Genomic DNA, 144,179 nt, shown 5'->3' on the forward strand with positions numbered 1-144,179 from the left:
AGACATCCTAGTTTAACTGGCTTACCAGTAAAGTGAGATATGCAACACAAAAAATGGCTTGTGAAAGAAGAAATCTGTGTTTTACCCAATTCTATGTAGCTATTTTGTAAAAAATTTAAAAAATCACACACACATCAGTACTTTGACCATTAGCTTTCAAATATTCTATATATATACATGTTTGCATGTGTGTATGAACTCTACCAGGAAGCAAGTAGCGTCTCTCTAAATCCTGTTTCTAAAGCAGTTATAATTCATGACAAAATCCTACATTATTCATGTCCTGTGAGAGGAGAAATAACAACATGCTGTAGGAAGAAAAAAGTATAAGCGGTCCATGGGAGCAGGTTTAGCAGGCTAATTCGGGATGATCTGTGTTTAATATTAACAAAGAAAAATGCTTTCAAGAAATGCTCATGAAAGCCCAAGTCTTCCTTTCCAAATCTGGCATTTAAAAGAAAGTTTCTACCCATAGCTGCAATAAGTTTGGCACCTAGGGTGAGACATGGTTCATTTAACTTTAGCCATTTAAAAGCAAGATATCTAACCTAACCCAGGTGCTGAGAATTTCTCTTGTTACAGAAAGGCACTTGTGGTCTCAAAATCATTATCTCAGATAGGAAGGATGGCAAAATACCTTCAGACACTGATTATCACTAATTCCCAGAGTGTGCGCCATTCCAAGTTAGGTAAAGCAGTTTCATTTTCTACTATTAAACACCACAGAAGCTGCCCTGAAGGTCTGACAGAACTAAGTCTGTGACTTTTGGCCTTTAGTCTGTTTTCAGGACAGAGAAAAGCAACACTGCAACTGACAAATCCTATCATTCACCTGTACTAAGCATGCAATAAGCGACAAAGGCTAACATCAAAGAACTACTTATGAATCTCACAATGTCTTGGACAGAAGAACAGGCCTGAAAGAAAAGCAGCTTCCATTTAATCATGTCAAATACATACAATGATGTAGACACTGCCATGAAAAGGTACTAAAAACCAAACCACCTTTAATACTACAATGAGACAACTGTGCCAGAATGCTCTCTCACTCACACCATTTCTAGGTTAACATACCCTGCTTCTTGGAAGACAGAAGATAACCTAGCAGAACACAAGTCTTCATATGATCACAGGAACATGCCATTGTCAGCTTCTCACAGGGTACAGGTCTAGTCTGCACCATGGCTTGCACCTCCTCAGAAATCAGACTGAGCCAGGATTAAAGCCAAGTAAAATATTAAGTACATCAAAGCCATCCTCACACATTTTTTTATCGGATTTAACTGGAGTGGAGACTGATACACATCTATTTTTTCACTGCTATAACAACTCAGCTGAGCTCCTGGCCACAGCACTCTCCTGGACCCACACAGGCCTCATTAGCCACTGCCATGAGACCTTGTCCTGGGTTCAGCAGTAGCAGTCATTTTTCTCCTTCTTGGTAGCTGGTGCAGTGCTGTGTTTTGACTTTCGGGATGGGAACAGAGCTGATAAAAATGAGGTTCTGGTTTGGCCAAGGACTTTGCGAGCCTCATGCTCTGCCAGGGAGGAGGGGAAGCCGGGAGGAAGCAGAGACAGGACACCTGACCCAAACTGACCAAAGAAGTATTCCATACCACAGCACATAATGCCCAGGATGTAATTGGGAGTGACCCAGAAGGGCTAAGTGGACAGCAGGGTTGGAGGAGGTATCGGTCGGTGCTTGGTCAGGCTGGGGGGGGGGGGTGAGTTATCGGTCGCCTGGTGATGAGGTGTTGTATTCTCTTTCCTTGTTATTTCCTTTATCATTACTATTATTGGCGGTAGCAGTAGTGATTTGTGTTACACCTTAGTTACTAAACTGTTCTTATCTCAACCTGTGGGAGTTGCATTCTTTCTGATTCTCCTGTCTGTCCCCCCAGGAGTAGGGGGAGGGCAAGAAGGGGGGGGGGATGAGTGAAAAGCTGTCTGTCTGGGGTTAAACCATGACAGACCTGCTGGATTCTGGCAGGTCTCTGCACTCTCCTGGGGTTTTACCAGCTGAAGACCAGTCCCTCCCCCTGTACGCTGTGATCCCCTGTTCCACTGTGAAACATACCTGCACCAGAGCTGGTCACCTCAGCAAGCAACCTTAGAATCATAGAATAGTTAGGGTTGGAAAGGACCTTAAGATCATCAAGTTCCAACCCCCCCTGCCATGGGCAGGGACACCTCGCCCTAAACCATATTACCCAAGGCCTCGTCCAACCTAGCCTTGAACACTGCCAGGGATGAAGCACTCACAACCTCCTTGGACAAACTATTCCAGTGCCTTGCTACCCTAACAGGAAAGAATTTCCTCCTTATATCCAATCTAAACTTCCCCTGTTTAAGTTTTAACCCATAACCCCTTGTTCTACCACTACAGTCCCTAATGAAGAGTCCACCCCCAGCATCTCTATATGCCCCCTTCAGATACTGGAAGGCTGCTATGAGGTCTCCTCTTAAAGGGAAGTGTTGTTCATATAATTCTTAGGACAGAAGACAGTTTCCCTTATTCTGATGCCCTGTATCTTAACATATCTTTTCAAATAGGTGGATTGCTTATTGAGATTCCCTCCTCCCCTCTCCCCAAAGTGCATAGTTAATGAGTGTGAAATGAAATAATCACTTTCATCATTCTTACTCTCATCTGACCCCCAGAAGTGTATTAGTTCCCATCTTCCTTGTTCTGTTTAGTCATTTTGCTCCCTGAATTGTGGTGTATCATCTTCACTATACAAGTCTTGCTGCTCTCTAGTCAATAAAACGTGTCATAGACCTTGTCTCTACTCTGCTCCACACCTGTAGACAACCTTATCTATTCATGTTGCAGGGCAAGTATTATGCCATATCCCATCTGAGCTTTGACTCAGAGCAACTGAGCAGCATGATAGCTACCCTAAAGTAAAAACCCCACACCTTTCCCAGCACTGAACCAGTTCTATAATGAAGATATCATTGCTTAAGATGAGGAAAATGCGTTTTAAAGTTTTTATCCAACAACAGCAAGTGAAAACTGAATGGTAGCTCAAACACTTGCACCAAACATTAATTCAGGTGCCCAAATGCATAGAATAGAAGATACTAAATTCTTTTCACCTTGTAACCACATTTATAAAATAGAAAAGGGTAAAACCTACTTAGAATTTCCATCTTTACCTTTAAGGTATTTTAAAGGAACCTCACCCTCAGTTATTGCACCACCGTTGTGACAGAAAAAACTTGGCCATGCTGGAAACAACTGCATTCCACAATTTATACTTGCACAGTGAAAAATGCTAGTACTCTGATAATTCTTGAAGTTTAACAACTCAAGATCCCAGACGGTTTAGTTATTCATCTTCTAAAACATAGCTACCAGAGAGGAAGGCACAGATTACACAGTTATGAACTTTAAAAAAAATAATACAGCCATTTACAGGAGAAACTCATGTCTTGGATGGAAATTTATGTAGTACCAATCCAAAGTTCAATTACTATCTATTGTTTCCCCAGAGGCTTGGAAAACTAAGTCATGCTAATATTGGGATCATTACTGATAAACAATCACTTTCAAGCATGAGTGATAAAAGCCTGTACTAATTCTACTCCAAATTTGCGAGTTAGAGCTCTGATGCTGCTGCCTGTGTGCATGGCAATGCATAGGTATGGGATATGCACCTGCAAAGCATAATTGAAATGGAGCTCAGCAGAAGTTCAACATGAAACAAAGTACACGATCAGGCCCACGTTTTAAATAGATTAGTAAATCATGTTTTTAATTTGCTCTCTCCACTGTCCTGAAAGCTCCTATTGCATTTAGCATAATTGTAAAAACATTTGATTTGTATTGTATATTTGAGGAAAAGAGGCAAGTTAAATAAATAAAAAAAAACCAAAATAAATAAATTCCAGGATGTTATAGGATGCTCTTAGCTTATGCTGCTGCAGTCCAGTAACACCTGACAGCAACTTCCCCTTGGCTAATCTGTTCACATCTTTATTACTTATGCCAGTGCCATTGCTTAATTACTTGTTTCACAAAGATGTCTCTACTGAACAGTAATAGTATTGGTCTGCAGAGGTTTATTTCAACAGTACTATACATTAGATGCATATTAATGAGCATTATCTCCCTATTTATTACATTCTGTTGGCATCAGTCTAATAATTTGTGCATTTTGAACATCCTGTCAATACCACTGAAGTATTGCAAGCTGCTCATGCAGATTTATGTGTGAAATTCTGTCCTACGCTTCATCAGCAATAACTTCATAATAGATAAAGGCCTGAATTTTCAAGCTCATTGAAAAATTTTTAATGTGAAGCGACCTTTGGTACTGATTGTAGCTCCTTTTGGTGCTTGTTTTAAAAATAACTGAAAGGGTTAATGAGTTTTTGTAGCTTTTATGTCAAATTGGGTCTTCCTGGTTGAATGAATCTTCTTTTCATGACAACAGTATAATTAGAACAAATTATGGTACTACAGAAAAAAATCAAGGGACTCACTTTGGTATTCATTTTTCTAAATATGGACATGGATGTGTTTTATATGGATAGGAGGAACAAGACAGAAGTTATGGTGAAAAGGAGCAAGTTAAGACAGACCAATTTGGAAGTGCCCAAACCACTAGAGACATTCAGGGCAATAGTATATATATACAGTCATACATAAAAGACAGTCATAAGGTCTATTTACTATGGCTGAAGTGATCGCGTGTTTCAGTCTCATGTAACTGGGAATAAGCAGTAGGCTTTATCAAGACTGTCCAATGTCCACCACCCATTTTGCTTTTTAATTATCAAATGCTTACACATGACAGAAATGAGCACTTAAAATCCGCTTGCTGCTTAGGGCTTACACACATCTATAGCAAAAAGAATAAGGGTCACATTCCTATTTTAGCACTGCTATCTGTTTTATAATCTCATTTCTCTCTTTCAGCACCTTTTCTTTTCCTCCTCCTCAGAGGACAGATTTAACATATTCTGATTCTGCATTCCCTGTAAAGTTAATGCAGGCAGAGTATGGGACACTTCTGTGACATTTTGCTACCCTTTATTTTTTTTCCCCTTCAGCAAAGTTCATCCCTGTGCAAAGGGTCAACAAAATGCTTGGTTCAGGTGCTACTGATATGAAACTTAAGTATTCAGTCTCTGCACAAGAGGAATCTTAGCCAAAGCATGTGTTATACAGACGTAATATAAATTATCCTGCCTCTAAGAGGCTCAAATATACACTTCAGGTACAGCTTTAGAGAAGGCAAGACTTCAGCAAAAGTATTAGGCCCAGAACTACTGTTACATGCCAGAGTACAATATTCATATTCTCTTCTCAGAATACTGCTTATGCCAGTTTAGAAAGAATTTGGCATTTATAGCTGATAAACACAAGTAGAAATAGGAACTTTGGTCTCAAACTTTTAGAATCAGTTCTGTATCATCTACGCCACTTAAACTTGTCACTTGCTAAGTACCAACTTCTCTGTCAGCATAAACCTCTCTTTAAAAAACATAAGCCAGCCTGCCTCTGGCTGCTTTTGTGAAAGTATCATCACTTACACATACCCACTTAGGGTTAAATGAGTACTAACAGGTGGTCCTGTCTCAAAATGCAATCACACTCCACCTTTTCACTGTTTCACTATTTTAATGGCTTTGTGGATTCCAACATGAGAATACAACAGCAACTTACTATCATAAGTACTATTCAAAATGTTTTCCCTTGAATGACTTCTTGAAGTTTAGGTTGGACTTGGTTTGGAGGAAGGTGAAGAGGCTCTTAAACTGAATCTCTTCTCTTAACTGTCTTCTCTTAACTGTTGACTAAAACTGAGCAGGGAAAAAAACAGTCTAGATTAGCTTTTAATGACCGTGTGACATACCCGTCTGGATTTCTGACCTCTCAAAGTGTATCAGTTTTTTGACACTATTAGTAATATCTCATAGAAGTTGTAGGTAACAGACTGGTACATTGAAGTTCTTTGTCCCCATCTGTTTGTTGGTACACAGAAGAATTGGTGAGCCTTTAAACCAGGAACCCAGCATCTCCTTCCCCGGGAAGAAGCACCTTATTTTTCCAGAGAAAGGATTTCTAGGCACTACCCGCCACCAGACAAAATACCTGGGATTATCACATAGGCTCCAGTTTCAAAAGTGATTCTGAACTTAATATCTTGTTCAATACACCCTGCTTTTAGCAAAAGCAGATAGAGAACAGGGCATAGAAGAAAGAAGTATAGGTGAAAGTCTCTGTACAGAGCCTAAAATTGCTAGCAAGGATGCCTGTCTAATTGCACAGGTGCTAGAGACCCAAAAAGCAAACAGGGAGGGAAGAAAGGATACAGCAGAGCACAAACAGTTCTGTGTATGTCCTATAACATTTTAATGTAACTCCAGATATCTGCAAAACTACATACATCTGTTGTGAACTGCATTACATAGCTTCTCAAAGTACAAGAAACAGAGAAAGCTATGTTTTATTCATACCTGATTTTAAATGTCCACACCAAAATAAAACACAATGGTGAACTTACCAACTGCATGCAGTTTTAGTACAACTGAGTACCTTTCATTACAAGTATTTTTGATCCTTTTTTTTTAAATAGAAGCGTGAAATATTTGCAAGCAAAAAAAAAAATAAAATTCTAGCTTAATGCAAGAGTTTAAAAAGGCCTTGCTGAAACAAAGGCATAAGGGGGAGAACTGAAATAAAGAAAACATGCAGGATTGACATTTATATTGCAACCTCTATCATTTAAAAAGCAGCAGGCTCCTACGTACATTAGCATGGAAGGCTCAACAAAATGGAAGCAGCATTGAAAGCACCATCTGAAGGCTAATGTTATACCTAAACAGACCAAAAACTACTACATTTTCCCATTTTGCATCTTAGCTCCTTGTCAAGAACCTAATTCTCTAGCTTTATTTCTTCCAGAAATTAAAGTTCTTGCAGAAAAAAAAAGAACAAAAACAGTTATACTAAATGTTGGAAATACTGCAACAAGAAATGGCCAGAAAGAGGTTTTTGTAGTCACATAAAGTAAAATAAGTTTACACTTGAAGATTTTAATGTATATTAACCTTTTTTTGCTTTCTTCCTACAGCATAGTTCTTCAAAACTGAAAGTAGTATGAAAGATGCATCTGGGCAATAACTCAATAGTAGAACAGTGTTTATTACAGCTTCTATAAAAATCAAAGGACTTTGTTATCACTTCAATAACATCAATAATTACGCTAATGGAATAATGTATTAACTGTGAGGTTAATTAGGAGTGTGCCTTCAACTGCTGCACACACAGTTTGTGCAATTTATGTTCCTGTTGTAATCTGTGCGGACCTTTCCTGAAATATCTCCTTCAACAGAAGGAATTTCTCCTAATATAAAACAAAAATGCATATGCCTTGGGTTCCACAAACTTGTTTATGTATCCTAGTAGCCTTGCAGTAGCCCAATTCTTAGAGATGCTTATGGTGACTGGTTTTAGCTCTATTCCAAAAAGGCTGCAAACTTCAAAGAATCGTCATGGTCTCCTGCCATTGTAAACAAGCTAGTGAAGAGCTGAAAACTTGAACTCTTTACATTTCACATCCTTTAATGTTTTGGGGTTGTTATCTGTTTTGTTTTTAAGCCTCTGATCACTAATTTAAACTGAGGAGCCAAGAGCAGGAAAAAGACATTACTGAAAAAGTCTAAGGGGTAAACCCCACAGGCATCCTTATAAACCTGATACACAATGTCCTTATGGTAGCACATGTTATTAGAATACAGAACTAGCCTATATAAACACTGTAGGATACTTTCTGTTTTCCATTACTCCTGTGTCACCTGTAAGTAGATTGCTTTCGAGAAAGCAAGACGACTAGTACTGGGTTTATTTTTCCAATGCAACAAGGTGAAGTACCTGAAGGCCTGAGTTGTACCTGAAGAGTTTAATCAAGATCAATAACACGTTTGCCATTTCTGTATTTGAAGGACTGAATTTTGTTTAACAAATTAATCTTTGTCTAAATGTTTCTGTGGTCCCCTTTGTTGCCGTATTAGTGTGCCTTACACGCACAATAAAGCAACTGAGTTTAGCCGCCAGAAAAATAATTCTTTCACAGAATCTACACTCACCTGCCACAAAATGCAAAAGAAGAGGAACGCTAACTTCTCATAGAAGATGATAAAACAGAACAGCAATTTTAAGTCCAAGTGGATGTAATTCAGTGTAAGGATGACACTGCTCGTTCATGATAAGTCAGGTGTTACTCTCACAAGAGTTTTCTTGCTGCTAATTTCTTCTACTTAATGTACCTGATGTTGGAAGCTAGAAAAGCCTGTCTATCTGTACTTCCTTAATTGTGCTTCAAGAGCAGTGAGTTTTCAGTCCAGCAAAGAGGAAATATGGTCTTGTGTCCAAGTATGCATTCAGCTCTCAAACAAGAACTTCAGGCATTTTTTTTTTTTATTCATTGTGATACCTGGAACAGGCAACTAAATCCCACATCCTGCCAACTTGCGCCTCTATACTTGATGTTATCAAAAATTTCCTTCCTTCACAGGGACACTGGGAAGAAAATCCTTGAGAAGATGATCAGCAGGTATCCTCAGTTGGCAGTGGGCAAAGGAAAGGCATTGCAGAGAGAACGGGGAGCCAAAACAATAGTGCCATGAGACAGGCCAAGAACAAACAGGAGGGTGGATGCCCAGAAGAATATGGCTTGTGAGAGGGAGTCTCCCTACTGCCATAATTGTTGACCTACACACTCCTGCTGATTCCTAGGGCCAGTCAATAGCCAAATCACACAGAGGCAGAGAAGGCAGAGCTACCCTTCTGCTGGAGAGCAGATGTCCAATTTAAATGCAGATTGTGAATTTTAGAGCTTTGAGCAGACACCCTGTTAACGTTCTCAACCTGATGTTTGTTGACAGTATTAACACTTCAGATCAGATCAAGCTTACATAAAACAAAGCAATTAAACTTTAGAGTTTAAATCATTTAAAACAGTTATGCCGAGAGAGCTATACTTTCTGTATTTTGATTTTATTTATCTTCACATTTCTTGGAAAAAATATAGTTTATATCTTACCTGAACTCCTTTGCGAATTTTACAGCTTATGGGAGTTTTTTTAATAACACCTCGTATTGCTATGGTAGGTCAAAAGGTTAAGTCTCATGCTGTGACTTTTGGCAAGACAGATCAGTACCTATGCTGATGTGAAAAGTGGGAAATATGCTGCTAAAAGGGACTGGAGGGGTGCATAGCTGTAGCTGGGTGTGGGAAAGAAATCTGTTAAGAACTTCACATTTCACACACACCCATGTAAAGCTACACATTTTGCATGTGCACATGCACATACACATAAACGTAATGGCAATTTTTTCCTGACAGATGTCAGGCAAGATGCAACACTTGATGATGGCACAACAGTCATGTTGAGGTTCTGGCCACAGATTTCAATTAGATCAAAATGATGCAGTGACTATATGTTTCTAGACCTACCAACCATACCACGCAGTACTCCAAATGTGAGCATTTGCCACGTGAATTTTGTATGGATGCACTGATAATTTTATGATCTCTTCTGCCTCCTAGACAATGAAATGTTACCAGATTCCCACATGGTAATAACTAAAAATATCTCTGTGCCATTAAGTTAAGAATTTGACAGATCTATATTACAGTGCTAGAATAATTCAGTATCCTCAGCTGACAAAAGTAAAATAATATATGGACAAGTATTTAGTGTCTTTCAATTAAAGTTTTTACCAATAAAAAATTCCCACTCTTCCTTTCTGGCCCTTTTAATTAAGAGATGGTTTTCAAATCAACTTTAACACAAAACAACTGAGATGCAAACATGCCTAGATGGACCAACTGCCTATGAAATAAACACTGACCTTTCTTCTAGAAAAACTAGATAATCCGTTACAATAGATAGGACAGAAGCTACGATCTTTCCTTTAGAGGAAGAAAGGGAGAGCTTCAAAATAAAAATATTTACTTGCCTAGATATACAGAAACATACACCAAGAAGGTTTTGTTCCAAAACAAAACCTCCTACTGGCAGAGGGGGAGAATAATTATCTCCTTAAATTTGTTTGTTATAAAATCAAAGAATAGATTTGCATAAACCTGAACCTAGAAAGGCATGACATTAATTTGCCCCTTTGGTAGTGCCTAAATAAGCTTGTTGTGGCACTTGTTTCCAAAACTTTCATTCTGATTTCCAGTGATGGGCACACCCAAGCAACTTAGATATTGAGGTTTCAATAATCTTTTTTCATTTCCCAAAATATTTGATGGAACTCACAGTCCAAAATTCAATTAATAACGCCCTACCCTTTAATCTACCTATTAAGTTGTTAAATGACTGAAGAATTGCTTTAACATCTTGTAAAAACCACATTTGTGTAATATAAAATATGTATCATTGTCATGGCATCATGCTTAACTGAAAAAATAGTGGGAAAAATTAGATTAAGGGAACACAGAATCAAAGAAGTCTAGTGCTGGATGAGAAAGAGTAAATGAACAAATGCCACATTGGGAAAAACAATTCTAATTCTGCAAATAGGTATCTAGAGACTATAAAGGATCACAGCATGAACATAATTCAACCATTTCCAAAAAGGCATACAGCCATATATTCCATGGGAGATATAGGAACAACAACAGATAGCCTGCAGGAAGAAAGCAACTGGTGTATAGCTAGTGCTTTAACTATAGCACTGCTGAGCCAGATGTACCCACCATACATCCATCAATCTGGACAGGTGCTGCTAGATACTCTCCTAGCTGGAGAAAAGGAGCACCAGAAAAGTCCAGAACCAGGGCCTGAGCATTAATAAAATTAGAGCTGGTGTGGGACTAAATGGCTACAAGGAAAATAGAGAGATTTCTTATTATGAGGTTGCCAGGACAACAGAAGCAGCTGCAACATCTGCCACAGGTGACCAAGAGCACAGAGAAACATCATATGTGAAGTCAAAAGGGACTAACTTATCTTCTGGAAAAATCCCACAACTCCCTGCTAAGTAATCTCAGGTTACTTTACATCTTGGCAGCAGCTCTAAATTGCTTCTTCCACAAATCAGAAATCTTGCCACATGTCACCTTACAGAACATGAGGAGAACTTCTTGCGGCTAGTTAATTTTCTGAGCAGGCATCTACTGAGAATAACTTCACCTAGAGGCTCTTTCATCTGTCACAAGTGTGTTTCTCATAGCCCCTAACTTCCCACCAAGAAGCAGCAACCCACTTAGAACCCCATGTCTGAATTAAATTACTGTAATCTGAGAGAAGCGCAGTGCCCTTCTGGAAAACTAAACATTGTTCCCCTGCTATTTGAAATCTCTTGCTGTTGCTATAAATCTTTTCTTTCCGCAAAATCTTCTTAGATTTTTCATCTGTGTACACCTGAGAAGATAAAATACAACTATAATAGCAGAATTTTGCTCTGTGGTCAGCCTACAGAAGCTAGAGTTATTTTGCCAGGCCCCCAGTGGACAAAGGAGATACTGCCAAAACCCAGTGTTTTGCATTATACCTTTAACTTGCTCAGGATTTTTGTTGGCCAAAAAAAAACCTGACTAGAAACGCAAGAAGGTTTGTTGTGGTTTTTTGGTTGGTTTTTGGTTTTTTGTTGGGTTTTTTGTTGTTGTTGTTGTTTTGTTTGTTTGTTTGTTAAAACCTGAAACAGGTACATTGGAAAAGCTCTAAAGTACAGATAAACCATAGTTGCAACAGCTAATTAGCAACATGAAGTGTGTCACAACAATGCTGCTAATTACAAGTTAGATCATCATCTCTTTCAATGCTCAATTTTTTTTTTTAACTACAGGATGTTGCTGTCCCAGAAATTAACCCCCAAGAGAAGCATTTCAGTATGAAGTACACTCATCACTTCAAAAAACCTGAATGTCACATATATCGAAACTGAGTAACAGCAAAATTTCACCTCAAGTTCCTGTTAGTCCATTCACAGGAAGAGCTTTGAATGAAGATCCCATATAGGCAGGTAAAATAATTGGCACATTGCAAAAGACAAGTTATCTATGCTGCAGTATCAGTCACACACTCTTTGTTGCAGTGCCAGACATGTTTTAAAGGGAGATTTGGCTTTTTGAACACCTTTAATAGGCTTCCTCAGAGTTTTAATTAGTAAGAGATCCAAGCAGTAGCTGACAGCTGGCAGAATCTCCTGCCATGAGTTAAAGTCAACATAATTAAGATTCTGGAAGGAAAACATATTCCTTCCAACACCCTTAATCAGTCAGGCTTGGTTGAAAATGCAAGATGGAACCTTTTGCCTTGGCAACAACATAACCTTGGAGATATGTCACTTCCAAACACAATAATGGTGAGATTTCTTCACATGGAAATTCACAACTACTAAATCTCTGAAATGCATCCTCCACCTTCCCCTTAATAAATGTTAACATAAGGTAGCATTTTTTGTCCTTCTTAAGATCTGGCATTTTATGACTGAGATATTTTGAGCTAGCAGAGTCATGGACAATGACATGTAAGCTGCCCATAACAGGTGACTCCTCTTTTTTTCCCTGCCACTTGTAAGGATACCTAGCTATTTCCAGCTGGAGTGGAAGCAGGACAAGAATATTCAGGTTGAACCAGATACACATGGGCAAATGGAAATGTGTCTTAATTGCAAGCTAAGGGCTTTCTTATCATCTCAGGTTCAGCTGCCAACCTGAGCCTACACATCTATGCTCTTCATACTGTGCTCTGTTGAAAGAGCTGGCTCTCAGAGAAGTTCTGCCATTCAGACTTTGCCTCTGAAGCAGTATAGCCGTAACTACCTCAAACTGTCAGGTTCTGCAAGCTTACTCCAAGCTTTGATGCAGCAACCAAAAGCCTGCCTACTGCTCACTTTTTTTTTTTAAGCACAGTTAGGATGCATTTTAGTTGCAGACCCCAGCTTCAGATTCTCCTTTATTTTTACCTAAAATCATTATTGCCTACAGCCAGTTCCCAGCACCTGGCTCACTCCTGGCACAGCAGACTGTTAACAGCTGAAGATACTTACTGAATATGGCTTGGGGGGAGGGGGGCGGAAACAAACCAACCAACCAACCAACCGAAACCACCAAGAAACAAAACACACCAAAACAAAGACCTCCTCAAATGCCCTACCTATCCCCAAACAAAAAAAAAAAACCCAACCACTGCCTGAAGTAAGGGTTGCCTTGAGGATCAATACAATTCCAAGCAAGTCCAAGCACTACAGCAGACATGAAGAGAAATTTGAATAGAAACTCAATTTAGAATTACAGTTTAAAGTTTCCACAGTGTTTTTTTCCTTACACTGCCTTATTTTTACTACATGCTCACCTACACCCCAATGACTTTATATTCTGCACATGGCCTGGTTTTCCTTTGGCATATACAGTATACAATCATTCAAATCTCTACAAATCATAGAATCATAGAATAGTTAGGGTTGGAAAGGACCTCAAGATCATCAAGTTCTAACCCCCCTGCCATGGGCAGGGACACCTCACACTAAAGCATATCACCCAAGGCCTCGTCCAACCTGGCCTTGAACACTGCCAAGGATGGAGCATTCACAACCTCCTTGGGCAACCTATTCCAGTGCCTCACCACCCTAACAGGAAAAAATTTCCTCCTTATATCCAATCTAAACTTCCCCTGTTGAAGTTTTAACCCACTACCCCTTGTTCTATCACTACAGTCCCTAATGAAGAGCCCATCCCCAGCATCCCTATATGCCCCCTTCAGATACTGGAAGGCTGCTATGAGGTCTCCACGCAGCCTTCTCCTCCAGGCTGAACAGCCCCAACTTTCTCAGCCCATCTTCATATGGGAGGTGCTCCAGTCCCCTGATCAATTTCATGGCCCTCCTCTGGACTTGTTCCAACAGATCCATGTCCAATTTATGTTGAGGACACCAGAACTGCACACAATACTCCAAGTGAGGTCTCCCGAGAGCAGACTACAAGGGGCAGGATCACCTCCTTCGACCTGCTGGTCACACTCCTTTTGATGCAACAAGTGTAATAAGATTGCAGCTATTCTAGTGTAATCACATTTTATAGCCTTTTTAGGCAGTTGTAAATAACAGCAGAAGGCACAAGGCAGTCAGGAATCAGGCCTATAGTACTTTGAGTGATTACAATCAATATGACAATAATCCCTTTCTTTGTAAAACAAAATCCCAGGAAATGTGTATACACTGAGGTTAAAGCCTCTTGGAGCAGCTGCTAAGGTGCTGCTTGAACTGCTCAATTATACTATTAACCCAGCAGCAGCCACCCAAGTGATTTGATTCTCTGTGCATTACAAAGAGTAAGATACTGATTTTAATAGCAGACCTAAGGCAGCCCATCCAACTCAAGCTACAAGTACTCTGAAAGAATCTGCACCACCAAATTCTTCTCTTAGTTTCCCCACTCACACCTGAATAATACAAACAGAAAAGTAACTATGGCAGCTAACATCCAAGACCTGCCAGGTGACTCATAAGACACTCGGGGAGCCCTGAGAAAAAGCACTAGGAGCAAGTGTTCAGCATGCTGCCATTTTGTTCTATGATAAAATCAAAACTACCCTTGAAGTGCATGACAGCATGATGAATATTAATAGTTAAAATTGGTTCAGTCTTATTTATCTTTTGCATAGTGCTTTCATACCTGCAGGATGTACCTTCCCTAGCAAAGACCAGGGAAGAGCTGCCTTTTACTCATAATATACTGATCTTCAGATATTCAGATGCATAGCTACAGGGACATGGCCACGAAAGATGCATTTCCTTTAAGCTACCATATTCTATAGACAGGCAGTCTCCTTGTTTTTCACTTTCAGCATTACATGTCCCCCTTCTTAAGACAGCTAATTTTACTTCTGCCTCTTTCACTTCTGCTCAATATCCAAGTTACAGTTCCAAGTCCAGTGCAGTTAACATCTTATTCTTTGTGCTTCCATCACATTGTTTTCCTCTGCAAATCCACAGTACACAATTTATTTCCATTACCAGGACATCTTCCTTTACTTAAGCTACTGTGGCATGCACACTGAGTACACAGTTGCAGCACTTCTACTTCCTTCCTCACCTCACTGGCAGCCATCAGGCAGTAATCATTGTCCTCTCAGCATCAGCCCCTTTTCCTCCTCCCTCTTCTTCCCATAGGCTGCCCCAATTTTTTCTGAGCCCTGATTATCATCTCCCTGAGCTTTCCACCATCTCTACTTTCAAGGACTTTACCTGCACCTCCATAAATATTCTCACTAGTACATGCATCTTCTTTTAGAATTAACGAAGACCAATATTTAAAAGACTTACCAAAGTTAACGCAAGAGGACACATAACAAAGCTATAACAGACAGTTATCAGACAGCTGTTAGACTAAAAGCTATTTTTATACTGGTAAAACATCACTGACTTTAGCAAGTTACTCAATTTAATAACATGTAAAGAAGGTCAAAAATCTTCACCTCTTCTCTGGCACACACCACCAAAAATCAGATACTCATATAGACGAAAAAATGAGAAAAAAACCCCAAACAAACAACAAACACCCCAAAACCAGGCTGGGTTTTTGCTACAAAAAAAGCAAATTAGGAGGGAACCACCATGTCCTTCAGAAAGCACCATACCTCAGGGTGCCAACTTAAAACAACAAAGCCTCATAAAACCAAACCAGACAAATGCATACCTCAAGGCCTCCACGCCCCAATTACCCCCCACCCCCTCCCCCGGGAGATTATCACCTCCTCATCACCTCAAGAGCCCTCAGGTCACTTTTTGATAAGGAAATCAAGGCAGAAACAAACACCACAAACTCCAGACTTTCAAAACCAGGTTATTAAATGAAGCAGATAACCTGCTGGGTCAAGGGGTTCATCCCCCTGCGCTGTGGCCACCATCTGAGGAGAGTCCTGCAGAACCACAGAAGCGAGGTAGGGCAAGCACGGACCCTGTGTGATGCTTGTGGGCAGGGACCTCACCAACCCACATACCTGCAACGGCTGGCGATGGCAACAGGCTCCTTTGAGGTTCAGGATCATCAAGCCAGATCAAATCCAAAACCAACCTCAGAAATCCAAAGGTAAGTCTAGGGGGCCTGAAGACAAGCTGTCTGCTGCAGCATTGCTAGAAAGAGGCAGAAAAACCTGTTCTGAGCTTAAATAGTACCTGGACCAGGTGGGGCTGATCAAGGCCACTAACACCTTCCTGGGTCCCCTGCACACTCAAAATGCATTGGTTTCACCAGGTGGGGTTACACCTGTTATAAACGAGCAGGTTGAGTGCAGAAATAACATTTCAAAGCACAATATCCTGCATTAAATCTCCCTTTGTGCTCTTAACTAAGGCGTTTGTTGTTATAACTTTATTTTAATTTATTTCTAAAAGGAGTATCAGGAATTGGGTACCCCTAAACTAAACCCTAATCTTAGTCCAAAATGCACGCTCAAGCCATCAGTTACACACACTGTACCTTCTAAACTGACCTTACACAAGGGACGGCTGAAGCAGCCTTGCTGGGGTAAGGTGTGATGAGAGGTTTGCATGTGCCAGGATTTGGCTCAGGGAATGCTTGGTTGATACCAACAGCTTTACACGTGCATTTACATGCAAAATATTAACTAGGAGATGGGAGTTGCAGTATTTAGGATTCTGATGTGAGACAAATCAAAGGCAAACATGATTCTAAAGTAATCCATTTTCTAATTTAAGGTGCTCAAGTGTAGAAAATCTCTCTCCCAACCCTGATTTGTCATTTTTTTGACTAGTACCAAAGATTTTCTCTCTTCTATAGGTTCTAGTTTGTTGAACCACTGGTTTATACAGCCTGTTATCCTGCCAGAAAAAGCGGACACCAACCAATGCCTTAGAGGTTTTTCTGCTTGTACAGCTGCTCTATTTGCATGAAGTAGCACAAAAGGTGAACATGGAGTTCAATTTTTCCTGATCCCTGAGGCAATCAGTATATTCCTTGGAGTATGAAATTTGATTACGCTTATTATCTTAGCTTGCATAGCTCTGACTGTCCTTACTGCATATAAAATACTTCAGTCCTGTCAGAGATCCTGCACAGCACTTGATAGCTTCCTCAGGGAGGGGATGCTACAGGTGGACTGTGCTACATGAAAGTCCATAGACCCAAATATCAAAATATTACATTTCATCAGTAAGAGTTTACTCCACAGGCCAAGGTGGAAGCATATAATGGTGGGGCAGCCTGGGGAAGCTTCAACTGTCATTGCTAATGCAGCACCTGTTCTAGAAGTAAAATATATTTATGCTCCATCCCCAGTGGTTGTCAGTGTGAGTCTTTTCAGGGACACTAATTTTAACCTCAAAGACTGACAAATGATTCTATACTTGGCAGGACGAGGGAAGCAGTCGATGAAACCTCCTCATGCAAATGGTGGATGAGCCAACCAGGAGAGCTGTGCTGCTGGATCTCATCCTCACTAACAAGGAGGGTCTGGTCGAAGGAGTGAAGGTTGAGGGCTGCCTTGCTTGCAGCGACCACGAGATGGTGGAATTCAGGATCTTGTGTGGTAGGGTCAGTAGAATAGCAAGTAGAATCGCAACCCTGGACTTTAGCAGGGCAAACTTTGGCCTCTTCAAGCGATTGCTAGGGGAAATCCCGTGGGCTAGGCTGCTTGAAGGGAAGGGGGCCCAAGATAGTTGGTTGACGTTCAAGGACTGCTTTTTTCGAGCTCAAGATCAGAGCATCCCGACACGTAGGAAGTCAAGGAAGAGGGTCAGGAGACCTGCGTGGCTAAATAGGGAATTGCTCGGTATGCTCAAGTGGAAGAGGAGAGTTTACAGGTCATGGAAAGAAGGGCTGGCCACTTGGGAAGAATATAAGGCTGCTGCTAGAGGATGTAGGAAAGCTGCTAGGATGGCTAAGGCCTCCTTGGAATTAAAGCTGGCGAGAGGGGTCAAGGACAGCAGAAAGAGCTTTTTCAAATACATGGCAGGTAAAACTAACACCAGAGGCAATGTAGGCCCGCTGATGAATGGGACGGGTGCCCTGGTGACAGAAGATACAGAGATGGCAGAGTTACTGAATGACTTCTTTGTCTCTGTCTACTCTGCCGGAGGCAGTCCTGAAGAGCCCTGTACCGCTGAGACCTCGGATGAAGATAGGTCAACGGAGCGGTCTGCCTTAGTCGATGAGGAATGGGTTAGAGACCAGTTGAGCAATCTGGATATCCATAAATCCATGGGTCCAGATGGGATGCACCCGCGGGTGCTGAGGGAACTGGCTGAGGTCATTGCTAGACCGCTCTCCATCATCTTTACCAAGTCTTGGGAAACGGGAGAGGTGCCTGAGGACTGGAGGAAAGCAAATGTCACTCCTGTCTTCAAAAAGGGCAAGAAGGAGGACCCGGGTAACTATAGACCGGTTAGCCTCACCTCCATTCCTGGGAAAGTGATGGAACACCTTATCCTTGGTGCCATCTTAAGGCATATCAAGGATAAGAGGGTTATGAGGGGCAGTCAACATGGCTTCACCAAGGGGAAGTCGTGCTTGACCAATCTCGTAGCCTTTTATGAGGAAATAACACGGTGGATGGATGATGGCAGAGCGGTGGATGTGGTCTACCTTGACTTCAGCAAAGCGTTTGACACGGTCTCCCACAGCATCCTTGCGGCTAAATTGAGGAAGTGTGGTCTGGATGATAGGGTAGTGAGGTGGACTGTGAACTGGCTGAAGGAGAGAAGCCAGAGAGTTGTAGTCTATGGGGCGGAGTCTAGTTGGAGGCCTGTATCTAGTGGAGTGCCTCAAGGGTCGGTACTGGGACCAGTATTATTTCATATATTCATCAACGATTTAGATGAGAGAATTGAGTGTACTATCAGCAACTTTGCTGATGACACTAAGCTGGGAGGGGTGGCCGACACGCCAGAAGGCTGTGCTGCCATCCAGAGAGACCTGGACAGGCTGGAGAGTTGGGTGGGGAATAACTTGATGAAATATAACAAGGGAAAGTGTAGAGTCCTGCATCTGGGCAGGAACAACCCCAGGTTCCAGTATAGGCTGGGGAACGACCTGTTAGAGAGCAGTGTAGGGGAGAGGGACCTGGGGGTCCTGGTGGACGACAGGGTGACCATGAGCCGACGCTGTGCCCTTGTGGCCAAGAAGGCCAATGGCATCCTGGGGTGTATTAGAAGGGGGGTGGTTAGTAGGTCGAGAGAGGTCCTCCTTCCCCTCTACTCTGCCCTGGTGAGACCTCATCTGGAATATTGTGTCCAGTTCTGGGCCCCTCAGTTTAAAAAGGACAGGGACCTGCTGGAGAGAGTCCAGCGCAGGGCAACTAAGATGATTAAGGGAGTGGAGCATCTCCCTTATGAGGAAAGACTGAGGGAGCTGGGTCTCTATAGTTTGGAGAAGAGGAGATTAAGGGGTGACCTTATTAGTGTATATAAATATATAAAGGGGGAGTGTCACGAGGATGGAGCCAGGCTCTTCTCAGTGGCAAACAATGAAAGGACAAGGGGTAATGGGTACAAATTGGAGCACAAGAGGTTCCACTTAAACCTGAGAAGAAACTTCTTCTCAGTGAGGGTGATGGAACACTGGAACAGGCTGCCCAGGGAGGTTGTGGAATCTCCTTCTTTGGAGACATTCAAAACCCGCCTGGACACGTTCCTGTGTAACCTTATCTAGGTGTTCCTGCTCCGGCAGGGGGATTGGACTAGATGATCTTTTGAGGTCCCTTCCAATCTCTAACATACTGTGATACTGTGAAACCTAACTGAATGAGAAATCACAAAATACCTGAAATGAAGAACATATTTTTAATTGCTTACTTCTCTCCCACCCTAACATCTGTCCATGATGGATGATGTGACAGAAGAATCCTCACCAAATTCTAAGTCAATTAGTATTAGCAGAACTGGGACTACATTTATCTTACTCAATAATAGCTCTTTGTTTCTCTTTGGTGTCATCCTTTGGTTTTCTAGTTTATGGCATTATTCAGTGTGAGGGCTAGAAGATTAAGAGAGTACAAGGAAGGAGAGGAAGGCCAAGTGTTCTCATGACACACAGATTAAGTGCACTGAAGAAATACATTTTAATCAAAATACATTTTTCTCAATGACAAAATTTGTTGAATTACCCAGTGGAAAAACCAGTGCTTCTGAACATAGTTTAGTTTGCTTTCACCTAACTGACAAGGGAACATGCGCTAATGAGGAAAACCTTATTTGAAAAAAAAACCCTGGGTGTTTTTCTTTCCACTTAGTGCCTTACCTTGTTTGTTGTTACAAAGATGAGGGACAACAAAGTAAACCATTTAAGCACTGGTGCATTTCAACGTTCAGTGCAAAAGAACAGTGGCTGCTTAAGACTTTTGAGGAAAAATAATAATAAAAAAAAGTTAAATATCCTATCTGCCTTTGCAAGGTGCTCCAGAAAAAGAACCCCTTAGTCTTATGACAGCAGTTGTCCAGCAGTATACAAATGCTCCCTCTGACAACTCGTGCCCTTTTCCTACCTACAATTAATATACAGCAGCTAATTCTGGTAAATACTGGCTGGAAGAAAGCACAACATACTGAGTCACTGAACAGCACAATTATAGGAAGGTTTCATTGTTTACTACCCAATTAAGCCACATCTGCCACTTTAGAGAACACAGCGCTGACTGTATTGTAATTGTAAGCTCATTTATTCAACAAATACGTAGATTGCTGCAACTTTCACTTGCTGTAGTATTACAAGAATACCTCAAATATAGGAATAATTATTTAACAAAAAGCATGCTGCCAAGGTTGAGAGAAATTAATTTGGAAACAAGTGGCATATTCATGATTATGTTACCTTGTATGCCTCCAACACAATTCTCATAAGTACTTTTGAGGAAATAATTGGCTTGGTCATTCAATCTCAACATACATTTGAAGTTTATTAGACACATTTCCACAGAATTCATATATTGAAAACTCAATTAAAATCAGACAGGAGACCTGCACAGATAAAAAAGGAACCCCTGTCAAAACTCAAATACAAGCAGGAGATATACAGGAGGTGAAAGCAGGGATATCTCAAGCAGGCAGCTTGGGATGAGTATAGGGGTGTTGTCAGAGTATGCAGAAATGTGATGAGGAGAGCCAATAATATATACAAATACATATATTTGGAATTACATCTGGCTAAGGAGGTCAAGGTGAACAAGAACGGCTTCTTCAAATGCATCAATAAGGAAAATGGGGGCCCACTACTGAATGGAGCAGGGACCCTAGTGACAAAGAAATACTAATTGCCACCTTTGCTTCAATCTTCAGTCCAAGGCCAGCCCTCAGGAATCCCTGATCCAGCAGATCAGGAAAAAGGTCTGTCTAAAAGAAAGTCTTTCCCTTTGGTACAGGAGGATTGGGTTACAGATCATCTAGACAAACCTGACATCAACAGATCCATGGTCCCTGATGGGATGCACCCCCAGGTGCTAAGGGAGCTGGCAGACATTACTGCTAGGCCACTCTCCATCATCTTTGAAAGGCTATGGCAATCGAGGGAGGTGGCTGAGGGCTTGAAGAAAGCAAATGTCAGGAGTAGTCATCATGGATTCACCAAGGGGAAATCATGCTTAACCAACCTGATTGCCTACTATGTTGGGACGAGCTGGATAGATGAAAGGAGAGCAGAGAATGTTGTCTGTGGATTTCAGCAAGGCTTTTAACTCTGTCCCCCATGGCATCCTCATAGGCGAGCTCAGGATGTGCGAGGCAGATAAGTGGATGGAAAGCTGGATTGGGAACTGGCTGAATGGCAGGTCTCAGAGGGTTGTTATCAGTGGCAACGAGTCTAGTACTCACTGGAGTACTGTGTCTAGTTCTGGGCTTCCCGCATACAAGAGACATGGAGCTCCTGTAGCAAGTCCAGCAAAGGGCTGCTGGAATGATGAATAGCCTGGAGCACCTCTCACATTAGGAAAGGCTGAGGGAGCTGGGCCTGTCCAGCCTAGAGAAAAGAAGGCTCAGGGCCATGTGATCAACGTGTGTAAGTATCTGAAGGGAGGGTGTCAAGAGAAAGGTCCGGACTCTTCATGGTAGTGCCAGGAGCTAGGACAAGGGGCAACAGGCATAAACTAAACTGCAAAAAATTCCACTTGAACATGAAAAAGAACTTCTTTACTGTGAGGGTGACTGAGCACTGGAATAGGTTACCCAGAAAGGTTTTGGAGTCTCCTTCCCTGGAGATATTCAGGACTCATCTGGACACAGTCCTGAGCAACGTTCTCTATGTGACTGTCTGAGCAGAGGGAGTGGACTAGATGACCCCCAGTGGTCCCTTCCAGATCCATCCATTTTGTGATTCTGTAAAAAATGAAATATGAAATCAGTCTTCTAGTCATAACACAGTTGTGTCGTCTCATGACAGTAAAACATAAACACTCACATCTGATCTTGACACTGAACAACTCATTTCATTCTTAAACTTTTTGTTCTCTTTTGCTTAATTCCCAATTCAGTTACCCATTTGTTGTTACAGTTCCGAACACCACCTGTACTTACAATCTTTTGTAAAAGCTGCAAACCTTTGTGCATTGTATATATGTGAGCATATAAAAACAAATATGCCCAAAAAAGAAAAAACACTCATAGGTGTGGGTAGTTTTGTATACTTTGTTGTTGTTGTGCTTATCCCAGTATTTCCTGAAATACTTGAGGATCCTAAGCAAGGATTCTTGGAAAAATTGTGCAAAGTACTTTGGCTTAACATTGGATCTGAAGACAAAAGAGCTGAACAATGAAACAATAAAAAACCTCTAAACACATCCATACGTATATTTTAAAATAAATATTAGATATTAACAGTGCCAATTTGGCAAAACACTTGAGGCCTTGATTACATTTAAATATCAGATAACTTGGATTACAAATTAAAGCTAATTTCTGCTCAAGTTCAGACACTGGCCATTCTTTAGTAAAAGAAGAATTTAATTTAAGGTCTAATTCAATCTTAAACTAGGACATCCAGTTTAGACCTACCCCACATTAATAACAGCTGTATAGTCAAAGACTCACAGCGAAGCAGTTGTCTATAGCATGAACTACCAGTGTCACAGGAGCACTATAAAACCCCCAACAAAAAATCACCCTGTATTTTGTAGATGCAAAACCCCCAACTTAATTTTTGTACAGTCATAGAAAATAAATTTTTATGAATATAAAAGATCTACAGAAATAAATTATATTCTCATGGTGACCAAGATCTATAGCTCAAGTTTACACCCCCTGAAAGATTTATGATCTAGTTAGATGAAGATTCAGGCCAGAAAGCTTGAATTGTTGCAGTTGGAAAAGTGATGAATTGTCAGAAATAATAGGTAAAGCAAAATACTTCAGGTCCTATTAATTCTCAGATTTCATCTTAAGCATCAATAATTTCCACGTCTAAAAGCATAAATGCAATTAATTAAGTTGCAATTAAAGAATGTTCACTCTCATACAAAATCATCTCACTTCAGATGGATTGTGTTCATATCCCTAATCTTAAAATGTAAAGAAAAGAATGGCAACTTTTAAACTAGATAGCTTTGGACTAGGTAGCTCTTTGGACCTGCTGTCCTTTTAAATGGGTCAATAAAATGGACATCAGAGCACAGTAAACCCGCACATTTGAGTTGCTCTTTATAAGCACTGCTGATTTCCCTAGGGGTTGCAATCATCTGCTTTTAAGCCCAGTTCTAGAGCTACATTTCACATAGATATCTAAACCAAAAATAATATCACTAAGACTTTTGCCTCATATATGGAGTTCCTATTCATTCTTTAGGAAAATTGTTATTATGTCTGCCAACTGAAATATTAATGTATCTGAAATATTAAACGAAGAACAATAATTCAAACCTGCCAGGCCTTTCAAAGAACTGCATTATTGTTCTTCACTGTTTTCTCCTCTGTGTAGTCAAAATGCCATCATCACGATTTTCTAAACACTTAGCAACTCAGTGAAAGTTGAAACTTTTTTCTGAGAAGTGTAATTCAAAGCACAGTAATGTTCTAAGCGTTGTAAATCTTACACATATTGGTTGAAAGAAAAAAGGATAGCCATATTTCTTTCTGCTTGCTGTGGCACTTTCACAGTCAGGACAAGAAAGATTTTATCAGTTTTTATAAAGTATTAACATGTTCTGATTAGACTCTGCTGAGATTTCTTTGATATATTTCTAAAAGGATGCCTTTCTGACAGAGTTCTTGAGGCTTATTATCAGAATCACCCAGCAGTGGATTTCCCAGACGAAACAGTTTTCCCCATGCTATTGTGGGTTTAAAACAATATCAAACTCAGTCTGCAAAACAAGTCTATGGTATGTGCGGCTTGTTGTCTTCTACTGACAACATAGAAATCCTAATAAAATTATATACAATTCAGGTACAAAATGCAAAGTAACTCTAAAACAAGTTGGTTTATGGTATTTAATAAATTAAATGGAAATTAATAATTTTATTTATTGCTATGAGATTATGTCTAGGATATTTTCTACTAATATACACATAGCAATGATAAGTGTAGAATTTTCAAAAGTAGACAAGTGATCTGGAAACATTTTTCTTTGTAATTCAATGGATTAGTTTAATTACTTTGTATAGTGGCATAATGACACTTATTTAACTCAGCAATAGATAGTCACTTTGTTTTGTATATCTTGAGTGGGAAAATGTTTATTTTCCATTTATACTATTTATTTTAAACTGAAGTTGGAAAGATTAATCTGAAAACATGATGTCTGATCAAACATCACCTGCCCAAGGGTAACAATCACTGTTTTCTACCGCTAATACAGCAGAAAGCAGAAGCTAGGTTTAGGAAAACAGTGAGGTCAGGCTGTGATGGCAGTGACCACAAGAAACGCATCTTGACTCCAAACAAGATCTGCAGACATGTTTGGATGAAAGCAGTTGCACTGACTGCTAAGCAAGGGGGAAATCAGGATCTCTGGCAGGATTTTGGTGGTGATGTGAACATTCTGAAGATCCTATTACTAGGTTCATGGATGACAAACTCTCACATTTGCTTTTGCAAATTAGCAGTCTGCACATGTTGTTTATATATATTGTCCAGCATCCTGTTTATTTTTAAATCCTTAACTGTTGTTACAACAAACATTTAATAATAACATCTGTGAGTTTATATACTGAAAGAAGTGGATATTTAGATGTGTTTTTTCCCAACTACTTTTTTAAATTGTGTGCATTGCACAACTGCCCTGTAACAATCTCTGAGAAAACACAAACAGATAACTGAACAATTTTTATGATTTGCTGTAAGGACTGTATTAAAAACTAATGTTTATATCTAGCAGCAAATTATATTTTGTTTGGAAAATTCAAGGCAATACTATTCACATTACACGCATGTGCACATTTTCTCCCCTTATTTCATCTTTGTCAGAAAGATCTCATCCATTCAGGATCAAATTTCATTTCCATTTAATACAAATGCAATGATTCAAAGGTTACACTTAAAAATGTGAAAAAATAGGCACCAAATTAGTCATTCAGTCATGTAACTTTAAATCTGGGAATTGGTATCAGTTCAATACAGTCAAACCCTGGAAAATTTTCTTTCCTTTCATCGACCCTGGATTTGGATATTTGACTTCAGAAGGACATCTTATAAAAAGGAAGGTGCCACTGGCACATGAGTCTGGTGGAACAAATCAGAAATATTACTGTTAAGAAAAAGAAGTTGAAATGGTTGAGGCCTGGAATGACTGAGGTATAGGTTACATTCATGTCTGAAACTACATTACTTTGAGGTACTGAACAAATCACTTAGGGTTCCATGGTTTGGTCCTCATGGCTGAAAAGAGACTAAGCCTCTCTTCCTACCCTTACAAATGGTCCTTCCTTGGCTTTAAGAACAGGTTAGAATCATAGAATCAGAGAATAGTTATGGTTGGAAAGGACCTTAAGATCATCTAGTTCCAACCCCTCTGCCATGGGCAGGGACGTCTCACACTAAACCATGCCACCCAGGGCTCTGTCCAACCTGGCCTTGAACACCGCCAGGGATGGAGCATTCACAACCTCCCTGTGCAACCCATTCCAGTGCCTCACCATCCTAATAATAAAGAACTTCTTCCTTATATCCAATCTAAACTTCCCCTGTTGAAGTTTTAACCCACTACCCCTTGTCCTGTCACTACAGTCCCTAATGAATAGTCCATCCCTAACATCCCTATAGGCCCCCTTCAGATACTGGAAGGCTGCGATGAGGTCGCCAAGCAGCCTTCTCTTCTCCAGGCTGAACAGCTCCAACTTTCTCAGCCTATCTTCATAAGGGAGATGCTCCAGTCCCCTGATCATCCTCGTGGCCCTTCTCTGGACTTGTTCTAACAGTTCCATGTCCATTTCACGTTGAGGACACTAGAACTGTACACAATGCTCCAACTGAGGTCTCGCAAGAGCAAAGGGGCAGGATCACCTCCCTTCAACCTGCTGGTTACGCTCCTTTTGATACAGCCCAGGATACGGTTGGCTTTCTGGGCTGCAAGTTCGCACTGAAGCCAGCTCATGTTCATTTTCTCATCGACCAACACCCCCCAAGTCATTCTTCACAGGGCTGCTCTGAATCTCTTCTTTGCCCAACCTGTAGCTGTGCCTGGGATTGCTCTGACCCTGGTGTAGGACACTGCACTTGTCATGGTTAAACTTCATGAGGTTGGCATCAGCCCACCTCACAAGCATGTTGAGGTTCCTTGGGATGGCATTCCTTCCCTCCAGCGTATCAACCAAACCACACAGCTTGGTGTCATTGGCAAACTTGCTGAGGGCGCACTCAATTCCACTCTCCATATCAGCTATGAAGATGTTGAACAAGACCGGTCCCAACACTGATCCCTGAGGGATGCCACTCCTTACTGATCTCCAGCTCAACACTGAGCCATTGACCACAACTCTTTGCATGTGGCCATCCAGCCAGTTCTTTATCCACCGAGTGGTCCACTTATAAAATTGATGTCTCTCCAATTTAGAGACAAGGATGTAGTGTGGGACAGTGTCAAATGCTTCGCACAAGTCCAGGTAGATGACATTAACTGCTCTACCCCTGTCCATCAGTTCCGTAGCCCCATCACAGAAGGCCACCAAATTGGTCAGGCAGGATTTCCCCTTAGTGAAGCCATGCTGGCTGTCACCAAGCACCTTGTTGTTTTTCATGTGCCTTAGCATGCCTCCCAGGAGAAACTGCTCCAAGATTTTGCCAGGCACAGAGGTGAGACTGACTGGTCTGTAATTCCCCAGGTCATCCATTTTCCCCTTCTTGAAAATGGGGGTTATATTTCCCTTTTGCCAGTTGTCGAGAACTTCACCTGACTGCCATGATTTTTTAAATATGATGGGCAGTGGCTTAGCAACTTCATTCGCCAGCTCCTTCAGGACCCGCAGATGGATTTCATCAGGTCCCATTGACTTGTGCACATTCCAGTTTTTAAGATGGTCTCAAACCAGGTCCTCTCCTGCAATTGGCCCAAGGTCTTCATTCTCATAGTCCCTGCATCTGCCTTCCAAGATCTGGGTTGTGTGGTCAGAGCCTTTGCTAGTGAAGATCGAGGTAAAGAAGTCATTCGGAACCTCAGCCTTCTCCAAATCCTGTGTAAGCCAGTTCTCCCAATACCTTCCGGAGGGCATCTACTTTGTCCCTAGTGTGTCTTTTATTCACTATGTACCTATAGAATCCCTTCCTATTATCCTTAACATCCCTAGCCAAGTTTCATTCTAACTGGGCCTTAGCTTTCCTAACCTGGTCCCTAGCTTTCCGGACAACATCCCTGTATTCTTCCCAGGCTGCCTGCTCTTGGTTCCACCTTTTATAAGCCTCTTTTTTCCTTGAATTTTCCTCAGCAGCTCCTTATCCATCCAAGGAGGTCTCCTGGACCTCCTGCTGCACTTCCTTCTAGTTGGGATGCAACACTTTTCAGCTTGCAGTAGGTGATCCTTGAATATCAACCAACAGTCTTGGCCCCCCCCTACCCTCTAGGGCTATATCCCAAGGAACCTTACTAAGCAGGTTCCTTAAGAGGCGAAAGTCTGGTCTCTTGAAGTCCAGGGCAGTGAGCTTGGTACATGCTCTTCTCACTGTCCTGAGGAGCTTGAATTCGACCTTCTCATGATTGCTGCATCCAAGGCTGCCCTGGAGCGTCACATTTCCAACGAGCCCTTCCTTGTTGGTGAGCACAAGGTAAAAAAAAAAAAATTAAAAAAAAAAAAAACAAAAACAACAAACAAACCAACCCAAAGAAACCCAGCTCAATGGACTCTGGGTTTATTGCTTCCAACGGGCCCCCAATCCCATGGGATCCTCCTCCAATCCCAGAGCCACGTTCCTGGCTCCGGTGCCTCCAGATGGACTCCATTTGCTTCCGCACCTTCTCCACGGCTTTCCAATCCAGAATGCGCTTGCGGCAGACCACGAGCACCCCAGATACGGCCGTGAGCTCCAGCATGGTCCCTACAAAACTTCAGAACTCGCGGGCCTCTATCTGCACCAAGCGGCAGCTCTTGAACTCAGCCCTCTTGGAGATGGCGCAGTTGATTTGCTCCATGAGGCATGTGGGGCTGCACTCGGGCACCGTTATCTGGAAGCCAGACTCCTGCACCACCATGAAGTCCTCCATTCTCCAACACATGGTAGCTGCCACCAGGCTTGCTGAGAGCCACTCGTTCCCCACCATCACTGTCGGGCCCATCGCAGCAGTATTACCGGAGCCATCAGAGGGACTGGAGCCAGGCCCAGACATCAGACAGCGCCGCCATCTTGGGGTACCATGGGGTCCTTAGCTTACGTATTTATTTGGGCATGTGTACATACACATACGTGTTTATATAATACATATGTAAAAGATAATCTAGACACATACGCATACATGTAATCCCCCTTTGAAAAGCAGTCTGTGGTGTGGATTCCAAGCAGTGATACTATATAAAGCAAACAATAAGCAATCTCCACAGAATTTAACTATCCTAGTGCAGAAGCCAAGGAACATGTAAAAATTAGTCTGGTTGTCTGGGAAAACTTGTGTGGGTGTCTATTTTTGGCTGCCTACACAGTTAGCCTATGATTAATATGAATTATAGGGAAAAGGAAGGGAAACATAAACCCCAACAAAACATGGATAGCTTAACACTTCTGACTTTGAAAAGGGCAAGTGAACAAATTTCTTTCACTGCTGGTATTTCAACATAAATACATGTAACATATGAAGCAACATATTTTACTTTGACACACCATCAGTATTTGTTAAGATAAATTAATAAACAGCACCTTTGGGTGCAGCCAATTCATTCAGTTCCTGTCGGAGTTGATTAGAGTATCTGACTGAGCTGTAATAAAATGGAGAGTGCATTAATATATGATAGTTTCCTTTGTTTACTTAATGCAGAACAATTACCACTTACTCAGTCCACCAATCACATTTTTTTCATAAACAGCAAGCATTTCTACCTCTCGCTTACAGTGTTGAATGAAAAGGGTCATTACTCACATTTTATTATTGCCCACAGGTCTTAGTTGCTGTGAAATAGAGGAGTAGCGGGAACTTAAATATGCAACATACAGTCTAACTAATCAATTTGCTCAAAAGGTCTATGATTAGCAATATTAAAGCAAAATCACAATGTCTGAACATTCTATAAATTTAACCATAGAATATTGTACTCTCTAATACTAATGATATTCCAGTAGTGTGTGTATACTGTAGAAAACTTCTCTTCAACTTTAATATTATAAATATGAATTAGCTTGGGTCATAGGTATTCTACACCAGTAGCATTGCCCTTTGCAAATGTGTTCTGGTCATCCTAAATTAATTTCTCACTGTTTGCATGTTGTGAAAATAAAAATACTCAAGAGCATTTTTTAAAACTTTCTTTGATTACTATCCTCCCTTTGGATATTGTTGCAGGGATACTCTCCTGTAGTAGGGATGTAACTATTTTAACCATTAACTTTCCACAGAGAACATCACCATCTTTGCTTTATCCTATCCAGTTCTCCTATTCAAACATTACTCCACAAGGGAATCAAGCCCAAAGGGCTAAATTAATCCCTAACAGAATTAAGATCAATATAGTCACTGACTTCAGTCAACCCAAAATTTCATTTTCTCTCCATTATTTATGCTTAAGATCTTCAGTGTGTGCTGAAATTCTTACATAGGTTTCACTATATTAGAAATCACTGGCATGAATGCTATGTTGGCTGGCAGGAATCCATTAGTTTTATTATTTGTGCTGATGTTCCCACTGTGCCTTTTGATAAGTTAATGAAGTTTAATTTAGGAGGAGCTGTGGGTGCTAAACATACTGAAAATCCAGCCATTTTTGACAGGGAACCCAATTGTGGTTTAAATTACCTAATTTCATGTAGCTAGCCCCCCTACACTAAGAAATTTCAGGCAATAGGCTTGCAGTTGCATTATCGGGATTAATCTGTTAATACAAGACAATTTGGTAAGCATTACTATCCTACAGAACCACTTACATGTAAAACTCATGTCAGTCTTTCTGTGGGATATTTGAAACCACGAGAACAAAGCCTTTGTTAGCAGGCAGGCATCTGCCTTCTCTACACTTGATAACTCTGATTAACTGTAAAAACCCCAACAACCGAACCCATTCACATTAATATTTTGTGGAAGCCTATTGTCTATCTAAACACTTTTAGGGATTTTATTTGCATAATAAGAGTGTCTCACACTCATTAATAGATTTTATCTGCAGGTTGCCTCTGGGATTTTCTATTCTTCACTGAAGCCAAAAAACAAAGGACCTGGGTTTGTCCAAGGTCAGACAGAAACTTGGGCTGAACTGCAAACTGAAATCCTGAAATGACATGCCTTTTGTCTCTCAACAGTCATTTTTCCACCATTCTGTGCTATATAGCAGATTTTTTTTTTCTAATATTATTATTGCTTTGCTTCCTTATGTCACAGAAGTATACTGAGCGTGGGATAACTCAACAAAACATGCAGCACACATGGGGGAACAGCATTTTTAGAAGCTGTAATTCAGAGACTACTAAAAAGAGCCTGATGCAGCTCCTCCAGGCACAGCTCTGTGCCAGCTGCAGGCATTGAGGAAGGCAGCATTCATTGCCCGAGCTGTTGTAGCCTGGAGGCAAAATCAAGGGAATTAAGGAAATTAAGCTCTTTAAGCTCCTCTTCTTTCTAGTAGCTGTTGCCCAGACAATTTTCTGCATATGATAAAGAAGAAGCCAGTGACTCCCTTGAGCGAAGCTCTCCTGTGTCTCACACACCTAGGCCATCTCAAAATCCTCACGGTCACCCTCTGTGAGAAAGACAGTACATTGTTTTGATGTGCTAGTGTGGCACAAATACCACTGTTGTGAGCCTCAGATGTAGCAAAGGATTGAACAAATATTCTTTTTAAGTATCTTTGCTAGAAAATCAGTATTTTATGGCACTGGTGATTGGACCACTTCTCTTCCATTTAATTAAGAAATGATGAAATGTGGGTAGTGATGGATGGAATGAGCCTGGTCCCAACTCCAGTGAAGTCAAGAGAATGACTCTTTCAGATAAAATGGACTTTGAATTAGGAGTTAAGTGCCACATGGCTGACACAATCACTGCAATTTCAGAAAATAGCTGGTTCTTAAAAGACATCCTGAAGACTTCCTGTGTTAAAAGAAAACAAAAAAAAAACAAAGAAATTTTGCTCCAAGTCTGTTTAAGCTTCTTAAATGTATCAAAAGGCATGATAAGCTAAGAAAATGAAGCTCGGAGAAAAAAGAGCCGGTCAAAAGATTGTTTAAAAGAATTAAATATTAGTAGGGGACGATATGAAGGAGTATAATAAAACCACGATATTTGAAGATTCACGTGTTCTCTGCCATTAGTTGCTATGGTTATTTTCTGCTATCTTCCATTGGAAAGAGATGCTTTGAGGGAAAAAAAGGCACTTCTGTAATCCCAATCGTCACTCTTACTGTTATTATTAACCCTTGCATAAGGTAAATCCAATACGTTATTTGAAAAGCAGAGACTAGATTAAAAAGAGATTTCACTTGCAAATATACAGTCCATAAACACAAGAGACAAAATGTAGTACAGTAAAATTGAAGCCAATACTAAAAGAACCTTCATGCAGTTATTGCTGTCCTTTATTTTAAATGCAAGCAACTTTTAGAGGTTTTTTTACAAACAAAATGTACTCAGTACTTGCCTGTTTCAGGAATACATGCTTAAAAGCAGCCTTAAGGGGATTATGCAGAGCATAGCAAAGGCTACTACAATAAAAACATCACCTAATATGGGACACTAAAGATTGACAAAAGAGGTAGCCAAGCACCTGGACAAAACCCAGAAATTGTACTTAGGTCATTTCAGGTATGTTTGGTAATTTCCATTGAAGTTTAAGACATATGTATTGGTTTTTCACTTATAGTATGCTTTATGAACAATAATGAAAAAGATAAACTGCACATACATGCAGTTTGAAGAGAAATATACAGAGTTTAGACGTGTATCCATTATTCTACAACAGATTCTAACTTCATTTGATACTATGCTTTGTATGCATCTTCATATGCAACTCTGAATTTCATGAATCCTAGTCCCATACAGCATTATGGGCTAGAGATTCAAGGTGCACTGGGTGACATATGGCTGATAGTTTCAGAATGTATTGCATATTGGGAATATTTGCTCCCACCGTTACGCTTGTATTCACCATCCTCTTGAATAAACTGATCTGGCTGTTCGTGAGATGCTGTGTCTCATTGAAACTGTATGGATTAAACAAATCCTCCAACTCCCCTATTTTTTAATTCACACCTACCCTTCATCTCTTACTCCTAACATTCTTCCCACCCTCTAGCACACTGTTGACAATACTTACAGACAGGAAATGGGCCAAGTACATTCGGTCCCTTAACCAACACTTCTCCTAACATTCAGGTAGTTCAGTGTTACCTGTGAGGAAATATGAAAGGAATAAATACAGGAAATATGTTCCTGTGACTCTTTAGAAGAAACAATAGCTAAAGAAGGAGCTGAAATATTTCTCACCAAATAAATAAAATTCTGGTGTCATGCCAAAGGATGAGTAGGGGAAAAAAAGGCCAAAAAGCTAAATCTGATACTGACAAGTCAAGACTTGGCAGGTGTGAATGGTATGGGGCAAATGGAGATATATACGTATTTATTTTTTTTTACCAAAATTCCATATCAAGAGGAGCTACATTTTCCAATTTTTGCCTTGACAGAAAAGTTTATAAGGACACCCCCCCCCCAAAGTTCATAAGGACAAATATAATGGAGTTACATTAAAAACTCTAATTTATTATCAAAACTTAACACTCAATTATCTTTAGTAGGTAAATACATAACTTTCACTGAAATTTGTAATGATTATACCAGTGTTTGCACTACAAAGCAGCCAGAAATAACTATAGGCGTTAGCTGTTAGTATTCAAAGGGGTTCAAAGGAAACCTCCACATGGTTATGGCTAGTATTTTATTGGGAACAATTGGAAAGCCAGTAATAGTATATATTTTGACTCAATGACTGTTCTCTCTGGTACTGCTGAGAAACTGTCTGTTCCATTGCTGAAAATGATCCTTACAATGTAACCTCAATCAAAAGATACAATAATAACATTGATTTCAAATCCAGTTGTTAGTTTTCCAATAAACTCCTCACATACCAGCTGCTATTTTTTCTCCATGAATCATATTTTTACCATGATCTCTTTCTGTGACTGCATCTCACAGTGTTTTTTCTATTAAAAAGAACACATCTTACATCTTCTTCCCTTCTTGTTTTCTTTCAGTCTAATATTTTACATTATTTAATTGACCTTAATAGCAGAATTTTCCCTTTCATCTAACACTGCATTTATTTAACCTTAGCTAGAGAGAAACAAATGCTTTTACAGTACAGACAAGAAGTCTAAATAAATTGGTACAGTGAGTGTAGTCCACAGGGTAATCTGTAAGTGTGTATTATGCTTTCTATTATAAAATACAACAGCAAAGTACTTTACATAAAAGCTATACGAAATTTTAAGAGTTCACCACAGTTGCAAATCTATATTTTAAAGCCCTGGAATGTTTTCTGATACCAAATAAATTTTTATCTGTGAAATAGAAATATGGCTTTATACGCCTGTAAATAAGGACTTCTCTTGTCTTGAAAGATTATAAGATTTATTTTAATATGAACTGTAGGCAACAGCAATAACATACTGTAACTTACCATGATTATGTGAAGTTACTAAGATGTCAGAGAACTGTTTCCCTTTATTACATAAGTCCTCTTTGTGGAAAGATAAAAAGAACAATATAATGTATAGCACACCTGGAAAATAAAATACACTACTCTGTGTTTCTCCAGCACTTCAAAGTAAATGTACCCCCCTTTCATATTTCAGAGTGATATATACTAACCATTTGTGGGAATCAGTATATTTAGCAAATGTGATTTAAGCTAAAAAATAATTCACACAGAATTCACAGGAACTTCATTTTTTCACTTATTTTATTTTCTATCACTATTAAAAATGGTTTGTACCTTCAGCAAGATTTCTTATCCAGCAGCCTCAATATGTACATTGTAAAGATGAATGGATGAGGTGTTTAGAGTTAATGATCTGTATCATATTACATCCATTTGGCTAAAGATATATAATCCCACACTCAGCTTGTTTTATAGTGACTCTTATTCAAGAACTACATCTTCAAAAGGCCATCATGCTATCTTGACAGGTTAGAAGATGAAAATAAACACAACAATAACCTTAGCTTTCTGGGTTTGTTTTTTTTTTGTTGTGGGCTTGTTTTTTTTTTTTTTTTTGTTTGTTTTTTTTTTTTTTAGATAAAGTCTAGAGACTATTTGGTAGTTACAGTGACGACTTCAACTTCATTTCTGCTTTGGAAACGTTTGTAGTTCATTATATTTTTGCTTGCATAAACATATTCTGTATCTGAGAGTGGACGAGTATATATATTCTGGATAAATACATCTGATTTCAATTACTTGCATGCATTATGGGTACCTTCTAACTTAAGATATTCCATGATTCCTATAAATTATGTCATTTTCTATGGAATGAGATTCACCTCAAAGTAAAAGTTACCATGAAGAGAGGAACTAATATTTAAACTTATCACATAGCAAGTTCCAGGTGCTGAACACCAACATACATCTAGGCAGTGTAGAACAAACTGACAGCAGGATCCTAAATATTTATTTACGGTTCAGCTGCGCTTTCAGTAGAATTAATGCCAGCACCTTAGTGTAATGCCAGGCAGAAATTTTAGTAATACGCTGAGTTCAAAGATACCTTGATACATATGATACAATGAAGAAGAAAGAGAATATTTATGTACAGAAAAGTTATATCACACAAACTAATTATAATGTCTTCAGGGCATCCAGAAGCACATGAAGGGCAAAATGATACTGTTAGGCAACAAATAAAAAAACAGTCAAGGTACTTATCAAACAGAATGCATAAGTAAATAGGGAAATTGCTGCTGCACAATATTCTGGAGCCACAAAGCATGTTTTTGTTGGTTTTGATGTTTTTATTTAATAGCATTATTTAAAAAAAAAAAAAAGCTCAACAAACTAAACACCAGCTTCTAGATAGGAACACCTTTAGCCAGAGACTGATAGGAAAATAGAAGGTCTACCAGGGACAGGTTTTTTTAGACCTTTTGTCTACTTGACCAGGTTGCACTTTGCCCTCATTCAATATGATGGGGGTTTTTTTAAGTATTCTCTGTAAAATAAACATTTGCTTTCAAAGTATGAGCATAAATTGCAATGCGTTAACATAAGCTGTATTATTACTAAAGATTACAGCAGATCTACAGATACTAAAATATCTCAGCTAAATGAGCCTAAATTCACAAAAAAAGCCAATTGCTGTATTCGCAACCAGCCCTAACACCAGCCCTAAGTGACTCACTAAAATGATTTCCGTTCTTACACTTCAATAGGGTGCATATTTTCACTATATTTTCACTACATTTTTCTTCTACTTCAATAGGCTCTATATTTTCACTAGAACCAGCCAAGCAGACCCTGATTCAGAAAAAAAGGAATAGCATATTTAGAGATGCATCTAGTCTTGAGTTGCTGAGCAACAAGGATGCATGAAGTCCTATTTTCAGGCTTCTTTCTGGAACACTAATTTTGTAGAAGGACTAGTGTGAAACCTAGTCTCTGACCTTTCTAGATTATGGAGCATAGCCCATGCCAGTCCCCAGTATCTGACACACAGGATCAAAAAAGCAAGCAGGAAGCTGTAGTTTTTCAGGCTTTGATGCACCACACACCCTGTGACTCTTGGCCATGTGACATTTTAGAAGAGAGTTACAGGCATAAAGATCAACCCAGTATTATGTAATTCTGAAAAACACAGGTGCCTACAGCAGATGAAAGAAGAGGATTTTTCATATCAAACAGTTATGTCTGCATAAATTTTCTTAACATTTGTCTGTAGCTGCTCTGTCACTTCTAGTGTGAGTCTCTTCAGAAAGTAACCATATACTTTGTCTTTTTCCTGATCAGCAAAATGAAATAACCCCAGCATCACTGGAGATTATGTGACCTGCTGGACTTCTACTTAGCTATTTCCATGAACTGCTAAGAAGTCCAAACAGTTTGGAAATGGAAAGAAAGAGGTCATAGATCATTTTCAATGTGCATTTTGACAGAAGGCAATTTGAGCAGGATATACCAATTTATGAAACAAAAGAAAGCCTTTGGACTGTAACACCCTGTTGGCAAGGGAGATTACGGAAGGCAGCATATGAAACAGTGCTAGATCTTTGAATAGGCAATATGTATTTAGTAGAAAATACAATTCAGCAGACTGCGGGCAGTCAAGGAGTCCCATTATGGTACTCTGCTGCCAGATTGCTCATTCAAACAGTAGATACTGCTTTCTTTAGTCCCATATACAAGTGGTGGAATGCAATCATGGCTGGGGGTTGTGAGCAATGGTTTGCATCTACTTTCTACTTCTAGACAAGCAACAAATGCAAGTTCTGACTCTAAATTAAGAAATGAGCCTTGATGAGGCAAAATATTATGCATTCTGCTATGCAACATTCCCCTGGAAGATTCCTTCTCTGTCATGCTTGCTCTTCTAGAACTGCACAAATACGTTGTGTTATGGATCTCCATTGATTTTCCCTTTCTATTCCCTCATCTTCTACTTCTTTCTTGAAGACTTGTCTCCCTTTCATCATAGAAGAGACAAGAAAAGGAAGCAAAATCAGTGAAAAACTTGTCTCTTCAAAAATGTCATCGGCTACAGATGCTACATACAAACCAGAATTATTTACTTTTTTGAGTGTCATGAGACTCACAGAGAGTGGTAAAGCTGAGCTATATTAGGAAAGAAAACACCTGGGCCCATAAATGAGACAGAAAGAGAAAAAAGAGTGAAAGGGCCATAAAGCAACAGTGAAAGAGAAGATTACCAATAACACTAATCTTCTCTGTGCTAAGAGTCTGTTTACCAGAAAAGAAAAACCCCAAGCTTTTTATAATGCAATTGGAAACTGTGGAACTTTAACTGGAAAACAATAGCAAATTTGTTGTGCATAGGCTTCACATCCCTTTTCTGCATTCATGTGGTATACTTTCAGGAAGGAATTATCAGTTTGATTCTCTGCTCATTCATGATTCAGTTCAACAATTTATGCAAGCACTATATACAGTTTTACATAGCTGGCAAGTCTCCTTTTGCATTAATGGGAGTTACAGTTTTATATGTCCTTCTGGACAGGAGTAACAGTAAAGTGAAAGAGGAATACGCTCGCATGAAGAGTATTAAGAATGGAGAAGAAAAATGACACACAGACTGGGTGCCTTGGAAAACACAAAATCCCACCCCTATAGGGAAAGCAGGGAGGCTGTTGCCACTTGTCTTTTGTCAGCTTTTTAAATCCTTCTGGATGATGTTTTGTTACTTTGATCACAAATCTCACTGTGTTTAGCGATGAACTGCATCACGTTAGACACCATGCGCTAGGCCTTCATTACATAATTGCTGTTTCAGGGAACACAATCCTGTTAGCACAGCACCACAATGTTTCTGTTACAGCAGAATAAATTGCTTGGGTTTATGAAAAAAAATAATGTGTGGCGTGTTTGACTATGTTTTTGCTATTTTTTCTATTTTTAATAAAATTTTATGGTTTCATACTTTCACTAATGGACTGGAGGGTCTGATTCAAGGCCCAGTGAGCAACTGTAGGCCAGTGAAGACAAGCAAAGTGAGAAGCCTACAATGTCAGGAGCTGGGATAGTGACTCTCCTTTTTCAGTAATTAGCCCTGGAGCAGCTGTTTAATATTAACTTAAAATTTAACTTCTATCTGCTCATTGTGGAATCAACCTAGAAAACAGCTGACAGGCAGCAAAGAAAAAAAAAAGGTAAAATAAAACAAATCTATATGCTGATTTCTGAGCTTGTGCACACAGAGCCATTAGCATTCCATATTGAAAGCTTTATCATGCCCAGACATCCTTGATATTACTTACATATGTTATAGATGAAGAAGAGAAGAAATTAAACTTGACCACAGCAGAAGGAGATTTTAGAAGCATAAATATGTATTTTTACTTAACATTTTGGTATAAAGTAAAATGAAATATTTATGTCTATATATCTATATTACCTCTATGTTTTCTGAATAAATATTATGCCAAAGAACATCAATATTGCAAGTTCTAGTCTAGACCAGTCTATCGCTACAACTGTTGGCTAATTTTATTTAAATGCTACACTGTCATCTGAGTATGGTTCAATTACAGTTACATACATAAATATAGCTGTTGCCTAGCATTTAGAATACTCTCGCCTTACGTTCACTGTTTATTTTTCCTGTCAAATGCTATTCTATGTCCTTTCAGCTCCCCCCATGAATTATTACAGCCAACATCACTAACAGCTCGTTCTGCTGCTTTTAGCTCTAATTTTGACTTCAACTTGAACTTTTTGCTGCTTTTCGCTCATCTATATATACTGAACAGAAGTCACGAGGCTGCTTCCTGCAAAGCCCTCTGGAATTAACCTTTCTGCCCTCCCCAGACTATTAACATATCCACCCCTCCTCTTCTCAAACTGGCATCATTGTTATCTCCTTGCTTGTGGTTATGACATCTGAAACCTCACCCTTTAAAATATGCTCTGGACACTGTTCTGAAGATTATAATCTTCCTTGCTTATTGGACTAGATAACATAGTTTAAACCCCCTCAATCTCTGTTTTCCAGTATATGAAATAAATGTTTCTGGCCCTCGTTACAAGGTCTCTCAAAGGTGATCTTGAATTGTTTCTAGAGCCACTCTCAATGCAGTGACACTAAAGATACATGATTATGGCCTCTGTGAAATATCATTAAAATTCTCTCATACCTAATAGTTTATAGCTTTACAAGAGCATGTATCTCTCACTTCTTTCATAATGCAAACAGGAATCTGATTCACCAGGGAGAGAAGTATGACTGCTTCTGCTGGATGGCTAAGAACTAAACACATCCAGTTTCCACCACTAACCTGTCTGTCTATCCCAGCCACCTTCTCTTTCTCACCACCTTTCATGCCAACTTTTAGCTTGCAAATCCATTCAGGAGCTGTAATTTATAATATATTTATAATTCTCATACCACTGCCTAGTATATGCCCTGGTTGGCTTCCAGTCGCAGCATAATTATCTGTGTCATTTTCAGGGTTGTGGTTTACGTTTTCATAGCTTTGGTAGGTGATATACGAACAAGCATTTCTGACATTTCAGGAGGACTTTTCCTTATTATTTATTATTTTATTATTTTCCTTATTATTTATTATTTATTATCAAAGAAACAATCACAGAAAACTTTATTTTTTACCATTTACTACCATTTTCTAGATTTTTTTTTCCATCTAGAAAAACACAGATGACCAAGCCCACTTTTAACTGTGATGAGATAAATCTAGAATTGCTTTCTATTTTCATTTTGCTACTCAGTGATATATCTGAGTAGCACGAAAGAATAGTTAAGTTCTGGAGTCCATACCCATAAAATGCAAAGAGGGCAGGGAAAATAAAAGTAGGCAGAAGAGAATGAACAAATACATACTGATGATGAAATTGGAGGACAGAATTACCTCTTGACCTGCCATACTGAGAAGCTCATGATGTAGGGGAAAGGAGTTTCATTCCACAGAATTGTACAGAAAGACATGAAATTCTGTACAGAAGTTTGTCTACTTGCCAAATACAAAAGACTAAGTATAGGGTTAGGAATCTAATTCAAAACCCAAGGCTTATTTAGATTTCCTGAAATAACCATTATGATCACAGTGGTGTGCTCCTTTTATATATTTGTTTAAATAGCAGTTATAATAAAGTTAGCAATAATTTAAAAACTTCTTGTCAGAAGGGTTTTTTATGCTCAGTCCTGAGGAATGGCACTGGAATGCCAAAGTAAAGGACATCCATATGAAAAGCTAGATAGATGAATTGATACAGAAAAGCTGAATCAGGATTATGAAACCATCTTGCAGTTTGAAGAGTGCTTTAGAGGGGAAAAATTGAAAACAATTAAAGAAAGTTGAAAATTACAGAAAGGAACAGCCTGGAAGAATATGTAGCTAGTATAAAAAATTGACTAAAAGATATAAAAGAGGAAGAGAAAGGAAAGCAGAGGAAAACTCTTATAGACACAGTAAGCTATTATAGCTCTCTTGTTTTATGGGAAGCTTAACTTTAGTCCAAATATTGCCATCACTCATTTTTATGGTGGACTTAGCCACTTTCAATAAAACACAAGACTGTTTTGCCGGCCCTTGACCAGATGCAGGTGTGACATCTGTAATTAAGCCACTCAGAAGAGAAAATGCTGATGCTGAGCTTTGTGAACATATCTCCTCTCTCCATCTCCCTGCCCACAGAAGGGACAGCTGGGAGGCTTCATCGTGTTAACCATTAGCTCCTAGACAGGAGGAAAGTTGTAATGTGGAAAATGCTGTGCTATCTTTGGTTTCAGTGATTTTCTCGTCTGTTTCTCCTCCATTTCCCCATCACTTAACTGAGGTGGTTAAGCACATGTGCTGCTGCAGGCAACTCAGCAAAGCGGGAAGTTGCAAATATTCTGATTCTTACTCATGCTAAACCATCTTATACCCTTCTAGGACACACACCAGCTCCTGCCAGGTTAGTGTAAAGGGAGCTTACACCAGGACATTTTCCAGGATCTTATGTCAGTCTCAGAAGATAAAGTGGGCTTCCCCAGAAAGTAAATGGACATACTCAGACTGCTTTTCTTCACTTTAGATGTAGACAGTAATTTCAGAAATCTCTAAAACTTATTGTAATATTTTATATTACCAGGTACATTGCTTTAGAGAAAATAACTTTTGTGAGAACCAAGTGGGTTTAAACTTTCACCAATGAATGAGTTTATACCTGACTTCAGTATTTTTAGATGCATATGCCTTTAAGGTAGAAGATGTAAAATCTTAAAATAATTATGAAGCCTTGTAGCCAAAAGGAAAAAAATATTAGAATTAGACTTCTGCACTGGAACTTTAACCTATCAGAATTACATCAGGCTCACGTTTTCACACTGGCCACAGACACGCTGAGTAGGATTCTTTATCTATCAGTGACACCTGAGAGTGTTAAATTGCAAAATAATTTTCAAGTCCAACTACTGAAAAAACTATCTCCACTTGAGTTAGTCACTGTTCACAAGCAGGAGCAATTTTATCATTTTACACTCGCAGTGATATCTTCCTTTAATGTTTTTATTTATTACTTTTTTAATGTCTCACCCTGTGCTATTGCTAGAAAACTTTTAATTGTCAGAATCTATCAGGAACTAAAATGTTCCTGGGGGAACGTGAATCAACCCATGTGTTAATCACTAAGTGAAAGCATGACATGAGGAAATACTTTGTACTTAAATGTGGGGTTATTGATACAATAAATGCTAAGTTCCACTGTTTAATTTTCAGTCATAATCAATATAATGGGACTGATCATTGTCACACAAAGATAAAAGCATGAACAAATAATTTAGAAGTGCCTTTAAAAGCAAGCAACAATGCTCATAAAGCAGACCAACTTTAATTAACAAACTATTAATAAAATATTTTATTGAAATGAGGATTTCTTTTAAATAAAGGGAATTCTTCTTATGACTTATTCGCAGATAGAGAAGTAAAACAATTTAAAACAGCTACTCTGGTTTCTCAGGTAGAGATGAACATCTGAAGAGAGACTCTTACGGTGAATTATATGAGCTATACATATAATTGAAATGAATATTTTTTTTCCAGAATTGATGACAATTTGTTCTCTTGTCTTTCTCTGAAAAGCTACTGGCCTTCAGTTTGCACAAACTGCAAACTGAAAATCTGCAGTAAATTTTGGAATATTACTGTATGACTTCATTATATATAATTACATTCTAATGGTCTATATTTATTTGATTCTACTGCTTAGTTGAGATTTAATAAATATTATTGCATCTAAAAGACTAGATATTTCACATCTATTAATAAGTATTCATGGAAATAATATTTCTAAGATAAAACGGAATGTCATAGTTCACATAAGGTAATACAGAGAAATATTTAATTGACATTACTCATTAATGAAGAATTGACCAAATTCTGAATATTATCACCAGATCTTAACTGACATTAGTTTGCAAAACGGGTAAATATCCAGCAGTATATTATTATTCCAACATAAGTCTTCTGTAAGTTCATGCCTTTTTAGCAGGGCTGTGCCAATAGGCAGCGTAGGTAACATTCTAAGAGTCACACAACCTGCAGCTGAGTTGTACGTGAAAATGTAAAGAAGTTGCAAGAGGGCAAGGACATGCTGGGTAGGGCCCTAACTTCTTTATCTGCTCCAACAAGAGCTTGCTTGCTAGAGCCCTTAGGCACCTGAGTGACCTCCCCATTCTAAAAGTCACCGTATTCCAGAAATATGGCCCTTCTGCCACAATCTGTCCATTCTGAATCCTCTGTTTGCACTTTGGATATACTGCAATACATCGGTGGACCAGCAGCACAATGCACCTTGCCGTAGAAACAAAAGTGTGAATACTCCTTTGCCTGTTATTTCTATTTGTTCTTTGTGTTTTCTTTTATTTTAAAACTGTTATTCGGAAAGAAGGGAAAAAAATGCTATCTTGGGACATGTAAATCCTGTATGTCACAATGCTTAAGCATAGTTATGCAGCTTTTGCAGCCAAAACCAGCTTCACTTTGTAACAGAGAAAATGAAGGCAGAAATCTAGCTGTATCCTCCAATGCCTAAAGAGTCCCCTCATGGAAAACTACCCATGATAAACATTGCCACACATTAGCTGAGATAAATACTATGTTTTGCGATCATATGGACAACCGCAAGGATTTGCAGCCTCCAGATGTGGAAGGTAATAGCAGCAGAAATGTCATTTATGCATAAAATTTACAAGCATGCTGTAGACTATTCATCTTCCTGCTTCCCTCTCTAAGCATGCAAAGGTTTAAAAGGCTGATACGTATTTTACATCCTTTCATCATTCATGAGGAAGCAGCATAGAAAACATCAGTATTCTCAGGTCCAGGACTCCTACAATATTGCAGACCACAGCAGTACTCATTGGGTTCACAACAAGTTCAAGCTTTCAACCTTTAAGAGTTTTGGCCAATCACATTGTAGGAGGCTGTTTATCACATCCACTGAAGCAACAGAAACACACATTTAAGTGCTTGCCTTAAAACAAAGAGACAGAAAGGAATTTTTCTCGCTGAATACAAAGTCTAGAAGTGACCTTGACCTCAAAAACTGCTCCCAAGCTGATTAAACTTTCATTAATTCAGTGTTTGCCAAAATATTTTACTTACGGTAGGTATGAAATTAAGTACCTGGAATAGTCCCAAAGTTTATGCATTATACAAGCAACACACAACGATTATAAATCTCTGGATGATACAGCTTAAGGTCCTACTAGCCCTCTGTTATTTCAGTGAAAAAGCTGGAAGAAAGGGAATTTTAGTCAGTGAACTCAGCTGTGGTCTGACGAATTGCCTCATCCATTGCCACTAATATAGGCTAAGCAAAATGAATTAATTTCTTTGCCACCATGATCTTTTTTCTAGTCCATAGAACAAGGTCACATTTTGTACGGAGAACATCAACCAGATGTGCATTATCCTTCATGAGACATCCTAATTTTTATTCTTGAGGCAATAGTCACTAGTGGCTTCTTAACAATTACATATTATAAGGTCTTTCATACATTTATGTTATCAACAGATCCTACAAACCGCCTTTGCACAATGCAGTAATAGATATGGCTTAGGAAACTGACCTCTAAAGAATATTAAATAGCTCTGTGGCAGCTAAAAAGCAATTATCTCCGTGACTATTTAGATATACCTAAGTAATTTTTAGCATTTATAGTGCTGCTAATGATCCCTCTTGGTGTGTTGATATACCAAATCATGGCTAATCTATGCCCACTGCTTTATGTTACAAATGCAAATGTGTTTGTGCTGATATAAATACTAGCCAAAATGAAATTAATGCCTTATTATTTTCAAGCTTATATATGCAAAGCTACTTGGAGCTGTCATTTTCTTTCCTATGATTTAATTACAAAGCCTTGAGGGATATGGAGAAGAAACGAAGTATTTCAGAAAACGGGATGTACATGCTCCAAGATTAATCAAGAGTTCACCAGGCTGCAGGAGCAAAGCTCACCAAGCCTAAAACACTTGGGTTAACAGTCACAAGAAAGTGTAGAAACACTAATAAATACCTAACAACAAATTAAAAAAAGCATCACATGAGAGCAGTGAAACTGCCATGCAACTGAACCTGTGTAGGAAACAGTTATTTTATGTACCATTAACAGAATAACCAAGGAAGTGAAGTTTGTGTGCCACCACTGTGCTCTCTTCACTGCCCTCATACCCAGCAGAACCTAACTTTGCTGTCACACTGACAAAAGTGGGAAAATGGGTCCTAAAGAATCTGCCTGTCCTTATTAACGTGGAATTGCTGATCTATTTTACTGGACGCTAGTCATTCTCCCATTCTTTACTGATTTTTTAAGCATGCCTGGAAAGAAATTCCATCCAAGTAATAAAGATACTCTCAGGTGGTTTGAAGGGAAGCAAGGGAAAAAGGAATAATGACATCTTATATGATAAGCTGGAGTAGCACTTAAAAAAACATCATCATGGAAAAAGATGTATTTAATTACATAAAATTTTACCCAGGGTAAAACCACAAAATCTTGTCTGATTCTTCCCAGCATATTAAGCAAACCCTAAAACTTCCACTGAATTAGATAAAAGTGGGGATTAATTTATTCAGTATTCTGTATTGCATTATGCAGCAGACTCATTTTCACCTAACTTGGCACACAAATATTTAAACTACCTGTACAGTGTATAGAGCTATGCATGATTTTATTTTCATCCAAACTTCAGAAATTTGTGTTGAAACTTTGCAGCTCCTAAGCAAGTTGCTTTTACAATAACAGGACCTTAAAGCCCTGTGGAAGGGTATGTTCAAAATTGCCTGTTCAAAGGAATTTATGATTTTATTATAACTGCATATTGACTATTCCTACAATAACCTGAAGGCAGAACCAAACAATTTATTTATTCAAACTTCAAATGAAATTGGGCAAGAAAAGTAATTAGCAAGCAACAAAAAATAATGGAAAAACACCATAAAAACAGTTGTGAATTTATGTGGGTTGTCAGATAGTTAGAAAAATAACAGCTTAAATTTAAAAAGATCAACTTTTTACACACGGCACACAGTACATACAGATTAACCATGAAACTGGTCTTGAAAAAGCCCAGAAACCATAACGTACTCTGCATGTTGTGCAGCCTCTTCTCCTGCTTGTGCATGGAAATTACGTGTACCCCTATATACATTAATCTTTAGTGACAACCCTCTACCAGCTTGGGCAGAGTCACGTTTTATATCCTGGAATTTCTGTTTATTCCCTTTGACTTTCTTAATCTTCTGGTCTCACATTGTTTCATAATCTCTCCACTATATTAGGAAGGCCTTCTGTTTCCTGACTAGGCAATAATTCCTCAGATTTCTGAATCAAGTTAAGTCAAAAAGCCGGGTCTTTTTTTGTGGGGGAAGGAAGCTTGAGTATCATTTCATATAGTAATGTTGCTTCCCCTGCAATTTAATCCAATATCCTTCCCACTACCAATCCTGTAATTTAACTGTTCAGTCCCTTTCTTTCCAGTTTCTAAATCTGACCAGTGCAGCCTTGTTTTCAATTCTCTTACAGCTGGTTATCAGTTTACATGTGTCTGCGGGCTACAGGACGTGATTAACCGACACTCCAGGGCTGCCACTCCTTTCAAGCTCTGACACTCTTAAAGCTGAAGTTATAGCCGGGAAGACCACAGGTATGTGGTTGCTGGAGACAGTAAAACAGTCTCCATAAACTCAGGCAAACACAAGCCTACACAGCCCCCAGGGCCCTGCTCTGCCAGAGCAAAAAACTATCTAATGCTAAGACCAGCTCAAAAGACACTATGCTTCCTTAGGACTCTCATTTTCCCTGGCCTTATGAAGTTACTAATTTATGATTTTACCCATGCTTCCCTCTGCCCCCAAGATGCAATCCTATCTTTATAAATATTTTCCAACTGCTTAATATAGCTATTAATTTGGTAATCCTTAAGGTAAAAGCAGGAAGAAACAGCTGTATTTTCACTTACACAGTTCCTTTTTGTATGGTCACTTTGCTCTCACTGTGGAAAGAGAATAAATAATGGCTATTACTGCTTTAATGAATAAGCCCCCAGTGAGCATATAGTCACAACTGCAAAAATAAAAGGGTGAATTCTTAAGCTTATTTTGGATATTTGTATTCCTTTCAACTGAATGCTCGCTTGTATTTTACCATATTTTACTAGGAATGCATATAATTTGTTTCTTTCTTAAACCTGAAGCAGAACATTCCCAGATAACATAAAATTCAAACTACAACACCCACCCCACCCCTATGTATTTATGAATTGTAAGGTCAAACTTTTCAATAAGTGCTAAAGTTTCAGTGAAAATGACTGTAGGTCTTTATGTCTTTGACTTCTATAAACTATACTCTGGCAATCAGATGTGAGTCAATGTTCAAAGTCTTGAAAATCTGTTACCATAAGAATTTGAAAAAAGAGAACTGACAGGAAGAATAAATAAGAAAGAAAGAATGAAAAAAAATGTTTGCTTCTGATGTTTTGTGTGACACTCGTAGTTGTAGCTGAGTCACTGGTCATTAGTCTATACAATCTTCTCTCCCATTAAAAAAAAAAAAAAAGAAAAAAAGGAAAAAAAATTGAGGAATTGACCTAAATAAGTTAATGTACAGAAAAGAGCAACATTCATCCCAAAGGGAAAAATATCACCTGCTCTTTTAATCTTTCATAGTCTCACATTTCCTTTTCCCTAGAAAAACACAGACAGGAAAAAGCATCCTAAGAAAACAGGGAACAAGAATAAGGTGCATGATCCTTACATACATGGACTCTACTTAAAACCAGACAAGATTATGTTAGTATTTCAGTGCAGACCAAGATGGCACTTTTGAAAATTATTCTTCAGTTATGCTCACATCATGCAATTGCTTTTGTATTACAGAGTAGTTTTAGAAAAAACAGAAATCAATTCTCCTTTCACTTGAAGCTTAACCACATCTGGTGCAAGGAACGATTAATTCTCTCCAAACAATAATTTGCATTCAAGTTACAGGACAGCACTAGGTGGAGTCTGAAGTAATCTCCCATGAAACCCCTACAGTATGGCCACAGCTTTCACTACACAGATACTGGTCCAAATTACTTGCAGATGTAGATGAAATCAGTAATATTTTTCTCCCAACCTGCACACGGTGGGAATTTCCTTCCTGTGCTTCATAAATGGCTCCATGTATTTTGGACAAAGTTTATCTGATTTGTTTTATTTCTCTTCAATTACTTTTATAAAGACTCCTTATCTATCTGTGACAATAGCAGAATAAAAAAACCAGTATCCATTGTGTACCCATGTGTACTATATTACTGAATTTATTTGGGTATTTAATCTAATTTAATTTTACCTCACTCTCTCAAAGCACATATTCTAAGGGAAAATAAGTAGTAAAGCAATTTAGAAACTCCCTAACTTTTTAGGTAGACTAAATTTCCATTATTTAAGCAGATGTAGTTTCCATTAACAAGCAGATGCAAGTTAGTTATATTTAAGATCACAATTAAGTTCATTACTACAGAGGAGCCTGAAAGAATGTCATTTGTGTGTTATCTCCTGGTTTCTTCTATGCATTGCATTTTTTTCAATTAGCTTAAGGCTATAATGGCTCTGACAGATGACTATTAGTACCTCTATTTTGCAAATACAAATCTGAAACACAAACACCAGTAGAATCAAATTTCTTACAGGAAAATCTAGTAAAGACAAATTTATTGGCACAAGAATCCAGCTCCAAAATCTCTATATTCAAATTATTTACTAAAATGTAAACCCACAGATTCAAAATGTGCTTCAAAATGCAGTAGCCTGCAGGCTCACGGTGGATGGTAACAGATGACTGGGCATAGCCTCTGAATGTTTTGTCTTATTCCTAGCTCCTCCCAACAAGTAAAAGCTACCTGCTTTCTTCTGTCCTCTGCAGGACCAGCTCAAAGGTCCTGGCCCTGGCAGTTTACCTGATGAGTGAAATTCAGTTCCTGCTGAACTTGTTGACCTCATTACAGCCATGACTTCACCACAATATTTTCACAAGCAGGATTGAAAAATTACCTTATGCTGGTACAGCAGTTCCATAAGTTGAATGACAGCAGTCAAAACAATGTTGTTTTTTTCTCAGAAATCCTCCTGAAAAAAAGAGAAAATGAGATGGTGTATATTGAGACATATCTGCTCTGGATGCACCAAGTCCCAAAACACACAGCCCTGACACAGTAACTCTCTGCACAGAAATTATTTCTAAATGACAGACTTTAATCAAAAAGAATACCTATGCCTTGGCATGATTAGGAGACAGGTACTAAGTTACCCTCTAATTAAATAGATGGAGTCTAATACTTTAATTAATTAACAACTTAAACCCTTGGATTTAATCTCCAGACAGGGACTCTGTAAGAGAATCACTAGGTACATAAATTGTCTTTCCAGAGAGCAACATATTGTGTATTAGATCATTTGTTTCACAATATTAATTATAGGAATTTATACATATCATCCATATATATATTGGCACACATTACAGTGATTTGCAATTAAAAGATTATATCAAGGTTACAGTGTTAAACTGTCAGAAATTAGGCACATTAAAGCTGGGAATGAAAACCTTCCTTGCAAAGGCACATTATGAATCATTTTTCCATAACAAAACCAAATTAAACTTCTTTGTGGTGACATCCTGTCTGTTTCCCCTTCACTGCTGACTCACAGATTTCCTCTTTTCCTTCCCCTCATCTCCCCATTCCCAGCCCTGACCTATGTCTCCACCACAGTAATTGAATCTCCCCACTGGGTAAATGTAATCCCAGTCTCTCCCACAGCTCTCCTTCTACCAGAAAGCAGGCCCTGTCTCCTCAGCAATTGTATCAATAGGATTTTTTCCTCTGCTACCTCGAAGCTGGCACTGAGGAAAATAAATCCCTGAGTTCTGGGAGCTCAGGCCTCAGACAACTTTCAACAATTAAGAGGTCAAACAGCAAAGAATGTCCTGCTCAGTTGCAACATGCCCAATGCAAAGAATATTTACAGAACTCAATTTAAAAATCTGATTATTCTTCCTGGCCTTGGGAGTATATTGTGACATTTTTAAACATTCAAAATCTGGCCAAACTCAGATGCTTTTTACAGAAATGGTGAAAGGTACATATGACTGGCACACAAGATGAATTTTAAGTCTCCAAACACATGGAATCTAGGAATCTTCAAGGAATACATTGTCAAAATACTTTAATACGGTTAATTGCAACAGACTTACATAACCAGTTTCCGCAGAAAAAGTACTACTATCTCCCCAACATATGTCACAACAAATAACAATAGCTTGGGATCCTGATGTGTTTCAGAAAATGGCTCAATTTCTAATATCTTAAGACACAGAGCTGCCACCCTACCTGTAGTATGTTTAGGGAAAGTTCTTTTTAAATTACATCATTTGCAGTCTCTGTTTTACATTTCCACTGAACCTCAGTGGGTTGCAAGATGGTTTATTACCATCATCCTGAATACAGAACAGAAAGTTGTTAACAGAAGTTAGTAACAGAAAGACTAATCTCTGCCAGACTCAAGCAAACATGCAGCAAGATTACAAAAAAAAAAAGCATAGTGTTCAAAATGAACACAACAAAATTAACCACCTTTTCAGCTTAATTCTCTTGACTTCAACCAGGATTAAATAAATGTATCAGTTGCCACCACAGGTATTTCAATCCTAGATTTTCCTTTAATAAGCAGGGAAGAAAAAGGGATATCTTCTGGTCAAGCACTGAACCTCAAAGGTACCTTGTAGGTATTTTGTGAGTTTTGTTATTATTTATAAATATAAGTATCGCATATCCACAGAAGAAATTTATTTTTTTTCTAAGGTATAGAAATTTGTGTGCTTCATGCCTGAAAACAAAACTAGTGGCATGCACTTCCATGGCTGTTCTTTGATTATATAATTTTTTATGGTCTTGCCTGAGGACTAACCCAGAATGTGGATATGTTATGACAAGCATTGCAGAAACCCAGGAAAAGCAGACAACTTTTATCTTGAATAATACAGGTGAGCGTGACATATGCACGTTATCTAAGGATAATTGATCCTAGGGAGTAGATGGCTTTGCCTTGGGTTTATTTCTCTCTCCCCTAGTCCACTCATCCCATGTTTTGCTGCTTTTGTGTGTGCATGTGTGTGTGCATGCATTTTGTGTGTGCATGTGTGACTTTCTGCCCATGCCTCCCAAAATATAAAATGCAGGTTGAGTCTAAACAAGGCAAAACTGTAACAACATAATCCCCCTGCCTCATATTTCTGGCAACAGTAGTAGCCCCAGTGTGGGCCAGGCTGACAGTCTTTCAGGTTTGTGTACATCTGAGTTGTCTTCCCTTTCACATTTCTCTACTGGGAACATATCATTAATGAATTAATGACCCCTACAATTTTCTGCTAATGCTGATAGGGTTAACATCGGGTTCACCAAGACCAACTCATGGTTTATCTAAAGTCACTCAATAGGTTTCTTATAAGTGTATTATTCCTTCTGTCTAGAATAATTCCAGAGTGTTCCAAAAACTTACCACCACCAGAGAAAACTATACCATTGCCTTTCCTTTTCCAGCAGTAAGAGGCATAGAACACCTTCATAAATTTCATTCTACAGTGTTATAAAGCATTTAGTGTTTGTCAAGGATGTCTCCAAGGGTAAATGATTACTTACTTCAAAGTTCAAAGGGTAAATAGACATTCAGATAGCAGTATAAAGATCTTTTGACTGGAAGAATAGCAAATTTACCAAGCAGCTTTTCTTAGTCCATTGTAAAGTGTTAATTTTCATTATCCTTTGTATGGCCATCAGGAGGCATTTACTGCTAATGTTCTGCTACCTACTAACATTTAAATTAAAATTCTGCCAATGAGGTTTTTAATGGCCTGAGGAGTCATTAGCCAATTTCTGAAATGGTAAATCGAGAAATAGGTGCTGTCCCACAGTATGCATGACAGTAAAGCAATTCAAAGTCAAAACAAACTGAAATGGTATAAGAATGACAGTAGTGTAAATAAACTAACTTCAGATTAGTTGATTTTAATTGTATACATAAGGTTGTCTAGTTTTGCTGACACATAACTTCAGAGAGCAACAGGTTTTCAAAACAAGGTTCAAGACAAAAGCTATGTTCAGAAATGTTTAAAATACAAAAATATTAAACTGCAGGCTGATTTAGAAACAAATTCTAACACCTGTACTCCAATTTAGCATTTTAAATTGGTCTGATAAAAACCATTAAGAAGTCTCTAACTGGTGATAATGAATACAATCATGCTATCTCAGAGAATTATGTTTCTGAATAAATGCCAATTATATATATATAACAAGGTAAACTCATTTAATGTCAATGTCACCACTTTATTATGAACTCAACTAAGTGTTGTTTTTTTAATGTAACTGCTAGACATACTGTATGTACAGTATATCATTATCTAATTAAACACACATAATTTCCACCAGATATGATGCTTAAATTATGACAGCTCATTTTACTTAAAAAGTCCACCTATTTGAACAGTATTTTAAATATAGTTTAATGTTCAGTCTCAGTGGAATATAATTTGCAAATCTTGCAGTGTGTATTTTGTTAGAATTTTAGAAACCCTTTCTAAAATGCTTCAGTTTATTACTACTAAGCTTGAGTAGCATTTGAAGGCAATCTAGTGGTGTTCTGTCCAGTCAATCAATGTGTCCTAACAGACTGGCCTAGCAGTCTCTTTTGTTTGATTGTCAGCCAGCACTCCCAGGTTGAGACCATTAATATTAGACTACTGGGTGCTATCAAGGATCTAAGTCTATAATGCTCTTGAATGCGCAGGATTCTGGAGTTCTGCTCAGGTTTTCTCTTGTATAGCAACCAAATTGTGCTGCAGAGGAGATTATTCCCCTAGAAAATAAAATGGTGGGAGTTCTACTTCATTTTATTCTATCCCCATTAATGAAAAATGCTGCTTGAGAAAGCTATCAGGAATTTTTTAAAAGCCTCATTTGAATGAAAGACTCAAAAAGAATTGAATGACTAAGTAGAAACCATGTATCTAAAAGCAGAGGGAATATAACTAACAATATCAGTTCACCCCAAAGAATATAAAAATTCCTTTATTACAACAAAAGAGTCAGCTGTTAAGAAGATCTATAAATTAAATGGCAGCCACAGCCCAAAGCAGTCTAGACAGCAATGACCCACAGGTCAGCAAATGATAAGTATTTTAAGTAAGGATGTTCGTTAAATCTAAAGTATTCGAATTTTACATCGCTTCCAAGTGAAAATGCTAATAGAAGCATATCCTTCAATGTCACATAGATAGCAAAGACTTCTACTTGTCTTACTTTTATTCAAACAGGGGAATCCACAGGCTCAGGACTCAAGACACCATCTGTCTAAAAATGTCATAAGCAGAATCTAGAGGAAAATGTCTAGTCAGAATCTAGAGGAAAATTTTGGATACAAGGCCAAAAAACACTTTCCATTATTTCATATGTTTGACAAGCTCCTGCAGCAAAACCTATGTGTGCCAAATAGGGACAAAATAATTTGAAGCTGGGGGGTGGTCCTTACCTGTGGGAATCATTGTAGCAAAACATAATTTCCAGTAACGTGATACTGTTTATGCAAGTTGAGAGACACACAAATATTAAAACTATTTCTCCAAGTAACACACAATGGGGACTTCAAGGTTTGTAGGCTTTTTACAGAAAGCTGTTATGAATATTATGTGGTTATTATTTCATCCAAGTTGGTAGACTAACAACAATGGAACATAAAGGAACAATATCATGCCATGGGAGTAGTGTGAATGAATGATGGCATAATATGGTATTTCCCCTTAAAATAGTTCTCTATAGATAGTTCTCTACTGTACAGACAAAACCAGGACAAAATTAAACAAGCGAGTACTAACATCTGTCGTGACTGACAGGAGTTTGGAAGATTGAGATGCTAAAAGAAGCCATTACTAGATTAAAAAAAAAAGGCTATATTTCAAAGTTCAGGTGTTCTGGAGAATGCTTAAACAAATGTATATGCTAATTGCCTACCTATTATTTTACAAACCTAAAGCATTCCTAAGTCTAAACCAAACTACAGCAAATTAAGACAAAAATATCATTAAGTACGCATTTGTTGAAACAGATTAAGAAAAACCACACATTTTGCTATCATTTTTTTATCTCTCCAAACCCCTTTGTTGTGCTTTATTTTTGTTATGAAACAACTGATGTTTTCTTCTTAGAACACACACTTATGAAAACACCTAAGAGGTTTGCTCTTACTGAGATTTTGTCTTGCCAATAGCAGTAATGCTCCATATTCCTATGAGTACACTCAGTGAGGAAGAGTTCATGTTGAACCACCATTCAGTAAGAAGAAATGAACCAAGATATTTATTTTTTTTTTAGTATCACAGAAAGAAATAATCACATGGAAGTGAGATATAATCTTTTCTTTTGGAAGAAACAATGTTTAACTTACTTTAAATAGGCAAAAATTCACACTCTCATGAACATGACAAAATAGAGTAGAATATGTAAACAGGATGAGGGGAAGCCCTACCAACTCATTTGCCTGATAATGAGAAACAACCTACCCTGAGAAATAGAGACATAGTGTGCCACAAGAACCCTTGCAGACTAAGAATGACTTCTATTTACAAGATAGCTTAATGTTTATTAAAAATAATTTTTTCTTTATATAGTCTATTATTCTTAGTGTACATGAAAGTAGGAGATAATCAGCTAAAATAATGACTTCATTTTCAGATTGTATAGAAGACCTTCTAGCATGCTCTATGGAATAAATGGACTCTTTGGCTTGACTTTGGTCATTTCACCTGGTCAGGATTCTGAAGTTTAATACCCTGTCACATGACAGGGTTGACATTCAATGCTTACTCAGTCACAACTAAGGTTCCCTTTGCTTCGCAAAAACATGGGAGTCAGATGCAAAATGCAGGACTCATTATTTGTATTTAAACTCTTATGGGAGGTAAGAAAAAAACCTTTTACAAAAAAAAAAAAAAAAACACCCAACATCCTTAGATGCTAAAGTGTTTATACAGTTGGGAGACTTTCTTCTCAACAAACACAGCATACCTGTAATAAAAAGACCTAGCTGAAAGCTACAGAAGTACTCAAGCTTGGAAGTATGAAAAGAGTTACACATAAAAAAATGAGAAAGTAACCAAATTTGAATGAATTTTCTAAGGAGAAAAAAAAAAAGTCATTAAAGTAGAATTAAAATCAGTGGGAAAAGAACAGCCTGAATAAAATAGATTTAATCATAAGGCTGACTGAGTGTCTGTGAAAGTTGATAATAGGTAGCAAAAAGATTTATAAGTAAATTAGGTATAATAAAAAAGTTAATTTTTAATGAGATGAGCTCTCATTAAGGACTGAAAAGAAATCCAGACTTTTAAAGTTTTACATTTCGTTTATGAAGGTTTCCGAATTTGGTCTGAACCTGTATCACTTTTACAAGACATTTTTGTGACTTCAAGGAGGTTTGCTGGCTCTCTAATTTTGTAAAGTAGTCATAAAAAATAAGGCATTGGTTCTGTTAACCACTGATGGCTTCACAAATAGAATTTAATTTCTTAAAGATTATGTAGATATATATTTCCATATACTTGGGCAGTATATATTTTCTTATCTGTACAGCACTGCTGTTCTGTTGCTGCCCCAGATCCACAAAGGAATTTTAACATTTTTTAAAGAAAAGGGGGAGGGAAAAAAAGTACCCATTCTTTCATGCCTGAAAGACACCTATCTCAGGAGAGGATTCAGCATTGAGAACTGCACATCTAATACAGGCACCTTCCTATTATCTAAAGTCAGGCCCCTGAGTTTGTGTGAACCAGAAGATAAATCACAATCTCAGTGGCACTGTTTCTGCAGGACAAGATAGCATCCTATCGTAGACAATGGTTTGCAAGACACGAAAAATTCTTCATGATCTATTGTGGAGCTAGAAGCTGCCACTTCCAGTACTATAAACCACCAGAACAGTCAATTCCTGTACCTGCCAAAAGTCTGTGAATCTCTCCTGTGAATACGACCCTACACCAAATAGTACTACAGGCACATTAAAACTGCTACAGCTAAAGAAGTTAATAGTGAGCTGAGCTTCAGTAATTGCCACTAAGCTCTTCCTTTCCCAGCCTTTCTTTTCCTAACTACATACTTCAGTTCTTATAATACATACAAACAGAAGTTATCAGTATAGATCGGAACTCATAGCAGTGCAGAACACTTAATGAGAAGTGATACCTTTGGAATACATTTGTAGTTTATCTCACCACTTGGGACGAATAAGAGCCTGGGAGAGCTTTCTTCTCACACTGCTATAGGAAAATCAGTGCAGGAGAGGGAAAAAACAACAACCCAAACTCCATTATATTAACATTCTGAAGAGAGATGAAAATGGGATTTACAATGTGAGCAATTCATGTACAGGCTAAGTCGGTTAGAGAAATAAGATTTGCTAATTAACTTGGGCCTATTACTACAGCATCTGCAGTAGTTACGGACATTTATTTGAAGCTATAGTGTATGTAGTGAGAATATCAATAAAGCTCAGCACACTGCACTATAGTATTTATCCATCTTATTCTTCCACAGAGATAAAAGATCTTGTCAAAGAGCACTAAGATCTAGAAAAATGTTAAAAAAAAACATATTATGAAAACACTTGATTACTTTTGGTCAGAAACAATCTTCAGCATATAATGGATTTAAAAACATTTTTATTGATTCTATTTTACCATATCCTATTCTTATCATGTGCACTAGCTATTTTCTCACTTTATCGTGTTATGCTGTTTCATTACCTACAATACCGCAAACATCTGTGCCCGTGTTCTAGCATCAAACCAAGAAATTTCCTAACAAAAAGAGAAAGCAACAGCGATAGGTATTATCAATAACATATTAACCTAAAACATTAGCAGAACTTGTTTACAGCACTAGTCAGTATTAGAAGCCTTAAAGGCATTTTCCATCACAGCTTGCTAAAACTATACATCACATTAATTTAGATGCAAGTGCATGTGCAGGTTTGCATGGCTGAAGATAATGTGTCTGAGTCACACATACAGGTCTCAGGTTGTTCTGAGTAAGCAGGTAAGCATATGGCCAACTGGGCACATGGAAGCACTGGTCACCACATAGAAACACCTGTATATTTAATGTCTCCAATTTTTATTATGCCTGTTTTACTTAAGCATAACATTAGACATATAGATGTATCACATTATCTAGCAGCCTATCCTTTGGGGAGGAACTATCAAATCATAATCTCCCATATACAGTACAGGATGAAGAGTTAATAGATTTAGAGTTATATTTTTTTTTCCAATTCATCTATGTGTTTATATGTGTTTCCAATTCACCTACTGTTATACCTCAACACTAAACAAGAAAATTACATTCTTAAATTCATCCAAAGTAGAATACAATAAACTCAGTTTTGAGATGTGAAAGTCAGGCTGGTAAAGAAAGCAAGGAATAATTTCATTTTCTGAATACAATTTATGAAGATAATTTTCTGATTTTAAAAGTCAGCCTTCTGACTGTCATTCTGCATGAGGCATGGATGTGCACTAGGACTCTGAAGAGAACAAGCACCAAACAGCAAAGGTAACCTTTATTACAGCCCTTCAAAGTTTTATCACACAAGAGGACAGGATCACAGGGCAAAATCTAAGTGTGGCTGTTCTATCTTCCCTTGTTCTTTTACAGTAAATACTATTGGACTCTATATGTTCAACTGATTGATTTTTTAAATGATATGCACAGAAAAGTGATTCCCAAATGTTCACTCTGTCAATGTTACTAATCATTTCTCACTTTCCTATATTTTACACCTGGAAGAAACAGTCACATCAATGATGCTTTCCATTAAAGTCCTGCAGATGTCAAGAGGTACGCTTTAATGGTCAAATAAACCTTATAATTAGCAAGATGTTGTTTAAATACCAAATAAAAGCAATAATCAGTAAAGAAGCTAGAGTATAAATTTGCCTATTTTAAGTAATTCCATGCAGCCATATAAAATAAAATGCTGACTACTGAGTCTCATTTTCTCCTAATTTATTGAGTGAAAACTTGTTTATGTCTTCCTTCTTATCGCTTGCTACTTATGGGTAATTTTAATGTTCATACAAATGTAGTTATAAAACTAAAACTACTAAGTAATGCCTGCAACTTTCACAACATGGAAAAAATTATGTTTTTTTTTGGATGTTAAATACTAAAAAGTTTGCTGAAATTAAATTTGAAGTATGGTGTGCACCTTCAGAAGTAAACAGGGCAGGAAGCTGCCTGAAAAGCAGCTTGTTTCCAGATTATTGGAATATGTTCAATTTTATTCTAGCATACTTAAAGAATTGGTCAAAGTGATTTCCGAGTTCTTCATAGTTATCTCTGAGGGCTCACAATGTTGCCAGAAGATAGAAAAAATGGGAGAACAGAGTGTATGTGATAAAAAAAAAAAAAAAAAAAAGGGCAAGCAAGCAAGAGAGAAAAATGAAGGAAAAAAATGTACACCAGATAGTTAACTTCCGTTTCCCATGAATTCCTGCAATAAATATTTCACCTACGTGTATCCACCTACAAGGTAGTACAGAAAAATAGGACAGTGTATAGATCTCTCAACATTAAAAAAGACAAAACAATTTCACTTCCTTTTCCAACAGGTTAGTGGATCTTCAGTGTTTAAGAGACATGAAGTAAACCCTCTTACATCTTGATAGCAACTTACTAGACGTTCTGGTCAGCACTTGACAACCACATGTAAAACAGCAGAAAAACACATGCAAAAACTATCTGAATAACCACAGCTCAAAACTAGTTTTCCATAGTTTGTTAACCAAAAGCAAAGCAGGCTTACCTGACAGAAATCCTCTTAGGTTGGATTTGTCCATCTTTTTCATTAATAAAACTAATTACTTTGCTAAGCATGTACTTGCAAAAGCTGGGAGGAACTGTAAGTATATCATAGAGTTCCAAATTATCTTTGTAAAGTGTTGCTCAAATTTGGGTTAAAAAACCAAGGATAAGTGTAAAATATGATACCTGGGGAAGAATGTCAGCTGCACAAATAAATCACACCACAAAGAAGTTCTTAAAGTGCCTATAAGGGGAAACAGTGGTGAGCACTCACTTCCAAAATTTTTGTTCATACTTCCAAGCCATAATAGCTAAGCATATGCTAAAATCTAGTAGATGGGTATGGAGTAGTGCATGGAAAGCAAAAAAGGGAGGAAAAGACCTTTAATACTTTCATAAGTGATAATTTGATAGCTTCTGGATTAAATTATTCACAACTCCTTCATAAAAAAATTAAAGACATTCTTCTGTTCATTGTCAGTCAGTCAGTCTGCCAAATTATAAGCTTGTTCATGCTGAAATTTCTTCAATCTATATTGGCACCAAAAATATAATGAGCAATATTCCTCAGGCTTCAAAGATAAAATTACAAATGTATGTAAAATACAGGAAAAAGTACATGAACACAAAGACGCATTACTAATTGTCACTTATTGAGGGAATACATGTGTATTTTCCTGCAGAATGCTGACATCATTCAAATGCCAGCAATCTTATTAATTCCAGAAATAACCACTGAGAAAAAAACACAAAAAAAACCCACAAAAAAAACAACAAAACAAACCCCACCACCAAAAAAAACCAAAAAACAAACCAGCAAAAAGGGCATGAAAAGAACTGAAATATTATATACACTGAGTAGAATTTTTACCAGCCATGGAAAGGATATTGCCATTATGACTCTGCTAGGTAAGGGGCATGTTATGCTTTGCATGCACCAATTATGAGAAACAGCTTTATCAGAAGTATCCAGACACTAACTCTTTAATGTAAATGATCACCAGAAAGTAATCAACTTTATTCTCTAAGGTCTTTCATTTTAGGTTATTTGCAGAGCTGCTGAAAGTATAACATGTAATTGGACTGGCCCACAGTAAGTTCCTCAATGTAAGTTCTGTCATTTTCATCTAGTTCCTTAAAACTTGAAACATTTTCAAATATTTAATTCCATAAAAATGCCCTAAATAAAAAACGTCTTGATAAGCTTATCTTTCTTATGGAATGTTTTGAGCTGCACTGTAATTTTGTCAAGGTGATCTGGGGTTTGCATATGAAATACACTTTTGGTGAGAAAGGCAGCTACAAAAAAAAAAACACACTATTTCTTTGTGTTTTTGAAGGCGTAAAATACTTAACATTATTCACCTGATTTTTGACATAATGATCTGCAGCCAACAGGAGAAGCAAAATTTTTCCAGTACAATTCTGTCCTTAAATCTTCAAAATATTATACCCTTTATGAGAAACTGGTGAATACTCCACAAAGTATGAACAGATATATGTTCTTTCACAGACTTAATTCCTACAAATTTTATTCCCTTAGAATTGAACTAGGTGTCATACCCTACAAATGGACCATGTATGTTTATAATTGAGGAATAGAGAAATATATTCAGAGCAGCTATGACATAAAGGAGAAAAAAGGTGAGAATGAAAAGACATCCATGAGAAAAGAGGAAGTACAAAATCAGTTCACAGTCAATTACTACATGTAAAAAAAAACAATAAACAAACCCCAGGAAAATGAAGAATAAGCCAGGAAAGGAACACACAAGATATTAAGAACAAAGAGCTAATTCTCAGCTTCACTGAAGTAATTTAAAATTTTGTCATACACCTCCAGGTTTCTAAGGTGAAGACTTCTCATTTGAAAGCCCAGTTAAACACATAAGGTAATTTTTGCTCCACTCTTAACTTAAATCCCTTTTCTGGAGTGCTAATGTTTTTTAAGAAACACGTGGTCCCTAAATGTGTTCTCACATGGATATTTAAATGCCAGTCACTTCTAAATGTTATTCTCATTGCAAGTATTACCACTTACTATGAATAATCTATCACACTTTAATGAGTCAAAATGGGTCAAGTATTTACATCTGTGCTCTCCGATCTAATTGAGCTACAAGAACACAAATAATAATTATTCAAATTACAAGATAGGATTTGAAGGCTGCTCTAACTGTTAATCGTTTAATCCAATTTTGTTGTGCACAGTCTCAAAACCAGATTACATATAGATGTCTAAACTAATGCTTTCTTTGTAAAGACAGAATCCTAGTAGCAATTGAAGTTCCCAGTGAAAGGTGCTCTGCTGTTCTGGTTAAAAAGAATCATACATTGAGAGGAAAAAACCCCACTAGGGTTTTAGGGTAGCAGTGTGACACACAAAGGTTCTGACACACCATTCTCATTCTTAATCATCAGGGCTTCTAGATTATCCAAGTCCACAAATAACTAATATATCTTCAAACAGCTTTCCTGGGGTTATTACCTTATGATCTACAGCCCAGTTAGGTTTCTAAATGAGATTTTGCCATCAGAAACTGAGACAGTGAGGACAAATGTAATCTTTTCCTAAGCATATGTGGGACTGAACGGTATAAGTGTCCTTTTACCCCTGCTTCTAAAGCTAAAAGAAACATTTTTTTTCAGGTCCTGTAAGATTTTCCCTTTAGCTCCATGTAGTTTTTCCCGGGGTTTTAAATGGTTCATTTCTGTGTGTACACACACTATGGTTCACTCATTAACTGGTTCACTAATGTTAACTGAAGACTAATGTCTTATTTAAAAATATTCTGCCATTACCCTGCACCCACACGTTGCAGCTCAAAGCAGCAGAAGGTCTTTGGCTTCCTGCAGCATCATTTAAAAACTTATAGAGGTAGATACAACTTTAACCTACATCTTTATTCACTATTTTAATGTGGGCTTCTAGCCTTTTTTTTTTGTAGAATGTACTGGTAATTAGATACCTTACCCGCACTAAATAAAGATTATTACAGGATCAATTTATACATAACAAATCTAAACTTTTCTTGGTTTTAGTTTGAGAATTATAACAAGAAAAAAATTAGTCTTATTAAAAAAATAATAATAAAAAAATACCCATAACACCTTTTTACTAAAAAGTGTTAACTCACAAGAAAACCATCACAATCATCTTGGTCAAAGAATCATAAGGGAGAAGGATCCTTGTTAAGCTTAGGTGGATAACTTTGCATTCCCAATATTTTGCACTTTTTGTTTGTAACTGACTGAGTACATCCAGACAGACATTATGCTTGTAATCGCAAAAGAAATTACAATATTTTCTAAAGGTCTTTTCCAGTTTACTTACCAAATAGGTAATTATATCTAGATTTAGGTTTCTGCATGTAGTTATTTTTCCTTCCAGTCTTAATAGAAATAAGCAAGAGAAATTCATAAAGACTGGAATACACAGGGTTTTATAGATCATGAATCAATAGCCAGATTATGGTTTACTTTGACATAGGGAAAACAAAGGCCAATATACAATTAAATGAAACAATACTACATGAATAGAAAACCTATTTTCTGCATTAAAAACAAAGTTGTATCAGAGAAAAGTTACAGAAAAAATTCCACCAAATGTTTTGATATGTTGCATGTTTCAAGGAACTTTTTAAAAAAGAAAATTTGTGGAAAGTAGAAGACTAAGTTTTGGAGCTGTTTGTTTATAAGGTCCTTAACTGAAGAGATGCTGGTGACCTGTTAAAGGTTTTGGCCTTAAGTTTATCTTGCACTTGCATTCGGTTTGTAGTCCTGCAAAACACTTAAAGGTACTGAAAGCTTTCTTGGGGCAACTGGCATCCTATCACAACTTTCTGATGGATTATAAACCCTAGACTTGCCTAAAGGTTGTTTGCCTTCCACAGGAAATAGCCTTTCCTCTCAGGAATAGCAAATGCTTCCACCTGGATTACAGGAAACCCCAAGCCATAAACCTGCATAAAATAACCCATGGTAGATGCACACAAACAGGCCCATTAACCATCTGAGAGCATAAGAATTGAATATGCACTGAAAGGTAAGTGGATACGTGAAAATCCAGTTCATTCACATTATTTAGGAGCTGTGCTGTTATGTGCTTGTTTTAAAATGCCAACAGCTACATTTTCCACTACACAGGCACATGCTCCTGGATCAACAGCCTCTATTCTTCAGGGATCAGAATGACAACTGGTCAGGCTATGGAAAGCTTTCAGTAAGCTTTCAGGGCTTGTTAAGTACCAGGTACAATTGCCCATCTCAAAGACATTATAATCTCAACACTGTTCCTATCAATCACTCAGTCATTGTTAAATCTAAATCCCAGCAGCAAATCATTTGGATCTCTCATTGATAAACACTTCTAATATGGAATAAAATACAAGAAGACATGTTTTGTGTCTGGGAACTGTGTCACACTGAAATACACTGAATATCTAGGACACACTCTCTCCTGGGGGGCATGGGAGTGCAGATTTTTTTTCTTAAATGCTGGGAATTCGTTTTTGTTCCGTAATTCACACATCCTTAGCAAACAGTTTGGAAAACTGATGAGCTGAGCATAACAGAAAGGGCATTTCATGCATTGCCAAAGCTGTAACTTAACTGAAAAGGTGATTTCTCTAAATAAACAATGGAAGCCATGTGGAAGTAGGGCACGACTGCTTTATGCATCAAAATGAACAATACTAACATCATTGTGCAAGAGTTCTTCACTGTTTCAAATACTGTATTTTTACTTCACTATTTTGACATTCTTTTTCACCATGTGAGACAAATGTAAGAATTATAGATGGACAATATTGAACACAGACTCCAAATAGATGCCTTTTTTTTTTTTTTTACTACAGCCTGGAAAGAAGTAATACTGACTAGATAGAATGGGAGAGAAAATCCTTTACTAGCACCCTTGTCTGAAATTCACCACAGCCCTGGAAAGATCCAACCCAGGAAAGGCAGACAGAATGTATCAGCGCATCCAGATATAAACATTTTATGCTGAATTTTAATTTTTATAAAATAATAACGTATTGTGCAGAACATCAGTTATTTCAAACTTATGAAATCACACGAGGTAGAAGAGGGGTAGCTTGTCACTGTTTTTTTGAACAGTACAGAATATTTTCCCAGTGCAATGGAAGTTTATCATTTTAGTAGTTTAGATGGGGGGTTGTAGGTTTTTTTGTTTGGTTGGTTGGTTAGTTGGTTGGTTGGTTGGGGTTTTGTGTTGGTTTTGACTGCTTTCTGTTTGTTTGTGTATGTGTACGTGGGGGTTTACCATTCCCAATGTCCTGTTAAATTTTCAGTCTGTCGAATAATGGACAAACGATTGAAACTATGAAAGCAGCCTGTGTCTTTACTTTCTGCCTGCTGATTCAGTAGTTTTAGAAATCACAGGATATTGTGTTTATCTCTTACCTAAGAGCTATTCCTGATGTCTAAACTATTTGCTGGGAGTACAAGATTAACACATGTATCTGTCAACAAAAATGGGTCACCTCTATACTCTTCTATATTTTTTAGTTGAAATCAATAAAGAAGAAATCAGAAACATCAGACACTGGAGGGCAGGAATGATGAAGTGCTTAACACTGCTCCCTGTTGTCTGTATCCCAAGACACATGGCTGGTTCACAATCACTTTATCAGTTTTCATATTTTATCTGTTTGTGCAACCTATAGCCCTACTAATTCTACTGCATACAAAGAATTTTTTGTCTTTGGCACAAGTTTATGAACAATAATGGTGAAACAGACTTTTAATTTAATTTTTAACTCTTTGAATAACATTAATATGCAAACAGCATACCTTCAGATTACATCTCCCTTAACATATCCGCTTACACAAATCCTATAGCAGAAGAAAAAAAACCAAAACTGTCAGCGAAGTGTTGTTAATACTATTGTAAATACCGTGTATCATCTTCATTGACACAGAAATGAAAGATGGGTTACAGTTATTTCACTGGGAAAATAGTTATTGTAAATTATTTATATTTTCTAAAAAATTAAAAGACTCTTTTGTTACTCAAAGTAAAAGCCATATTTGGTCTTCTATCGTCAGTATCACAACATATACAGAAGAGTGCATATAAGTCAGTATTAAGCAAAGTATACAAAGCAGCAGCAAAATCACAAAACCAGTTAAGAAGACAAATTTTTCCTTTGCCAGAATGCTCTCCTGAGGATGCCTTGACTGCAAGGTCATCAACACCAGATATATAACCTTAAAGTATTACTCATTGGCAGTGATGTCACTACAGATGATTAACCTGGTAACTGATTATGACACCTAGAAGGCACAGAGATAAAGTCGAAATTTACAAGGTGACTAAAATAGAATATTTATGGGAGTTCTTCAAAAATCCACCAGGAAACTGCATGCATCAAGATGCTTCATTGAAATGAGAACAATGGAATGCATACAGAGGACATTATCTGGCTTATTAGTAATCTTGTCTGAGGTTTTCACCAGAGGAGAAAGCCTACAAGAAAGTAATAGAGAGTCCTGGCATGTTATTATATCCAAATTTTATATACTTTCATCTGTCACATATATATCAAAATATATACTTTGGATCAATATCTCTTCAGGATCCAAATTTCAGTTTAAATCAGTAATTCTAAGATTTGGACCTCGATTTCAAACTAGTTCAAATACCAGAGGGATTTAGATATATGCACTTTGATTCAGAACCATCTCGATGCATACTGAAAACATGGGGAAACAAAGCAAGATGTTTAAAGTGTGTGGCCTGGCGCATACAGAGCTGTGAGGGGCCGTGACTTGCAGTGATACAGCTCACAACATCCGGTCATATTTTGAAATGGCAGTCAGTATGTTTTATGTCCACCTATACAGGATTGTGATTCAAGGCAGGATTGGGCAGTCTTGGTAATATGAGCAGCAGTGTTTTATCTGAAAAGAGGCAAAAGGCATTTGTCCACTGATCCAAGACTTTTCATTGGTGTTTGAAAGGAATAGATTTTAAAATATTCCATGCAATACACATGTAACTTAGCAAACTCATCTAGAGAAAGTCAAACGTGTACTTTTCCTGAGACAAGGCAATATAATGGAGGATCTAAAAAGATGCAACTGGCTACAAACAAGTCTCAAATTTTCTGCACAAAAAACAGAAAGATGCTGGCTGTCAAGCCTCTGTTCGCTTTCTGATGTCCCCATGTATTTTCCTGAAGACACTGAGAAAACCAAAACCAGCAACTGCTTCTGTTAATAATTTCAAACTGGACATGTGTAAGAAACACCATCTGAGCAGACTGTGTTGTGAACCTTCTAGAGCATATTTGGTTGAATTCCTATTCAAATTCTGTCCTACTTTTACATATGTGAAAAATCTTGGCAAAAGAACATCATCATCATCTCATGGGGATCCAGTGGTGCTTGTTTCCATAGGACATCTCTAAAATAGATTGTGAGATTCATCTCCTTCTCATAGATACAAAATGAAGGGTGAAGGTCCTAATTTCCTGTTATTATTAATAGCTTTGCTGAAGGAGGAAGATTTAAATAGTATCAAAGGAATGTTTTGGCAACTACTTTAAAGAATGTCTGGTACTTGCTGACATGCATTAAAAGGATGAAATTGGCAGTGGTAAATTAGTCATTCTATGTAAAGATCAGCCTGAGATACACTTGCTCGAACTGTGAACCTGTGGTTTTACACTATAGAATCTTAACTTCACAGTCTTCAGGCAGTTCTAAAAAGATGATTCTGGCACAAGCAGAGAGCAATTACTTCTTTCAAAGGCTTTGGTAATTGCACTTTCATATAAGACAAACCCACTTCCTGTATAAGAACTTGCCTGTTTCTACAAGCTAAGCAGGTTCTAGGATGCTAAAAATGGTATTCTGTATGGCTTACCTTTGTGTTATCTTTGTATGATCCTTTCTTCCTCTTAATACCTGTTGAGACTTTAAGAAAGGAAAAAAATGCCAGTCTGATGTTCATATAATTAGTCTACTTATTGTACCTCAATACTGTTAGCTTCAATGAGAAAGATGCACTTAAGAGCTGTAGTAGGGTTGGACTTGTGTTGTTTTTTTTTTTTTCTTCTTCCCTGACAAACCAGTGCCTTACCAGTACAGTATACCATATTCCAGAAATCCTGTTGCAGTAAACTTACAAATTCTTTTTTTGGGTAAAGACTGCCATAACTTTCAGTTAAGCACTTTGATCCATTCACATGCACATACCTAATATTATTCTCCAAGTAATTACCATGGGGACAGCATCCACCAAACTTGTTCCATAAAAAATTACTATAATGTTTGTTTATCTAAGAGAGAAATAAAGAAGTATAATGTAAGTTGGTTTCTTTAGCAATAGTTCCATCTACACAGAAAGTGGAGCACACAAGTGATGCTGGGCTACCTCAGGACTCATATTATTGTTGCTGGGCTGCTCTGACTCACACATTGTGTTTCTGTGTGAAGGTACTATCCAAGGCCCTGAAGGAGTCCAGGTACACAGCCATAGCTTTGAATCATAGCTCTTCAGCCCTGCTGCTCTTTTTTTGAGGTGCCTTGGAAAAGTTATTTTGAAGGGACATGACCAATATTTTTAATATTTGTCATTAATATTCACTGAAAAATCTTTGTTAAACTTTCCATGTATGAGTTGGCCATACTGAACAAGTGCACCAAGATAAAATTATCAAATTAATGGCAAAGATAGGGCTAGGTTTTCAAAGAAATGCTACAAAATTCCAGAAAACAGAAAACTACTTTCAAGAGTAGAACTAAAGATAAAAGTTCCTGAAGAATCAGAATGAGGCTGTCTTTTTCATTCTTGAACTTTTTTAAAATCTATGTAAATTTGTCAAAAATGGTACTTAAATTTTCAAATCTTTGTTCCTAATGTTTTGATATCTTTCAGCAGTAAAAATACCCTGAAAAATACCTTTGAGTTTCTGAAACAGCTCTCAACTTTACTTGCAATTTTCATATGAAAAGGCAAACAATTTTCTTTGACATATCCATATTGTAGTACTCATCACCAGTTACCACAAGATCAAAACAGAAAACACAGAGAACCAAGAGATCCTTTATATTGAAATATGAAATTCAAAGCTGCCCAGATGTATTTGAAAATCCTACTGAGGGCTCAGAATTAAGTACTCACACAAATTCAATAACTCAGTCTCAACTCTAGAAACTTCAGTACACTGAAATCCCTCCACCCACTCTGTTAAGAAACATACTGTAGTGCACTTTTCACCTGAGAAGTGGTTAAAATATCTCAGAAAGATGCAGATGTCAAACATTAATCATAACCAATACACGCTGCTATGGGCCAGTAACTGTTGCTACTTAATTTCGACTAAATCACAACCCCCTCTCAACTTTTTCTATGTGTCTGTGTAAACATGACAGAAACTAAATCTTGTTGACAGAGACTTCCATGCCTGTCAGGGGGCAGGCAGCTGCAGTTCAAATGATACTGCACAGAAAAGCAGTTCCTAATTCCCATCCTGAGCTCCAAAGTCAACAACGCATTTTGGGACAGAGTTGAATGCTAAGTCAAAAATGTCACATCTTTGCATGCAATTAAACAATTAAAAAAGTATGGTTATGAATCAGGGAACAAAGGTTAATTTGGAATGAAAATAAACTGGAATTTGAAACAGGACAGAATACTTTCTCAGCTCCTTTCAGAGATAATTAAATCAAACTTGTAAACCCCACAAGTTTAAGCAAAGGATATCTCTTCAGCAATATACTCACATTATCATAACAACTTTCAAGGATAGGTAAGTACTTTTACATATATTATACATACCTGCATACATACATAAAGTGAACTGGAATTTGACAGGGATTTCAAAGCCATTATTAGACAGATTCATTTAAGAAGTTTGAGAAGAGTCAAAAGAGTAGAAATAAATGCTACATGAGTTTATTAGCCATCCTATGAAGTTCTGTTACTTGATTATATTATTTAATAGTATCATACAGTATTTCATTGAGTACAATTGGAGTTTTATTATTTCTTAGATCAGGCATTTTTTCTTTAGTAATATCCTGTTGAGTCAAGTCACTCCAAATAACAACAGACACAAGAGTGTTTTCAAATAAAATAACTAGCAGGACTTCTGGATTCCAAAAGATATGCAAGTTTGTCTGTAGGCAGAACATGATAAAAGATTTCAGGAGAAATGTCAAGTGAAAAGGATATCTCTTTTAAGATGGTCTAAAAAGTTACTTGGTTTTTAAGCCTAAGTTTTCTGTATATTTGGGGGTTTGGGTTTTTAATATTTTAAATATTTATCCATGTAAATAATATGAAAGATCAAACCAAAATTGTAGAAGGTCCGTGTGCCTTTTAATGTCTCAACTCTGCCGTATTTTAATATGCATCTATCCCCATACAGTCATTTTAGACACCAAATTCATCAGTGCCTACAGGCTTCCTTTTGTTTTAGAGAGTTTCTATTGAAAAAATTTTCCATATTTCTGATTATATTCCAATCTTCTGGATAGAAACCTGTATTGTAACTGCAGCTTATTATTACTGTCTGCAGCTTCTTGAACTAAATGAAGTGTTAGCAATTTGCTTAGTAGAACCTGATTGCTTCACCTGAACATAACAGTATGCTAAATGAGAAGCTGCATAAAACAAATAAATGAAGCCGGTGCATGTCAGGTTCTGATTTGGAAGACTGACAAGTGATCAACTCCACCAAAGTTTTATTATCTAACCAGAAACCCATTTTGTTGATGCTTAGATATTTCCCTCAAGAATAAATTCTGCCAAAGCCAGAAGCGGTTCAATGAACAAAATGCTGCAACTACTAAAGATTCATGTAAATGCTCTTTAGTAAGCATTGTGCTCAACAGGCTCTCATCCCTCAGTATATGCATACAGACACACATGCAAGTTAGTGTGAAAATACATTCCAATCTTTATGCCAATGAAAAAGCACAAAAATGACAGCAGGACATCAAAAAGAGGTACCACGTTTTTCAATGGTCTTTATGATAAACATTAAAACAATGATGGAACAGAAAAATCTCACATTTGGTAATTTGGAGGGCATATTTTCCAACTGGATAGCTTCCTATGGACCCTACTAAACAGCTGGAGGGGATGGATAGACTATTTGGTATTATTGTTCACTTGGCTTTTCTTCTCCTGTCATCAAACTTCTAAATGGTTTGCAATGGAAAAGCATGATCATAACATCTTCTGTTTATGCCCAGTGCATATCATTTGTAAGAATGTCAGACAAAGTGAGCTGCCATACACTCATTCCATGACAAGAACGTTAACAGTTTTGACATTTTAATGCTGTCTCTAGTTCTTGTAAAGTATGTATTACAGGATTTCCTAGGTCTACATTTTAACTGAATATCAGCCCCTGGGCACTGCTTCTCCCCCACCCCCCAACCCCATGAAGATGTAAAACCTGCTGCTAACACAGATGCTCAAGAACTTTCTTTCTTAATAGCAGTTGTGGATTTACGGAAGCATGTTTCTTAAGCATTCAAATTGCTAGTTTCAAGACTATTTAAATCAGTTCAAATGCTAACATATTTCTTCCACTGTGCATTATAAAATATGCCAACCTGCTTACTTGCTGTTCTTCTCAACTCTAGTATAGCACTCATAGCATGGTTGCACCTAGTAGCACTCTTTTCAATGGGGAAAATTCTATTAATCCTGACTAAACATATTTACTTTGCATAGTTTTTCATATATATACATACATATGTATATATATATCACAGTAAGGGGAAAATTCACAAAAAGCATATTTATTGTAGAAGCCTAAACTGAATTGACCTTCAGCAAGGTACATGTACTTCTGCAAACTGTACTTCAAATCTGATACTGAAACACATGGGTATTTTTTTTATCATTGTCAAAAAGTTAATAAGAGAAATCTATACCTTTGCAAAGAGAAAACTGCTTAGTCTTAAGCGTTTTGCCATTGTATGAGTAATACTTGCAGAAAATAATAGGAAAAAATAGGTGAAAGAGACTTCAAGCAGTCTTCTAATCTCATACTACCACAATAAAGGATTAAAAATACCTAACCCGTTTTTGGCAGATAATTGTCATTTTGTTCAAAAAAGCTTTTAGTGGTGGAAATTTCATTGAATTCCATGAAACTTATACAAAAGAGTATCTCCCAATCTCCTTACTTTAGGAAGTTTTTCTTAAGGCTTTATATAAATCTCACGTTCTGAAAGAGAAGCTCAACTGTCCAGAGGGGAGGGGGCAGGGGGTTTCTTGCTTTTCTCATCAGTTTTCTTTAAAGCATTCGAAGACCTATCATGTCACAAGTCCTCTCGTCTCTATTCTTAGCACTCACAACAACCACCCATTTCTTTTTCATAAGTTATATTTTCTAGACTTTGGATCTTTCCTTCTCTATGTGACTTGATTCTCTCCAGGTGGTCCCCACAATTCTTGAAGTTTGTGTCAAAAAGTGGCAAAAGAACTCCAACAGAGGCTTTATTATCATTGAGTGGAACAGAAGGATTACTTCCTATTTCTTAATACACTCCTGCTTTCACATATCAGGATGAGGCCTGCCTGCTTCCACAATGGCAGAACATTACAGATTCATGTTCCGTTTACGTTTCACAAAGGGGAACTTGTAAATCACTGGGTTTATGATAGCAATACTGCCATATAATGGGTCATTCTCTAACTTTCATTCAGGAATTTTCTCCCCTAAGATCAATATTTGACTTCTTACTCAACTATGGCTTTTCATATCACGACTCTTTTTTCAATTTGTCAAGAATGTTTTGAATTGCAATTCTGTTCTACAAAGTGCTTGGATCCCCTCCCAGATTGGTACCATCTGAAAATTCAGTAAGCAATTCTCTATGCCTTCAAAGCCATAAATAAAAACATCAAGCATTTAAAATATCTGTGTGATGCCAATTCTTCATATACATATATATCCCCACAGACATACTATATTTAGAAAGGCAACTTTTGATCAAATTCAGTCAGGTTAAAGAATAAGATACCGTACCTTTTCAGTAAGAACACAGCACTTTCAGGGAGGTAATGAAAATGATGAGACAAGTTCATATTATTCTCTAGATTTGTATGATGGTGTATTAGTATTTTCTTATGGGTGCAACTAACGTGTGAAGAGAAATCTGAAGGTATGGCAAATCACAGTGTACTGTGTTTGCAAATACCATTGTCGTGTGCTAAGCAAGATGTAGCTCAGGCTCCATTTCAGAATAAGTATCTTCTATCATGCACCACACTGTCACCTCAAATTTTTATTATGTAAACCGCCTTAGACACAGGATAAATCCCAAATCCCAACTATAACCACAGTTTAGGGAATTAGCCATTAGACTAGCCCCTTTACATACCATAATCTGATTCTTCTTCGTGTAACTTCTACAGTCCATTGTTAAGATAAATTAAAATTATTCAGGAGATTAAAAAAAGTCATCTATAAACTACTCTGATTAAAATTCTTAATAAGTTGCTAACATTCTTGATGACCTGGAAGTGAATGAACAACTACATCTATATGATAATAATTCTTAAAGAAGAAAATCTTCCTGTGAGGAGCTCTTCAGAGATATGTTCTGAAAACATCCACAACTTTACTGACAGGATATAGGATAAAATTAAATGAAATCAAATAAGCACATTAAGACCAACTGTCCTGAGTCATAACAAGACTCCATTCTTTCTCTGACAGTGGCCAAAAGTGTGTAGTGATATTTCATTCAAATTGTCTTATCCTTTAGTGATACAATTCTCAGATAATTTGTATCATTGTGTCCCTCAGTGGGTTTTTCTTCCACAAACTTGACTAGTCACCACCCTCTTTCTGTATACCCATGCTCTAAAGCAACAAAATACAAAGCACACATCTTTAAATATATATTCTGCCCTATGTTCCAGTTATGTCTGAAGTTGAACCATTTCCCGCATCCTTTGGAATCCAGTATATTCCAGTCACAAGAACTGAAGGATGGAAATTAAAAAAAAAGTAAATTCATTACACGCCCAGAAAAATCTTTCCTTCCTCATTCTTACTCTACTTCTATCCAGCAAGAAACACATTTAAAAAAAACCAACCTGACAATATAAGTCCCAAAGGAATTTATAAAGACAAATTCATGTGGTTTACAGGTAGTGCACGCTTGCTTCTTTTCTGGGCCCTGATTTGAATATGTATGCTGGGGACAGCTGCATTGTTTTCTCCACTGAGTTCTGACTGTTCGCTAAGAAATATAGTGACTTGTGTTTGGATAAAACTGATATTAACAATGGAAGAATGGGTCATCTAATCTATCGCCTTTCTCCATACGACTTGTGTTTACCATAGTGTGCCTTTCTGTCCTTTGCCACTCCTGTCTTAGCTGATGGAAGAACTGAAGTCTCCAAATTGACAGAACATTTCTTATTTTAACAAAACCATGTTTTCTCTTGTTTTGGTAAATTCCAGTTTCACATTTGTATACTGACAGTCCTCACTGCCCACTGTGATGCAGCTCTACTAGTGCTCTGCATAAAGGCAAGAGTCACTGTCAGAAATGCCAGGAACAGTGCTGTACCAAAGACACCCCTCAGTGAGGGAGGCTTGTTTCTGAGACTGTGTGTATGAGGTTTACTTTGGGGTGGGGGCAGAAACCCTATCATTTTCTCACTCTCTAAAAGTGCACTAAATTAATAAGAAGAGAAGCTGTTACAGAGACAATGTCCTGGGGTGTCCCTCTGAAAACTGTCCTAGAAAATCAGTTGCAGCAGCCTGAACTTCTGAAACAGCATGATGCCTTGAGCAGCTGCTTTTTCTTTGCCACGTCATTTGCTGGCTGTCAGACTTTTTTAAAAATGCAAGAAATGCAGTCAATATCCACTGATAAAATTTTAAAGCTTCGGCCTGAAATAATGCTTTCACAGGGAGACAATGTGGTAACACCTCCATATAGAAGGTGTCTACCCTGCACAAGCTCATGCCTCTGTACAGTTTGAAAGGAATCTTGCTCACCTAAATATTCTGTACTTGAGATCAAGCAAGATGCTTTCATTTTAAACTGAAACCTAATTCAAAATAGGATGGCACAAAATGTACCTTCAGCAAGAGCTGCAGTGCATGGATATAGCTTTGTTTGAAAGGTGTCCTGATTTCTCTTAAAAAAGAAGGGAGAAAGAGACTCAAAGAGCAAGTATATAACTCAAGGCGAATTTTACCTGGTGTACACTGCCTAGTAAAAGAAAGTGAAATATGAATGTGCTCATATGGAGGTTATGAAAGATCTGTAACAAAGGATAATTCAGTTGTGGGGCTCAGATTTCCCAGTTACAGTCTTTAGATGATTTCAGGGCTATGAGCACACCTGAGAATTACACTCTATTTTTCTGCACTAAGCAGAAGGAAAGAAGACAGGGAAAGAAAACCTCTACCATACCTTAGATTTATTATGACTTAGAAGTTTCACTCTCTAGATCAGGGTACATAATTTCTAAGGGGCTTTCTGAAACTGGACTGTTGAAACAGCTGGAGAGAGAAATTCTACTGAGAACTAATTTCCTTTGGATTAATAAATACAAGTTCATAGAAATGGAACAGAAAATTTAGGATTTTTCCAGAGCCTTTAACTCCCTTAATACAGATTACATTTTTGCAGTTTCGTTTTTGAAGACACTCGGCCCTGAAACAGTTTTTTTAGGAGACTCCTGAACATTAAATACTCAAAGAGTAAGAGGCACAAACATTGAGACCCCTGAGGAATGACCCCTTACCTAATTTTAAGAGAAGATATATAGGCTCAACTCAGTTTGTTTGAAATAAATCTTTTGTGTCGAGATTAGGAAATTTTTACATACTTTAAAATAGTTCAAAGAGAAGGGGTCATAAAACCAGCCAACCAATTTTTATTTTTCTGAGGGGCGGTGGATTTATTTCCTCATTAAAACATCTTCTCATATGAGGACAATATACTGATTTGACTCAATGGAAATAGCCTAAAGAATATGAATGGCAAGTACAGCTTCCTGCTGACCCAGAACATTAGCATACTCTCCACTCAGTGGAGATTCACTTGGGCAAAGGCCAGTGGACCTACCAGATATCATATGGTTATGATATTCTAAACTCCCAAATAATAAAATACATTAAGATAAAACACAGTTGATGTCACAACAGTTGCACTCATTACGCAAATGACACACTATGTCCTCTTTTGTCTTTGTAAATGAGAAAGCTGCTTACATGCAATAACTAACCACTCACTAGTATATATAAATTAAAAGGATGTATGTATCACATGCTATTGTATATTGTATACTCAAAGAGAATACTAAAAAACCTCCTCATCATATAAGCTAGATACTGTTACTGAGTAATATCCGTACACTGCCAGAAATTCAACTGCTTCCAAATGCTTATGACAATAGAAGTGAACTGTAAGGGTAACTATAAACCATATGATGCATTCATAGCAAAGTACCCCATTTTAATACTTATGACCACATTCTCTAGTGAATTCCATATATCATGGACATGTAGCCAGCTGCAGCTGCCACACCAGATCCCACAGCTTTAGATACGGAATGGTGTGCTACTACCATCAGAGCAGCTGGCTCTGTGAGCATGCAGTGCGGACTGAAACAGCAAATCACGTGCTTCTGGTGGGATGCCCAACATGACAGGCTAAGCAAAACCAATTTGTAATTCATGACTTTGCTAAAATCTAAGGGATCTGTGATTCACCTCCAACAAAAAATCATTACAGTTTGTCTTAAGGGCATACAAACTTGTGCATACACAAAAATGGAAAGGATAACTTGGAGGATAAAAGATCAAAGAAATAAGAGGTAAAAATGAAAAATTTAAATGAGGTAATTTCTTATTACCTATTACAAAGATACAGTAATGGTAAAAGAATCTTTTCAAAGATGTTTTCTTTCTGTATTCTGGCTAAAGTTTTCCTTCATATAACTCTAAATCAGTAGATGAATATGTTGTTTGCAACCTTTGTAATGACATACTGGCTGCTGTACTTGGTCTATATTTCAGAGATACTCCAAGCTAATTTTTTATGCAACCGCAACTTCTTTCAGGGGAATTTACCAATTGTTAGACAGTCAAAACCAGTTTTTCATTATCCTTCACAGATCAACACCAGAGTTTAGTACACTGACTAAGGTAAACTCTTCCTGTACGGCCCTGAAGGGGAATGAAATCAAGTCAGCTACGATTCCCACGGTTTATGGCACTAAATCATAAACAGCCTGCAGTCTTGAGAATTTTGAGATGCCAGTCTGGAATTTTGCTCTGCCTCCTTTCACTCCTCGTTCATCCCCAAACCACATAACCTGTGGTTTGCATTTCCTCCCTATGGTCTAATGCCACATTGACTTTGCCATCTGAAACATGAAATTCTGCTAGGGAATTGGTTCTGCACTGAATCTGAAAGTCTATGGCTGTCTGCTGAATCAAAAATATGGATTTCTATATGAAGGATAACAAAAGTCACAGACATCACTGTTTTTCTTCTCTTCTAGTTATGGCAGTGACCATAAAGACAAGCTGAGTATTTCTAAAGATGAACTCGCTAGAAACAATATACCCCATAGTTAGAATAACATACATAAACACATTGTGTTTGTATTTTCATATAGCTCTGTATAGCCCTGAAAAAGCTACGTCATCATCTACTGTAAAGTGAACAACCACCTTCCATCTATCCAAATTGACTCTGCTTTTCTAGTATGAAAATTCCATAAAGAGGTATAACAGCTCTGGAGTTTGTAATCTTAGTACTACATTTCTTAATAAGAGGCAGGAAAGAGAGGTAGAAAGCAGAGGGCAGGGACTAAACCTGTGTCAGAAAATCTGTTCCTCTATGAGAAAGGCTTTCCTTCTCCACCCTATGCTTTGGTCAGTATAGATACGTCAGTTTGCTGCCAACTCCCTGCCCATATTCCACGTACTACTTTCCACACTCTTTTGCAGTATAGTTCTGCCAACATGAAGCATGCATAAAAAGAATCAAATGAAAAACAGGATCCCTAAAACTGTAACAATAATATAAACCAGCAACTTTTTTACAAATACCACTTTTTTTTTTCTACACAGTGAATTTATGCTGAAATATATTCATATAACACCAGAAACTTGGTCTCCTTTTACAATCATGTTCTAGCATTCAAACACACTTAAATTCAATAACAACGAGAACTGGAAACCTGCAAACACGTTTACACCTGAAAGTTTTGATTAAAAACACTGCCCCTCATGAAGGTACAGAAGGTTTAACTGTTTCAATGAGCACTTATTCGAGGGGCAGATAGGTAAACTAAAAAAACCTTATTTTTCTCACTTCTAATAATCCGTTTTTAAAGGCAGATTCAGAGGATGAGATCGACTAGTTCTAACTAGTCCTGTAGCTTGGATGTGAGTAACTCAGCATTTTAACTGTGCAACATCTGCGCAACAAATCAGTCTCAGCATAAATTTGTTAAATTTCAGTCAATTTAATTCTATGAACACACCTAAAGCTTTGTAACTAATAAAACAAAGCACAAAAGAATTTCATAATTCCATCTAAATTTCCATTTAAATCCTAATAAAAAGGCAATTTAAGAAGGCTTTCACCAACAGCAAACAGCAGGAAATTAAAACTTATGTAAAAGCACAATTGCTTAAAAAGATAACCAAACTAGAGCAGTCTCCTAGGCAGCAGAAAATTCTATTTGTTTTAAATGCAACAATCAACTGAAAATAAGAACCTAAATCTACTACAGGGAAAGAAAAAAAAATAATAAATGCAAGCTACAGTTAAAGGAAAAGATCAAATACATTATTAAATATAAAATTGCACAATACTACTGTGAAACATAACTAGAACTGGTGATTAAACCAGTCCACCTTAAACAGCTTCAAATTAAAAACTACTTTTAATGGACAATTAATAACCAATTAAGCACTCAAATGTTAATAAAAACATCTGTACATGATGAGCAATAAACATGTGATTGCTGTAACATAATATTTAAACTTCAAGTCCCTAAAGCAAGACAATGCCAACCTGAAGACTGAATACATAACCTTGAAAGTACTGATGCATACAACAGAGATTTATAATGCTCCTGACCTGTATGAAACCAAAGAACAGCACTAACCCTGCATATTTCATCAAATGAAAATCCCACCTCAGAAAATTAGAGTATCTTCAACACAGTAGATAGCATATCCAGCCCACGGATAGAATCATAATACTTACTAATATATTCACTATAAGCTTACTATAAATATGATTTAAAAAAATAAAAAGATTACCTTAATTAAGACTAATAAAAGAAGCCAGGCACAGTAATAGCTAGACTTATAATGGCTCTGAGTATTCAAAAGAGAGATTAATGTAAAATAAGCTGATCTGGTCTGCACAGCTCAGCCACTGGTGTATTGATATGAATTTGCTATAGAGCCCTCTTGCCATGACAGCCAGTTCTATGAATGCCTGATAATGTCTGACATTACAAGCACCTATCATGCTATTTTGTTCACCTTGATCTGGCAGCTATAGATCAAGACTAGCTCAACAATTAGAAGCCCATGGCACCCCATACTGTCAGTGGCTGCTCGCAGGTACCAGCAGAGGCCCCTCATGCTCAGGGGCTGTGGTGGGTGTGTGAGTATTGGGAGGCACCTGATGCCTTCCTCAGCAGCCTCCCAGCCTGGGAAGGATTTAGCCTTGATCAAGCTCTTCTCAGCTTGCCACTGGCTTTACGCACATTAAGGAGAGCAGAATCAGTGAGTCAAAAGTGTCAGATGACTTACCTCCATCTTCCAAAGATAGGATCGTTGAATCAACCAGGTTAGAAAAGACTTCTAAGATCATTGAGTCCAACCATTAACCTAAGACTGCTAAGATCACCACTAAACCATATCACTGAGGGCCTCATCTACATGGTTTTTGAGCACTTCTAGGGATGGTGATTCCGGCACCTCTCTGGGAAGCCTGTTCCAATACCTGATCACTCTGTGAAGAAATTTTTCCTAATATCCAACCTAAACTTCCCCTGGCGCAGCTTGAGACCTTAGATATTTGGTCTAAGTATAATTTATGATCAGTGCTTACATGAGAAACATTGCCAGATCTGAGTGATTATTAGAGAACTAGCTAGACATGGAAAATAAAAGTTTCTATGCATTTAAACAGTGCTCTGACATTACAGTAATTAGGTTAGTGATTCACACCAATTTAGTCTCTTAAAAGATTCCCATAATGGCAGCAGGAGTGAATTTTTTTTTTTATTTAAATGAAATAAAATCCTGCCATTTAAATGTGCTTTCAGCTATCAGATTCACTGGATCTTAATTTTTATTCAGACTGACAAATGTTTTAAAACCACATGCTTTATACCATGTGGGACAGAACTGTGACTTCAATCAATAAAACACTAATATGTTGAAGAATTTAAAACTGTACATATTTTGAGAGTCTAATACATAACAGTGCAACGGAGCAACACCCGCTCTTTCCTTGAAATTCTAAGAATAAAAAAAGCACAGTAGCATTGTTTCTGATGGGTTTAGTAAGCCAACAGTGTTTTAAGGCTTAGTTCTTCCTTTCCACTATGTGGGTGCGTCTGCTGAGCAGTCTGTAAAATCAGCTACTGATCATGAACACAATGTACTAGTCCTCACAATGTTAACACACATGTAAGAAAGTGCATAGAAATGCCCACCAGACAAACGACATCATCTTGTCATTATTCATTGTCATTAATGATACTTCCCAACTTTGAGTATGAAGATAACCAAAATGAAATGCACTTGCATTTAAATTTTAGCAAAGTTGCTGGCTAGAAAAGCCATTTAACTGACATTCAGACACTGCTCATTTCAGCACCAAGCCGTATGTGTGACAGACTAAGAAAATTCAGAAGGCTGGCACCTTCATGTGGCTGGTGAGTGTTTCCACCAGCACTGAAGCCATTGTTATAAGAATTCTATAAAACAACTTTACCACTATTAAAAATATGGGATTATCCACACTTTCTACAGATTTTTACAAGCATTCATTCAGGCTTGATATGACATGGCCTGGCATTTGTAATCCCAAGCACAAAGATGGTGCAAACTCCACCAATGTGCTCCTCCTAAGTTTTCTAACACTAAAGCAAAGTAGTCTGCAATCAACTGGAGGTCATGGAAAACAGAAAACCAAGCAGTAAGTGCCTCTGGTGGTGCTTGGGGCTGCGGCGCAGCAACCACTTCCAGATGCAGAGTATTTCAGGGCAGATGCGCTGCATGCCCAAAACGATGCAAAAGGAGAGGAAGGTTTGGCAGAAGGAAGGGATACACCCTGAGGCAGGAAAGCCTCATGGACTAGGCAAGCACTCAACAGGGACTAGTCTTATTTAAAATCCACTGAGGTTATGCATTAAACTACAAAAAAAAAAAAAGAAAAAATAAAATTATATATAAATGCCATGAATAGAGCAAGTTTTGAATCACATATTTATTTTACAGCTATCACCACATGATTTTGGTTTATTTTTGCACTTATTTATAACTTGCTTTAGGTTAGGCTGCAGACTTACATCTTGCTTTACCCAGCCTTTCATTCCTTTCACTTAGAGTAACCAGAGCGAGTTGTAATGTCTCCCATAGTTAATGACAATAACTATGATTCATAAAAAACTTTATAGACAGTCAATATGAATACGTGCTGATCCTTACTGGAGATTTTCCTCAGCTCTATAGGTTTTGAACTTTACATACCTTAACTGAAGCAAAAAAAAACCAAAACAAAACAAAAAACCAACTTAATATATCCTGCTTCTCCACTGACTAATTTTCCCAAATAATTTATGTCTGCTCCAAATGGGTTCAGAGTATAACCATCTTCATGGGGTAATGATTTATGAAGTGTTGTGCAAGAACTTGCAGATTCAAACCCTTTGTTTTCCTTTGTTGCTATTTAATTATGACTGAAGTGGAGGCAAAGAGTTTAAATAAACCTTGTCAAGTATACATTGCCACAGAAACACTAGAGAATTTAGCAACTTAGTATAACTTCCCCTGGGTTTTGTTGCTTTTTAAATTTGGGCACAGCTCAAATCATGGAACTTTTTCTACACTTTTTTCACTCTTTATCAGATTATTCCCCATTTATTTGCAATTCTCTCTCCGCCTCCCCCCAATGAATTACTCACTAATAGGCTTCTGAAGCCACGCTCAGAATCTAGCATTTTACAGTCTCCCTTGCTAACCAATGATTCCTTCCCTTGGTTTTTATCCTTGAATGGAAGCCACTGCTTAGAATGGCATTTGGTAAGAAATCAAGATGCTAAACAGCAAGACAACTTCTGGCTTGTCTAGTTACTGTTGGTCTTCAAATTAATGAAACTGCTACCTTATCCTGTTGAAATAATGGGACATGCACCACTGCTCTGCTAACAGGCAAATTTTACAGTCATTTGTCTTATAACTAACGAGTAATGGATATCTCAAACTTCCAATAAGATTTTAATATATGTCAAAATAATCCATTGCAAAATAATGCATTGCAGAAGGGCATAGTTTTCAATAAAAGAACAAAAATTGAGCATGACAAACAACAAAGGCAGTATCATTGCATGTTTTATTCTTGCAAGACAAAAGGTTTGTGATTTAGATGATGTCTTTAAAATGTTATGGTGCAAAATAAACCTAAATCACATTTTCTTTAAAAGGAATAAATTGTTACCATCAGTATAAAAAATTATATCAATCAATCCAAATTCTCTATTCCATCGCATTATCCAGGATATAAAGCTGTTTTCATGTTAACCTATGATTTCATATTCAAACAAATGCTGTTTGGGGAATAAGAGTGAAAGATGAAGCATGGAAGAAAATGACATTTTGTGTACCATCTAATTACCAATTATCTGCCAGTGGAACTAATCAAATTGTATACATTTCGACTGCAGATTTATCAGCCAATTACCTTAGAGAACATGCTATGCCCCTCATCAGTGATTCAACCAACAGTCCAAGTATTAAACAACTTACTATGGATATTATAAGGATCTATTTTATTTAGTCAAACATCCCCAAGCACAGTAATTAAAAGCTGCTTCAAGTTCTAATATTGCTAAAATATCACTACTGATGTAAATGTATTTTTAAAGTCTCTGATATTAATATAAGTTTGTAACTTAAGCTACAAAAAAGAGTGATATAAAATACTGAAATAAAGAAAATTTAAACTCATGTACTACATTCGGCAAATCACACTTTTCATAACCTACGCTGATCCACAGAACAATAAAGTGATGAAATACAGATAGCAACTGGCTTCTAAATAACCATTCATGCATTAATTTAGGTGTTTCATTTAGATTTAGAATAAATGTTTTGGAAATACATTATGCTGGCTCTTACCTTTGCATTATTTTTCTTTACATATGAAAATTCTTTATTAAATACAATTTCATTTTCATACCCTGAAAACTTTACTTGAATTAATTGCATTTATTTTAAAACATGTCCTCTTCTAGGGAATGTTTTTCAGAATATATCTCAAAAGAAGAAAAAGAGTAATATGTTTTCTATTTGTCAAACTACTCACATAAATATATATTTGCTACCTAAAAGCAGTAGGACATCTACCCATGATAATACAATTTAACCTTCCTATTATTTTGCTGTCCATTCTTCTGAAATCAATTTCTAAGTACAGTTACAGCACTATCCTGAACTTGGCTGGGAATTACCATTTCCACATTAATGAAAATATTAATACCCTCTAAATACTAGAACAAACAAGTGGAGATTTTTCTGAAAAAAAATCTTTTAACTCTCGCAGTTCTTTGAACAAGCCAATAACTGAATTACATGTGGATAATTCAAAAATCTCTTATTTGATGGGATATCAAGCACTGTACTAAAAAAAAATATTGGCTTGTGTACAACCTGTATTTGATTTAAAGAAAGCTAGCTGTTTCTCAACTGATGCCATGCATCTCTGCAGACTGCTGTGTGCAGCATGGTAAGAAAGATACTCCCATTTGGTTAGGGAGCAGCTCACAGCTTTCCTCAGGCAGGAAAATCCTACCTTGCTCTCAAATCTCATCTATGGGCCCAGGACTATTAACAGTGATGAATGAAAAGGACCTAAACGTCTATCATAATTTGCACCTATACTGTAGCCCTGTACAGTATGATACTGGCACAGGCTTTATGATTAGCTAATAATGGAAGCCTCAAGAGTCACCAGGCTTGCTTTGCCTGGGCTTGCCTTGCCAAGAGCTTTGCTTTAGCTTTAGCTGTAACAACAACCTTCTTATGAAGAAGTTGCTATTGCCTGATTCATTTTAGTTTTACTTAGCTTTGTATCACTGCATATAGTAACAGAAACATTTTAATAATTTTGAAACAGATAAGAGTTGTCTTCTGTACAATATATTATCTCAGACACTAAAATAATGATTCTGCATTAGGAAGTGGTGGAGGCAGAGACCCTAGAGGTGCAGCAGGCAAAGGATGAGACCTGAAGCTGTGAACAACTCAGCAGTGGTTACTAGTTATAATGCACACCTTATAGGACAAAACTGGTTTTAGAGGTGAAAGAAAGGACACAGAAAAACTAGGGAGAGTATTCAAAATGTATCATACATGTAGCCAACCCAGGTAGAATGTGGAGCTGCAGCTCAAAAAGGAGTGATGTACAGAGTGTTTTGAAAAACACAGAAATGTCCAGATCTTGGGAAAGGAGGATAAACAGCAGCATGATTGTAAGAGCAAAGAGGAGAAAAAAAACCTCCATCAGTAACATGTCATTCCCTGCAAGGCCCTGCAGCTCCTGAAAATGCACTACGATTGAAAGACGGCCTCTGAACCATCTCTGTGCGAGCATAACACACCTAAAAGAAGAAAGACTTAATAATTCATGGAGGTTTTTTCCTCTATTTTTTAAATGCAGGTATATTATCTAATTTACATAATGCTGTGCATAGTAGTATCATTGTAACAGGACAAATAATCACTCTTAATTAAACTAACAATAAATCCTTGGCTTCATATACCTGATGCATTTCCCCTTTTGCCCAGAACAAGACTTTGAGCACAGGAATATAAAGATATGAAGAGCGTATTTGTTCTGTCCTGCTTTCATGTACTGAATTTCAATATCCTGCATACAAAGAATTCCATATGTTCCTAGAATCTGCTTCCTCAGAGTGCTTGTTACTACCAGGCAAGCTATTTCCTAATTGGGCAGTGGTTATTCAGGTTTGTCTCTGAAAATACTAATCCTACAAGCAAAACTGTAGAAAAACTAGGTTGAATTTTCCCAAATCTAGAGATACAAACCAAGGAATTCAATTTCTAAAGTTTTGGTTTGCTTCCTATGGAAAAGGTCACTTCGTTAAATATAACTTTTGCTTTCTCCCCTTATGAAAAACATGCATTGCTTCTGGTAAGAAGCTGTTACTAGAAATGGTGGTAGGAGTACCTGCCTTGCATACAATATCAGCCCCCTCATAGACTCAGATTGAAGGCTGCAGACCACATATGCTTTCTGAAGAGCTGATTGAGAGAATGTTTGGTGCTGCTAAGAAATCAGATCAAATAAACTTGTATTGTCATTCTTTTTCCCCAAAAGAAGAATAGATCTATGGGCCCTGCAGTCTGAATGGGAACGGCACACACATTTAAAGTCAGCTTTGGGAATTCCCTTCTATTATTACTGTGAACAAAATATCTCCACATCTCTCTTCTGACAATATTGTCAGTAATAGTGTGTCTACCTATAATTCTCCCTTTGGAAGCCAAGTACACAAAGACAACATCTTTACAATTTAATTAAAGGTAACAATGGAGAAAATAAAATAATAAAGTGAGTTTAACAATTCAGGAGAGTCAGATACAAAAGCAGAGATTGTTGAGCATCCCATTGGTGAAGCATTGAAACCACTTTACATTTTACAAATTACTCTAGAGTAGCAGCCCCAGTATTTCATACTGAAGGTCCCAACTTCTCAGCCTGGAGAAGAGAAGGCTCCTTGGAGACCTCATAGCAGCCTTCCAGTATCTGAAGGGGGCCTATAGGGATGTTGGGGATGGACTCTTCATTAGGGACTGTAGTGATAGGACAAGGGGTAATGGATTCAAACTTAAACAGGGGAAGTTTAGATTGGCTATAAGGAGGAAATTCTTTCCTGTTAGGGTGGTGAGGCACTGGAATAGGTTGCCCAGGGAGGTTGTGAATGCTCCATCCCTGGCAGTGTTCAAGGTCAGGTTGGATGAGGCCTTGGGTGATATGGTTTGAGCGAGGTGTCCCTGCCCATGGCAGGGGGTTTGAAACTTGATGATCTTAAGGTCCTTTCCAACCCTAACTATTCTATGATTCTATGATTCTAACTTGTAAGGTATATTTACAATTTTGTACTGTGTATATATATATATATATATATATATATAGAGGAAAAGAAGACAAACATAGTACCTTTACATCTTAGAAGAGCATGAGATGCATATCCTACTGGGAGATATGCAACAGTGTTATAACAAAATCTAGCTACATAAGACATCTTTCGATGAAATCTATCTGCTAAGAATTTCTGAATTTTGACTGTGATGGCAGCCAGAAGACAAGATTTTTGGAAATGAAGAAAAGGCAGTTGGCCTTTCATGCATATATTCTTTCTGTTTAACTATAGCTGAGAGCAATGATGCCATGCGTACTACCCTTTAAAATTGACGTAAAAAAAAACATTTTGCTGAGACAGGTCCCATTGCCAGTGGAAGGTTTGGCAATTGTGTACAAAAAAAGAGAAACAGTCTTAAACAACAGATAATTTGTGCTAGGGCATTTTACATGGGAAGGTAGATTAATTTTGACATGCAGTTCTCAACCGTAAAGTGATTTTAGAGAAAATAAATGAGGACAGGAGAGAGGAGGAGGCTGTACTATGGGCTTTCTCACAGGTAAGCAGGGGGTGCATTTACTTCCCACACAATTACCTTTCTAGGTCACTCTCCGTGCAGGTGCAAAGCCTTCAAGACACCTTACTGCAATGCCTTAAGAACTCTATCACAATAAAATTATTTACCTTAAAAAGTTAGATGATTTTCTGTTATTCTTCTTCTGTCTCCTGATCACTTCTTGCTACTTTGTGGCCATCCAGCTAGCTCTTTATCCACCGAGTGCTCCATCTATCAAATTGATGTCTCTCCAATTTAGAGACAAGGATGTTGTGTGGGACAGTGTCAGATGCTTTGCACAAGTCCAGGTAGATGACATCAACTGCTCTACCCCTGTCTATCAGTTCTGTAGCCCCATCATAGAAGGCCACCAAATTGGTCAGGCAGGATTTCCCCTTAGTGTAGCCATGCTGGCTGTCACCAAGCACCTTGTTGTTTTTCATGTGCCTTAGCATGCCTTCCAGGAGAATCTGCTCCAAGATTTTGCCAGGCACAGAGGTGAGACTGACTGGTCTGTAATTCCTTGGGTCATCCATTTTCCCCTTCTTGAAAATGGGGGTTATATTTCCCTTTTTCCAGTCATAGAGAACTTCATCTGACTGCCATGATTTTTCAAATATGATGGGCAGTGGCTTGGCAACTTCATTCGCCAGCTCCTTCATGACCCGTGGATGGATTTCATCAGGTCCCATTGACTTGTGCACATTCCAGTTTTTAAGATGGTCTCAAACCAGATCCTCTCCTACAGTGGGCCCATTCTCACAGTTCCTGCGCCTGCCTTCCAAGACTTGGGTGGTGCTTTCAGAGCCTTTGCCAGTGAAGACCGAGGCAAAGAAGTCATTCAGAACTTCAGCCTTCTCCAAATCCAGGGTAGCCAGTTCTCCCAATACCTTCCAGAGGGGGCCGACATTGTCCCTAGTCTGTTTTTTTATTTGCTACATACCTATAGAATCCATTCCTGCTATCCTTAACATCCCTAGCCAAGTTTAATTCTAACTGGGCCTTAGCTTTCCTAACCTGGTCCCTAGCTTCCTGGACAACAGCGTTGTATTATTCCCAGGCAGCCTGGTATTGTTTCCACTTTTTAAAAGCCTCTTTTTTCCTTCATTGTTTCCTCAGCAGCTCCTTATCCATCCAAGGAGGTCTCGCAGACCTCCTGCTGCACTTCATTGTAGTTGGGTTGCAACACTCCTGAGCTTGTAGCAGGTGATCCTTGAACGTCAACCAAGAGTCTTGAGCCCCCCTGCCCTCTAGGGCTATATCCCATGGAACATTACTAAGCAGGTTCCTGAAGAGGCCAAAGTCTGTTCTCTTGAAGTCCAGGGCAGTGAGCTTGCTGCACACTCTTCTCACTGTCCTGCGGATCTCGAATTTGATCATCTTGTGATCTCTGCATCCAAGGGTGCCCCGGAGCATCACATTTCCAACGACCTCCTCCCTGTTGGTGAGTACGAGGTCAAGCATGGCACCTCTCCTTGTCAGTTCCTCTATTGCAGAAGGAAGTTGCCTTCCACACAATCGAGGAACCTCCTGGATTGCTTGTGCCGGGCTGTATCTTTGCTCCAACAGATGTCAGGGTGGTTGAAGTCACCCATGAGAACAAGGGCCTGCGAGCATGAGGCTTTTCCTATCTGTCTACAGAGTGCTTCATCTGCAGGTTCTCCTTTTTCAGGCAGTCTGTAACAGATCCCCACAGTAATGTCTCCCATCACTGTTTTCCCTTTAACCCTGACCCACAAACTCTCTGTTAACTGCTCACCTGTCTCCAGACAGAGTTCCATACTCTCCAGCCTATCCCTAACATAAAGGGCAACTCCCCCTCCCCGCCTGCCAAGCCTGTCTTTTCTAAAGAGCCTGTAACCCTCCCTCCCAACACTCCAGTCATAGGAGCCATCTCACCGTGTTTCTGTGACGCCTATTATATCATGCCCCTGTAGACATGCACACATCTCTAATTCTTCTTGCTTGTTTCCCATGCTACGGGCATTTGTATAGAGGCATCTGAGCCGAGCTCCAAATGAAGCCGGCTCATTGGCTGGAGCGGTTGTAATATCTCTACATTGCTCCGAGCATTTATTATAGGTGCTGGCAACTGACTGGGTGTGTTGAGATGGAATGAAGCCCCCCTCCCCCAATACGTTTAGTTATATATGCATAACCAAATATATATATATAACTATATATATATATCAGTGTTCCTGTAATAATAGGAAACAACGACAACAAAAAAGAAATGAAAGTTCAGACAACACAAGTCATGCACAATGCAATTATTCGCTACCTGCTGACTGCCAGCCAGCCCAACCTGAGCAGTGATCTGCTCTTCTGAGTGAGTCTCCCCAGTTTATATACTGGGCATGACATGCTGTGGTACGGAATATGCTTTTGGCTCGTTCAAGTCAGGTGTCCTGTCTCTGCTTCCTCCCAGCTTCTTGTGCTCACTGGCACTCATGAGCCACTGGCAGAGCATGAGACACTGAAAAGTCCTTGATCAGGGTAAGTGCCACTTAGCAACAACTAAAACATAGGTGTGTTATCAGCATTGTTCCCAGACTAAAGCCAAAACACACCGATGCGCAGACTCCAAAACTCGTTAAAGTTGTAAGGTAAGTATGCATTTTATTCAGCGCTGAGGCGCGTGGGGGATTACTCCTCCAAAAGCATGCACACCTCAGTGTTGTTTCCCCTTTACATTTATCCTCTAAAGTTATACATATACATGAGGTTGCACAACACGCCTATACATATTCATGTCCTATTCCGGCTTCGTATTATAATGAGCTAAGAAGTCCTCTGCGCCTGCACAGTGCCTCGTAGTGGTCGTGAGCAAGGGCCTCAAGATGAAGTAAATGAGTCTTCCTCGAGCCTGAGCTTTTCACCTCTGGTCGTTATGCATGCTCCGTGGAGGCTTGGTCTTTGTCCAAAGCACAGAGCCAATTTCAGCCAGCCTAGGCATCCAAAGGACTGGAATCAAGTCATGGTCCCTACTTCTTAACAACAGCTATGTCCTTATATCTTGTTTTAGCATAATCATGAGTGAGCAATGATATTGTTCATAAAGTGTCCTGATTTATCCCCTTGTACATTGCAAGTATGATAAGCATGAACAAGCAGTAATATTGTTAAGCAAGTGGCTCAACCCTAACCCCCCTGTACATTTGTTAACCCTTTGCATCAACCCTGCACCAGCTACTGGGAAGAAAAATGACTCTTACAGGCGAAACAAGGACAGAGACAAAAATAAGCCCCACAGAAAAAACCTCCCCACATTTCTTTTCCGAGGGAGCACATTCAGAGTCTCCTCTGATTCTGGATGATTTCACTAAATCCTTTTTTTTCCTAGCTCTTCTTTGCCAGATGAGGAAAGACTCAGAGTTGGTTAGCACCACCTCCTGTGGCTGAGAATCAGTCCCCTGCACTGCTGGAGGCTTGTCCCTAGCCCTACAACTGTTTACCAAATGCCTTTGTGTAAAGACCCTCTAACGTGTTAGCTGTCCCTGCTGCATTGTTTGGTGCTGCAGGGTAGCAGAGGACACAGAGCTTCACAATGCTCTTTGGGTAGGGAACACAAGGATTTGCAGATGCAGGTGCCATACATACAGAATGGCTAAACCTGATTGTGTAGACTTGAAGACACATGCATGGGATTTGCAGAGCCTAGATTTGGGGAGAGGAGATGCAGTTCAAGAATTAGCATTTCTAGAAGAGTGATGTTTTACACTGTAAAACGCAAGGAGATAATCAGAGCATCCATATTTCATTGTCTTTTGTTTCTCACTACAGACTATTATACCTTTTGTGTATAAGACACATTACCACATCAGAAAGCTCATCCAATATTACCTCCACTGCTACCACTACGCCATCAATCATGGATATAACAGCATCAAACCAAAGCAGCTTCAGGATACAAATTGTGCCTTAATGTCTCTTTTTCATTTTTTAATCTATGGAAAGTTTCTGCCTGAGATTCCAGCAAATATGCTAATTAACTAAAATTATACAAATATATATGATTAATATGAGTATTTGCCAAACCCAGTATTTTTCAAACACCTGTTCTTTCCCAGCTATGAGATGCAGCAGTTGTTAGCAGAAGCAAATAGAAAGAGAAAAAAAAGTCCTCCTGTGAAAGAATGTCCATTTGCTAAACAGAAAAAAACAACAAAATGACAAAGGGGAAATAACAGACTAGAAAGTTCAAGATCTTAAATTAGTGTTAACAGTTCAATTTACCTTGAATAATATTAAAGGAATTGGATTGTGTCTGATATAAGCTCTTGTACAAGGGGGTATATGGATATATGTACAGGGGGATAAGTAAGCCGTACAGGGGGGCTGTACTAGGGGGTATTGCTTAGGTTACATAGCTTGCTTAACAGATATATCACTCAGCAAATACCTATCATGCTTTTCCATGCAGTACCAGAACATAACCTCCTAATAAGGAAAACAGTTGCTTAAGTTTCAGCAAAAACCATTTGGACATAGACCAGACTCATCCAGACTCCTAAAGGGCATGCGTGAGGACCAAGGGTAAAATGTTCAGGCCTAAGGAAGACTTGTTTACTTCATCTGAAAACCCCTGCCCACGACCACCACGAGGCACTGTGCATGCGCGAAGGACCTTTGATCTCATTATAATACGAAGCAGGGATAGGGCATAAATATGTATAGGCATATTGTGTAACCTAATGCATATATAGTACTTTAGAGAGGTGCACATGCTTTTGGAGGAGTTATACCCTGTGCGCCTTAGCACTGAATAAAAAGCATACCTACTTTACAACTTTAACGAGTTGTGGAGTCAATCTGCGCATCATGTCCATCATACCGCTGTTGTGACACACTTGTTTTGCTCTCTTTGTTCCTGTCAGTTTCCCACAGAGACCACTGTTAGATGGAGATCACTTTTCAAACTCCAGCATCTTTATTCTGCTTGCTACCACAGCTGAAACCATGTGGCAGACTGCACTTATAATGCTCAGAATTCATACATAGCTTTGTGACCTGGTTTGCTGCTCTTTACTAAAGCAACATTGTTGAAAGTTGAAAAAGTTCTCATATATTAATACTTTAAGACTAACTTAATGCTGCTATTAAGAGTGTTAATGCATATTTCTTTGCTTTCTGGTTTAGTCATCAGCAGTGAAAGGTAAAGGAGTAATTTTCATCAGCCACAGAAGACCGAAAATAGGTCACGGTGAGTTCAAAGACAAATAATTTAAGAATCAGAGCCTCAGTGGAATGCATCAGAGGTAATGCCAAGTAAACCACTGTGTCAGAATGAATGATTAAATATTAGCAAAGAATGTGAATTGATCTTAAAAGAAAAAAAAAAAAGAAAGCTTTGTATTTTATTATGCTATATTTTTTTGCCACACTACCATTACATTTCCCATTTTATTGCATTGGCCTATGACAAAACTATAACGTTTGCCTGAATAAGATTAAGGAAATTTTAATTTAAAGTCCATAAAGGTGAATTTTCAGTAGAGACAATGCACAGCTAGCCAGCAGTGTTTAATAATAAGTCAAAACTGTAGTCTTTTCACATAACTCTAACAGAATAAATCCTGCAAATCACACTAAATCTCCAAAATAAGCCCTCAATTTCATGCGATTAATGTTCAAGAAAAATTGGTATATTTTAAGTGTAACAAGGACATCTCTAATCTCATTGTCTCAATATACCAGATCAAGTTAAAAAAAGAATTAAGGATGTGGGCTGAAAATAGCAACTAGAAAATGTTGATATAGGACAATAACCTACACATACACCTTTACATGATGTGTAAGAATGCAATTAATATTTCTTTGCTTTTATGTATTTTTCAAAATTCTAAGGCATCCCTTTTAAGCATAAAAGGCCAGTAAGGAATGTCTTTGAAAGCTACCAATATAAATTGTAAACATATTCAGTTTTATCAGAAGTGCCATCTTGTCACAGTGGGGAATAAGAGAAAACAGTCCAAGCAGTAAATAAAATAACAGCACTAGACACTGCAGAAACTGCTTAGAGGGACAAATGTAATAACAAATATTAAAAACCCTTTACTAATTTCTCTGTTTGCAAAATACAATTTTTCCTAAACACTTCATGTACATAGAACATAGAGAACTTCCATATTTTCAGTTTTAAAGGTGTATAGGGTTAGGGTTGAAAGCCCAGATGTGCAGTTATTTTTTTCCACATACCATAAATTTCTTTCTTGAGTTTAAGATTTATTAGAAGCATCCTGCTCATCCATTCAGGTTGCCTGCCCCCTTTGCCTGACTTTTTCATCACTGGTCTTGGGCTTGAAGGAAGTGCTGCTTGGCTTTTCTTGTCTTCTAGAGCCCTATCCCATGGGATTCCTCTAAGCAGGTCTTTGAAGAGGCTGAAGTTAGCCCTCAGGAAGTTTAAGATTCTAGTCCTGCTTACTGTTTTGCTTCCCCCATGCAGGATCCTGAGTTCCATCACCTCATGATTGCTACAGCCAAGACTGCTTTCAGCCTTTACATCTTCAGCCTAACTTACTGGTTTGTAAGTACAAAGTCTAGCAACACACCTTTCCTCATTGGCTCCTCTACCACCATTGAAGTATTCTTCAATGATCTGCAGGAATTTCCTGGACTGTGTGTGCTGAGCCATGTTACCCCTCCAACAAATATCTGGGTGGTTGAAGTCCCCCAGGAGAACCAGGGCCTGTGACTCTGAGGCTATTTCCAGCTGCTTCATCAACTTTCTACCTATTGGTGGCCTATAATGAACACCCACAAGACTGTCCCCCATTAGCCTGTCCCTTAATTCTCACCCATAGACTCTCAACTTGTTAAGGAAGAGATGAATGGGAAACACTTAGAAAATTATTACACTGATTTACACTAGAATGCTTTCCCTTATCTTGCACAAATGTTGATAGGAAACATTCCTGGTTTTTTTCTTGAAATAAAAGAAAGGTTGGCCATTTGTAAGTGATGATCTGTCAACTGTAAACAAATTATTTATACTAGCATTTTCATTACTCAACTAAGCAAACAAGTCAATGGGGATATTACCAGAAGACGTCTTTCTGGAAATTTCTACAGCTTAGTAAGTAAGATATTTAGACAGACTCCTTCTACAAAAGAGATTTTTAGAGACCCAGAAAAAGTAAGCTTATCAGCTACAGAAAGAAACCACTTTACTGCCCAAGTAAGAGTGGATTCCTCTTGTTCAGCAGCAATTCAGTTGGTAAAGGCATCAAAATTCCTCTCACTTTCTGTACATCTCATGAGATTTCTCCAGCCTCAGGGCTGCAGAAACTAACTCTGTGCTTGAAGGTGAAGGTGAACATTAAAAACAAGAGATGAACAATAAGAGAACTGGAAAGCTTACCTAAGTTGCTCTTAACACTGTTCTGTAACTCCTGAATCTCTGTTACTAGTTTATTTATATGGGCTGACTTGATTGGTTGCAGCAAGTCAAACGCCCTCTGGACGTTCATCAATGTGTACAAGCTGAACTATTAACCTGAACTATTTGGGCAATATCTTGACCAAACCTCTAAAGTCTAATTCAAAATACAATGTTATATCATTCACAGGTTCACAAATTTCACTAAAAGTCCACTCAGTATGAACCTACATGCACAATCTGAATGCTCTTAAAAAGGCAAGGTTACTGCAGCACTAGCTTTTATAATTTCCCATGATCGTGAACATGTCATTACCCGTGAGATAGATTTTTTTCATATTTAAAATAAAAAAAAATCAAATTTCATTTTCATGCAAATTATGCCTATCTCAGCACATAATACTTAAGGGAATTATTCTAATTTTAACTGATGTACCTCTAAGAAGCATTTTTTTACATCTTGATGACTTAGGTTACATATGAAGACTACATAGTCCTTGACATGGTTATATTATATATAAGTACATCATATAAATATACCTTGCAACAATTTAACATTGTAGTGTAAACTATTTCAGCATTCAAATAAAAGATACAGCTATTATTTCACCCTGGATACTTACAAATTCTGAGTTCTTCATTTAATTGTACATGTCATCTTCTAGAACTCATAAATGGTATACAGATATGCTTTTTATAATGTAATATTTATTTTTTACTGTGCTATGTTTAATCTTTGCTTCATGTTTTTCTCTAGCTTTCCTCTAAAACATAGCAGCACTTGCTAGCTCTGTATCCTGGGGAAAAAAAAATAAATAAAAAAATATACAAAGGAATATTTTTATCTAACCATAAAATTATGCCAGAAACCCAACAGGGACCAAGCACCATGTTGGAACAAAAACAGTCCAGAGACACACTTTCAAAGTTGAGCACCTGCTGTAAAATAACCATCTGTGTTTAACTGTAATTTAATTATAGGTTCATTCCTTTTGTGTATACTGGAAGGATCTCATAGGTCTTCCCCAGTTGGTCTGCAATCAACTTATGGCATTTTGCAAAAGCAACAGACATGTTCTCTTAATAACACCTGCTAACTTGTTCCATTCCTGTTCCAGTAAAAACCTTCTGGGATTTTACAATGGTGTTGAGAAGCAAAGTAAAAATTATTACTAAATCTGAAATGAAAAACTGCGTTAACCACTTACCCTAAAAAGCCAATGTTATTTGCTATCAGATGTACCACTTCCTTTTCCACAAAACTGACCCAAGAATCACAAAGCTAAAAGATTTATTATTGGTTTTGAGTGGAAAAGAAAATCAGTATTCTCCAAAGATCTCTAAGCTACCATGGCAATCTATATTAATTGAAAACTGCATCATTCTGCTCAATACCTCAAAGCAAAATAAAGTGCATAGACATTAATACTTGCTGAAACTAAGCTTGTCCCTAGAGATTTACTGGAATTAGAACAAAAAACCAACACAGCAACTTCTTATGTGGAGAAGGATCTAGTCAGAGACCCCAAATTTAATCTTAGTGTAGACATCTGTTTTACTGTGACCAACTCATTAGGCCAAATTATTCAAATATCAGCGCTCAAAGTTAACTAGCAAATACAAGCTTGATTTCAGAAGAAAAGGGTTTAGAGGCTATTTAATTATTTTAAATAATTGCAAGATAAAAGATTAAAATGCCTTACATTTTCAGTGTATCTTTATATATTACTTTAAATGCAAATAAATTGTTACCTATTAAACTAAGTCCTATGGATGAAACCTAGCAGCAGCAGTGCAGAAGCATTTAAACAGTGTTGTAATAGAAAATCTAATAATAAAGCAGCAACTTCAGAACTAAGTGGAATTGCACTCAAATTCAGCATTGCCTCATATTCAGCGTAGACCTAATCATAAAATATATATTTAAACAAGCTTCCCTGAATGTTGAACCACTAGCTGTCCCATTACCAAGCATTTACATAGACAAGAATAATGCAAAAATACATCTTCTGTGAACAGTGGCTGACAAACATCAGCATTAGCATAGCATAGAAAGCTCCACAGAATGTTAAACATTAAAAAACATCAACCCCCCCTATTTTTTTCCTGTCTTCTGTCAAAATGAAAGAGGTATCTATAAACTCAGGGACAATGAAGAAGCAAAAGGCATCAGTGAACCTGGAGCTGGGAATGTCACTTCTGTAATTTTTGTGTTTGTGTATTATGTGATGTGTCATTAAGTCACCTGGTAGGTGGTGAGCAATTGCCTTTGAATCACTTGGGGGGTTTTGTGAGTTTTTCTCTTTTCTTAATATCATGTCTTTATCTCAACCCTTGAAGTCTATGCCCTTCTGATTCTGTCCCCCATCCTGCTGGAGGGGAGGATGTTCTAGGCAAAGTTGCGGGGGGAAGTGAGCAACTGGGAGGGGTCTTTGTTGCTAGTCAGGGTCAGCTTACCACAGATGAGCTGATTGTGATTGCCATCTCAGTGCAGCACAGAACTTTCCCACACACCTTCTGGAATTAGGAATATTTTGAAGAGTAATCTAGAAGAGAGAACACTCTCTTGGCAAAATTTATTAAGAAAGAGTTAGCCATATGGAGCAGCGTCTATAATGAGCCTAAGGCAAGCATAAGAAAAGACTGCACAAAGGCAAAAGGAACAAAAGTGCCAAAGCTCTAAAGTTAGAGAGAGATAAAAACAGTGGCTGTAAAGCAGATGAAGAGCAGTTAGAAGGTCAGCATCATTTTCATCTCTTTTGTGGGTTTTATGTGGCTCTGTCTAAAAAGACCAAAGGAAATGTTTTGAGTAACATGACTGACCACCAGACTGTGGCTCCAGCATGTGATTTTCAATGAAATTTCTCTGAATAAGGAGGCCCACCTGCAAAGCCATTGTAGTACCAAAGCTTCTATCCTGTTCTGTGACTGCCTACATATCTCCACCACATATTAGGAAAAAAATCTTATATCCAGATCACAGAGTTTCAAAGCGGGGGGGGATGGGACACCTAAACCCCAAACAAAAACCAAAGAAAATCCCAGAAATTTTACTGCATTTGAGACACTCATATGCTGCAAATAATGAGAAAGGGAGGGACTCGCTAATTAGAGCAAGGTGGTCAATAGCATCTAGATTCAAGGGCTGCTCTGCCTCCTAGCCAGTTCTGCTGGAGGTTTGTAGGAGTGTGAAAACAAAGAGCTGAACTCCTAGAAACAGTTTCTGTTTGTGTGGTGAGGGTCAAAGAATTAAGCAAGCTTCAGACATGGAAGGAAAACAAAAAAAATAACATTGACTGTGCTCACACAGGGAAAAGCAACATATTAGGGAAAGGAAGGATTTCACTCTTGGCCATCTGAAATGGCCAGTTTTTGCACAGGCTTTAATTTAAAAGGTCAGTTAGAGTCAGTTTATACTTTACATTTTAAGAAGTTGTTAGACTGTAGTTGAGAATATTCTAAGCTGAAGTTAGAATCTCATATACCAAGGAAAAAACACAGGACATGAAAAGGATCTCCTGGATCATCAAGTTATCACAGGCAACTGCTTTTATCTCTCCAATAAAGACCCATTTCATTTTTGCTGCACGTGTTAATACCACGTATAGCAAGCCTAGCAAGGAGAATTACAGGATGGGAAAAGGATGAACATCCAGAACTCCTGAGAAAAGTGTCAAATTAGATATTTTACATGTTGGGCCATGAGTAAAGTATATCTGACAGACTTGCTGGCTGATGATGACACCTCTGGCATTTACTAATTTCTGCAAGGCTATAAGCTCTTAGGGGACCATTAGAATAAACAGAAAATCTTATCCTGAAAGATACAGAGGGCTAGTCTGAAGTATTTTTCACATTTAACCACACTCCTCCCACCAAACCCCTCTAACTGTCTGACACCATAATTCAGAGCGGTTTCTTTGGTTTTCCTTCTTTGTCCTTCTAGTAAGTATTGGCCAAATGTGGACCATAGCAAAAAATATGAATAAAACTGAATTTTCCCGCAATTACACAAGTTTGATGTTCACACTTACAAGTTCCATTTATTTCTTCCACTACTGAGTTAATCTTGCTCCTTGACTTAAAAATACATGGGGCAAGATCTGTCTTTCACATTTACATACTTAGCAAATACTGCTAAGAATATTTTTTAAACACTCTTATCTCTTGTCCTGATAAAAAAGCCTTTAGTATTAAATAAAAGCAAGGAACTAGCAAGAGAAAAAGAAATTATGGTATTATTCAGAGAAGTAGTAAGGACACCACCAAAAGCCTGCTACAGAATCTGAAGTCATGAAAGACATGTTGGTACAATAGACACAATCAAAACTGGGGAGGTATCTACCAAAGATTTGGAAGTTGCAGACAAGATGAAGGCATTAGTGAGACCTATCACTCTTTACAAGTGAATCCAAGACATCAAGGTTCTACCATGGCACACACACAGATTACTAACCTCCCCCCCCAGTTCTTTCTCCATAAACATACACACACAAACATAACAGATTACAAAAGGTATGTTAACACCACTTGCATTTGTGGGAGTGTAGCATTAACAAAGAAACTGAGTGAAATGAAAGCTCAGAGGTGGTCAGAATAAAGAGCAGAGAAAACCTGAAGAGAATGAGAACCCAGGACTTTTCTAACAAATGTCTCATGTACCAGCTGAAGTGTTTGTCCATGGTTTAGAAAAATTAAGTGTATTATTACCAATTTATTTCCCTTACTTTAGGTCACCTTTATTTATAAGAAAGGAAATGTCTCATTTAACGCTTGGTAAAGAGAAGTAGATGTACAGTAAGAAACCACAAACCCTAGTTCACAATTTCTAAGTGGAAACAAGCTCAAAACTGTGTTATCAGTAATAGAACATACTGAAATTTGGGATGACAATTAAATTCAGCTGTATGACATTTTACAAATCCTTCCCCAAAAGGAAAGCAGTATGCCACATGGAGGGTTTGAATTCCAATCTGCAAAACCAGAGTCATCAAAAGCAGTATCCAGACTGAAAACTTCTGTAGGTCTGTGAAGGCCAGAACATGATGTCAAAACACTCAGAAAATCTGTATTTTTTTTTGATAACACTGATGTCTGTGAATACTTTGGGAAATTCAGTGATTGCCCCAGAAACACTGCTAGGAAACTTATTACACTTCTTTTTGAAAGATATACAGAGATGTGGTTTCAAGGTTTTAAGAAATGTATTTTTCAGATATATGTGATTAATAGTGATACAGAAAGCAGTAGTTTGTCAGGAAAAAAAAAGTAAAAAAAAAGTAATGAGCTTGCATGGATGTTAAGCTTATCAGCTAAGAAAGTTACTACAGTGTTAAGACACAATTTATGTGATGAAACTGTAAAATTACAATTTATGTGATGATGATTTATGTGATAAAACAAAAAATTAGAGAATAGATGGTTAAAGTGCATATGAGTTCCCCGAGTACTTAAGAACTGTACAAAAATTATTGCATATGGATTTGGGATAACTGTGAGGTATGCATGAAAGAGATTTACTGCTGCTTTGGAAGACATTCAAAATCCCTCGGATAAAAATTTAAGTTACCTGGCAGCAGTTTACATAAATTTATTTGAAATTAAAGAAAAAAGTATAACCTGAGATCTTTGACTTCATGTTTGCGTGGCACATTTATATGAGCCTTTAATTAAGATCTACACCTTAAACATGATAAAAAAAAATCTTTTGATTGAATAATTATAATAAATACACTGTTTTCTGATAAGATTAATTCCTCTTTCTCTAAACCTCAATTTTCCATCCATTAAAATTATTTATAACCTTAGCCATTAAGCTTTAATTTAATTCAAAACTCAGCCCATGCAAATTGCAGCTTTGCCACTTACATTGACCACCATCCCAGATATAACTTGAGAGTAACCAGTCAAAACATATATTGAAGACAATATAACAGCATGTAAAGTGCAGCTGACTGGCCCTGTAGGGGAGCTTATCACTCAAAATAACAGAATCGGCCATGCTCTCGGTAGGTCTAAGCTACATTTCCAGAGGTAACATAACCAGGTACTTCTTTTATTCTGGGTCTTTTCAGAAGTGCCAACTGAGCACTAAATATTCATTGTTTACATTATATTGATATTCATTGTGTTGATGCTTTTGCAGTGTTTTACCGCTGCAGAATTTTTATCAGATTGTTTACTGATGGGCAGAGATTTCTCATCTGCTATTTTCCCTCTAGACAAAACTGTACTCTAAATTAAAGTTGCCCACAGAAAAGAAATATTACTTATTATATACCTGTGGAAGTTCAACCTTGCATGCAATCATCAGGTATTCATATTTTAAAACATTCTTCACCACAGTATACAAAACTAATCCCTGTTTTTATGTTAGTTTATGATTAAATAGGTATGGGTTAAATTGCTTCTGAAACCACTTTTTTTTTTTTTTGCCAAAACATAGATGCATGTTCTTATGCTCCAAGCAGAACACTTGTCTCAGCTTTCAGTAATTATTCAGAGTCTGCTTAGCCATTGAAACCCAGCAAATACTTTACATGCTACAGTAAGTCGTATCAAATCACTGAATGAAACTGCTAGATGTTCTGTCCTAACAGTTCCTAATTTGCTCTTAATCATGGATCAGAAAGGGATATGTAAGAAGGAGAAGATACCATATCTGGATTCTTCATCATCTAAAGAATAGAAGACTTTAAACAGATCACATCTCAGCTGCTACAAGAATGAAAGGATACTCCACACACATAGATCTGTACTTTGATTATCATTCCATTTTGTATCAGTTCAGTCTTAATTATAAATCCATTAATTTATCTTTTGTTATTTTCCCTCCCAACTCATCATTCTACCACCCTCTGTCACACGATACTTTTGTTTTTATTGCCTTAGTCATGGCTATTCATAGAATCATAGAATAGTTAGCATTGGAAAGGACCTTAAGATCATCAAGTTCCAACCCCCCTGCCACGGGCAGGGACACCTCACTCTAAACCATATCATCCATGGCCTCGTCCAACCTGGCCTTGAACACTGCCAGGGATGAAGCATTCACAACCTCCCTGGACAACCTATTCCATTGCCTCACCACCCTAACAGGAAAGAATTTCCTCCTTACATCCAATCTAAACTTCCCCTGTTTAAGTTTTAACCCATTACTCCTTGTCCTATCACTACAGTCCCTAATGAAGAGTTCATCCCCAGCATCCCTATAGGCCCCCTTCAGATACTGGAAGGCTGCTATGAGGTCTCCACACAGCCTTCTCTTCTCCAGGCTGAACAGCCCCAACTTTCTCAGCCGATCTTCATATGGGAGGTGCTCCAGTCCCCTGATCATTCTCGTGGCCCTCCTCTGGACTTGTTCCAACAGATCCATGTCCTTTTTATGTTGAGGACACCAGAATTGCACACAATACTCCAAGTGAGGTCTCACAAGAGCAGAATAAAGGGGCAGGATCACCTCCATTGACCTGCTGGTCACACTCCTTTTGATGCAGCCCAGGATACAGTTGGCTTTCTGGGCTGCAAGCGCACACTGCCGGCTCATGTTCATTTTCTCATCGACCAGCACCCCCAAGTCCTTCTCTGCAGGGCTGCTCTGAATCTCTTCATTTTCTGTTATATTAAGCTGGGGCTCTTACACACAGTTTCCCACTGGTAAAGAGTAAATACTAAGCAAAATTTACCTGTTTATAACACAGGAAGTAAAAGAACCCCTTCTTTCAATCCAGTATTTGCTGTCTGATAGTGAGTTTATCTTTACCTAATACAAAAATGCAGCTCTAGTTCTGAGCAAAAGTATCACCCATTTCTTTGTAAACGGCAGCCTTGCCTAGCCGAGCCACTGCTCACAACCACTGATTGCCAATGAAGATCTGTACTCAGACATATATAAAGCAATACTCTCCCCAAGACCCCAGGTCATATCATTCTACTCTAGCCTTATTTTGGTCTTCTGTAGCTTTGCAAATCCCTGGATCCTGTAAGCTCAGACGTTCATGAAGCAAACGTCTGCAAGCTATACATGTTAGGTAACATAGCAGTGTCAACTACCACTCAGAATCAGGCCTATGGTATTTCCTGACAATATTTCAACTCAAACTTCTAATTCTGAAGTAGATTTGAGGCAGTGGAGAACAGCGGCCAAACCCAAATTCATATTTAAACCTAGATGTCATTGCAAAAATCCTTCACTTTACTGACTGAGTTGAGGCATACTGTTGAGGCATACTGAATGAAATACATTAATCAAATGTATTTCTCTATTTTGACAAAAAAATATTCCAACAAAACTCTGATGGAAACAAGACTAGAAATTAAGTATTCCACAAGTTATTTTTTTGTTCATTCTTTTTGAGCTAAAATACTGTAGTACACTACAGGGCAATTTTTACTGTGCCGTTAACATTTTCCTGAGCTTAGCCTAATTTTCTGGCATATACAAGCTATACTAACTTTCTTTGTGTCACTTCCACGCAAATCTAGCACAAAATATCTCTGATCTCTCTCAGACGTCTCTATTTCTACTTTTGCCCCTCACATATTCACAGTAATCTCTTAAAAACTCAGTAAGAAATGCCTTTTGTGTGGCATATGTGCAATCCCAGCCACATACAGAGGGTTTCCTCCTGAATTAATAGCAAGAGTGGGGAACATACCATGCAAGGTAAGTGTGGATAGGATGCAAATGAAGTAAACAGGCACACTGACTAAGAATCTTGCATGCCATGAAGAAAACAAGTGGGTTGATGCAATCTTGTATATGGACAACCTGCTTTCCACCTTTCTTTAATTTCAACAGCTGTGAACAAGCAGCTCTAGACTTGATTGATAGCAATTCCACACTCATAAGCAGCTGTATGTATGATAGAACTAGTCGAGCTGCTAAACTAAGTAGAAAAAGGTGTCTTATTGTAAGCAAGTCTGACTTCATGATCTAGTTAAGTTTTTTAGAATATCTGAAGATTTAACATATTATCACTTTAGCATTCTTCTCTGAATAATCACAATTTTATAAAAGGGGGAAATGCAATAACATGATCTGAAAAGCAGAAAAAACTATGTGCAATTCTGATGGTTTTACTATATTCTTAGTGCCAATCTTTTTCCCCAGCTGAACTTTTAAACCCTGAGCTACGGATCCACGGGTCTGAAACTTGCAGCTGCTCCAAGGTACCTTGGTTGAAGGAGCTATAAGCTTACAAAATTGAGCATGCACACTCTAGGAAATGCCACAACGGTGGCTGCTCCTGCAATCTGTCCTTATCTCTGACTACACACAGGTTCCAAGACAGTCTCTAAAATATAAAATTCCATACCTTATTTTCCACAGACATAGTATGTATCTCACATAGTGACTTAGCTAATATCTTACAGGAGGCTAATTTTGTACAGAAGCTATTTCAAGCCTCTTTTTATTACAGAAGGTGGTGGAAGATCAGTTAAAGGTCTGCTACTATGGCCTTAAGGGAAGAAGCACAAAATCAGAGTTCAAATGACTGTAGGGAGACAATAACGTGTATACAGGGATGGGAGCAATACCACAGGAGTAGGAAATCCAGAAGGCATGAAAGGAGGAGCCAGGAGAACACCAATTACTCCATTGAGGTGTCTAAAAATCTGTTTTCCTCCCTACTCATTAGGTTCCTGCACCAACAGGAATTTTTTCCTGTTGAGAAGTAAAAATTCTGAATGGGGTAAATATAAGCTGCAGGTGGAGAATTCATTCACAACCTCACAAATTACAAAATAAATAAATAAGTGAAATTATACTCTCAGGCTGCCAGCACCTCAGTAGGACCGTGGAAAATATATTTACATGATATTACAAAGTAGTGATGATACACCATTTTTCTCCAACTAATTCCTTATTTGCTGGGTGCCCAGCAACCCTACCTGAGCTACATGTACAGTAATTCTAGATGAAGTGTTTAGTTTCATAATGCAATTTTTAATTTTTCTGTTCAATTAAAGGGCTAGAGGTCTTTTTGTCTGTAATAAAATATTGCTTACAGATAATTACTCCCCCATCCTTCCCTCTCAACTCCTGAAAAGGAAATTTTTGTAAACCTGTTAAAAGCTGTGTTGCTTGTAATTCTCTTTTTGCCTTTAAGAAAGAACTGTGTTCTCTTCTGTTTACTCTATTCCCTTAATTTCCTTACAGCTAGGATCTATTAAACACAAAATAACTAAACCTTCTCTTGAAAGGCAATTTCCAATGACTATATTGCCATGCATTTCACATTATATTTTTTAAATAGAAGTTTCCACAAGGGTATTACCTAACCTCTAATACCACTAAACATTTAAAGGTTTGCATTTAAGAATCCAATTTGATATACAAAAAAAAAGAACTCTGTTTATTAAAAACCCACTGTTCACATTAACTGTTTAAAGTCTCCCCTAATGTATACTCCTCACTCTCTGATCCTGAAGTTATTTTTTAACATCAGTGGCTCTGATGAAATATCACACTCAATAAGACTTCTCAAAGTCTTTTAACTGTTTCAGCAAACTATTTCAGGCACTTCACTGACTACAGATGAAATTTTCATTACTGTTAACTATGCACATTGCTTCCATAAATGTAATCTGTCATTTCTTACATGTTACTCCTGCTTTCAAAGACAGCCTTCGTTAAATTAGTTTTATTTATATTTTACCTGAATGCTCAAACATAAAATTTCTTAATTGAAAAACAAATGCAAAAAGCTGACAAAATAAAACAAATAAACCCCTGTAACCACACAGATGACTAAGTAATTTAATTCAAAATTTAAAAAAATACATAACTTTGATTATATACAATATCACAATACATGCATTAGGAATGTATTATTTGTTTGGCATTTTCACAATTTTTGGTGAATTTTAATTACTAGAGCAATTAAGAACCACCTAGAAAATATTGATAATGAGCTGAAGTCATATGCATTATTGTCATCCTGGAGTTTTAAGGCACCTGCCATATGTTCTCTTTAATAATTGCTACTTTTACCTTCTGAATACAGTAAGAGATTTCATTAACCTATATATGCATTTATGACTGGAAATGTGGAATGTCAAAATGTTATTTTGGTCTTAGGCAGTCTGAGTTAATATGATATCACACCTAAGGACAAGGGCTAAATTGACATATTTCCCTGGAAAAGTAGAAACCAGATGAAAAATAATCCTTTTAAAAATGTATATGAAAAAATAGGGAAATTATTCTGAGTTCAACAGGCACAGAGATAGGCAGATCAAGTCTGTCTGATTGGGTTGAATTCCACCAGTAACATGTTTCTGAGTTGTGTTTTCTTTACTAATATTTTATTTATATCTGTCCTGGTTTCAGCAGGGATAGATTTAATTTTCCTCCTAGTAGCTGGTGCAGTGCTACATTTTGGCTTTAGGATGAGAATAATGCTGTTAACACAACGATGTTTTAGTTGTTGCTAAGTAGAGCTTACCCTCGTCAAGGGCTTTTCAGTCTCTGATGCTCTGCCATTGAGGAGGAGCACAAGAGGCCAGGAGTGAGCAGAGACAGGACACTTGACCCAAACTAGTCAGAGACATATTCCGTGCCACAGCACACCATGCCCAGTATATAAACTAGGGGGAGTTACCTGGAAGTGACTGATTGCTGCTTGGGTCGGTGTCAATGGGTGTTGATCAGTTGTACTGTGCATCACTTGGGCTTGTTGTTTTGGACTTTCTTTTTCATCTTTTAGTTTCGTATTCTCTCCCCTTGCTATTTCCATTAGTTGTAGTAGCAGTAGCACTATCTTGTACTTCAATTATTAAACTGTTAATAACTTGTGGTTTTTACCTGCTTCCTGATTTTTTACATGATTCTCCTTCCTATTTCACCCAGGGAGGGTGGAGGAAGTGCGAAAAAGTGATCAAGTGGTTGTGTGGTACTGAGTTAAGGCTGGGTTTAAACACCTACAATATCCATTTCTGTTGTGCATAAAGTCCCACAGTATTTACTCATTCAACAATAGGGAGTTTGCTGCTCTTGACACTTGCATATTGCAACAAGCTATATATGAATGCATGAAATTTGATGCTTCTATTTGTGAACAGAATTTCTATTAATTTTATACCCAACATTTAAAACATCTCAAACTGACAAACTAATATAGCTTATAAAATAGACCTTTTAAAAAAACCACTACATATTATATGCTAAAATGCTCCAATAAAAAAAAAAAAGCAAATACATGGAAATCTGTTTTGCTTTTTTAAAGTAGGTCATGACTAAAAACTAGCCTATACAACTCATATCAATCACACAAAAAATTAATTGTTTTATATAATTAAATATATAATTTATTGCCTATATTGTCATCCAAAACTAAAGTCTTAGAGAGATTGCCTCTAAATTAATTGCTAAGATAGCAATTTCCTTCTACCCCATTTGCTGCCCAGTAAATGTGGCAAACAAAGTTTGAATTCATCATTGCTTATTTTTTGTAGTTGAAAATAGCATTAGCTATTAATTTTAAAGACATAATGCAATATTTCAGCAAAACTACAAGCATTTTCTTGTTATGTAATCTGGGTTGTACTGAAGTAACAAACGGCTTGTTTACCTCACTGGAGATGGAATCTTATGGTAACATTTAAAGAAAAAAAGCCATCAATCATTACATATTAGAAAGGAGACATCCCGTTTATGATTATTTTTCTGATCATAACCCTCATACTATAGTCTGTTACAGGAATTGGCTTTAAATGATTTTAAACCCTGCTTTTTGTTTGGAGCTTCACTGAACAGAAAACATTCAGCATGTCTTAGTATTATTGGAAAAAGAGCAGGCTCAGTTGCCCTTGTTAAGTACAAAACAGGGGTGAACACCAGATCGCTTATAGATCTATTTATCTGATCTACATTTTTATGTACACCTATTTATCTTTGTGTCTCTCTATGCATACATATCTGAAGACAACAACAGAAGGTTTACTATTTCTTTGTAGAACATTTAAAGCTTTCATCAGAGAAAACTGATAGAGACCATCCCTTATGAAAATATATGAATATGAAATAGGACATTTCCTTCAGCAAAGCACAAGTGTCTCCTACCCCACACAAGCCAAAACTTCATAGAAACAGCAACTCAAGCATCTTCATATTGTGATGTATTTTAAAATAGTATTTTAGCTTGATGTTATAAAAGGCTGTCCAATTCCCAAGGTTTTGAAACCCGCACCCTTAGCAAACCTTTGTCCAATGCTTTTATTAACTCAGTTTAATGGAACCTTTTTTATGGTGACCTTAAGAATTTAATAAGTTCTCAATGCAAGGACAATGCCACCTGCTGGCTCCTCTGGGATTAAAGTGTGATAGTTCAATAAGTATGCAGGAGCACATAAAAGAAAAGCAGCAAAAAAAAAAAAAAAAAAAAATCAGGAACTACACAAATCAGTCACTCATTGCTGAGATTGGGTATTATGCATGGCTATGATGTCTGCTTCAAGACGCGATATAAAACTCTGCATCTGATATACGCTGCAACTTACTTATTGATGTTTAACAGTATTAATATAGCTTTGATCATGTCAGATACCCTAGCAATTTTCAGTTCCAGAGTGTCTTCCTTTCTGACAGACATTCTGCATATCTTACAGATACGATCAATATGTTGTTAGTCAACAACCTGACAACAGGCCCATAAATTAATCCCTTTCTGCCAACCCAGCAGTTTGTACTAAAGTGAAATCTCACCCTTGCAGTATGGGTGAGACTTATCTTAATCCAATTAGGGCAAAATGAATTTTTTCCTATGGCACTCTCCATCTATGTTAATTTAAACCACTGAAGACAGCTGCTCTGAGGAAATAATTTTATGCTTGACCTTTCATGGGCAAGGTTAAAATCAGTATACATGCATATATGTGCAAGGAAAGTCAATGAGCTCTCTCTCTGTCACACATCCTCCTTTAACTTCCACTAGTACCTTCAATATAATGCCAGAGAACACTGCTGATTTCAAAGTGACAGGGATGTATTTAGTTTAGTTGCATAAAGGACTGTCACTTTAACTTTACATTTAGTACAGCATGTACCTTCATTTTGCTGAGGGGCAAATTAATATGGAGTGACAGCCCTGTCTGTAGTATCATAGAATTTGACAAGCAAAGGATGTTAACAGCCTACAATACCCAAAACAAATAATTTCTTCATTTTGTGACAGTTATCAGATATAATGACAACAACCCTTAACGAAACAAAATTTGATTGGTACTATTATTTCTCAAGCAGAAAAAGTAGGAAAAAGACTAGAATCCATTTGAACTCTTTTTTGCTGGTAACAGAGGAGCAGCTCTGTAGTAATGATGGAGTGCATGCTTAGGTGTTTTAGTGAGGTAGTACTTACTGATTTCTTTGTCTTACTCAGTTTATTTCCCAATGGTATGAAATATCACATGTACGTGCCATAATTACTTTCCTTTCAACTACACTTCCTCTGAATATCTCCCTGCCCATATCTAACTTAACTGGGCTATTTCACATGACTAAACCTCACTTCATCCTACTGACTAGACCGGGAAAGATGGTTGCAATTACAGTGTTGCACTTGTGTTGCAGCACACTTGTGCTGCTCGCTCAGCTCAAGCCCTTAATTTGAGGCAAGGAATATGAAAAGACAAAGAAAAATGGCTGGTGCAACTTGCAGTGACAGCCTTCTCCTCCTTGTGTCCTTTTCCATACAGTACCATCCTGCAGCTCTGTGAAATGCAGAGACTTTGTTTTGCACAGTTCTGGACTGCTGCAGGTTCTCGGAAAGCACTGTTTGCATATGCACTAAGTTGCAGGTGTGTAACCACACTGCCCTCCCTGTCTTCTTTGGTCCTATCTGGATCATGTGGGGTATTCACATAAAATGCTAACATAAGACAACATTACCTAATAATTAAAGAAACAAGAACCAAACCCATTATGTTTTGAAGTGCAATGTCCATCAGACTCCTTTCCAGTCTGGATCATTTACATATAACATTATCCCACCAACAGACAAAAGGCCTCATCTCTGATAAGTTCCCAAGACAGAAAAGATGAGGCAAAGGCTGCTATTTCTGTATCTAGCAAAAGAATAACTATTAATGTCATTCATAGGGCACTGCAGGAGAGACTGTAATAATTTAAGAAGCAGCCTAACAGGTTTCTAAACTGCAGATTTTAGCCTGTGCTTAGTCATATTATAATTTCAAGAATCATGCTTACTTATACCTTCACTAATTCTATACAGGTTAAGGCTTTGGTTTATTTCACTTTAATTCTTATACTTTTTTTTTTTTTTTAAACTAGCTGAAACAAGCAGTTGCATTAAAGCAGGAAATCCTTATTTTCCAGCATAATTAAAAAAGATGAAAGAATTTTTTCAAATCTCAAAAGTAAACCATTCAGCTCTGAAAAAGACTAATCAAATTGGTAGGCCAAAAGCCTGAGCAGTTATGGATGCATAACACATATGTCCGATCACATTATCTCAGTACCCAATTCCAAACCTTTAAAACCTTCCACATTATCATAGCGTGCCTCTGCTATGAAAAAATAAGAATAGGCATTCTGGATTTGAGTAAAATCTTTCTTCAGCTATTAAATATTTACCTTTCTTCATTAAGAGTGTATCAACATGCATAACTATGCCAAATACCATCTCACAGCACCTTCTCTAAACAAAACTATGTGTCAAACTCTGTTCTCAAAAAAAGCCTGCCTGTAAAAGGTTCACATCCCCGTGGCACTAACTACCCACCATGAAGGACAAGAAAAACAGAGATGAGATGAAAGAAAGTCTCTGAAGAAACATTTTATTAATCAAAAAAATCCTCTTGGCAAGTTGCGCTGTAGATGTTATCAGACAAGAAGCAGCAAGTTCCGAAAGGCTTGCTCATATCCCAAAAGCAGAACTTCAAGGAAGAAATTAGTATTGCTTGGGAATGTTCTAGACAGCTTAAAAGGAAATAGAAGCTGCATAACTGAAAGCTTTGTGTATAACAATCAGGAGTACTGCTGAAAGTTTGGTCTAAGGGTGGCAGATATGTCTGACGTGGGTAAGTAGATTTCTTGGTTGCCAACATAGTTGATCCTACTCCTGAGTATGTCCTCTGAAACCACAGAACTAAATTATAGCTTTCCAGAGTCAGTCACAGGATAAAATATTATCTCTGCATACAGATTTTCACATATAGATCAATACTCATGGGGCTAACATTTGGATTTATGCAGAAATGCTCCTATGCAACTAACTTATCAGGCCAGCTAGTAGAACAGCAGTGGTCAACAGCCCATACTTCAGGAGGACACTACACATCCAATTTGGAATCCTTATACATAGGGGTAGATGATTCTTCATAATGCCCTTCTTGTTAGTGGGATGCCAGTGAAACACACCATAAACACAGTGTCAATAATTTAAGATACTATGCAAATAAACCCATTAAAATTAAGGAATCAAAACAAACCTAAATGCAACAGAGCCAGATCCAACCCTTATTTCTCTAACCTGAATGAAACCCTGAGAAAGACTATGATCCAGATAGGATGTTGTTGCTCCTTCCATGAAAGGGGAAAACAAGGTTAATCCTTGAATACTTGGATTTGTTGCTTCATCTCACCGTTATGATCAATGGTGTCAGGAAAGGCTGCTTTTGACCAAAGCAGGCACTCTTCTACATATTCACTTAACAGATTCCTGCTAAGTGGGGCTGTGGCCATTTCACTAAGCCCACGTCAAAGCCACCTAGAGCTGCAGGTGGAGTCTGCTATCAGTAATGCCTTCTGGTGTCCTCTCATTCTGTTATTGCATTTGTATACTTTACTGTCTGAACATATGCTGGTTTATATACATGCACATATTTCTATACATTTGCATATATGCAGCAGTTAACAGCAGAGAAGTACCCAAAACATCCCATTTCTTTCCTGTCATAACAAAAGCTACCATCTCCCTTTTCTTACCATTGTACTACATTTTACTACCATTTGATTCAGGTAAAGTTTGGTTTTGCAACTTGTCTCTAAATGCATGATCATGCCAGACAAGTCTAAAAAAATAGATGAACTGACAGTGGTGACTATACTCTAGTGCAGATTTGGAAGTAGGGACTAAATCTGTGCCTTCATAGCTTCTCTGATGTTTTATTTTCTAATGCAGACTGATTACATAGCAACAACTTGAATGTGTCCAGGTGAAACTGGAACTGGCCTGGACTGACACTAAAAAGCCTAAATGATTTCCAATATAGTTGAAGCTGAATCAGAAATGAACTGGAAAAAAAAGAAAAAAAGAAAAAAAGAGTCATTTGACCCCGTTTAAAAGCCCAAACATTTTTCACAAACACATTCTCTATAATTTAAGTCCACTACAATCATCATAGAGATGCTTTTGTTTCATTTTACAGATTCATTGTATTGTAGTACAAAGTTTAATTATAGTCTATTCTCCCCAAGGCAAGATGCACATTCAGAGTTCCATTTTTGAATGCATGGCACTTGCGTTGTTTCATATGACCTCTGTAATACTCTCTCTCATAGACAGCTAAGATTACACTCCTTCTTCAGAAGACAATTTTCTTTCATTGTAACACATTTTATGAGTTGATGGGATGCTTTGAGTCAATCTGTTCAGTTATAAATTCTTAGCGGAAAAAGGAAAAAAAGGGAATTTGTACTTCTTCACACTACATTTATTTAGAGGAAGAAACTGTTAATTCACTTAGGGGCATTTTTCATCCTTCCTGAAAATTGAAAAAATCTCAGTTGCCCTTCCTTCAGTCCAACCACCACCTTCATTATGTTATTTTTTCTGTTCTGCACACAGCAGAAGGGGTAGTATTTACTGAGAATTGAGTGTACAATGCAGTGTCCCTGGTAAGAGGAGAACCAGCACATGCCTTCAGGTAACTGTGGCACCTGAGGCCCAGAAGCAGTAGAAGTTCAACTGGACCACTTTTGGAAGCCAGCATTGACAAGGTATTAAGGATCCTTATTCATCTGAACTATTTAATTCTGTAAAGCACATACAGGATATCAGGGTAAGACACTAAAATAAAATAAAAATTAAAAAAAAAAAAATCCAAACTTTGATTTTCCTCAAGCTGCAGTTTCTGAGGGAGGAGACTGAGTAGGAGATTGGGTTTTCTATCTTTATAGCTTTCCAGAACGTAAGATGCTATGAACCCTGAAATTAGCAGAAAAAACAGTTAATGTACAAATTTTTGCACAAGATGTTTGTTGTTGTTGTTTTGTTGGATGGTTTGTTGTTGGGGTTTTTTTTTTGTTGGTTCTTTTGTTGTTGTTGTTGTTGTAAAGGTTCCTGTTTATTTTTTGAAGAAAGGCTTTGATTGTTATCCTTTAGAATTTTCATATCACAGAGGTACTTGGTCTCTCAGCACCAAAGTGATGTGGTGCCTGTTTTACAGCAGGAAACTCACTGAAATGTTTGTGCCACTATCAAAAAGAAGGATTTTTTTCTACAGAAGGTGCTTTCCTCTACCATTTCATGCTCTTCTGCCTAGAGTTGAGAGTGTTTTTTGAATTGGAAAAGAAATTCTGAGAAATACTATCATGCACTGAACAGAACTGAGAATCTCAAGTACTTTAATGTCAAGAGCAAGTTTCAATAACATTTAAATTAAAATGTCCTACAAATGAATTGCAGCAATCACAGGGAATTAAATACACTGGTGGCAAATAGTAGTCATGAAATGAATTTCAGATACTAGTTATTTCTGAACTAATAAATGGAATGACAAGGAAAGCCTCTAGTAATACAGCATGAAATATGTTGCAGCAAGCAGTTTCATAGTTGTATTTTTTTTAAAAGCACTGCTCACAACGGTAGAATTGTTTTAAAATGTTTCAGCAATCTTGGGTGTCTCACTAGATACTTCTGTATTTGAAAAAGCAATGTATTTCATATCTTAGAAAAGGACAGGCCATTGTTACTCATTTACAATTGAGAGCTATAAGATACATCATTTTAGAGAGGGAAAAGAAAAAAACACAGAACAATGTCTGCATCTCCTTGAAGATGGCCAAGGCACAATAGCCCATGTCTCGGAAAGGACAACTAACATATTATTGCAGGTTTCAAAACTCAACATTTTTTTGTTTTAATCATATCAAACCTTGTCTTAGTTTTGTCATCAAAATAAAAAAGACAATTAAACTCTCAAAATATTTTCCCTAATGGCATCTTGAGCTTTTACTGAAATTTCAGATTTTGCTGTGTGCCCAGTTAAGAAAACCTACAAAGAAACCTTTAACCTTTTCGTTCATTTCAGCTCACAGCTTCTATAACAAGGTTACTGGAAGAAGCATTCCAATATCTAAGCCTCTGCTTCTGACAAACAATAATGAAGTATTTTGTTTGTGTGCTACTTGAACCCAAGTAGCTGCACAGAAGAAATCACAGTTCTGCCTGCTCACCTCTCTCTCCTTGTTTTTAGCTTAGTTTGATTAAATGCTCATGAAACTTCTGACTCCTTTTTATATTTCTTGTCACCTTTCCTTTAAAAAACCTGATACTCCCCATCAGACTGAGTCTTATCTATTCCTGAAAGGCTGACTGTTGTGAGTAAAATATTCCAAAGCTAATTTCACCACCAAGTGAGTATATTACTAATCAAAACTTTTGCATCAGTGAACCTACAGTTGCAGTAGGCTTTGGAGTCTGCATGATGAAAACTTGCAGTTTATTGGCTAATAACAAATATATTTTGGCATAACACAGTATTTAACAAATTTCAGTTACCTACCCAGTATATAAACAAAAAACCACTTCTTGCAAAGCCAACAAGAGCTCACTGATGCCACTAAAAATAAAGCCAAGTTGCCACCAGATAAAATGTGCCCCTTCACATTGTACAAAGAAGGAAAAAAAACCACACCTGGATACTGATGTCTTTCAATCCCAGCCAGTCCTAATATAATCTTCACAAAGACTATTTTTTTTAAATCACACTATATGGCATTTCAAAAACCAATAATTATATTTGATTTTAAATGCAGCGATACTTCCTCAAGCAAAAATAAACATACTTCCAACCACAAGTTTAAAGGGAAAAGTATTACTTTATGTAAGCAATAATCATTAATGATTTTCTTCTCAATAGGAGCATTCCAGGAAGCCTAAGCTACTAGCTAAAGAATAATAAACTGGTGCATTGTATCTGCCTTCCTCATGAGTTGCAAAAAAGGAATATACAAGCACTGAAACTTTGAAGAAAAAAAAGTCAAGTAATTTAGTAACTAGTAATTAAACCAGGTTTCAGTCTTCTTAGAAACCTTAATGCTTTACCATCATGTACTCTGAAATGATATTACATTATTGTTGATAACAGAAATTCTTACAATAACAAAGAAAAATAATAAAGCAACAGCAACCTTTTCCACAGAGGACTTACAACTAAGAACATATTTTGCACATTTTATAATGCATCTGTCAGATGTTAGACCCTTGGAAAGGTGATGAGGTATTGCTTTTCTCAACTTTCAAGTCTTTCTCTGATAAATCTCAACAAAGGCTCTGGATGCAGCTATGTCACTGGAAGAGAGCTCTCTATCTTTCATTCTGCCTTTATAGTTATTTGCCCTTTAAAAAGACAACCTGAAATGCAATCAGTACTTTAGAAATTGCTAGGCTTCATGCTAGACCATTCTGTAATGAAAAACAGTTTGGTAGCTGGCACACTGAGGCAGAACTTGTGTCACAGGACTATTCAGATAAGAAGGCCAGAAACAGAGCCTGACAAGGGCTAAGGGCTCTTGTAACTAAGTCTGAACTTGTGAACCATTTTCTTGTGTCTTGGGATCTAGTTTGGACCTCAAGGCAACATTTGAAAAACACTTTAGCTTAAATTAGGGTAAAATTTCTGCTTATCTTGATGAATTCTTTGTATGATCATTGCTTTAGCTCCTATTTGTTAAGGGCAGGAGAAGTATCTACCTCACCTAAGTTCTGAGAGCTACTATCTATCTTGATCATTCCCTAACAGTTCACGGAGTGATACAATTGATCTGACCTATGTTAGACCTCTGACTCTGAAAAAAAATGAATAATATGCATGGGAGACTAAAGTCCAAACTTCTTGATGTACAGATGTCTTTGCTTTACACTGATAAAACTTACCTTGTTCACTTGAATACACCTGAGACTTTGAGAATACAGCACTAAGATACAGAGATATAACTAAAGTTTGAACAAAGATTATTTTTTTTTCTAGGAACCAAATAGCTCTTATTGAAATTGTTAGAATTATTCAAATTGAAATTCAAGTGACAAACTAACAACAAACACTGCAGTTAAACTATAATAAAACACTTTGTAAAAACTGGAGTGAAAGAAGATTGAGACTGATCCAAAATGGGGGACAGAAAGAAAGAAAGAAGACTCACTGCTCTTCACTATCTGTACCGACAGTGTAAGCTCAAGGGCAAAAAACAGGCAAAACCAAGTAATTTTTCTCTTTCTTTCCACTCACCTCTCTCCTCTCTAGTACAGACGTTCATACTTCATCCTCTTCTGAGGTTTACAAAATTTCAATTTCTGGGTACTTCTAATGAATTTAACATGACATCATCACATGAGAACTCTAATATTTTCTGCTGCAGTGTGCATAATTCCCAGGAGTGATTCTCAAGGATAGGTCAAGCCCACAAGATTTCATCAAGTTCTCTGAGCAGAAATGCCAGTATATTATTACTGACCAACAAAATTTATAGTAAAATTAATATCTCAGGGGTCATTTCTTGTTCTATTAACCCAGAGAATATTATTTCCAACAAGAAGGCTGATGTGACAGGATATGGTTAAAGAATTACAATATGAGTGATACAAAATCTACAGAAAGGTGTTATCAGCGTTCTTGACATGCCAGAGAAAACTCCAGAGCTTACATATGATATGGCAACAGGTTCAAAAATTTTTTTTGTAAGGTTTACATTATTATATACAATTGGAAGCCAATTAGTATTGAATAAAATAGGGAACTAATTTTCATTTTCCTGGCAAAACAGAATTATTTACTTTTCTATATTTCTTTGTAGGAAGTGTACCACTTCTTGAGTTTAAAATAAAAACCTACCCTCTCACAGTTCAGAGCATTCTGCAACAAACTCAGAACAGCACAAGTTCTGTTAGAAAAGACATTATGGAATCTTATCATAGAATGGTTTGGGATGGGAGGGACCTTCAAGATCATCCAGCTACAACCCCCGCGCCAAACACAGGGACACCTTCCAATAGACCAGGCTCCTCAAAGCCCCATCCAACCTGGACTTCAATACTTCCAGGGATGGGGCAGCCACAGCTTCTCAGGTCAACCTGTTCCACTGTCTCACCACATTCACAGTAAAAAATTTCTCAATATCTAATGTAAATTTCCCCTCTTTCAGTTTAAAGCCATTCCCCCTTGTCTTATCCCTATATACCCTTGTAAAAAGTCCCTCTCCAGATTTCTTGTAAACCCTCTTTAGGGACTGGAAGGCTGCTATCAGGTGTTCTGGGAGCCTTATCTTCTCCAGGATGAACATCCCCAGTTCTCTCAGCCTGTACTCCTATATAGGAGAGGTGAAACGTGAGGCTGCTCCAGTCTCTTTATAGAGGGCCACATATACTTGGTCTTCCTGGCCAGGCAGATCCCACTATGAGGTCACTTCTCCCTGACCTCCCTTTAACCCTAACACATAAGCTCAGTTGGCTCCTTAAGCAACTGAAGGCCGAACTCACAGTATCACAGTATGTTAGAGATTGGAAGGGACCTCAAAAGATCATCTAGTCTAATCCCCCTGCCGGAGCAGGAACACCTGGATAAATTTACACAGGAATGTGGCCAGGCAGGTTTTGAATGTCTCCAGAGAAGGAGACTCCACAACCTCCCTGGGCAGCCTGTTCCAGTGTTCTGTCACCCTCACTGAGAAGAAGTTTCTTCTCAAGTTTAAGTGGAACCTCTTGTGTTCCAGTTTGTACCCATTACCCCTTGTCCTATCATTGTTTGCCACTGAGAAGAGCCTGGCTCCATCCTCGTCACACTCCCCATTTATGTATTTATATACACTAATAAGGTCACCCCTCAGTCTCCTCCAAACTATAGAGACCCAGCTCCCTCAGTCTTTCCTCATAAGGGAGATGCTCCACTCCCTTAATCATCTTAGTTGCCCTGCGCTGGACTCTCTCCAGCAGGTCCCTGTCCTTCTTAAACTGAGGGCCCCAGAACTGGACACAATATTCCAGATGTGGTCTCACCAGGGCTGAGTAGAGGGGAAGGAGGACCTCTCTCGACCTACTAACCACCCCCCTTCTAATACACCCCAGGATGCCATTGGCCTTCTTGGCCACAAGGGCACAGTGTCGGCTCATGGTCATCCTGTCGTCCACTAGGACCCCCAGGTCCCTCTCCCCTACACTGCTCTCTAACAGGTCATTCCCCAACCTATACTGGAACCTGGGGTTGTTCCTGCCCAGATGCAGGACTCTACACTTTCCCTTGTTATATTTCATCAAGTTATTCCCTGCCCAACTCTCCAGCCTGTCCAGGTCTCGCTGGATGGCAGCACAGCCTTCTGGCGTGTCGGCCACTCCTCCCAGCTTAGTGTCATCAGCAAACTTGCTGATAGTACACTCAATTCCCTCATCTAAATCATTGATGAATATATTAAATAATACTGGTCCCAGTACTGACCCTTGAGGCACTCCACTAGATACAGGCCTCCAACTAGACTCCGCCCCATAGACTACAACTCTCTGGCTTCTCTCCTTCAGCCAGTTCACAGTCCACCTCACTACCTGATCATCCAGACCACACTTCCTCAATTTAGCTGCAAGGATGCTGTGGGAGACCGTGTCAAACGCTTTGCTGAAGTCAAGGTAGACCACATCCACCGCTCTGCCATCATCCATGCACCGTGTTATTTCCTCATAAAAGGCTATGAGATTGGTCAAGCATGACTTCCCCTTGGTGAAGCCATGTTGACTGCCCCTCATAACCCTCTTATCCTTGATATGCCTTAAGATGGCACCAAGGGTAAGGTGTTCCATCACTTTCCCAGGAACGGAGGTGAGGCTGATGGTCTATAGTTACCTGGGTCCTCCTTCTTGCCCTTTTTGAAGACGGGAGTGACATTTGCTTTCCTCCAGTCCTCAGGCACCTCTCCCGTTTCCCAAGACTTGGTAAAGATGATGGAGAGCGGTCTAGCAATGACCTCCACCAGTTCCCTCAGCACCCGAGGGTGCATCCCATATAGACCCATGGATTTATGGATGTCCAGATTGCTCAACTGGTCTCTAACCCATTCCTCATCGACTAAGGCAAACTGCTCCATTGACCTGACTTCATCTGAGGTCTCAGAGGTACAGGACTCGTCAGGACTGCCTCCGGCAGAGTAGACAGAGACAAAGAAGGCATTCAGTAACTCTGCCATCTCTGTATCTTCTGTGACCAGGGCACCCGTCCCGTTCATCAGCGGGCCTACATTGCCTCTGGTGTTAGTTTTATCTGCCATGTATTTGAAAAAGCTCTTTCTGCTGTCCTTGACACCTGTCGCCAGATTTAATTCTAAGGAGGCCTTAGTCATCCTAGCTGCCTTCCTACATCCTCTAGCAGCAGCCTTATATTCCTCCCAAGTGGCCAGCCCCTCCTTCCATGACCTGTAAACTCTCCTCTTCCACTTGAGCATACCCAGCAATTCCCTGTTTAGCCACGCAGGTCTCCTGGCCCTCTTCCTTGACTTCCTATGTGTCGGGAAGCTCTGATCTTGAGCTCGGAAAAAGCAGTCCTCGAATGCCAACCAACTATCTTGGGCCCCTTTACCTTCAGGCAGCCTTGCCCATGGGATTTCCCCTAGCAATTGCTTGAAAAGGCCAAAGTTTGCCCTGCTGAAGTCCAGGGTTGCAATTCTACTTGCTATTCTACTGGTCCTACCACACAAGATCCTGAATTCCACCATCTCATGGTCACTGCAACCAAGGCAGCCCTCAACCTTCACTGCTTCGACCAGACCCTCCTTGTTAGTGAGGATGAGATCCAGCAGCGCACCTCTCCTGGTTGGCTCATCCACCATTGGCATGAGGAAGTTATCATCCATACCCTGGAGGAACCTCCTGGACTGCGGCTGGGTTGCTGAGTAGTCCTTCCAGCAAACATCAGGGAAGTTAAAATCCCCCACGACGACCACGGCCTGTGACTGTGAGGCCACTCTCAGCTGCCTGTAGAAGGCCTCGTCAACTTCCTCACCCTGATCTGGTGGCCTGTAACAGACACCCACAACTCCTTATACTCTAGTTACTCACTGGCATAGAGGGCAACACCTCCTCCTCTTCTCCCCTGCGTGTCCTTCCTGAAGAGTTTTTATCCTTCAATTTCAATATTCCAGTCACAGGTGCCATCCCACCATGTCTCCATGATGCCAGTGAGATCAGAACACTGCAGGCATGTGCGTGTCTCTAACTCCTCCTGCTTATTCCCCATAATACATCTGTTTGTATGGAGGCATTTAAGTTAGGGCACTGATGAAGTTGACTTACTGACTGGAGTGGCTGGAATTCCTTTGTGCTGCTCTTCATCTGGTTTCCTGCTGACCTGAGATCCCCCTCCATGCTCTCCCTTTCTCATGGGAAACTATTGCTGGCATTGCCATCAAACTAATAGGAGTGGAGGTTCCCCTTCTCTATCAATTTTAGTCCTCTTCACCAGCTTGGTGAGCCTATGACTGAAAATGCTCTTCCCCCTTCTCTGTCAGACTGACATCAGAAGAAATATGTTATGATAGTAATCACATAATATAGAATCATAGAATAGTTAGGGTTAGAAAGGACCTTAAGATCATCAAGTTCCAACACCTCTGCCGTGGCCAGGGACACCTCGCTCAAACCATATCACCAAAGGCTTCGTCCAACCTGGTCTTGAACACTGCCAGGGATGGAGCATTCACAACCTCCCTGGGCAACCTATTCCAGTGCCTCACCACCTTAACAGGAATGAATTTCCTCCTTACATCCAATCTAAACTTTCCCTGTTTAAGTTTGAACCCATTACCCCTCCTCCTACCACTACAGTCCCTAAAGAAGAGTCCATCCCCAGCATCCCTATAGGCTCCCTTTAGATACTGGAAGGCTGCTATGAGGTCTTTTCTTCTCCAGGCTGAACTGCCCCAACTTTCTCAGCTGATCTTCATATGGGAGGTGCTCCAGTCCCCTGATCATTCTCGTGGCCCTCCTCTGGACTTGTTCCAACAGATCCATGTCCTTTTTATGTTGAGGACACTAGAACTGTACACAATACTCCAAGTGAGGTCTCACAAGAGCAGAATAAAGGGGCAGGATCACCTCCATCAACCTGCTGGTCACACTCCTTTTGATGCAGCCCAGGATACGGTTGGCTTTCTGGGCTGCAAGCGCACACTGAAGCTGGTTCATGTTCATTTTCTCATTGACCAGCACCCCCAAGTCCTTCTCCACAGGGCTGCTCTGAATCTCTTCTCTGCCCAGCCTGTAGCTGTGCCTGGGATTGCTCTGACCCAGGTGTAGGACCTTGCACTTGGCATGGTTAAACTTCATGAGGCCCACCTCACAAGCAAGTCAAGGTCCCTCTGGATGGCATTCCTTCCCTCCAGCGTATCAACTGAAACACACAACTTGGTGTCATCGGCAAACTTTCTGAGGGCGCACTCAATCCCACTGTCCATGTCAGCGACAAAGATGTTAAACAAGACCAGTCCCAACACCGATCCCTGAGGGACACCACTCGTTACTGGTCTCCAGCCGGACATTGAGCCATTGACCACAACTCTTTGTGTGCGGCCATCCAGCCAGTTCTTTATCCACCGAGTGGTCCATTCATCAAATTGATGTCTCTCCAATTTAGAGACAAGAATGTCGTGTGGGACAGTATCGAACGCTTTACACAAGTCCAGGTAGATGACATCAACTGCTTTACCGCTGTCCATCAGTTCTGTAGCCCCATCATAGAAGGCCACCAAATTGGTCAGGCAGGATTTCCCCTTGGTGAAGCCATGCTGGCTGTCACCAAGCACCTTGTTGTTTTTCATGTGCCTTAGCATGCCTTCCAGGAGAATCTGCTCCAAGATTTTGCCAGGCACAGAGGTGAGACTGACTGGTCTGTAATTCCCTGGGTCATCCATTTTCCCCTTCTTGAAAATGGGGGCTATATTTCCCTTTTTCCAGTCATCGGGAACTTCACCTGACTGCCATGATTTTTCAAATATGATGGCCAGCGGCTTAGCAACTTCATTCGCCAGCTCCTTCAGGACCCGCGGATGGATTTCATCAGGACCCATGGACTTGTGCACGTTCAGATTTTTAAGATGGTCTTGAACCAATTCCTCTCCTACAGTGGACCCAAGGTCTTCATTCTCACAGTTCCTGCGTCTGCCTTCCAAGACTTGGGTGGTGCAGTCAGAGCCTTTGCTAGAGAAGACCGAGGCAAAGAAGTCATTCAGAACCTCAGCCTTCTCCAAATCCTGTCTAGCTAGTTCACCTGAGAACTTCCTGAGGGGGCCTACATTCACCCTAATCTGTTTTTTATTTGCTATGTACCTGTAGAATCCCTTCCTGTTATCCTTAATATCCCTAGTTAAGTTTAATTCTAACTTGGCCTTAGCTTTCCTAACCTGGTCTCTAGCTTCCCGGACAATAACTCTGTACTCTTCCCAGGCTGCCTGTCCTTGCTTCCACTTTCTGTAAAACTCTTTTATCACTTCTTTGTACATGGAAATCATGGTAATACATGTCTTGCAGAAAAACAAATGAATATTGTTGTATGTATATTATAGGCTTATCATAAAGCTTTTCCACAGTGTTTTATAGCCTCATTAATATACACAAAAACAAGGGTTCCTTTGATCATATTACTTATCATTTATCTGTTTAACTGAGACCTGTTCAATGACAGCGTAAGCATGACAAACCAATTTCTCAGACACTTCTACAAAGAATTCAACAAATGAACAGCACAGAAAGGAAGCATTCTTCAAAATTTTGAAACCAGATTTTATGCTTCAAATGAGTGGAAAAGTTCGGAAGTTGGAAGGCACATCTGAAAGCCCACTCAAAGCAAGTTCAAAGAGTGATCAGGTTGCTGAAGGCCTTGCCCAGGCAAGTGTTTTTAATCTCCAGTGATGGAGATACCACATTCTCTCTGGGCAAACTGTTCCAGTGCACAAGCTAATTGGTGTCTTGCCTCATACTTTAAAGAAGAATTCTAATTCTTTTCCTTTATGTATAACTATGTATTTTACAATTTTCTGGCACTACTGAAAAAAGAAAAAAAAAAAGACACTGATAAACACAATCACGACACCATAGAAAAATGTGACGAAAATAAGTATAACATAAAAATCAGAAAATGTGAGTTTATTCATTTCATTGTCTTATGCTGATCTTTACCATGCCACTTATTTGTTTCAAATGTCAGATATTACAGTGTATAAAATTTGGTTAATTTAATTGTTTTAAAGACACTGGAAATTAGCACCATGGATGGACATTTTGACTACCTGCAAAAATAAAAAAAAAAATCTCCTACCATTATCTGATTTAAAGTTTCTTTTTTTAAAAAACAAAGTTTAGCAGATGAAAACAGCCCATTTCTCTGATGGTGACCTGGTAACATCTACCCATCTACTAATAGATATTTTTTGAAATAATATGGTCAGCACACAAATTCCTTTGGTGAGTTGGTTGTTGGTGTTTTTTGTTGTTTTTTTTTTTTTTTTGTGTGTTGTCTGAAACTAATCACAGCTTTCCAAATTTTCTTCATTTGCTGTTAGTTTCATTTTATTTTTGAAATGTCAGGTTTTTCGATGAACTACAATGTGGGCAACCAAGTTAAGAAATACCAACCTTGATCAGAATAGCAAAGTATTTAGCTTAATAACTAGTCACAAGTACTTCTGAATAAGTCATAAGAAATGCTGAAATTGCTCAGAGAGAACATATGTTGTACACTGTACCTTTTAGGAATTGCAGATGACACATAATGCCAGTAAATGTTGCAAGGCACCAGCTTTCCCAGACAAGAGATCTGCTACACTGGAGATTAACTTGCTTTTGTTTGGGTTTTTAAGTTTTTCCAGTATCAGTGATACCTTGTCTAGTAATGCCAGCCCTGGCAGCCATATATACACGTTTTGCTGTGGTGTCAGAGTGAGACTGTGACAGTTTAAACCTGAAAGGATGCTTCAGATGTGGCAGCCTGAGCAGTGGTAGACGGAAATGTGCTGGATTTAAACAAAACCTAAACCCACAACAACTCTAGAAACCTGGTTTACATTCTTATGGATCCTATTGCTTTTTTTTTACCTGGATTAATTTGTAATTCAGGAACTCACCTTATTTCAAAAGCCTTTGCTCTTTTCAGAGCCATCTCTCACACTTAATCTTCTAACTCTCTCACCTTCCTGTCATACGATATACTTTTTACAAGCTCACCTTCCTTATCTTCTCACAGTTTCTATGTTGATTGGTAATACTAATAGACTGTGAAAACCTGCCTGAACAGTCTTTCTTTTTCTCCCTCTCTGTTTTGAGAGTTTAATATTCTTTTTAGCCATTTTTTTTTTTTTTTAAACACTGATTTGCTACAGCCTTTAGCACAATCCTTCATCAGTAACTTTTTCAGATTTAACCTAGGGTCAACAAACATTGTCATGAAGTGCTTTCAAACCAGAAAAGGCTTACCATGCTACAGGAATGGCTCTGTAGTTGGACTTCTGGCTTTTATGGCCAATTTTCATTACTGGAGTACTGCAGACTGGCTGCTGCTCCTTCTGTTTGCCGCCTTCTACATCTAAGAAGAAAAAAGAGCACACGTTTTCGTTTTGCAGTGACTGTAACAGGACTGTTTAAAGCTGATAGATACATAAGATATACCTTGATTTTTCTTACTATAAACCTGTGTCAGGTGCACACTTATTAAAGAGCAAAGTAACTAAGAAGATTTTGCTTTCTTCCCTTCTCCTTACTGTATTACTTAACCCAAATAAAAAAAAACAAGTGGCCACACTGTAGGTCTGTAATCCAAAATAATGTGCTTCACTGCCTCTAAACTCCCCAGTTATGGATGAATTTTCAGTCAAGAACATTGACTTATTGTATAACTCAAATATAATTTTATTTTCTTTAGTTCTTAAATAACTGTGGTTATTTATACTTTGGTACTTGAAAGCCTTTTTTTTTTTTCCCCAGTAAAATCAGAACAGCAAACTGAATATATTGCAGCTAATCCAGTGCAAAAAAAAAATCATAGCTCTGTTATTTGGCAAATGAGACAGTGGAGTGGCACTGGCATATGTAGAACAGGGACCAGCCTGAGGTGGAAATACATTGATTCATGAGTGGCAAAGAGCAGCTTAATGCAACTCACTGGTAAAACTGTCACTGATCTTGCTTTCTACTTGGGTTTCCAAGAAAAAATGATGGGCAAGTCATTCTGTGCCATTAATGACAACTGAGTAAAAATGACAGCTAATCATACACCTGCATGACACAGATGATTAAGCAGCTAGTTATAACAGTCTCAAATAACAGAAAGAAATGAAAATGACATTTATGGGTAAATCCTTGTCTTATTAAGCTGCTAAATGCATCTCAGAATAATTAATATGAACTGGAACTGATAATTAAAAAACTGAATCGACTGCCCTGTCTGTTTTCTCCTAGTTAAAAATTATTTAGGCCAGCACTGACAAAATGGAAAACAGTAATAAGCAGAACTATGCTGAAGGAAATGCTTTCAGCTGCAATTCAGAAAGGCTAACAGTCTGCAGTACTAAACAGAAAGGGCTTATACCACCATGGAAAGTCATTGCCATAATAGTCTCACAGCTATGTGATATATTTTTTGAGGATAAAAGATGAATAGCACTGAAAAGTATAGGAATGAGAAGTATATCCTGTCCATCCTTTTTTTTTTTCCCTACTGCACAGGAATGGTGCATGAATGTTTTCTGATCTACTGATAGCAATTTTGTTGTTTTTTTTTTTTCCCTAAATAACAAATGAGACAAAATTGTCCCATATGAATATATGCATAGGGCCATGCAAATGAGGACACTGTGTTTGTTCCTCTATGAAGCAAAAGATTACCAGCTCCTGCTGGTCTCATTCCAGGGCTGGCAAAATCAGGTCACTGACCCTGGCTAAATTTATAAATCAAGATGCTTGGAGATAAGCATCCAGAGAAACAAAGGTGACACGCAGCTGACACCACCAAAATGATGTGGATCTAAAAGCTTTTTAATACTGTGGGAAAGGGAAACTGCTTACAAATGTTTCTCAAGAAGTGAGACTAAAATAAATAAAGTAAAAAAGAAAGGCAAGCCCCTGAGAAGAAATTCAGAGCAGCCCTGCGGAGAATGACTTGGGGGTGTTGGTTGATGAGAAAAGGAACATGAGCTGGCAGTGTGCACTCGCAGCCCAGAAAGCCAACCGTATCCTGGGTTGCATCAAAAGGAGTGTGACCAGCAGGTCGATGGAGGTGATCCTGCCCTTCTACTCGGCTCTTGTGAGACCTCAGTTGGAGTATTGTGTACAGTTCTAGTGTCCTCAACATGAAATGGACATGGAACTGTTGAAACAAGTCCAGAGGAGGGCCACGAGAATGATCAGGGGACTGGAGCACCTCCTGCATGAAATTAGGCTGAGAAAGCTAGGGCTTTTCAGCCTGGAGAAGAGAAGACTGCGTGGAGACCTCACAGCAGCCTTCCAGTATCTGAAGGGGGTCTATAGGGATGCTGGGGATGGATTCTTCATTAGGGACTGTAGTGGTAGGAGGAGGGTTAATGGGTTCAAACTTAAACAGGGAAAGTTTAGATTGGATATAAGGAGGAAATTCATTCCTGTTAGGGTGGTGAGGCACTGGAATAGGTTGCCCAGGGAGGTTGTGAATGCTCTGTCCCTGGCAGTGTTCAAGACCAGCTTGGACGAAGCCTTGGGTGAGATGTCCCTGGTGTGAGGTGTCCCTGGCCACGGCAGAGGTGTTGGAACTTGATGATCTTAAGGTCCTTTCCCACCCTAACTATTCTTTGACTCTATACTGATTAATATTCCAAAACTTGTTGTAGACAAGATTCATAGACTTAATGTATGGGCAACTAAATGGCCAATTTACATAGTTGCAACACTGTAAATTAGCGCCATACTTCTCAAACACCCTTTTAAAGCCTACATTTCTAAGTAATTTTTGTTGTGAGAACAATGATACAAATATTTTTATTAGGAAAACCTAGATTTTACTTCATGCCAAATCAGTTCAGACAATGTAATGCAATCTTATTCTTTTAAGTACACAAATAATTTTATGGGCCTGTAAAAACACACTTCACAGTCTACTTTCTTATTAAAAAAAAAAAAAAAAAAGGAAATTGTTAAAAATCAGAACTATGGAAAATTCTGCATAAATTTCCAAATGAGTAAGGTAGTCTTACTTGTGATTGAAACAATCTAGGTTATTTATTTTTTTTATAGTGGCTTAAATACAGTGTAACTCCATTCATTTGAAAAAAGCTTTCATTTGAAAAAAGCTATGCTAGAATAAAGCAAGCAAGCAGAGGACAAAGCTCATGCATGTTCCTTAAAGTGAGGAGACAAAATTCAGATCTCTTTTACTGTGCAGATTCCTACACAAAATGACCGACCCTAACTATTCTATGATTCTGATTCCTACTTTTCTCATTTCCAAGTCTATTAAAGAAATCTGTGAGATGCTTTAAATGACTCTCTTCTTGCCCTCTTCTTCCATTGCAACGTCATTTACTTAAGCTGGTTTAGTTCAAGTGCATCTTTATCATTCCACTCAAACCCAGTTACCTTGCTTTTTTCCTTTGCCTTGCCTCTTTTTTTTTTGCTTTTGTCAGTCTGGTTGTACATTCTCTGGGGTAAAGACCAACTGTTAACATGCACAGCATCTCCCTTTGTAACCAGTATTTCAGAAAGGTTGTTACTAATGTTCTCAGAGGACTGCTACAAATCACGAATAAGTAGGAAACCTACACCATTTCAGGAAAGCTCTGCACCTGGATATTAGATTACAACCTTTTATTTTCTGCTCTTTCTGCATCAGTTCATACACTAGTAAAAAATAAAATTTAGTTCATGTATACACCACTTAACCCAAAATAATGTTCAACTGTCTTCTCATTTGATTCAAACGGGTCTTCTTAATGTGGTGCTCAAATCACTACATTCTGTGACAAAAAGTGAAATAATTTTGCCTATCTAATTTTTCCCTTCAGGGACACATCTCATTAAAAGCCTTTCTGGTGCAGTATACTCTTTCATAGTCCCCCCAAGGAGATGTAAAAATGATCTGATCCTGTAGTTTTGCACTGTATCAAGAATCAGTACCAGGATTCTCAGTATTACTTAAAACCAGGTATTATTTTAAATAACCCAACATGGAAGGAAATCACTTTATTTTGCCATGTAATTCATGAATAATTAAGCAGTCCACTACACTTTTGCCTGAAGTGGGAATATAAAACAAGAAAGAAGCATTTTGAAAGGTGAAACTTCAAGTGATCTTGCCTAGCAAACCAGAAGTTTAGAGCTACACTCATATTTACAATAAAATCTATTAGTTTTTATGTGAATCATTAAATTACAAATATATATATAATTGTGCATCTACAGGGGTTCTAAAGTTTATGGTCCCACAGCAATGCACTGGCCAGTTAGGAGATTCAAATAAGAAGAGGAAGAATATACACACATTTGGATGAAGCATAGCATAGCAGTGTAGAAAATATAAAAATATCAACGCACAATGTTGTGTTAATGGTTTACTGCATTGATCAATTTGTGTTGTCTAATGAAATATAGCACTTAACATTTTATCATAAGCTTGCATTGGGTAAAAGCATTTTGATAAATGTCTAATATTGCTGATAGTATTCGCATGTTGTATTTCACTTTGCAGATTTGCAAGATAATAGTGTGTTCTAGGTATTTCAGAATTCGGAAAGTAATTTTGAGAGGCAAAAGACAGATTAGTAATAGAAAAGGCCAAGAGGGTAACTCAGTTAATACCAGAAATAGTGTGAGTAGCAAATAATAGTGCCATAATTAAAGAAAATAAAACATGTCATCATACTTCTAGGTGGAAAAAGCTGGAAACCAATCACATCTGGCATTCATTGTTCCAGTGCTCTAGTGCAGTATAAATCTAACAAACTAGAAATAAAGGCTATAATTTTAGAAAGAAAAGACTTAGGTTTTCATAGTGAGACTTTGCAAGTCTTCTCCTTGCTTCAATCTTCTCATTAGTTTTTAAAATCTAGATAGAGCTTTAACACCTTTATAAAAAATGCAGTTCAGTATTTACTAGATTGCATTTATTTATAATAAGGTCGATACATTTTACATCTGCAACACAGAGAAAAATCCCTGCTTGTGGTAGCAATGAATAAAAAGTACTGTAAGATCAGAACATAATTTGTACAAATAATAAGCTGCTGTTGTTATTGGACTTTTGACCCAACGAAAAAGATCTTTTAAGAACTGTCAGGAACAACAAACTGTTGCTTGCCCAGCTGTATTCCGGTTCCACTGGAGTTCTAAACACAATTTAATTTGCCAGTGCATCAAGGAGGCCAAGATCAAAATCACATTTAGAATCACAGAATCAGAGAATAGTTAGGGTTGGAAAGGACCTTAAGATCATCTAGTTCCAGCCCCCCTGCCATGGCCAGGGACACCTCACACTAAACCATATCACCAAAGGCTTCGTCCAACCTAGCCTTGAACACTGCCAGGGATGGAGCATTCCCAACCTCCTTGGGCAACCTATTCCAGTGCCTCACCACCCTAACAGGAAAGATTTTCCTCCTTATATCCAATCTAAACTTCCCCAGTTTAAGTTTTAACCTATTACCCCTTGTCCTGTCACTACAGTCCCTAATGAAGAGTCCACCCCGAGCATCCCTATAGACACCCTTCAGATACTGGAAGGCTGCTATGAGGTCTCCATGCAGCCTTCTCTTCTCCAGGCTGAAAAGCCCCAACTTTCTCAGCCTAACTTCAAACGGGAGGTGCTCCAGTCCCCTGATCATTCTTGTGGCCCTTCTCTGGACTTGTTCCAACAGTTCCATGTCCATTTTATGTTGAGGACACCAGAACTGTACACAATACTCCAAGTGAGGTCTCAATACTCCAGGTGAGGTTTAACTAAATCTAAACATATTGTGAAGCATATGTTCATTATGGGGCCTGGTGCTCGGCTTCTGTATAAAATATGACTTCAGACTTTACTCAGGTTTAATTTGTATAAAACTTCAATTAGCATTAATGAAATATGCATTATTAAGAAATTCAAGATCAGCCTAGTATATGGTCCCTCTTGGATCATAAAAAAGTAAACAAACCATTGGGGAGAGGATATTTATCAGTGAGAGATTAAGCACTATAAATGGTAGCAATGACTTAGTGTTACAGAAATGCATGGCTTTAATGAGTTTCCTTAAAGTTGTTTTTACATTCATATATACTGTACTTCTTTGTAAATATCTCTATAAGACTTGGAGCAGAGAAGTACTTGATTTCAATGTGATCCCAGTAGCTGTTCCTTGGTATTTCTGAAACTAGCTTACTAGCTGCATTAGAACTGACTCAGTTTGCTTCAGCAGCTGAACAGCTAAAGAACACTGCCCTATGCCCTTAGCCTTTTATCAGCTTTGCATGAAAAAGCATATTAAAATGGAGGATATATATAGTAGATACAAATAATTCAGTCTGTAAGGCATAGCTCAGTCTGTATTGTATGAGAACTCATAATTGCATCAAAATGAGTTAAGTTTCATATATTTACAAGAACTACCACTAGTACCCTACCCAGTGAAAAAGTCTATTCCAACTTCTTTAGCTACTCCCATAAATGACTGAAGGAAATACAAGCTGAAAGAAGCACACCTCATGCTGTTAAATCTCTGGGGTCTCCCACTTTATGTCATCTATAGAACCGCAAGTGCTTTGAGAGAAATGTCTCTGTACTTAAGTGCAGAGCTACTCTAACAGAGTAAGCTGGCACATTACTGCCTTCAGGAATGATGCAGTACCACAGGCTCCAGTATAAAAGGAAGATGACCTTAGAATTCAAATTTGTAGACCAAAATGGAATCTGTTAGGAGTAAGTGCTGAGCTTGGTCACAAACCTCCACTGTAATCCTAAAGCAACTGATGAAGGTCCAAATTTTGTCATCCTAGGTTACTTCACCCCCTGTGTAACTCTATTTGAGCCTTAAGTAAGACTTCTGTATATAAAACTGCAGAAACAAGAAACTCTGTCCATAACTCAAATGGGAATAGAGCCATTACCTCAATACCAGACTTGTCTGTCTTGCTTATTTAGATGGGAGTAGGATAATCTATTACTGCATGCATGTGCAGTATTCAGTACAATAAAGATCCAATCTCTGTTGCAAGACTGCATGTATTACTGTAATAGGTATAAAAATAAAGGTTTCAGGGGAAAGAAATTCTAAAGTACAGAAGACACAATGTAAAACCCTACACCACCAGTTCCTAAACACCCTGAATAAACAGAATCCCACACCAGCAGTTCCTAATTACCCTGTATTTCTACCAAGCCTGAGTACAGAACATTTATACTTTGGAACTAGCATGTATTAATGATTAGATTAAGTAATTTGGAAAAGAAAATGTATTTGTAACAGTGACACTGCTTGCAAAATATTAAATCCAAACTAATTTTACTAAAGTCCTCATGATCATTAGTTCCTGGAAACATTTAGGCTCCTCTTTATCTGCAGTAGAAAAAGAGAACTGGAAAAAGAGAGCTGACCTTCCAAGAGCAATTTTTTATTTAAACAAAATTAAAAGGCTTCCTTCCTAGAGGGATTCTCATTGGTATTTACAAACGTTTGCTTTTCTAAATAACCTCCAAACACTAAGTATTACTTTTCATTGGCAAAATTAGAAGTTACATACAGGGCAATGTTTCTCAAACAGATGGCACGGCACCTGGAGATTCTATTCCCACTGGACAGTAATACACACATGCAAGTCACAAGAGTCAATAAGTCTCAACAACTAAAGCAACAGACTCCACTGTGGTAAGCAAGTCAGTATGAAGGACACCACTACCTGAAAATGTGCAATTGTCCTATAGATATCATCCTGACTCGTAAGCTCTCAACAAGCTGATCACCCATTACCTCATAAATTAGAGCACAGTGCACTTTCTCATCATTTCTGAGTTTCTTAAAGTGCCCTGAAGCTGTCCAATGGAGTTTTGAGTTACACAATCTATTATATTTCTGCAATTCCAGTGATGCCATATCCTTGGCTACCCATAGTCCTGTGCCTCCTTTCCTTGTAAACCTCACTTCATCTGCGGGTTTGGTCTCCAGACCCCTAATTTAAAGCTCTCATTAGTTAACTTTATCTCACTGCTGATGAAAATTCACAGTAGATTTTTATTCCCCTGGCATATGAAAGTGAAGTGTTTGCAAAGTAATAAACCTTGCCTTATGTTGCACCAAGGTGGTGAAGCACTGGTTGCTGTTATTCAAAGGACAGCTATAAAGCCATGCAGCCCTAGTTCAGTATATTGGGATTTTTATGTCTGCACATGCAATGTGCCCAGAATTCTGGTTTTCTTAGTTCCATGTCAATAGCTTTCTTTATGAGCAAACTTGACAATTTATTGTGTTTAAGAAATTTTACTTCAGGATTTCAGCTTTTCATTTAAATATTTCACTTAGAGATAAAATTCAGTATTATTATGTCCACGTCATTATTTGCTTCTGATACTGCAACAATCAAATATGTAACATTTAACTTGCATCTTACATGGTCAGCAGGGTTGGAAAGGTTTTCAGTAGGAGTCTTCCCTCAACCAAACTGGTAAGGAAGTTTGAAACCTGCAGTCTGAAGTTAAAAAAGGACTAGAAAAGATATTTCCCTTGGCTAAAAAGGGCATCATGCTTAAACCACTATTTTCTGACATGCCTGGTTCCCAAGAAGCATATAAGGGAGAACTGAACAACTTGCAGAGAATGACACACCGTAAGAATGACATTGCTTAGCCCTACTTAAACATAGAAGTAACCCTACTTCTTCCCTTAAGCACCAAACAAGTGAAAATCATTACTTAATCTTTGACATTTGCTATTTACCTTGTAAGTCACGGCTAAGCAGGGAGACTTTGTACCTTGGAACAGAATAGGCTCAAGTTCTCCCCTGTTCTCCCTGTTTTTTTTTTTTTTTTTTAGTTTACAAAAATCCTGAAGGAACTTGACTAAGTCAAACACAATTAAAAAATTACATCTTTAAGAATCTTCTCTTTGAAGTATTTGATATTTTTTTCCCTTTAAACTTATGAAGTAGTTTTCAGAACTGAAACAATCCTGTGAAAACCAATTCCTTTCCAATCTCTTGCATAAAGAAAAATTCTGTATACCCCTATCCTTAGCTGAACACTATGCAGCTTACATGTTTAGCATGTACCTGTACTTATGAAATCAGCATGTATCTTACACTTAGCCATTCCAAACCTATAACAGTATGCTGCTGCTGAGGGCCGACTATGGTCTGTTTTCTCACTGCCTTTAACAAATACTCGTATGTCTCAGGACACTGGGGATTGTTCACTAGAAAAAAAAAGAAAGTTATGCAACAAGTGCAAGAAGAGTCCTGTGCAGGTAACAGCAGGCAACAGTAGTCACAGTTATGCTCCTGTATATTTTCAAATAGCTCAGTTAAAATGAAGTAAATGGAGTTTAAAATATTCACTGCTGCTTCTGTGTAGGTATGGCAACATTTGTTGTTTTGAAACCTGGGTTCAGCCTTTTGTTTGCTGTTGTTTTTTTTAAATCAGACACCAGATTTTCAACAGAAGGGTGTATGCCAAAACACTACAGCCAAAACTCACAAAGATTTCAACATAGCAATGCTGCCACAACACATCAACATCATTGCCTTGATTGTTTCTGTATTCTCCTAGTGGAAGAATCTAGTGCTTTTTAAAGGACGCAGCCAAGGAGGCAGCCTGACTCAGAGACGAAGCTGCTGAACTGTAGTGGCTCTGAAACAGGAACAATAAAAGAAAATGTACTTTTCTGCAGACAAATTTTTTTGGCAGTTAATTTTTACAAGTTAATCTATTAAAAATTAATCAACCAGAGTTCTGTTTTCAGACAAAGATTTTCAGTTGTGTTTAGATCATGCTTGCTATTTTTCTTCAAAAAATCTTAAGTGATCCAAATAAATCATATCTTGAAAATTATTAACATGTTGAATAAAAACCTGCCTTAGAGCAATAAATTAACTGGTTTAGCTTGCAGTCAGATGTACTTCATCTTACTCTAAATAAAGTTTTAGGTCAAACTGGAAATTATCTCCTGACCATGTTTCTTTTCCATGCCACACAGAGAGGTCTGGATTGACAAGAGGCAGATCAGCAGCACTGACACTTTACAAGGTGTAAAAGCTTTTTGAGCTACACTTCAAGGCCAGTGAGAAGGATCAGTCAAGGCAGAGTGCAGCAATCCATTTACAGAAATTGCTGCTGCTGGGATTAGACTACTCCTAACTGTGTTAGCATGTGTTTTATTTCTCAGATTTATTTCCCATGCTTTAAACTGCTGGTCTGTGTTAGGAACCTGAAACAGATTATTCCAGTTCATCTTAAGAGAGCCTCATCTCTCTTGCAATAATATGGCTAACCTCAAGTATTCAAGATAGCATTCCAAAAGGTTAATATAAAGAACCCACATGCCTTTGAAGACTCTTTTCTCAAATTTAATATGTTATAAAATTTCTTTTAAAAGTCTTTGACCTTCCCATGTAAACAGTTTAGGACATTCTAGGTAAGCATTCCAGAAAGTATTAAAAAGTCAGTAGTTACTCAAAAATAATTTTCACCTATTCTCCCTTTGGCATAGTTTGATCCATCTCTTACTCCCTTACATGTAGAGAAAGTGCAATTGCTAACATGGATGAAGCAGTTATTCTGTCTGAAGATACAAACCCCATGTATTGTTATAGCATAAAGAAGTAATTCAGTTATTAAGCAGTCACACAGGAGACAATGCCCTTAACAGATTTACATCAGTTTTATGAAACCCAGTACAGAAAGCAGATTGCAACTTTTCTGAAATTCTACAGTAATGTCACCTGAATGTAGATATGGGATAATTTTCTCAAGAAAACCCCATTAGGGGTTGCACCTATCATTTAGACCACAAGATGCCTGTTATTATAGCAAATACCTTAATACTAAGAAAGAGATTATTTTTATTTAACTATTATTATCTTATCAAAATACTTTCAAAGACTTTTCAGGAAGTTTCATGAACTGCCTAAAGTAATGAATAAGGTACTTGCAGGAAATGTATTGAATAGTAAAGTAATGAAAAGTAATGAATAAATTACTTGCAGGCAAATTAGAGAAAACTGGGGTCTAACAGTAATTGTAGTGTTATAGAAACCTTTTTAGAGTAAAATATGGTTGCCACTTTCAGGACAGTTGGCATGCACAGATTCTTCTCCACCATGGTTCCCTAGGCAACACAACCGCTATCTTAGAGGAGCAATGGAGGGTGGAGCACAGTGGAGACACTGTGGCCAGGCTCTGTTGTACTCCCTGCAGGACTGGGAAATTGATGGTACCATATAGCTGATAAGCCTCATAGTAGCTGTCAGATGGGAAGAGAAGATATCCATTGCTGACTCAACAACTGTGGCAAAATCACTTTCCTTAGGTGAACCTTACTCATTATAATCTCATTATAATACACATCTCTATCCCAAAGTTACCCACCTCCAAGGTACCACCACTCCTCACCGAACATGCGCTTCATATTTTTTATCAACTATATCTTTAAGTGAAAAGTGAGAGAATTTTATACCAATGAATAATAAAATAATGTATGAATAAAGTCCCTCAAGCTCCACCTGAGAGCAAAGATAAGTATAAAAGTGAACGAAAGGAGAGGAGTTAGGAAAGACTCCATTGTAACTTCCAGGTTCAGTCAACAGGCTGAACCTCTCTCCCCCTAAGGATCCCTACTGGGTAAGAACTTTATCTTATGTGCACTAAATAACTAACTCATGTCAGCTGTTATCAGTGATTATAGTCTGCTGTGTATCACCTCAAGCTTACTTTTTCAGGCAATACCTATCACCAGCAATATCTGAAGCTGTCACAAACTTGTATTTTGTATAATTAAAATCTTCAGCTGAATTTTGTTTTGTCTAAGTCTCTGGAGACTTGAATATTTGAAATAAGGGATTTGACTCAGTGATGCTGGGTCTCATCTTGGGAAACTTGCAGGCTGGTCAGCTATATAAAGGGTCTGAGAGCTCCTCCTCCTTGTAATGTGACAGTTCTGGCATGTGGGATAAATTTGGACAAGAAGGTGCAAGCACTACAGAGTCCTTCAGACATAAACCGCTAGCCAAGTCTGAGACTAGTATTGGATCCAGGCACATCCAGCCCCTCTAATTTCTGAGGATCAGCTGGAAAACAAGGGGTCCTCTCTGAACCTCACAGGGGTCCTCTCTGAACCTCATAAGTCAATAGCAGGGTCTCCCTAAAACAAGCTTATTCACTAGTCTAAGATGACTACACATTCTTTGACACCATCTCTAAGTTGGTGTTTGTTTGTTGGTTTTGGTTGTTTTGTTGGTTTTTTTTTTTTGTTTAGTTGGATTTTTTTAATGATTTCTCTTATTACCTAATAATTAAATACATAGCAGAATTAGATAGAAATACAGCGATAGGTGAGCTATTGCAAAATGGAGATATCAAGCACCCTAAGAGAGCTTAGGATGACATTTGTGATAAAATACCCTTATCATTGTCTCCAACATATGCTTCTTCTTAAAATCACTTTGATAATGAAAGAGTAGTTGTGCTGCCAGTAGCTTTTGATCCTGGTTGAGCATAATTCAGAAGTTCCTATAAAAAGCATATTGGATATTGGTGGTTTAGAAGAGGAACAATCTGTAGTGACAATATGTATCATCTGTTGTCTGTTTATCTGTTTCACTATAATAATCCTTAAAAAAAATCTTGCTTTACAGTGTCAGAGGCAGGCAGAAGATACAGAGGGTTCTGATAAAATCAAGAGAGCTTTGAAACCCCAGTGTCTGTGATGACAGGTCCTAGAAGAACCCTGTATTAGACCTTGCAGCAAAAGTACGGACTTGCAGTTTATCTGAATATTTTAAGAAGGGAAACACAAAAACTCAAAGTCCCTACACCTCACAACATGCTGAATTATTACTACCAGAAAGGAGGATAATGTGCAGAATACATCAGAAAAAAACATGCCAGCTTGCAGAAAAGAATTAAGATGCAGCAAAAAAATTAATTCTAAAGAAACTATGCCTTTCAAAAATTGACATGAATTTAAGGTACTGTATAAGCAGAATTAAAAGACAGCAAAAACCCCAGACATGACCAAATATATGAATTAATGGCACAAGATAAAATAATGTCATACTACTAAGTGATGACAAATTAATGTTGTACAGAGTCCATCTCATCTTTATTACGAGTAACAGATCTCAGTTACAACTATAAAATCCAGAGATCCACAGCTCTGTTCCTCTACATACATAATGACAGAATCAGTCTGCTAAAAGAAAAACTGAAGAATCCAAAATGTTCACTAATCACTCTGCTACCCACAATCCTGCACATTGAAAAGTACTAAAATGCAACGTCATCAAAATCTACCTTGTATTTCATTTTCCAAGAATACTATCAACTTTGATTTGTTCACTCTGTTATTTTTCTATGGAATTAAATGAGAATTGCTTTAATATGATCAGGAGCATTTTATATAGTAACCCAAACAGTTGCTGATAAGCAATCATGGTTTAGTGGGAGATGCCCCTGCTCACGGCAGGGGGGTTGGAACTAGATGATCTTAAGGTCCTTTCCAACCTTAACTATTATATGATTCTATGATTACGAAAATCTGTCTTCATCTGCTCTAGTGCCTCAAATTGTAACAAAAAATTCATTTTACACCAAGTAATCAAGAGCCGGGAGTGCTATAGCACTGCTAGGTCTTGAGCAGCAAGTAAAACTTTATTTTTCCAACTACTCTATGAAGTATTTTTAAGTATTGTTTCAATTCTGAAAGTTAAATTCTAAATAGAAAAGGGATATGAAAACAAAACAAAAAAGAAAATCAAGTAGTTGTGTTTACAGTCACTGGAGGTCACCCAAATCAGAAAAATACATTATATCCCGTAATGTAATTAATTTACATGTAATTTAATGAAATTGAAAATGCTAGCACTTAAATAAATAGCAACAAATTACAGTTTACTTACAAGTACAGTAATTTCTCTTATTCATAAATCAAGCAGTAGTTCATGAGGGTGATTGTGAGTATTATGCCAAAGCACAGAAAGCAGAAATTCAGCTCTGGATATTTACTTCTTACACAAAGATATAAAAGTTGAGGACTGATTTTCACTCAGCTCTCTACTCTTTTCAAGGACATTATCATTCAGCAAAAAAGCTGAACCACTTTATGGTCACACTTTTTACTGAGAGGAATCTCAGTAAAAGAATCATGCATTTTATTTGGAAAGGGTAAGAACCAAGGTCATCTTGATCACAGATGGTAGAACTTAAGAACTGAAAGTACTCAACTAGCAAATTCCCTTACCAATGTGCATCTTTTTAAAGTACAAGCAAATCATGATGAGCCAAATATAACCTTTAAATCTGAAGAACCTTCATTACTTAGACTAAAACCTTATGTTGAAATAATGGGAAAACGATCTCATTTACCTATCTTCTTTTACCACAGAAGTATATTCATATGCTTAAGTAGCAACTGCTTTTGCACCTATGTTTGTTTCTTAACTTTGACGGCAAAAATAATTTTCTGATTGGGGCAAGAGCTATGGAACGAAAGTTGTGAAATAGAGGATGAATTTCTTGTCCTTTTGTTTTAGTTGTGTAATTGGATGTCAGAGCTGTGCCTGCATGCACACCCTGTGCACTGAATTCCATGGATGGTTCACAAACAACACAGCAGTAATTTACGCTAGAGAAAACACACTAACTGGTAACAACACTCAACTCCTACCTGCTCTCAGAACAAAAGATTTGAGTAACTGCTACAAGGATGTCTCCAGGAGAGATTTTTGGAAAGTACTTGAGTGTGCTTCCCTATTAAAAAAAAAAAAAAAAAAAAAAAAAAGGCAACAACTTAAGGGTTTTTTTTAAGTAAATACTCTGCCCATGAGTGTCTAACATGGCCCAGAAAGGCAAATTGAATGATTTCCATCTTTGAGCTTCTGCAGCAAAGGAAAAGAGACCAAAACCTCCTCTTTGAGGTGGTACTGAAAACTTTCAAAGTCCTTCAAAATATCTTGCCAAGTCCTTTAATATCATTGTTCTCCAGGAAATACAACATGCCTCTAAAGAAGGGCCATGAAAGGTTTGCACACCAGAACTGTTTCAATTTTTCCAACTATACCAGTTGCTAATAAAAGATATTGCCTCAATCAACAATTCTTTTCATGCCTCATCCTTACACTGCCAGCGTTATACCAAAGCACCATTAAAAACTTTTGACAGCAGAGACCTAGAAAATAATTTCCATGTTATTGAAGTAGGGATGTGAAATCATTTTCTAGATAGTTTTTCTTCTCTCAAATTAGGACAGTGATTCAATACAGTAGAACTAGCCCTTGTACTGATAAAAATAACTCTGAAAAGTGTGTGACTGAAAATAATGAAAAGCCTAAAAAATTTAAAGGGTTTTTTGCTATGTTGTTCTAAGTACATGTACAATTAAATCTTTACTCCCTTTTACTATTATTTAGAGTCACTGAACACCTGAAATTTTGCTTCATGGATTCTACTTTAAACATGCAGATCCCAAGCAGCTTTTGCTCACATATAATTTATCAGACAGGAAAAGAAGTTCATTGAGCCTTATTAGTAGTTCCTAAATCTGCTGAGTTTTTTTGGCATTAATTTTTATATTCGTGAAATTAAGAAGCTACAAGGACTAGTGAAACTGAGCAAATACCTTACTACCACTATCTCCAGCTCCCACTTGAGTTTTACTTTAAACTCAGGTGGTTTTTTCCCCAAGTCAAGAGCAGAGGCTAATGATTTCATTACACAGAAATTTTGTTATGCTGATTAGATCAAGACTGCAGGATGACTAAGAATTAATATGAGAAATTAAAAAAGCAAACAAGCAAAAAAAAAAACCAACAAAAAAACAAAACCATACTCTGGTATGTCAACATAGAGTCTTAATATTCCACACGATTGTCTATATTATCTAGATTACTGAACCAAGATTTCATAAGCACAGTTAAATTAGTATATGGAAGCAGTTTAAAGTGATGGCATAAAAAAAAATCTAGTTCATCTTTCTGCCACATTTCCTCTTATGAATTCAAGATCTTTGCACTCTTCTTGCATTAATCAGTTTTGGACTTTCAGAAGGTCACACATTATCCATCATGCAACTCTGTTTTTCAGTCAATGAAAATTCATCAGTATATCAGCTTTCAAGCACAGTGTGAAAACTGTGTTTTACCTAGCATATTACTGAAATGTGTAGGCAAAACTGTTGGTTCTTTCATTACGGTATAACTTGGTTTAGTTTAATCTGCCCACTGGATCCCCAACTTGATTTCAAGAAAGTAATTCTACCTGAAGTTTGTGAAAAATCTACAACGCATGCCTATGAAAAAATGCAAGTGAGTTTCTGAAGGAGAACTTTTAGAATATTGTAATGACTACACTTTAAGTCACGTATAAAGCTCCACTTTCATTGCTGCTTCCATTATGTCAGGATTTCAATATCAGCATTTAAAATTTAAAAGTGGAAAGAGATCTTAAAACCTAAGCTTGAAGAATGGAGTAATTCAAAGGAGAATTTGAATTCAAAATGTACCAAAGATTTTGGATATTTTTTTTTTCCTAGATAGAATGAATACAAATAAATTCAGTTGAAAACAAAATAGTTGTCGACAAGTGCACAGGGTGTTTCCTCACAACAGTGGTAAGAAATGTATTTTGATTAATTCACCTCTTTTTGGAAGGCTAAAATATGCTAAAAAATATCTACTTGATGTGACACCAAGTGATATAATAATGAGTGACAGGGAAAAAAAATAAAATCTGTATCTACAGCATTTTTCTAAGGAAAAAACAACAAAACAAAACAAACCAACCCTACTTTTTTTTTTTCTTTTTTTTTTTTTTCCTCCTCCTTCAGTTTACGGTGAACCTTCATCAATCTTCATGCAAAGAAGACTCAGTTTAAATAAAGGTCAACTAAGAAAAAGCCATGAGAGGGAGGAAAAGCATTAGCACACAAGAAGTAACAAAGAGAAACACTGACTGAAGAAAGAGAAAAAATGACATCTACTACATTATTTCTGATTTCCATTAATTAAAAAAAATAACTTCAAAGAATTTTAATATAAAACTTGCAAAACAGAATTATGCAATTTAGAGTTCAGTGATATCACTAGACTTTGATTTTTACAAGAAGAAAGAAAAATGTTCTTAATTGGCAATTTAAAACCTCTATTTGCACAGATCTTTAATAATCCTTCATGAAACAGAAATCACATTTTTATATACAGGTAAGAGAATGTGCTGAATACTTGGAGAGAAAAACAACACTTGGATTTCAGATTGTTAGCAAGTCTTTTGCTCCAGTATGTCTTTATCTGCAATTCCCACTTGTCAAAACAATAATATTTCTATATGTCTAATTGGAACACACTTCCTGAAACTTACTTGTCCTGTGCATCTTCTACTCCTTTGATAAAACTCTGGAAAGAGCTCTTGCAAATTTTTAATTTTTATTTAATGCCACTCTAAGAACTGCCATTCTAAATTTACATTAAATTTCCTGGGCATGCTATTACAGCTATAGCACATCAATGCCAACACCACTAGCACTTCAAGATTAAGTTCCTTCAGAATTATTTCTGTCTGAAATGCTCTCTCCATATCCATCACACTTGCTAGCAAATTTTCTTACTTTCCTCAATTTGAACTGGGCTTCATGATGAACACCAACATACCTTTCCGAAATCAATATAATTAGTTCTAATTGTGCTGTTAAAAGATCAGTCTCAGAACATTATTTCTAAGAAATATCCATCTTCCTCTGCAACCACTTTTTTTATCAAATTATCTGAATGTTTTACAACATCACATGCATATATCCTCTATAGCACAAACATATTACTCTCTTTTGTCTCCAGGGTGGTACAGAGATGTTAAGCACACAGACAGCTGCGAGGCTGTGGCTGGGATCCACTGAGAATGCAGACAGGGATAAGAAAGTGGATACACATGCAGCCAAGACAAAAGGGGACCTCCACTCTCCCCAGCGCACATTCTAGACTTTTTAACAAAGCGTCATTTTGGAGATGTAGATTCTTGTATTGGGAAACTAATGAAAGCAAGTTAGGAAATTTTTGTTTTGTTTTTCTCGTGTCTCCTGAGGGGGAAAAAACCCCCCAAAAAACGGAAATACGTTTCAGTTGAAATGTGTGAGCTGTATTCAGACTCTGTTTTCTGTTCAAAGAACCTGAAATATAAGGAAGGGTGAGGGGAATATCTACAGTATGACTTCCCACTTCGACTTGGTTTCTGAAGAAAAGTTAACGGAGAGGAAAACTGAACTCTTAAATACCCTAAGCTAGCCAGAGACATCACTGTTGGAATGTTTCATCCACTTCCTAACAATGAACTAGGGCAACTTCGAACTTCCAAGTAGGTTTTTTCAAAAGTTTCTGTAACAAAACACTATGCTGGCTTGAAAGAAATGCTCTTCAGAATCACGAGATTGATCAGAACTGATGCTGACCTGACTGCAACTGGTGTTCACCCTTTCAGCACAAGGCATGCCATGTGGACCTAATGTCTACTTATCACTGGATCACATGCTAAGACGTATCTAACATGGCAATTTCCATATCTCTAAATTGTTAGTAGCTTACCATAATAAAAGTAAGAACTTTGGTATGTTTAGCATCCTAATGACACTAAAGGTTAAATGATACAAATGTCTTCTTTTTCATAAGCTGTGACAGTCATATTTATCACATATTCTGAACACAGTAGCATCTATGTCATTGTGTCATTATGATAATAAGGTGCCTTATTATCACTGAGCGTTGAAAAAATGCAGAAAAGCTTTACAGCCAGGAATTGTCATCCGAATAATACTGTCTTATTAGGCTTTTGACAGCTGCGCTGTTATGAGTCTGCGAAGACAGTTAATCACAATTTACTCTTACACACTGAATTTTATAAATGTGAAATAATTATTCTAAATTTATGCTGATTGTTTTGACAATCTAATGGCTTGTCAAATTTAATTGAGGAACACCAGTTACCTTGGTGGAAGTAGGAAAAAGGAGGTTAGTTTCTATATTTTAATCCAGAGTAGCTCAGCTGGCAACTGCCCAGCCACCTTACAGGCATTTCCTGAAGGAGCTGCCCTTGCAGTCAGGGCAGGGAAAAGGGTTGTAGCTGTCATCTGATATGTGAGAGCTTATGTAGTTGGCAATGGTGAACTGTGCTGCTAAACCAAGTGAACTAAGCTGTGATATATCTGTGATGTTATATTTAATTCCTTGTGAATATAAAATACAGTGTACTTTGAAATGATTGAAAAACCTTGTTCTGTTAATTAAGAGCTGCAGACGAACATAATGTGTTAACTTAGGTTTGGACAATTAGCTTTATATTATTATACAACTGGAACTGTGTTAAAGGAGTGAGAAGAGCAGAGTATTTTGTGGTACGTTGACACCCCAATTTATTTTCAGTGATCCTGGTGTAATATTACATTCAGTGAATTTACTGTAGATTTATGCTGGTGTTAATTAAGACCAGAATTTAGACTTTGAGGTTTAATCCAGCTTGGTTTGTAAGCATGTCTCATTATAACTACGCATAAACTGTTATTAAATTATTTCTATTATACAGTCCTGATTAAAATGCTTGGAGTTTAGCTACTAGAGCTTTACAATGTTGTATTCCTCTGAAAGCATTAAATTATGATCTTATATTTGATTCCTGCTCACTCTTGAGAAAAACTGTATATGCAAAAAAAAAGAGAAGGAACATTTAGAGAGGAGTAATTTCTCACTGTAATTTAGCCATGATACTTGGTTTCATTTCCTTGAGCCTAATCCTATGCCTACTAACACAAACTGATCATCCTTGAACACAGAATTTTTGGTTTCATTTCCTTGAGCCTAATCCTATGCCTACTAACACAAACTGATCATCCTTGAACACAGAACTAATGACATCTTTTCAATGTTTAAAAATGTTACACAAATATTTCAATTCTATTTGTTTCTTTGCGGAAACTAAAAATCAAATTATATCTTGACTGTTAACTGAACTGAAGCTTGGATATCAAAATAAAGTTCTAGCTACCTAAAATTTATTGCAATAGAACTAATTTTGGCATGTTCGAGTTTGAACTTGTGAAATATAATACCTAGGTTTTAAAATCATGTCTTATTAGTGCAATTTCATAAGCTTTCTACTATCACTACAAAAAAGATCTTTCTGCTACAGGATAAGTTCAAATACAGTTTCTAGCCATGGGCTGTGATGTTTATGGAAGTAGCTCATCTTCTGACGAAGCAGAGGCAAAGCACATTTCATTTCATTTCATAATACTGCAAGTCTCTGGCAGATTTTCCTGACCTAAAATATAGTGGCTTAAATAAAAATAAAGTATAAACAATACTTTTACCTATTTGCAGCCTTTAGGAAAATTTGTCATCATTAATTCCCAGGCAGATCTTTAGTTGGTCTCAATTATACCTGCTGAGTATGTCTCAGAAATCAGGATCCTGGTTCTACCCAAGGCTGGAAGGTGGTCTGGGAGGCTCTTCACAGGTGCACAGTAGTAGCACTGCAACTGTGCTTCCCTATCAAGATACCAGGTCCCACATTCTCATTCAGTCTCAATCTCTCCACAGCATAAATCAAATTACCTTAGCAAAACATAAAAAGGAAGAACTAATACGTAAGGTTAAACAACTTTGTTGGTATTGGCCATCTACACAAACTAGCAGATGTGGAAAAATTCAGAATACTCAAGCTCTATCTTTCTTAAGGACATATTAGCACTTTCAATGGCCACATACTATGGTATTTTCCCACAACATTGCCTCAGCATAGAGTAACTTACTCTGGGCCCGTCATCTTCAAGGGCAATATTCTGCCACACCACTGTCAAATACTAGGAGATTCCTTTTAGCTGAGTCCTGAGTAAAAGCTATGCTTGGAATTTTTGGTATAATTTGGCCCCTGCTCTTGGTCCTCATTAACATTTTTCTCACACTATTCTACACCATGAAATACTAAGCTTCTTAAAAAGTGTCAAAACCAGTACATGATTTTTTTGCACTGCTTTATTGCTGAACTGAACAGAGTGCATGCATATTAGCTAAGCAATACTGCTGAATCTGGGAAAAAATATTTAATCTCTTAGAAAAATACTGGTGGACAGCTCAGAAGGGTAACACAGTATAGATACAGCCAAAAGTAAGGATAAGAATACATTCTCACATTTCCCTTTGCACTTCAGCTACATTTAGGAAAAAGGCTGAGAATTCACTCATTTGGAAATGTGGAATTCTCTTTTCTGTCAGGATTCCAAACACAGCTAAGTATATACTATTTTCAAAATCTCAAAGCACACAGAAGGTGCCTTGACTTAGAATGATTACTTTTCATACGATGTGGCTGACAAGGGTCATGCAAGTCACACCTGTGCAGGTTCCAAGGTGACCAGTTATCACCTTGGGCATTATCTAAATAGCACAGAGAGTCTGAGGCTTACTCACAGATAGTCATTTCTAGTACTGCCTGTAATAGATGTAACTCTATCAAAAAACCATAACACCGTGAGCTGCCATGTGACCTTTAACAAATGTTATCATCCAGGGATGCATGCATCCTCAAAGCATTTGCTTGATGCCCAGGTTTTGGTTTAACCTGAAAAGTTGAATGTATGAAATATTGCTTCTAAAAAACAACATCCAACATTTGGAAACAGATGACAAAATCAAAATCCAAACAAACTTTCTTTTTTTTCCCCTCACCTAACCAATCAGAAAGACCAATCTCATGTAATTTTTATATAGTTTTCTTTATTCATAAAGAATGTATCAGGTCAAATTTCCTTAGGCAAAGGAAAACTC

This window comes from Neopsephotus bourkii, unplaced genomic scaffold (genome assembly GCF_033783945.1).
Source record: "Neopsephotus bourkii isolate Nb327-2 ecotype Australia unplaced genomic scaffold, CSIRO-AGI_Nbou_v1 NB_250, whole genome shotgun sequence".
Lineage (NCBI taxonomy): Eukaryota > Metazoa > Chordata > Aves > Psittaciformes > Psittacidae > Neopsephotus > Neopsephotus bourkii.